Below are 144,179 nucleotides of genomic sequence, written 5' to 3' on the forward strand. Positions count from 1 at the left end.
CAAAGTTAAATGCTCCTTAAATGATTTTTAAAGTCATGGAGGTGTTGGTTCAGAAAAGATTCCTTGAATAGTGCTTATTGATCATACCATCAATGGTCAATCTTGCACCAAAAGCCAAAATAGTGACAAACCTCCATACTCTCCTTTTATATTTCTAAAGAATATAAATAAACTCCTATTTAAAAACTCAAAACAAATTTAGTAATTATCCAATATGGGATAAATTGAAAACTGATTTTTATAATAGAAAAACTATTTTCCAAAATATGTATTCAATTGTGTTTTTCATATAATTAATGAGGTTAAAATCCAACAATTATGTTCGACTCAACCGCACATTTCAATTAACAGCCAAAGGCCGGTTAACGTTAATATGTTTTCGCCCAAACAACGTGATCGTCTCTCATTGGCGTGACCCATAGATTCACATAACGTGAACTCCATGAAATCGTAACTAGCAGTGGCCATATGAATAAACTTTCCTGACTCACTACCCCCCGCCATGAAAGATTATAGCTCGATACTTGTTGCAGTGTTTCCTTTCAGTTAATACCCATAATACAACTTTCTCAAAAAAAAAAAAATCCATAAAACATATTTATGGTTGAAGTAAGTATAATAAGTATAATAATGCAATAAAGTTAATGGGTATTTATGGTTGAAGTAAAATGTCGAAAGCAATTGTTGGGTAGTTGTAAAGCATCCATTGTCTTTCTATATACGGTAGTAGCAAGAAGATCTATTAAGAAAAGACATTGCAACAACACAATGACTAGCACAAGTCTTGCTACTCCAGCTTTCTCTGCTTGATTTTGGATAAAGGGGCGTTCTTTTTTGAATTTTGAGAAGGGGAAAGTTGGTCAATGGGATTTTGGTTTCCATTGACCAAGAATATCATGTTCTTTTTTTCAGATTAATGTAGTGATCGTGGAAAGTTTATTTTCCTGAGTATCACTTAAGTGGGTAAATAACTTTTCCAATGAGGGGAAAATTTCAACACTTAAATGGGACAAAAATACCCCATTTAATAATAAACTAGCGGAGGGGGCCCTGCATTGCAGGGGCTCGCTCATAAACTATTAGGCTCGAGCTCGATTCAAATTAGAGACTTGAGCTTGAGCTCGAGCTTGGTTCGAGTCAAAGGCTCGGAAGTTCGAGCTTGGATACCTTTGATTGTAGGTTCCTCAAGCAGCCGAGGTCTCCCTCAGCTGCTAAAGTGTCGAGCTGAGGTTTCCCTAGCAGGCGAGGTGTCAATCTAAGGTCTCCCTTAGTTGACAAGGTGCTAAGCTGAGGTCCACCTCAGTTGTCGAGGTGTTGAGCCAAGATCTCCCTTAATGACCGAGGTGCTAAGCCGATGTCTCTCTCAATGGTTGAGGCATGGTTTTTAAAACCGACCCGATGACCAAACCAATCAGGGGTCCAGTTACCAAGTTGAACGGTCCGACCGTTCAAACTAAACGTTCGGCCCATTTTAACAAAAAAATAAAAAACGGTCAAAACCGTTCCAATGATTAACCGCCCAGTTTAATGATTCGCTGACCAAAATCAATGGTTTTGGGGGGAAATCCTATTTTTGGGGAAAATGGAACCGAACACCTAATCGGTTCCCGGTTTTTCCGATCCGCTTTTGAAAACCATGGGTCGAGGTGTCATCTAGCTTGAGCTCAATTTGAATTAGAGATTCGAGCTTGAGCTCAGAAGTTCGAGCTCAGCTTGGCTCGAACTTGACTACCTTTGATTGCAGGTCCTCTAATAGCCGAGATGTCGAGCTGAGGTCTCCCTCAGTTGGAGAGAGAGAGTGGCATTCTTGTAATTTATAAGGGGAGAGAGAGATGTCATTCTTGTAATTTGTAAGAAGAGAGAGAGAGAGAGTTGATAGGAGAGAGAGTGACATTCTTGTAATTTGAAAGAAAAAAGCAAGAGAGAGAGAGAGTTGGTAGGAGAGTGGCATTCTTGTAAGTTAAAAGAAAAAAGCAAAAGAGAGAATGTTGGTAAAGAGTGAAATTCTTGTAGTAGATTCCATTTCCATCATCCTCATGCCTTCTTATGTACACATTTCAGCTTAATATATTTACTATAGGAGGGGCCCTGTGTTGCAGGGGCTCGCTCACAAACTATCAGTCTCAAGCTCGATTCGAATTAGAGACTTGAGCTCGAGCTCGAGTCAAAAGCTCAAAAGTTCGATCTCGGTTACCTTTGATTGCAAGTCTCTTAAGCAATTGAGGTCTCCCTCAATTGCCGAAGTACCAAATTGAGGTCTCTCTTAGTTGTTGAAGTGTCGAGTTGAGATTTCCCTAGCAGGCGAGGTGTCGAGCTAAGGTCTCCCTTAGTTGACAAGGTGCCGAGATGAGGACTCCCTCAGTTGTCGATGTGCTAAGCTGAGATCTCCCTCAGTGACCGAGGTGCTGAGCCGTGGTGTCCCTTAGTGGTCGAGGTGTCTTGTAGCTCAAGCTCGATTCAAATTAGAGACTTGAGCTTGAGCTTGAGCTTGAGCTTAGAAGTTCGAGCTCGGCTCGGCTCGAATTTGACTACCTTTGATTGCAAGTCTCCTATCAGTCGAGGTGCCGAGCTGAGGTCTCTCTCAATTGGAGAGAGAGTGACATTCTTGTAATTTATAAGGAGAGAGAGAGAGAGAGAGAGTGTGGTATTCTTGTAATTTGAAAAAAAAAAGCAAGAGAGAGAGAATTGGCGGAAGAGAATAATAGCATTCTTGTAATTTCTATAAAAACAAAAGCAAAACATAATGTTAGATTCTATTTCCCTCATCCTCATGCCTTCTTAGGTACACATTTCAACTTAATATATTTATATTAAGATATAGATTTTTATGATTAAAATAGTCATTATTTTTACTTGAAAAATAAAATAACATGGATAAATGTAGTATTTCCCAAAAAAATTTACCCAAATAACTAGATTTACCCGACAATTGAATGGGGCCTAAAAATAATCTTGGGCAAAACGTAACCTAGAATTTTGCATATCTTCTTTCTCTCTTCTTATCATAGAATTTAGCATTTTACAGGGTTTGCATCGTAACTCGGAAAAACAGTCTATATAGTTTCAGAAGCAACCATTAGATAATTAAAGCTCAATTGGTTTATTTTGGTAGCAAATCAGACTTATTGTCTCTGGAATTTTTTAACCTTCAAAGACTCAACAAAGTACATCCACAACCACAAGTTGCTGTATCGAATTTTCACGCAATGCATACAAAGGTACATGCACCTCGAAGCTGTCATCTGCTGTTACGGGGCGTTTTTACGGCCTTAATTTTAGGCAAGTGCAGTTAACTTGTCCCTACTACTAATATTACTTCTACCTCCACTCAGGCAATCACCTACCTATTTTCCAATTTTTTACTAACCAAAATAAAAATAAAATACTGGCCCATTCATGGGGAAACACTTCACAAACCAGATCAAGTATCGTCTGTGGTCGTGGGGGCCACTGGGCCCTTTCCTGGTGGATGGCTCAGATCGATCACAACCACATTATTCTTTCGGCTTTCACATGGCAAGAAGTGTAGAGAAGATACCTAATTGAGTCAATTGACTCGATTCTCAATCAACTTGGTTTGCTCAGATTGATCATGTCGTCATTAATGTTGCAAGAAGCTATTTTAGTCCCAAACCAATTTGCCACGTGGAAGGTTCTTTGTTCAATGTTCATTCAGCCTCTTTCACTTAAAACTCACAATCACAAATTCGTAATTGATGTATTTAAATTAATTGTACATTCGAAACTCCCTTGATATATGTGATAAATGGAATTACTGATGGATTGACCCAACCTACCTTGTTTGTATAAATCAGTCCTACCAATTCCATCCATGTTAATATTTAACGGAGGGCCCTGCTTTGCAGGGGTTGGAATGGAACCGTCTAACCGTTGACTTCGTTTCTAGCAAAAAATCGTTGAATCGGTCAATGATGCATTGACCCAGCGTGGTCAAACCATTGACCTGTTCAATGGCTTTTGGTCATTTTTTTTTTTTTTTTTTAATTTTTGTTGTTAGAATGGGCCATCATTTTGAACCAAATAATCGAACTGTCACCCCGAAAACCGGTGGGCAGAATAGTTCCGTTTTCAGGTCATATGAACCACACGCTCGAATGGCATAACACGCATGGTACTGCTTAATGGACCTCACACACTCAATTTTTTGCCTGTAATTTTTTTTGTTAGAATGGGTCATCCGTTTTTTTTTTTTTTTTTAATTGGGAATCGTTAACCTGTTGACCCGTTCAATGGTTTTTTCTGTTTTTTATTTTTTATTTTAATTTTTGTTGCCAAAACGGGCTGTCCGTTCGAATTGGACAGTCGAACCGTCAACCAAAAAACCGGTGGCCAGAACGGTTCCATTTTCGGGTCGTATGAGTCACACACTCGAATGATATAACACGTATGATACTGCTTAATGGACCTCACACACTCAATTTTTTGTCTGTATCTTTTGTTGTTAGAATGGGTCATCCGTTAGAACGGGCCGTCCGTTCGAACTAGACGGTCAAATCGTTGACCCAAAAACCAGTGGCCAGAACGGTTTCTTTTTCGGATCGTATGAGTCACACACTCGAATGACATAACACGTATGATACTACTTAATGGACCTCACAAACTCATTTTTTTTGCCTATAAATTTTGTTGTCAAAACGGACCATCCGTTCAAGCCGGATGATCGAACTGTCGACCCAAAGTTCGGTGGCTAGAACGGTTCCATAATTTTTTGCTTATAATTTTTGTTGTCAGAACGGGCCATCCATTCGAACCGGATAGTTGAACCGTTGGTTGTCAGAACGTTATTAACAACATTTATCAATAATAGTAAGTAATTATACTATTCAATTAAATAATCATTAATGATAGTTTTAATAATATAATTTAGTTATTTTTAATATAACAGTAAATATTAAATTTATGAATAGGATTTATTAACAATATTCATTAAATTAATAATTACCAAAATTAAATTAAATTAACAGTATTTTTCAGTAATAGTCATAGTTAGTAATTTTAATATTTTATTAAATAATCAATAACAATACATTTAATAACATTTTAATTATTTTTAATATAACAATAATTACTAAATTTATCAACAGTATTTAATAATAATAATAATATTTATAATTTTAATTTAAAGTAAAATTAAAATAAGTATATATTTATTAACAATATTTATAATAAGAGTAATTATTAATTATAATCACTAATTATATATTTATTAAACTACTGTAATAATGAATAATTATTAAAATAAATAGATATATTTATTAAATTACTATAATAATCAGTAATTACTGTTATTTATATGACAGCAATTATTGGATTGCTATCACGTAAGAATCTATTGGCACGAATAGATTCCATTTCCTAGACGGAGAAAGCACCTATATATATATATATACCTTGTGGTTACCACATTGATGTACTTTATCTTTATATCTTTCGGCAATTTGAATGGACAAATGAAAATGGGCTATTTAATTTGCACCACCTCACCTCGTATCAAAATTCAAAAGTGAACTCTTTTGCATGTGTAAGGAGATCTTATTAGGTGGGCCCACCAAATTCATTTCTTTGCTACGATATTGGAAACGTAGGAAGCTGCTGGCTGTTTGTTTCAGTGGAGATATAATAAATATGGATTAGTAACGTAGCAAGTTTTCCCTCCTAGTGAGCTATTAGTCACCTATATATTATCAAACTTTTCCAACTTTGTTGAAATTTCCGATTTCCATTTTATAAAGTAAGGGGAAAGGTGTTGAGCTAGTAGTCTACTACAGGTTGTGAACAAACCACGAAACACTTTCAGATGTAAACAGCGCAAGAAAATTAGAAAGAAGAAACACCTACTACCAGAATATCTTCCCAATAAACATCATGGTACGTAGCAGATGAACAGATACGATACGAACTCGGGACTTTCCCTTGCTTAATTAAGTTGTTCTTAAGAAATTTCAATTCCTGAATGATAAATCTATAATGGGTAGCAGCAGTCGATCGACACATATAGATAAATGAGTTGAGATGCTGCCCCATTGCGTTGGATGGATGATGTACATCATAATCCCTTGGGAGTTGGGACTCGGGGGAGCCAATTAGGAGACAAGTCTCACTTTAGCAAGAGAATTTGTTTAATTGAAATAGCTAGGTTAGTTTAATTACCAACACTCCGTCTTGATGTTTTGGCATCCAAGTATATCCTCTAAGCATATATAGTTTTCTCAAATTCTTCAATTGGCCTATAAATTCTTGGGATGGTACTAACTTACATTTGCAACACACAGAGAAGCGAGAGCCCAGGTTGATTAATGCTAGCTGTTTGATTAGCAGAGACAAAGACTTCCACGTTTACATGATCTGGTCTGACGACCAAAGTGACCATGAAAACGAAGCGGACGCAAACGTAACACCTCATCATCAATCTGGATTCTGGATTCTGGATTCAGTCAGTCTCTGTTCCCTGAGCCAAAAAAACACAAGGATGTTCCTGGACAGACCGACAAAACATGCGTCTGCTCGGCTAACAGGATGAGATTATTGGTTCTAGAAATCTGGGATGATCAACACCCAGCTTTCATTAATCCCATGGATCCTGGTCTCTGCTTTGGAGACACACCCATGTGCCAACAAACCAGACTTCATCACTTGGCTTCAGTAGGACGCTGTTGTTGATCTCTGCAATATCTCCATGCTCAACCCCCCTGAACTCACCATCTCCCAAGTCCTAACAAATCGTATCTACAGACTACAGACTACAGACTACAAAGTAAGCAGTACTCGTGCAAGGCAAAGCCTTCCTTCAGGTCAGGCGTGGCTGATGGCTCGAGGTAAAAATTCTGCCCACGTGTAACTCCGCTCACAAAACTCGAAATCCCCGTCGCCTCGTCCTTTTCCACAAAATTGGGCCCCACGGGAGCTTCCTTGCATCCGGACCGTCCCCCATACTTTTTTATTCTTTCGACGACTTTTCAACAACGAGGACCCCCAACGGTGATTACGCAATACGCACTAATAAAAAGAAAAAGCTGACGAACTCTCGTCGAAGCACATGCATCGACTACTGTGTGCACGTCTCTAGCGTTTCTTGATTTCTGTATATAAAGAGAGAGAGGGATATGTGTGCAAACAACAGAGAGAGAGAGAGAGAGAGAGTGAGAGAAAGGATGAAGAGCCGATTGTAGGGAAAAGAAGTAAAACGATCTGAGCTCAGAGAAGCAAGATAGTCGGGAGGAAGGAGATCATCAAAAGAAATAAGATATGGGTTTGTCCGAAGCTCAGGCACGGTGCAAGAAGCACCCCAAGCACAGGCAGTCACCTGGTGTATGTTCGTCTTGTCTAAGAGAGAGACTCTCTCAGCTCTCCTCTGCTACTTCGCGCAGAACAACTGCAGCTTCGTCTTGCTCTTCTTCTTTATCTTCTTCGCCTTACTCTTCTGATTCTTCTTCCTGTTCTTCTCCACTTAGCCAACCAAATGCTTCGCAAGTGAAAGGTCCGGTATGTTTCCTGAAAAGTGGTAATGATGGGCTCATGAGGAGCAGATCGATTGCGTTTGTTACTCGAAACCGAATTGCAGCAGAGATTACGGACGAGAAGAAGAAAGGTGGGTTCTGGTCCAAGCTGCTTCGTTCGACTTCGACCAGTAAGAGAACGAAGGGCGCGATGATGCACTCCAGGACGGTGAGGGAGAGAGCCAATAACGTTGTTTATTAAAACGAAGATCGTGTTGTATTAATATTTTGCTCTCTTTCTCTCTTTCTGTCTCTTCATAAAAATAATATCATCTAAGTTCGTCTGGTTTTACATTCTTTCTACAAGAAGAAAGAGAAACAGAACAAACCCAAAAAGGAAAAACTTGTCATTTTGGTGTATAGGTTTCTTTATTAAGACTGATCGAATTCATTAGCAACATACAGAGATATCAAATGAACAAACACTTTCGCCTTCTTCTTCTTCTTCTTCTTCTTCTTCTTCTTACGTCTGAACTTAAACTGATCAAAGACAGTAATCTAATATAAATCAAGCAAGCGCAATGTCTAGAACATGGTGGGCAATGACATCACTCAACCCAAGCCCAAAATCCCAGCAGCTGAGAAACCAAAGGCAGGCCGGCCGATTGGTAGACTTCTTCAACAGATATCCTTTCGAGGCAGGTCCTTCCATGAACGTGTGTACATTGACCAAATCCCAACCATATTAATTAAGAAAGGAAAAGGCACCTCCTGTTTCGGTCTCGGAGTCTTAAGCCGTCGAATATTGACCTAGGAAGCAATTTTATTGCGTCAACGGATGGTGACTGGCGAGGAACTCTTGGGCAAAGACCAGACTCCAGAGGTTTTGATGAAAATTGATTAAAACACCGACTCAGAAAATTACAAAATTGCTTCTATTTATTTGATTTACCAAACAAAAAATGTCAAGCAAGTTAAGGGAGAAAACTTAAAAGGCCGTTTGGTAACGGTTGAATGGCCTAACTGGTCAGGCCTTTTGCCTTGATAGCTTAATCTTACAATTCATACTCGTAAGCAATTCAGTCGTTATCAAACGGCCCCTTAGCCAAACAGAGTTTGTTCCGTAGATCCAATATCCATTAGAGTTTCAGTTGATCTTGCCTATGACGACCAATGTTGTTTTACAAATTCTTTGCTTCTAATTTCTTATGGGGCTGCAAACGATATTTCCAACCCTAAATTTCTTTGACAACATTTATCTTCTTAGCGTAAACAAGTACAGAACTTGACATTATATGAAGATTGGTTCACCTTCTCAGTCACAAAAAGGAATCTTCCCTCTTAAAAAACTTGTCCATAAAATAAAATCGAGGGATAAATGAGCCTTCAACAGTAATACTTTCCAATATGCAACTTTTTTTTTTTAATACAAAAGTAAAATTAGCATCAGCGGAGAATCGCTCTGCCCGCTGCATCAAGAAAAACTAGAAATTTCAAATCCCAGGGGAAATTCGTAGTCAAGATGATGATATCTTCGTGCTCCTCTCCTCTGTTAGCCAGCCAATCTGCAACTGCATTTCATTCTCTTTGTGGGTATGCCTGTATGTAATTCTTGCTGTGGTTTTCTGAGCCAGCCGCTTGAACTCCTCAACTAAAGAGAGACATTTCCATGGGATCTTCGAGTCACCTTGGAGGGTGCTGATGACTAGGAGGGAATCAAATTCAATGATGATGGATTGGTTGTGAACCTGCAAAGCTAGTTTATGGGCCTTGAGGGAGGGCCGCAATTGAGATTGTTGTGTTGCCAATTTAATTTGTTGCTAACTTAGCTTTTAGTTTATTGCCTTTAAAGAAGTCTATCATGATGTACAAAGGCACACCTGCCATCAATCAAAATTTATTTATATACTCTGCAGGTGGAGGGATCCATCTTATACAATTCAGTTACATCGGTGGGTTCAAACTCTGATTGATTAGAGGCTTGTCTGCTTAGAATGACCGATCAGTTCAAGGGTCAAAATTTGTAGGTTAAAAGTACTGTCGGTGCTAGTTCGGAATTGATGGCAATTCACAGGCGGGCGTTGATGAATAAAGTGTGGGTTGTGGTTCTTTTGAATGCTTATAACTCTATAGTGTAAATAAAAAATCTGCATTGGACAAATCCGTATTTCTCCATATTTTGCATAGGTCCAGAAGGATCTGAGGTTTTTTTTTTTTTCAGAGTGAAAATGACTTTTTCCCAATCTTAACTGAAACCAAAACTACTACTTTTGGTCTTTTGCTGGTGGTATGCATTTTGGACATTCAGTCATTCAGACATGGCGTCCCTTTAATCGAAGAATTGCAATTGTGAATTTGCCCAGACGCTTACGGTTCAAGAGCCCGCCAGTCTACAAGATTACAAGTCCGGGGCTTGTAATAAGTTTCAGGATTAAAATTCTGCCACTAAGGCTGTGTTTGGTTGCATTATAAATTTTATTTGCATCGGTGTAAATGCATAGGAGCACAGGACTGCAAATTTTGATTCATTCTTTATTCAGATTTGACTTTATAATTTACTGTGAAAAGTAAAACAACTAAACAAGGTAATCTCCGCTTTAAATGAAAGAGAATGTATGTTAGAGGATTAACAGTAAGGCAACATGCAAGATGATATAATCCAAACTTTGTATGAAAAAATTGAGGTAGAAGGAAGGTGGTGCAAGATTTGCTGTAAAATTTGCATTGTTAATACGTGCAAAAGAAAAAAAAAAGTGCAACTTTTGTAGGGTTTCAATTATAATTCCAGGACATAACACCAGAAAAAACTTACAACCAACTAACCAGTATCATAAAAGAGGTAACCAATCAGGTGGTATTCATCAAAATTCATGGACTGCTACAAGGTTCAAGGTATCGGAAACGCTATGCGTATTGGAAAGGCAAATTTAAGAGACATATCGGGATACACTTTGGATACGCATGAATACGGATGAAAAATTAAGATACACATGGAAACACATGAAAATGCTATAAATACTCTAATAAATCATAAATAAACATTAATGCATAAAAATAACATGTTTTAGTGGGTTTTATGAAAAAAACATGTTATAATCAATAAACAGGAAGTTTGGAATAGAAACATACTATCTAATTGTGGACATTATAGATAAAGTAATTATCTTGCATGTTTTATTCTAATTTTTTAAAAACTAAATAGTTATTTATTTTTATTCAAATAATTATTTTACATGTTTTATTCTAAAAATTAAATTAAAATTAAGAAAAGTAAATACGTAACAAAAAATTGAATGGATTTATGGACATAATAGATGAAATAATTATTTTACACATTTTATTTTAAAAATTAAAAAAATAAATAAATATCAATGTTTTAAAACATAGAGGCATTCCACTACCTAGAGGCGTGAAGAAGCATAGTTCAGAATGCAAGAAGCATAAGCCTCTCGAACACAAGGAGGTGAAAGCTTCCTTAAGAAGAGGAAGGAGGAAGGGGGATTTCATTTTTTTTCTTTATCTTTAATAAAAATCTTTTACAATAAGAACAATAAAAATGCATAACAGTTGTTAACAGGGGGTTCTTGTCGAAGGGGAGCAAGACCCCCCTAACTCAAAAATATAAATTGAGCTGCATCGAAAAGGGGGACGGGGGTCTAGGGGGCAAAGCCCCCCAGTCAAAGGGGCAGGGGGCAAACCATTTTCTTTCCCCTAATCTTTTCTAGCATTGACTGAAAATGTAAAAGAAATTTGAAAATACATATTTATTTTCGCTCATTTTTTCACAACCTTGAAAAACCTATTGAATCTTGCAAATTTATAGATGTTTTGACAAATTTGTACGAAAATTGAGTCTTTAGAAAGGTTAAAAAGCTTTTTAAAGGGTTTAGGAAAGAAAGAAGACTTCTAAAATAGGTTTAGAAGTCCTCTTTCGAAGGGAGTTTTATTTGCGATTCTGCCACAATAAAATTGTATTGTATCGATCAATACGACTAATACAGTGCCAAAACGCACCGATACTCAACAATACGACATCGATACAACGAATAGATACAGCACATTCAATTTGGTACCATATACTGTGCCGAAAACTTGTCGGAACAATATGTATCGACCAATAGATGACGAAATTTTGAACCTTGGGCTGCTGGTCAAAGCTCTTCGAGTACCATTCCTTTCTGGTATCATAGATTTTCCTTTGTAATACAAATCATAATTACAAACAAATGAAATTAAAAATTGAACTAGTACAAATTTTGCACCCAGTCAAGATTTGCACTCCAACCAAATGCAGGCTAACGAATTCAATCTCCTTTGCGTGTGATTAGGGAGCAACAAAAGGCTGTAGAATATGCTTTGAAAAAACAAATCTGGAGAAAAATCTTACATTCACTCATTAACAGTATTTTAACAACGGCAAGAGACGCGAATACCAATCTTTTGTCCATCGATACAGTTAAACATCACAAAAATCCCATAAAAATATAAAACTATTGCCTCCCACCGTAAATTGTATTCCTATTTGCCTGCCATGTGTACATCTGCTCGTTATGAGTATTTGATTTGGTATAGCAGAACCTCCTCCATTGCTGCAGGAAATTCAAATTAATGCTAAAGATTTGGTGTGTTCTGAGCATCAAGCCACCAATACTTCTCTGGAACCTGTACAATTGTGGGCGAATGAAACCAAAAATGGTACCCACGTATTCAATTCTTACATCCTCATCTAATCTTCATACCTCAGAATTATAGTAATTATCTGGTGGATCCTGAAGTTTTAATGTCCATGTCATTGTCCTCATCACTACAATCCTCGTGATCTGCTGCTGGACGTTTTAATCTCTGGAATATTTCGTCCAAGGACTCCGGTGATGGATCACGGGACTCAAGTTTTGTCTCCTGAAATTGGCGTAAAGGCATGAATGTCTTGGAAACCATATTAGCTTTAAAACTTTGAAATCCCGTCTTCATTGATACCCATGTTGAGGACAATGTGGAAGATGGTGCCCCTCTTGTATTACCATCACTATGGTGGTGAGAATTGTCTGATTCAAGCAAAGATACTGTAGCAGAAGTAATGTTCTTCTCTGTTGCCTTTGTACTGGATGTTTGTCTACTTTGTTGCACTCTTATGGTAGCATACTTGCTTCCAATGGCTTCTCTGTTCATGCCATATTTCCGGATCTCTTCTTTTATGGGTTTTGATCGACTTTCCTTTTCACTGTCCATGGCCAAAGTAGTTGCTGGTTTCATTTCAATGGTAGTCTTGTCCTGAAAACCATCTCAAGTTTTAGCAGTAAAACATTGCCTTGGTTAAAGTCGAAAATGATTTAAGTGAAAGGAAAATGAAGATATCAACAACAAAAGAGAGGACTTTGATGGCCAAAAAATAAGGGCAATTGTAGATCCTGCCAACCAGTATCGTAAATTTGTGTTTATTGGTAAATTTAAAATAACATTGCATCATTGAAGGCATCTCCATGCTGCATAACAGTGTATTTATAATGCCAAAATTAGCCTTTTGAAAGTAGCTCTTGCTAAACTCATAATTCTTTCATTCCATTAGTGCATGTGCGGCCCTTAAGCACATGCACATGTATAGCTGACCCAAAATAGTTGGGGTTAAGGCTGAGTTGAGTATTACCACAAATGCCTTTTTCTTAGTAAACAAAAAAGACCAACAGTTTAGGAGTTTTACGTACTGAGCTATTGCTGCCAGACTCAACATCCACGCCATTGAAATTCCTTGCCAATGGGATTACATGCTCACCGACCTTAAGTCCTTGTTCAAGCCAAGATCTCTCTGGGGAAAAAGATTTTCATATTTTTCAGGCATAAAATATGACATTATTAGCACAGAAAAATAGAGATGCCTCAACCTTACCCAATCCAAATGATCTAGAATGTAGAACTGCATATGTACTGTATGCATGCTAACACAGAAGAAAAAGAGGTCAGGAACTATTCACCTTTTTGCAGGATGATTATTCCTGAAGCATCAAGCCCATCCAAATCATCAGCCTCAGTTTGAAACCTGAACTTTTTCCAGCTTCCAAAAAAATCAATTACCCGATCAAAAAAATTGCTCGCAACTAATAAGGTATATATAACCATAATAAGTGGATATATTTTATTAAATCCTTGCCCAAAGAAAGGGACAGCACCATCAATTTTCCCCATTCTCTGCAGATCAAGCCAGAAATTTATCAATCTCACATGTAAAAGAATCAATTTTGGAGAAAGATAAACAAATAATAGAAAAATGATGCTATTTTGAAAAATATTAATTTTAATATGCCCTAAATTAAGATATAAACATGCATTCGGTGGCTTCAGACTGGAACCAATCTTTCCCCACCCACCACCCCCAGATCTATAAAGATAACCAAAGAGAGAAATTAAAAGAAACAAAAAAAGGTCAGCTGCTGGATATATAAATTTCATGTTCTAAAGAAGAGGCTACAATGACAGCTTCTCCACAGGGTTGGGAAGAACCAAGTTTTCTTACCAGTGCCAGATGGGTTGGCAACGGATATAGGTCCTGTTTGTCAAATATCATCCCTAAATCACTCGTGGTGAACACGTACAAAAAACAGGCTGCCCTTTCCTGGGTTTCTTTAATTTGAAAAATGAAATATCAAATATTTAAAGGTGAAATCAATGCATGGAACGTGCTCACTAACATAAGACCACTATACATGGTCAATCTAAAGTCACCATAAGGTGCCAGTTGGTTGGCAAAGCCTGTGAAATACCACAAACATGGGGTCCACCAACAAACCAGGGAATTGCCGAGTCTGGCTTGCATCAGCCTGGTCCAGTTTGGAATGGTGACTGTGACAGCAAAATCCAAAAAAGGTTCAAATTTGTGGAACATAAAAAAGCTGTGAATTACACATATCTTATGTATTCACTTTCATCTAAAAGCAGTTAAAGTAACTGCTTTAACTGCAGCAGTTCCTAAAAGTAAACAAGAGTAAAGGCAAATATACATAAGATGGTGGGAGGATATGAAATTACATCAGTAGAACAGTATGGCACAAGAGTACATGAAACTTAAACTTACAGAAAGCATTTTCTATGCATTACCATGTCATTTACTTATTTAATTTTGTCTTCAGTTTATGCAGAGTAAAGAGGATAGCAAAAGTATGTGACATAAGGGGTAGCTTACCTTTTCAAAGATAGTTTTGGCATCCCCACCAAGATGAATGAGATTGAGAAAGTTGTAAGAAATTGGAGGTGCATATCTTGCAACCATCCTAGCAAATGTTTGAAAGAAATTTAATTATGAACCACCACTACTTGAATATAAGATCTCAACATGAACATAATCTTGTATTTATGATTTGAGAAAAACTTACGAGCAAATCATAAGCAAACTGACTGAGCTTGTCTGTCTTGGTGTCAATGAGTAAAACATCAGCATTCCAATTTTGAACAAGGAATAATATGTGCATATACACATGTACATCAGAGGAATGAAAGCAGATATCTGTAAAGAAACCAAGGAATTAATTATCAATCTAAAGCAGAAAAATCCAGACAAAGAAGTCAGATGGTGAGAAGCTCAGAAGAACCGTCCAAATTAGAACAGCAAATCAAAAAGAAAAGGTTGGCATATTTGCAAAAGATCTATGTACTAAAAGCTATTTATTTAAAAGTATTCCTAAACTAACAATATATATTTTTTTGATATCTTCTGAAGGGCTACATAATGGGGGGTAGCCCATCCCCGACCCATAATCCCCTCCCCCCCCCCAAACTAGGTGCAGGCGGGATTTGATCCCAAGTCTCCGCTATGACCAGCAGGAGACCTTACCAACCAGCTGATTGGCACCTTGCCATTCCTAAACTAACAATATTATTAAAAAAAAAAAAAACAGTCCTGTAACCCAAGTATGGAAACATGTATCAGTGCTAGACCTGGAATGTGAAGTGCCAAAAAAGTAGGAAAACAAATCACTTTTCACCCAACAAAGCAAAATAAATAAAAACAATACTGAATGTTCATACAATTCATTTCATGTGGTATGCGATATCTTCTAACATAAATCAGTTCCGTGTCAGAAAGAATGTATTCAAAAAGTTTATATAATATTTTTTGCTAGGAAAAAAGTTTATATAATATGTGTCTGCTTAAAAGGCAGCTAAAAAGGCATTACAAGGAGAAAATGTAATACACCTAAGGTAAAACTTGAAATAACAGAAAGATTTCAAGCTCAAAGAATTTCAAAATTTACCTGCACAAGCACCTCTTGCTCTCTGACAGCATTTATGAGAATGGAGAAAAGAGACAAATCAACTGCACTTGGCAGTATAGTAGCTTCTGCTAAAAGAATTGCAGCTGACATGCAACCAAGTACGATAGCCAACAGTTTTTCAAGTTGTTTCCTAAGTATACATCGCCAGACTAACTCTGCAAGATCAGCCAATTACATCAGAATCCACCATATGTCAATGCACCCAATACCAAAAATTGAGTATCAGTGCATATTGATGAGACCGAAACTCTTTTTTTTTTACTTTTTTTATTTTGATTTATCAGCCTGAGAGGGATGCCTTCTATTATCCCAAACTTTCAAAACCCTAGACCTGTGTGTATCGGTGTATACATGAGTGTCCATGGCCTTGGATATGGATACAATACACCCGATATGGGGCATATCATATCAGCATATTGATCCTAGGCAGAAATGCTCATCAAAATTGAGCCTCCATACTTTCAATAAGAATTGAATCCACCATGCACAAATAAGGAAACTGACACACAAACAGATATAGGAAACAGCAAAAGAATATTCTATTCCAAAAATCTCAGACATTTATACAGGCATGGCATCTTAAATACCAATGTTTACATGAAGCTTCTTCATCTAGTTTTTGAAGCTAATGTCATCTCTCAATACTTCTGTCTTGTCAAATTTAATTAAATTTCTAAAATACAAACATTTTTTTTTAGTGCGGTTTGTTAAAGCATATTATTTTGCATATTTTAGAGGTACTAATGCCATACAGTATATCTAGAAATGTCCATGCAGTATGTTCAACACATTATTTTGAAGCTTCTAGTGTATTGGGCAAATATAATATCTATCACCAGTACACTAAGCATATAAAGGCACCTAGGTATCACAGTGGAATGATAGAGAATTATGTTCAACCACCTTAAATTATTTATCACTTCAAACAAACATCTAAACAGGTAACCGTTAGCTTAGGTGTCACAATGTTCCAATCATGTTTTACAATAACAGTATCTAAACTAATCAAATAATTTACAGATTGAATAGTTACCTATCATATCAAAAGGGGAACCTAGTTTGCCTGTTCGACTAGGTCTGAAGCTTGACACATATTTCCTGCAGAGATTTTCAAGAATTTACAGTCAATGAAATATGAATGCAAGGGACAAAGAAGCATCATAATTTTCTCCTAAGAAGTGCACTTTAAGTTCAATACTAATGAGATTATTCTAGATCCATTAGGATTGTAAAGTTGCCCATGATTTTTTGTAGGAAAAAAGAAAAGACAATCTTCTAATGGAGAAATTTGTTTCCAATCAATTAACATACCTCTGATTATGATAATATACCCTTATTTTTCCCTTTCCCTGATTTCACAGAAGGCTTAGTGACCACAAACAAGAAGACCAAGAAAAACCAAAAATAGAAGGGAAAGGAGGAGGTTAATTCAAGCTTCTATATAAATCTTTCTTATGGAGAAAACATAGAAGCTAAAACAAATATAGAGTGGTGTCCCATGTCCGAACATTCTTATTTAAATATAGTTTTAATAATCCATGGATTGACGGATAACATGAAAAAGTAGGTAATCTGGAATCAAGATAATATGGAGGTAGTGGAGGATTATGACAGGATATTGTGGGGTGGGAGTCGAGTGGTATAATTGTGAACAAAATAACCAGGACTAATTTTAGGGACAGACTCTAGATGTTAGGAACCTGCCTAACTCAGGGCTCTTCGAGGGAGCCAACCTCCTGAACTCATTGGAAGGGAAGGGAAGAAGGAGAGTGAGAGAGAGAGATTAATGCCGAAAGATTCATGTCTTATTTCTCTTTGTGCTTCACTACTTAATACTGTTTACATTCTTTGATTCCTTTCTGTTACAGCTGTTGAAAGTGGACGATTAGTTGTGCTGACGTGGCCTCCTCTTGTAAAACTGATTAACTGCTTTCTGTTGGTCTGTTCCAGCAGTCTTTACAATCCCTCCCTCCTTTAAAGCGACCTTGCCCTCAAGGTCTAATGTGGGAAAGTTTGATTGCAGATCCAAGTAGGATTCCCAGGTTGCATCCTCTTCTGGGAGTTTAGACCAAACAATTAATGCTTCTGGTATGACTCTTCCGCCACGGCGCACCCATCTGAAATCAATGATGCGGGCTGGCTCAGTCTGCACTTGCCCTTCATCTGAAAATGTGGGAAGGGTCACCACTTGTAATGACTCCTGGCTTCGGCACTTTCTTCAGTAAGGAGATATGGAATACAGGGTGCAATTTTAATGTTGCCGGAAGGTCCAGCTTGTATGCCACTGGCCCTATCCTCTCAAGGATTTTAATGGTCCAAAATAGCGCGGGCTGAGTTTGTTCCACTGTCGGCTTGCAACTGAAATCTGTTTGAAAGGTTGCAATTTGAGAAACACCCAATCACCGACTTCATATTGGACATTCTTGTGATGTTTATCATAGGTGCACTTCATCCGTTGCTGTGCTGTAAGAGATGATTTCTCAGTTCCTTTAACACCTCATCTTATTGTTTCAGCTGTTCTTCTAAGACCGCTACTGTGGTGGTCCCTTTTTCATAAGGAAGTAGAGGGGGAGGATCCCGACCATATAGAGCTCTGAAGGGTGTCATCCCAGCAGCGCTATGGAAGGTGGTGTTGTACCACCATTCAGCCCAGTGGATCCACTTCACCAATTGTCTTAGTCGATCTCCCGCGAAGCATCTCCGATATGTTTCGAGACTCTTGTTAACCACCTCCATCTGTCCATCAGATTGGGGGTGGTAGCTAGTTGACATTAAGAGTTTAACCCCGTGCAGATGAAAAAGTTCAGCCCAGAAATGGCTCATAAAAATAGGGTCCCTGTCTGACACAATTGAGCTGGGGAGCCCATGCAGGCGCACAATTTCCCGGAGGAACAATTCAGCAACTGTGACTGCAGTAAATGGGTGTGATAGGGGTAGGAAATGACTATATTTCGTCAATCTATCCACTACCACAAGGATAACTGTTTTGCCGGCAGAAACCGGCAATCCCGTGACGAAATCCTTTGGTATATCATCCCAGACTTAGGTTGGTATTGGGAGTTATTGCAAGAGGCCTGCTGGTGTTGTAGTGGCTGACTTGTATTGTTGGCATACTGCACAACCGGCTATGAAGTTCTGAATGGATGTGCGCATGCCTTTCCAATGGAATTGTGCGGTGATGCGTTTTTGTGTTCGTAGGATGCCGGAGTGGTGATGGAGGCCCATCACAAGGCCCATCTCATCCCTAGGGGCGGCAGCTCCTAGGATAAGGATAAGTTAACTAAGATCCAAGAATTCAAGATAAGCAAGGGATCCAAGAATTCAAGATTAGCAAGACTCTTCCAAGATTAGCAGGATAATGCAAGGCTCTTCCAAGATTATCAAGAAAGACTCCAAGAAGCATCAAGATTAGCAAGATAATCCAAGATCCATGCATCTAGGGAGATCGGACGGTGGAGATCAACCAAGGAGAGTTCGATCCTATCAGATTAGATATTTAGATCTATCCTAGTTATTATTTCCTAGTTCTTTTACAATTTCCAAATGTATTACAAATACTGCTATTTTCCCAAAGTGGCTCATCAATTCATACTTCAGATTTTCAGATTTTCTTGAGTTCTCTTCTTTGAGTTTTCGCCACCTTTTCTCTCTCCTAGAGAAATCGGTGTTATTCGCTAGGTGCTAGCGAACGCCCGGTGCTTGCATAGCCAGCTCCGGTTCTCATTGCTTCCACGCTGCGTCAGGTGGTATCAGAGCAGGGAGTTCGCCCAGTCAGATGGCCAACCAAGACGGTAGCAGTCGCAACCCACCCCGTGACGGAGATCAGGGGTTCCCAGCTGTTTGGAGAGCAATCGAAGAGCAGCGTACAGCCACACGTAACATCGAACGGCAGTTGGCAGAGGTGACTGAACAACTGCAAACCTTGTTACGGGAGGTTGTCCCACGGAACCGGGAAAATCCACAGCAGATCGAAGGAGACGACCACGACAGACCACCCGTCGCTACTGCGTCTCGACGTCCAGTTCTTGACGACGACAATGATGATGATTTCGAATTTGGTGGTGCTCCAGTTCTTCTCGGCAACGACAGAAATAGTAGAAATTGGCACAATCAAGGTAATTTCAATCCTCGTAGGAATAATGATGAATTTAAACTCAAGGTAGATATTCCTACTTTTAGTGGAGATCTTGGTATAGAGGGACTTCTGGATTGGATCACAGAAGTCGATAGGTTCTTTGATTACATGGAAATACCAAAGGAACGAAGGGTAAAATTAGTAGCCTTCCGATTAAAGGGAGGCACATCTGTTTGGTGGGAACGGATGAGAGAGACCCGGATGAGAGAAGGAAGGGGTCCTGTTCGAACCTGGAGGTGCATGAAACAATTAATCAGAGGTAGATTTTTACCTCCTGACTATGAACAATATATGTTTGAATCTTATCAGAGGTGTGCGCAGGGTTCTCGTAGTGTTAACGAATATGCATCTGAATTTTTGAGATTAGCTGAAAGAAACCAATTATCTTAAAGTGATAACCAGCAGGCAGCCCGTTATCTAAGCGGTTTGAGACCGTCCATCAAAGACAAAATTGGTGTACAAATGGTTCTTAGTGTGCAAGAAGCAAGGAACCTAGCCTTGAAAGCAGAATTAATGTTCCAAGACAAGGCGCGCAGTGATAATTACCGCCGGTACAGCGGGAGCGGCAACAGACCGGCAACTGTCGACAGGAACAAATCAATCCCGGCAGTACAACCTTCTCACCCGGCAAGCACAAGTAACGCCGGTAAGGCTACTACAGGACATACTCGAGGTAATCCTTCCAACCCTCCTAAACCCAGTAACCCTTATGCAAGGCCTGCTCCTATTAAATATTTTAAATGCAATGAGGTGGGACATAGATCTAGTGACTATCCCAGGAGGAAGGCAGTTAATATGGTAGAAAGGGAGGAGGAAGAAGGTATTGAGGAGGAAGTATATTGTGGGCCTGATGGGGAGGATGAAGAGGGTCCATATGAACATGAGGAATATACTTGTGTGGTAAGAAAATTAATGTTGTCCCAGAAAAATAAGGATACTTCTCAAGGGCACAGATTATTTCGTACCAGATGTACTGTCAAGGGAAAATTATTTAATTTAATTATTGACAGTGGTAGTCAAGAAAATATTATTTGCAGGGATGTCATCCAACAATTACAGCTGATTCCTGAAAAACATCCCAACCCATACACAATTGGGTAGATCAAGGAAGGAGGCGGCGTACGAGTGGAAGAACGCTGCAAGGTACCTTTTTCAATTGGTAAGTACCATGATGAAGCATATTGTGATATTGTAGATATGGATGCTAGATATATTTTGTTAGGGAGGCCTTGGCAATTTGATACAGATGCAAGGCACATGGGTAGGAAGAATACCTACCAACTTGAAAAAGAAGGTACACGTTATACTTTGTCACCCATAGCAGAAAAAAGCATTACAAATACTCCAAAGACACATGAAAAGAATTTCCTTACCATCACCCATCATCATGCTGAATTTGTTAAAGAATGTAAGGATACTCATGAGATACATTTGTTAGTAGTAAGGGGAGAAGATGTTAATGATGAAAATACAATTCCAGCTGAAATACAGGGACTACTGGATGAAATTAATGATGTAATTCCAGAGGAGTTACTAAATGAACTCCCTCCCATGAGAGATATACAGCACCATATTGATTTTGTTCCAGGTGCTAGTCTACCTAACCTCCCACATTACAGGATGAGTCCTAAGGAGAATGAAATCTTACGGGAAAAGGTAGAAGAATTATTGAAAAAGGGACACATTCAAATCAGCATGAGTCCTTGTGCAGTACCTGCCTTATTAACACCTAAGAAGGATGGCAGTTGGAGAATGTGTGTCGACAGCAGGGCCATTAACAAGATCACCATTGGGTACAAATTTCCCATTCCTAGGCTGGACGACATGCTGGACCAACTAAGCGGAGCTGTAGTTTTCTCAAACATAGATCTCAGGAGTGGATATCATCAAATCAGGATCCGTCCCGGAGATGAATGGAAGACAGCCTTCAAGACTAGAGATGGCTTGTTCGAGTGGTTAGTCATGCCCTTTGGACTAACCAATGCACCCAGCACTTTCATGAGGTTGATGAACCAAGTATTGCGCCCCTTCATTGGTAAATTTGTGGTAGTCTATTTTGATGATATTTTGATATACAACAAATCTATCACTGAGCATGTGGGACATATTAGGGAGGTCCTAAAAACATTGAGGGAAAATAAATTATATGCTAATTTGAAGAAATGCATCTTTATGAATGATAATTTATTATTCCTGGGATTTATTATAAGCAAGGATGGTGTGAAAGTAGATGAGGAAAAGGTGAAAGCCATTAGGGAGTGGCCGACCCCATCCACTGTCACAGATGTCAGGCAATTTCATGGGTTGGCAACCTTCTATAGGCGCTTTATTAAGAATTTTAGTAGTATCATGGCTCCCATTACTGAATGCTTGAAAAAGGGGAAATTTCAATGGGGAGAAGAACAAGTGCAAAGTTTTGCTCTCATAAAAGAAAAGTTATGTACTGCTCCTGTTCTTGCCTTGTCAGATTTTAATAAATTATTTGAAGTTGAATGTGACGCCAGTGGAGTTGGCATAGGGGCTGTATTGTCCCAAGAGAAAAGACCCATTGCTTTCTTTAGTGAAAAATTATGTGAATCCAGGAGAAAGTGGTCTACTTACGACAAGGAGTTTTATGCTGTGGTTAGAGCCCTGAAAACATGGGAACACTATTTAATTGCAAAAGAATTTGTTCTCTACACTGACCATCAAGCCCTAAAATATCTTAGTGGGCAAAAGCAATTAAGAAGTGATTTACATGCCAGATGGTCTGCTTTCCTAGACAAGTTCCCATATAAAATTGTGTATAAGACAGGACAGCAAAATAAAATGGCTGATGCACTTAGCAGGCGTGTAGCTCTCATCAAGACCCTCAGCGTTGAGATTGTGGGTTTTGAGTGCCTAAAGGACTTATATGCCCAGGATGGAGACTTCCAACAGGTATGGGAGAAATGTGTGACTAACCAGCCAGCAGAGGACTTCTTTATTTATGATGGGTTCCTTATGAAAGGGGAACAGCTATGTATCCCTTGCACCTCCCTCCGCGAAAAGATCATTAGGGATTTGCATGGGGGTGGATTAGCAGGACACTTGGGAAGGGACAAAACAGTAGAAGCAGTTAAGGGGCGATATTACTGGCCGAAATTAAGAAGGGACGTGTCTACCATCGTACGCAGGTGCTATGTTTGTCAGACAGCTAAGGGACAAACCCAGAACACAGGTCTCTACATGCCCCTACCCGTTCCTACTGCTATATGGGAAGACTTGTCCATGGATTTTGTGCTAGGCTTGCCAAAGACCCAGAGGAACATGGACTCCGTCTTCGTGGTGGTTGATAGATTCTCAAAAATGGCTCACTTCCTCCCATGCAAGAAAACAACAGATGCATCCGCAACAGCCAAATTATTTTTCAGGGAGATTGTCTGCTTACATGGGGTACCCAAGACCATCACTTCAGATCGTGACACACGGTTCCTCAATCACTTTTGGATGACCCTGTGGAGGATGTTTGATTCATCACTTAATTTCAGCAGTACAGCCCATCCGCAGACATATGGACAAACAGAAGTGGTAAACCGGACCTTAGGGAATTTAATCCGCAGCATATGCCAGGAAAGGCCAAAACAGTGGGACTTCGCCATTGCCCAGGCTGAGTTTGCCTATAACAATGCAGTGCACAATTCTACAGGCAGATCCCCATTCTCCATTGTATACATGAAGGTCCCTAACCGTGCACTGGACTTGGTGAAGCTACCCAGAGTACCCAGCACAAATATCTCAGCAGAACAGATGGCAGAACAAGTCTAGTCCGTCCACGAAGCCGTGAAGCAGAAGCTAGAGCAATCCAACGCCAAGTACAAGATGGCTGTAGACAAGCACCGCCGACCTCAAGTGTTTGATGTAGGTGATGAGGTTATGGTCTTCTTAAGGAAGGAAAGGATTCCCGTAGGTACTTACAACAAGTTGAAGCCTCAGAAGTATGGCCCATATAAGGTCGTGAAGAAGATTAATGACAATGCCTATGTAGTAGATTTACCAGATCATATGGATATGTCCAGGACCTTCAACGTTGCTGACCTTCATCGGTACCTGCCGGAAATAACACTCGCCTACCCTAGTCACGACTCGGGGTCGAGTTCTCTCCAAGTGGGGGAGAATGATGGAGGCCCATCACAAGGCCCATCTCATCCCTAGGGGCGGCAGCTCCTAGGATAAGGATAAGTTAACTAGATCCAAGAATTCAAGATAAGCAAGGGATCCAAGAATCCAAGATTAGCAAGACTCTTCCAAGATTAGCAGGATAATGCAAGGCTCTTCCAAGATTATCAAGAAAGACTCCAAGAAGAATCAAGATTAGCAAGATAATCCAAGATCCATGCATCTAGGGAGATCGGACGGTGGAGATCAACCAAGGAGAGTTCGATCCTATCAGATTAGATATTTAGATCTATCCTAATTATTATTTCCTAGTTCTTTTACAATTTCCAAATGTATTATAAATACTGCTATTTTCCCAAAGTGGTTCATCAATTCATACTTCAGATTTTCAGATTTTCTTGAGTTCTCTTCTTTGAGTTTTCGCCACCTTTTCTCTCTCCTAGAGAAATCGGTGTTATTCGCTAGGTGCTAGCGAACGCCCGGTGCTTGCATAGCTAGCTCCGGTTCTCATTGCTTCCACGCTGCGTCAAGTGGCCACCTATAGGCGAGGCATGCAATAAATCCAGGAGCTTCCTGAGATGAGCAGAGTCTGCTGGGATTTCTAGGCATCCTTTGAAGAAGAGTAGATCATCCTTGATGGTATACCCGGGGTGCAATAAGGGCTTTGCCAATACTTGGGCCTTCAACTGCTGTAACTCCATATGGGATTGGGCTTCTTTTAGAAGCTGATCCAGGAGTGGAGATGTTGGGGAAGATACTAGTAACTGAAATGATTGTGGGTTCCGTGAGAGGACATCAGCCACTCGGTTAGCAGCCCCTGCTTTGTTCTCAATTGTGTAGTTGTACCCCAGTAGTTTGGATATCCATCGTTGTTGTTCTGGTGATAGGACTGATTGTTCTAATAAGAACTTCAAACTTTGATGGTCGGTCTGAATTATGAACCGCCTACCGAGCAAGTAGGATCGCCAACGTTGAACTGCTAAGACCACTGCTATGAATTCTCATTCATAAACTGATTTGGCCCACTTTTGTGATGTTAAGGCCTTGCTGAAAAAGGCTAGTGGTCGCCCCTATTGCATGAGGACAGCCCCAACACCTTGACCGGAGGCATCACATTCAATGATGAAGTCTTTTGTGAAATCAGGCAGTGCTAATGTTGGAGGGCTTGCAACCGCATGTCTCAACTGCTCAAAAGCTTGTTGGGCCTAGGTTGACCAGTGAAAAGCATCTCATTTCAGCAATTGGGTCAATGGGGAAGCTATTAGGCCGTAGTTTTTGATGAAGCGGCGATAGTACCCAGTCAGACCCAAGAAGGCCCTCAATTCTTTCACACTTTTGGGTTGCGGCCAACCCATTATGCTGGAGATTTTATCCGGGGCGGCTGCTAATAGTTCCGTTTTCTACCACATGTCCCAAGTAATGAACTTGGTTTTGTCCAAAGGAGCACTTGGACTCCTTAGCAAACAACTGGTGGGCCTTAAGTGTTGCAAGGGTGACCTGTAGATGATTCAGATGTTCCTCCCAATTGAGGCTATAGACCAATATGTCATCAAAGAAAACAAGGATGAACTTACGTAAATATGACCGGAATATGTCATTCATTAATGCTTGAAATGTTGCTGGAGTGTTGGTCAGCCCAAATGGCATGACCTGAGACTCATAGTGGCCATCATGTGTCCTAAAAGTCGTTTTGTGAACATCCTCCCCATGTATCCTTATTTGATGATACCTAGCTCATAAATCTAATTTTGAGGAGACCCTCTCTCTCCTTTCTTGTTCATACTAATTGCGGAGGTCCTGGGGAAATTGATTCACAGAGCAGACTCGAGGGGTCTCATTAGAGGTTGGAGAGCCGGGAGGACGGAAACCCCCCTCACTCACTTACAGTTTGCTGATGACACGATTCTATTCTATGAAGGTGGCAATGTGAGCTTTATCAGGAACTTGAAGTTGGTGATACAACTATTTGAGCAAATGTCTAACTTGAAGGTGAACTTTGGGAAAAGTTGTGTAGCAGGGGTGAATATGGAGGGAGAGATCAGGGAGAGTGCAGAAGTGTTGGGGTGTGAAGTGTCAAGGTGGCCATTGAATTACTTATGGTTACCATTAGGTGACAACCCTATGAGGAAGAGTTTTTGGAACCCGGTGGTGGCAAGGTTTGAAAAAAGATTGGTCTCTTGGAAAAAGAATTGCCTCTCTCTTGGTGGAAGAGTTACACTGATTAAGGCCACGCTTGCTAATTTACCCATCTACTTCTTGTCTGTGTTCAAAATCCCAGTGAAGGTATCTAACAGGTTGGAGAAGTTGATGAGAAACTTCCTGTGGGAGTCGGGAGAGGAGAAGAGGGATCATAGAGTCAGCTGGGAGGTAGTGTCCAGGAGTAAAACTTGTGGTGGTTTGGGGCTCAGGAATGTTAGAAGGAATATGGCTCTTTTAGGGAAGTGGTTGTGGAGGTTCCCCTTGGAGAAGGAGAAGCTATGGGCTAGAATAGTCGCAAGTATACATGGGCTGGAGCACAATGGTTGGGATGCTGGAATCAAAGCTAGGATCACAAGCTTTTCTCCTTGGAAAGCCATTCACAATCTGCTTCCAGTATTCTCCCCCAATATCAGGTATGATCTGAATTCAGGTAACTCCATAAAATTCTGGGAACAAACTTGGGTGGGGAATGGCCCTCTAAAGGATCAGTTTCCTTCTTTGTATGCTCTATCTGATCTTAAAAATGAGCCAGTTTCATCCTTCATTACCCCATCCTCTTCCAATTCTGGGCTTGGGTGGAATTTGGGTCTCAGAAGGGCCTTGAGGGATTCAGACTTTGCTAATATTTTGACCCTTTTTGAACTTATTGATAATGTTGTCTTAGACCCCACAAGGGTGGACTCTAGAGTTTTGAGCCTTCTTGAAAAGGATCAGTTTCCTTTTCTTTTCTTGATGAGGTTTGGTGCAGAGCAATCCCTCCTAGGGTTGGTAGTTTTTGTTGGGAAGCCTATATGGAAAGATTCAACATTGGTGATCTACTCCAAAAGAAGCAACCCAATACTTGCTTGTCACCCCATTGGTGTGTTCTATGTAAAGCGGATGGGGAGACTGGTTTTCACCTACTGGTGTCTTGCCATTTTACGGGGTCCATTTGGGAATGGGCTTTTTCCCTCTTTGGGTGTAGATGGAACCCTCCATCAGATCTGCAAGGCCTTTTTTCCCCTTCCGTCTTCAGGTGGCGTAGAAAAAGGGGAAGGACTATGTGGAGAGATTTGAGGGCTGCAGTATATTGGACAATATGGGAAGAAAGAAACTTCAAGATATTCTCAGCAGCTGAGAGAGGGGTGGAAGAACTAAAGGCTATCATTCATTTTAGGGCTGTACAGTGGCTGAAATCTTTGGAACTATTCACAGGTTACACAATGGATGACATGTTGAGGATGTGGGGTGAAATAGCAAAGTGCACACAGACCAAGTCAGTAATGAGTGTGTCTGGGACACCTCCACCTGTTGGGTTCATGAAATTAAATTTTGATGGGAGTAGTAGGGGGAACCCTGGACAATCAGGGATTGGGGGTGTCTTTAGGGATGAGAATGGGGTCATTTTTGCCTTGCTCTCAGGCCCAATTGGAGTGGGTGACTCCGTTAGAGGTGAGATCTTTGCAGTTATGGAAGGAGTCCAGAAAGACAATGAGATGAACATCAAAAAACTCTTAATTGAAGGGGATTTGGAGGTGGTGATAGGGTGGCTGAATGCAGACAACAATGGTTTATGGAGGTATAGTAATCAGAGGAGGAAATTTAAGTGGCTGGTGCGGGAGATGGAAGTTAAAATGTGCTAGGTCAAAAGATCAACCAATTCTCTAGCTGATGGTTTAGCTAAACAAGGGGCAGAAAGGGATTCAATGTTTTGGGCTAAGTTGTAATTTTTTGTCTCTACTTATTCTTTTGTTTTCTTGATTGTACTTGGAAGATAAGTGTGCAACCTCTTTGGTGAATTAATGAAATTGTTATTGATCAAAAAAAAAAAAAAATGCTGGCTTGACTGAGTTCATCAAGCAGCTCATCAATGACCGGTATTGGAAATTGGTCCTTAATGGTGATATTGTTAAGGGCTCTGTAATCAATACAAAATCGCCACATCCCATCCATCTTTTTGACTAATAATACCGGTGAAGAGAATGGGTTGTATTATTCCTTGCTTAAGCATATCTTGAATTTGCTTCTCGATTTCAAATTTTTTAAAGGGTATCGGTAAGGTCTTACATTGGTTGGGGAGGCTCCTGGTATGAGAGGGATGCGGTGGTCATGCTCCCAACGTGGGGGAAGTTCTTGGGGTTCTTCGAACACGCTGCCATATTGCTGAAGGAGTTGTTGTAGGCGGCTTTGGAAGTCTCAAGGCCCATTTGGGCTGCTGTTAGCTAAAGATGGGCTGGTCCAATTTGAGTCCATGTATATGGGCTGATCCGGATCTCCCATTTGCTTTGTTAATGTTGCAAGACTGGTGGGCCTTGGACCCTTGCATGTTTGCCTGTGTAGATGGACTATAGAGTTCCCTGATGTGAAGTCCATGGTGAGACGGGCCCAGTCACATATCACGGGGCCTAGCTGTCTTAACCATTGAATGCCTAGCACCACGTCCGCTCCACTGAGATGAAGAGGATATAGGTCCACCAAAAACTGGTGACCCTAAACCTTTAGTAGTAATCCCATGCATATGCTATTGCAAGATAGGCTATTATCGTTGGCCACATGAACCATAAAAGCCATTGTTGGTTGAACCGGGAGTCCCATTTATCCACCAAGACTTGAGTTATGAAGTTAAGGAAACTGCCATTGTCTATGAGGATTGACACTTGGCGTCCCTGGATTAGCCCGGCAACTCTCATTGTTTGAGGGGACGCAAGTCCCATAAGGGCTTGTAGAGATATTTCAAGTGTCCCATTGGATTGTAATTCTCACCCTAGGTCAGATTCCCCGCAGCCAGTGAGGTCTTCCTCTTCGACATCCATTTAAAGGAGAAATGCCTGTTGTTTCTTGCACCGATGGCCCGGCCCGAATTTCTCTTTGCAGTTGTAGCAGAGTCATTTGTCTCTGCGGGCTTGCATCTCTGCCTAGGTCAGCCGTTTGAAGAAAACCAATGGGCTTGGGCCCAGTATTCCTTCCTCCTTGTCTGGTGCTGTTGTCTTGGTTACTGGACCCCATGGTCGCTGCACCTTTCTTGCTCGAGCGAACTTGTCTTCATATAGTCTTGCTAGCACTGCCGCATTTATGACTGAAGTGGGCGGCATCACCTTCACTTCCAGTCGCAGTTCTTCTTTCAGGCCACTGACGAGGCTTCCAACCAGCGCCTTTTCCGTCCACCCTTGGACTTTCATGGCCAGTTTCTCGAACTCCACCTAGCAATCTTTAACCGATCCCACCTGCCACAGCTTTGCCAGACTCTCATCGTGATCTTCGAACCCAGACGATCCAAAACGGATAGTCATGGCGTCGGTTAAGTCTACCCAAGTTTGACAAGGGTACCACCATCGATACCATTGAAACCAGAGGATAGCTTCCCTCTCAAGATGCGCAGAAGCCAGAGCCACCCTGTCTTGCCCAGGTGTCTCATGGTAATTAAAGTACCGCTCGGCTCTGAGAATCCAGGGAGTTGGGTCGCTGCCTGAGAAGATGGGGAAGTCGATTTTGGCTACTCTCGTTGCCGCCAGCCCTGTTCTACAGTTGGTTTCATTGCTGCACTCTTCTTGGCTTCCTCTGTCATTGTTCATTGCCACCTGCTCCAATCAATTGAGGAGAGCGGTGAAACTTTCCTTCATTTCTTTGAGATCTGATGACATTCGATGGATCTCTACCTCCATCTGATCCACTCGGGTGTCTACTGACATGGTTCTTGTGTTGGTCATGCTTGCTCTAATACCAACTTGTTAGGAACCTGCCCAACTCAGGACTCTTCGAGGGAGCCAACCTCCTGAACTTGTTGGAAGGGAAGAGAGAGAGAGAGAGATTAATGCCGAAAGATTCATGTCTTATTTCTCTTTGTGCTTCACTACTTATACTGTTTACATTCTTTGATTCCTTTCTGTTACAGCTGTTGCAAGTGGACGATTAGTTGTGCTGACGTGGCCTCCTCTTGTAAAATTGATTAACTGCTATTTGTTAGTCTGTTCCAGCAGTCTTTACACTAGATCACAATTTTTTCGGGATTTCCTACTTGAATGGTGTGGTAAAAGTTCTTTTCAAGTTTATTAGGTATAGTTGCTCTATTTTTATTACTTTTTTTGGCTTTTTATATTAGGTATAACTGCACTTCTGGAAGAAGAGTTTGATTATGGGTATTCTATCCTTTGCCCTAAATACCCCAGCCTCTACTCAATCCCCTACCAAGAGCCACAGTTCAAAATTTTCATCACATATCGGCTGATATGTATCGTATCAGTAGACCACCAATACACAAGGTTCAAAGTATCAATACCCCTTGCACCATATCTAGGTGTATCAATATTTTGAACCTTGCCTGGAGCTTAAACATATATTCTTACTTTTTGACTATATCATAGGTTCACATTGGGCATTACGAGGAATTTTGGGTATTGTAAGAGTTTGAGATCACAAAGTGTTTTAATGTAACTCTTGTTGTTTTGCCAACCAAGGTTGTCTAGCCTGAGCCTATTCCCCAAAAAATTAAGGTATTTTGTAGGGAGATGGTAAACAAGAAAATTAGAATTTTAGAGGTGCTGATAGAACCCCAATTCAGCCATCTCAGGTTTTGAGGGTTCAACCAGGCAGTCTACCAAAGATATCTCGTGTGGCACCCCTATCAAATTTGTCTACTCCAGGAAGACACGTTAGCATAACTAATCCCCTCCCCCCCCCCCCCCCCCCATGTGTGGGTAAATCAGGTTGTTATGCATGAGAAGCAGTAGTATAAATATCTAGGTGAAAGTCTGAGGAAGAGCAGAAAATACCAAAATCCCTTCCTTTTATCTTCTTTCTTGGGAGGAAGAGCTCCCTCGAAGTAGCTCAGTTTTTATGTGTAGCTTATCAACTAGTATCAGAGCACGATCTGGGATGCCCACTACCAGGTCCAACGTCGTTCACGGTCGAGTCAATCGCCTGGAAGAGCATCTTCACCGGATCGACGGCGATGTGAAGGAGATGAAGAAAATCATAACCACCTTCATCTCACAATTCGAGAGGACCACTTCCAGGGCTAACAGGGAAAGCGAGCAAGAAGGGTCTAGTGGAGACAGCCATTGTCTGCATGGAAGTCCTTCAGGAAGAGTGATCAAGATCAACTTCCCTGTTTTCTCAAGTGATGGTCCTATACCTTGGATTAATAGAGCTGAGCACTACTTTGCATTCCATGAAATACCTACCTCCCAGAAGCTGCAAATCGTAACTATCCACCTTGATGGCGAGGCAAATCTCTGGTATCATTGGTACTAGAGGTCTCACCTGGCTTGACTTCACCGAAGCCCTTAATGTCCGATTTTGACCTTCTGGGTACGAAGACTTTGATGAATCTCTGGTCCAAGATCCGACAGTCTGGAATGATTAGAGAATATCAAAATCATTTTGAGAAGTTGTCATCCAAAGTTCAGAACTGGACTGAGAAGGCCTTAGTTGGAAGTTTTATAGGGGGCCTCAAGGACGAAATCAAGCATGAAGTTAAGGCCATGCGACCTCCAACTGTTATAGCAGCAGTAGGTTTAGCCAGACTCTTTAAAGAGAAGATCAAGAGAAGTAAGAATTCTTTGAGGACTCTCGGCCCAATCCTTAAGAGCCCCCCAGACCACCCTTGAGACAGGAATCCGGTTCAGCTATTAAGACTTCCCCAGTTTGGGCTGAATCTGGCTCAACCAAATTAATGAGCCAAAACCCCTACCCAAAAAGAAAGCTATCGTGGGCCGAGATGCATGCCCTACGAGAAAAAGGCTTGTGTTACAACTGTGAAGAAAAGTTTGGACCGAGCACTGGTGCAAAGCCCCACAACATTTCCTATTGTAGCCGGAGGAAGATGAGGAGGAATCTAAGGGTGAGGAGGAGGTCCCCCTATCACCCACTGTGGAAACCAACTTAGAAACCCATGAGATATCCGTACATGCTCCTATAGGGTCTGCAGATCCTCAGACTATGAGGATAATGGGCTCTATTTCGGGCCAGAGGTAGTGGTTCTGATTGGTAGTGGGAGCTCACTAAACTTTATTACCACCGAATTAACAAAGCAACTAGGCTTGGTGGTAGAGCCCACTGGGCCTTTTGCAGTACAAGTAGCTAATGGTCATAAGATCGTGTGTGATGGGCTTCGTATACAGGGCTGTTTGTTCTACACAAACCTGTACCCTCTGGGGTTTTCTGGGATAGATGTTATTTTGAGTATCCACTGGCTCCAACAAGTGGGGCCCATGTTTTGTGATTGGAACCGACTAATCGTGGAGTTCACCATTGAAGGAGTGCATTATCAGCTCCAAGGGTTGGAACCAAAGGCCACCTCTGTAGACTCCCCTAAGACTATACTGAAATGTTGTCAGAATTATGGTGTTCCCACTTTCATACACTTGGGCCAAATGGGCCCAGAACCTATGTTGACCAACCAAGATAATGAGGAAGATTCAGTTGCTAGACAAGTTCAGCTACAACAACTACTCCAGGAGTTTTCAGATGTTTTTCAAGAGCCCAAGTTCCTACCACCAGAACGGGCCCATGATCACAAAATCGTACTTCACCGGGAGCTGCCCCCACAAATGTAAGACCATTCCGCTACCCCTATTATCAGAGGCTAGAAATAGAGGAGATGGTGAAGGATTTGCTCGAAAAGAAATTCATTCAGCCCAGTAACAATCCATTTTCATCACTAGTCCTTTCAGTCAAGAAGAAGGATGGGTCTTGGTGACTATGGTGCTGGTTACAGGGCTTTAAATCACATCACCGTGAAAGGCAGGTTTCCCATTCTTGTTATCAAAGAGTTATTTGATGAACTGGAACAGGCCATATTCTTTTCTAAGCTGGACTTAAGATTGGGTTATCACCAGATACGAGTATACCCTCATGACATTCACAAAACAGCTTAACCAATGCTCCCTCAACTTTTCAAAGACTTATGATGTTTTTAAACCTTATTTGCGCCATTTCATTTTGGTCTTTTTTTATGATATATTGGTTTACAGCCCGTCATGGACAGCTCACATGGATCATCTTCGCAGCACCCTAAGCATTTTGAGGGAACACCAGCTTTATGCTAAGACAACTAAGTTCTCCTTTGGGCAGACCAAGGTACACAAACTAGGTCATATCATTGCGGGAGGGAAGGTGTATACATACCCAGAGAAAGTTAGTTGCATGCTGGAATGGGCTTGTCTCACTTCCCAGAAGGCCTTACGAAGCTTCTTGGGATTAACCGGGTACTACCGCCTGTTTATTAAGGGGTATGGAGTTGTGGCCGCCCCCTTAATTCACCTGCTGAAGAAAAATCTTTCGAGTGGGATGATAAGGCTGAACAGGCATTCCTGGCCCTCAAACAGGTAGTAACAGCCCTCAAACAGATGCTTCAAGCAACGGTATTGGGGCTGTGCTGATGCAACAAGACCAGCCCATAGCCTACTTCAGCAAGGCTCTGTCACCTCAAGCTCAGTCTAAGTCCACTTATGAGAAGGAGCTCATGGCCATCACACTAACCATTTAGAAATGGTGGGCCTATTTATTGAGAAGGAGGTTCACTGTTCAAACCGATCACAAGAGCATCCGTCACTTATTGGACCAGAGAGTTCTTAGCCCAGAACAGCAACGTTGGGCCTACAAGTTATTGGGGTATGACTTCCACATTGAGTACAAGCCCGGTTCCTCCAACACTGTTGCAGACACTCTCTCCAGAGCTGAAGAACTGCATCTGCTGGGGGTTTCTCAACCTCATTACAAGCTTCTGGAACAGTTGAAATTAGAGGCTCAACATGATTCAGCCCTCACATAAATCAGGTCCAAGTGGCAGCAAGATCCAGCATCAGTCCCTGGTATTCAGTGGTTGATTCCATCTTGTTATAAACAAGGGGAGACTAGTGGTGGAAAATCCATCAGCGTATTATGGAGAATTGCTCCGTATGTTTCATGATTCATCTGTGGGAGGTCATTCTGGGGTTCTGCACACATACAAGCGGGTATCCAGACATACTGGAAGGGGATGAGATCCATGATCAAGGAGTATGTTGCTAAATGTTCCACATGTCAACAGCAGAAGTATAGTACCCAAATTCCAGCAGGTTTGCTTCAGCCCTTACCGATACCAGAAAAGGTATGGGATGACATAATCATGGATTTCATCACCGGGTTACCTAAGTCTCATGGTAAGTCAGTAATACTGGTAGTGGTTGACCGGTTGAGCAAATACGCCCATTTCATAGCTCTACCACACCCATATACAGCAGTCACAGTGGCTAGAGCTTATGTCCAAGAAATAGCGAAGTTACATGGCACCCCAAACACCATACTAACAGACAGAGATCCTCTATTTATGAGCCACTTTTGGGAGGTCTTAGAGTTGGTCGAGTAAGGGTAGATGAGTCATTTCATTATGTTTTTTAAGTTATATGCTGATGTGGCAATTCTGGTATTAATTCTGTAGTTCTCTTGTCCCATACTTAAGTAGGGGCAGTTTTGTCCTTGTACACTAATTACAGTATAATACACATTAAGGTCGACTAGTAGGGTTGAGACTCTAGTTCGATAGCTTCTTCTTCTTCTTCCTCTTCTTCTCTCTCTTCTCCCTTCTCTACTGGTTCAAACTGCTGAAACATGGCATCAGAGCGCTAAACAAAGAAGGCTGCAGCTTCAAGTTTTCTGGCCTGCGATCTCTCCTTCTCTGGGCTGCGAAATCTAAGGTACACAACTTGGTGGCTGCGGCACTATTTTATTTTTTTTAGGACTGCCACAATCCCTATTACAAGTGTTAGGAAGGTGTGGCAGCCCTAGGATATCAGTCTAATACTGCTGTCACCATGAGTGACAGCCCTAGTCGTGTGGTGGTGTTTGTAGTGTTTACCCTCTATTGAGCAGTTTCAAGAGGGTGTGTGGTTGTTTGAGTTGTTTGAGTTGCTGTCATGGTGATTAATTGTCAGTAGTGGTGTGAAAAGAAAAAAAAATTGCTGAAAGGAGTGGCCGAATATGTATGAATGGTAGTTTTTTTTTTTTATAAATGAGTAAAATTTTATTAAACCAGCAAATAAGAGTTACACGCAACCCATGGAAAGGCACAAGATGGTAGTTTACATCACTGTTTTTTATCTGAATGGTAGCTAAATCTGTCTAAATGATAGTTTACATCAAGTTCTTGACATGAATGATAGTTTACATCAAGTTCTTGATCTGAATGATAGTTTACATCAAGTTTGTTGATTGTGACTGGTTGCGAGACTGTTATAAGTGATATGGAAACCGCTGTAGTGTTGCCTTGACAGCAGTATTTGTTTGGTGGCTGAGAGTTCAGCATTAGAAACAGTATTGGGGGACACAATGGCAGCAACTGGAGATGGTGGTAGTGATCAGAAATCTGGTGTGATGATCCCCTCAAACTATCTAAGTGTGCAGATGACTTCAATTAAACTTAATGGTGAAAATTATGTGCCATGGGCCAAGTCAGTGGAAGTTTTTCTCAAGGCAAAGAGGAAAGTGAACATGTGAAGGAAGATAAACCATCAGTTGAAACTCCAGGGTTGGATGACTGGGAACAAGAAGATGCCCAAATCATGACATGGTTGTGGAACAATACGGAACCCAAGATAAGTGTCAACTTTATGTTCTTAAATACAGCTAAGGACATATGGGAACATGCCAAGAAGCTTTATTCTGAACAGGATAATACTATGAGAGTATATCAGCTCTATCAGGTGTATTTCAATCTACAGCAAGGGAATCAAACCCTAGAAGAGTATTATGCTATTATGAGAAACCTTTGAAATGAACTCAATGTCTATCATCCCCTAACTCCAGATGTTAAGGTTCAGCAACAACAGAGGGAGAAACTAGATGTAACTATGTTCTTAGTGGGGCTGAAATCAGAGTATGAACCAGTTAGAGCACAAGTATTGGGTGGTTCTGCTCTTCCTACACTTGAGGAAGAATTTGCAGGGCTTAGCAGGATTTCTTTGGAATCCTCAAAGAGTACCACACCATCTGATAGATCAGTATTTGTTGTAGCAAGAGGTGGGCATGGTAATAGAGGGGGAGGGCATGCATCTCGAGGAGGTCGTGGTGGTTCCATGTTTGGCTGTGGTGGTGGTCGTGACTCAGGGGGAGGTCGTGGTAAAGGAAGAGGCAACACTACTAGGAAGTGTACACACTGTGGTAGGGAAGGACATTCAATTAATTTCTGTTATGATCTACAAGGGCTAATCATGTAGTTGCTAGTGGGGTTGACGTGAGTGATAACCAACAGATGGATCAAACACCTTCCACATCTACATCTACTTCCGAGAAGGAGATGATGAGTATACTACAAGATGAGTATGAGAGGTTCCTTCAGGCTACTCACAACATACTACTGCCACTCTTGCACACTCAGGTATGGCCTATTTGGCATCCAAACCCTCTCCCTGGATTATTGATTCTGGAGCCTCTGATCACATGACCGGGACTCTAGGTGTGTTTTCTTCCCTCTCTAGAACTTCCACATCACAAACTATTCCCAGGCCAATGGTTCCTCTTCCCCCACTTGTGGTGTTGGTAATGTTAGACACTGCAATCCCTTTCTTTATCATCTGTTCTATATGTGCCTAAATTTCCATTCAATCTCATGTCAGTTAGTAAATTAACTAAGACCCTTAATTGCTCTATTACATTTTTCCCTTCATCTTGTGTTTTCAAGATCTCAAGACGGGGAAGAAGATTGGTGGAGGGCATGAGGCTGGTGGATTGTATTATCTTGACGGTGGCGGATCGTCAAACACTTCAGACTTCCTTAACTCCTCTATAATGGCATTGTCGGCTGGGACATCCATCTCTCAAGGCACTCAAGCTACCGGTTCCTTCTTTGAGTCATTTGTCTTCTTTATAGTGTGAGTCGTGTCAATATGGCAAACACCGTCGGGTTTCCTTCAGTCCTAGAGTTGACAGTCGTATGTTGAGTCCTTTTGCTTTAGTCCATTCAGATGTTTGGGGTCCGATTAAAATAGTCCTATAATGGTTACAAGTATTTTGTCAATTTTTTTATGATTGTTCAAGGATGACATGGATTTATTTACTAAAAGAAAGGAGTGATTTATTTTCTATTTTCCAATAAAAGTTCTTCGTTCAAATAATGGTCGTGAATACTTTCTTACTTCCTTTCAACAGTATTTGGAACAGCATGGCATCATTCATCAAACTTCATGTGCATCTACCCCTCAACAAAATGGGGTGGCTGAACGAAAGAACCGTCATCTCCTTGAAACTGCTTGGTCTACTCTTCATCATATGGATGTTCCTAAACGATTTTGGAGTGACGTTGTGCTTACTGCTTGTTTCCTTATTAATCGGTTGCCCTCTTTCGTCCTTCACGGTTAGTCTCCCTTTTCTATTTTGTTCCCCACCTTGTCTCCCTTTCCATTAACACTCCGAGTCTTTGGGTGTGTGTGTTTTGTTCACAATCTGAGTCCTGGTTTAGACAAGTCGGATGCACACTCTATTAAGTGTGCCTTTCTTGGCTATTCTTGGACCCAGAAAGGGTATAAGTGTTACAATCCCATCACTCGGAAGTCCTATGTTTGTCCTGATGTCACCTTTTTTGAGTTCGTACCGTTCTTTTCGGGGCCTGAATCTTCCTCTTCCAATTAGTGATCCCCTTCCGGTTGTTCCCGTTGTGACTGAACCTTCACCTCCTCCAATGCAGATTCCTATTGTAAAACCACCGATTCGGCACGTGTATACTCATCGACGGACACCGACACCTCCTCCGACTTCTACCTTGTTTGTGGATCCTGTTGTTGCTCCTGTTCCAGAACCTTCAGAACTTGATCTTCCCATTGCTTTACGGAAAGGTAAATGTAGTAGTACCCTACATCCCATTTCCAATTTTGTTTCTATTTCTCACTATTCCGCTTCACATCGCCAGTTTGTTTCTCTGTTGTCTTCTATATCTATACACAAGGATGTCCAGGAGACCCTTATTTCACCCGGGTGGCGTTAAGCAATGGAGGAGGAACTCTCTGCTCTTCAACATACTCACACGTGGGAGCTCACTACTCTTCCTCCAGGTAAGTATGTTGTAGGTTGTAAATGGGTGTATATTGTTAAATACTTGCTAGATGGTAGTGTGGAGCGATTGAAGACCCAACTGGTTGCTAAAGGTTATTCTCAGTTGTATGGGGTGGACTATATGGAGACCTCCCCTGTGGCAAAGATTGGTTCAGTTTGTGTCTTAATTTCCTTGGTAGTTATGTATGATTGGCCCCTGTTTCAGCTTGACATTAAAAATGCCTTCCACCATGGTCACCTTATGGAGGAGGTATATATGGAGCAACCACCTAGGTTTGTTGCTTAGGGGGAGGATGGTAAGGTGTGTAGACTGAAAAAGGCAATTTATGGGCTGAAACAATCTCCTCGTGCTTGGTTTGGGAAGTTTAGTGAAGTGGTGAAAAATTTTGGAATGAAACAATGTCAGGTTGACCACTCAGTGTTCAGCTATGATTCTAAAGCCGGAAAGATTTTATTAGTAGTCTATGTGGATGATATTGTCATAATTAGCAGTGACAGATTAGGGATTGACAGACTAAAGGCCTTTCTGCAAGACCATTTTCAAACAAAAGTCCTTGGGAAGTTGAAGTATTTATTGGGTATAGAAGTTGCCAGGTCAAAACAAGGTGTAAACCTATGCCAAAGAAAATATGTCCTTGATCTGCTGGATGAAACAGGGTTGTTAGGTGCGAAACCAGCTAAAACTCCCATGGAACCGAATGTTAATTTGAGCAGTGATGCAGGTGAAATATTTGATGATCATGGAAGATTTAGACGGTTAGTGGGGAAGCTAAACTACCTGACCATCACAAGACCAGGCATCTCCTTTGTTGTTAGCGTGGTGAGCCAATTTATGCAGAACCCTCGGTTACCTCACTGGGATGCAGTTCTTAGAATTGTAAGGTACCTAAAGGGAACTCCAGGCCGTAGGTTATTGTACAAACCAGGAGGAAGACTTGAGGTAGTTGGGTATACATATGAAGATTGGGCAGGCACAGTGTCGGATAGAAGATCTACTACAAGTTACTGCACATTTCTTGGAGGAAATCTGGTGACATGGAAAAGTAAGAAGCAGACCATTGTGGCAAGGAGTAGTGTTGTAGCCGAATATAGAGCCATGGCACACACTACATGTGAGTTAGTATGGCTGAAAAATCTCCTACAAGAGATTGGATTTTCAATGGACAGACCAATGAGATTGTACTGGGACAACCAAGCTGCAATCCACATCTCATCTAATCCAATTTTCCATGAGAGAACAAAGAACATAGAGATTGATTGCCATTTTGTGAGGGAGAAAGTCCTTACTGGAGAGATAAGCACAAAACACGTGAGCTCTGGTGATCAGTGGGCATATTTGTTTACAAAATGTCTAAATTCAGGGAGAGTGAAGTATATATGTAACAAGCTGGGATTATATGACATATATTCTCTAGCTTGAGGGGGAGTGTTAGAGTTGGTCGAGTAAGGGTAGATTAGTCATTTCATTATGTTTTAAGTTATATGCTGATGTGGCAATTCCGGTATTACTTCTATAGTTCTCTTGTCCCATACTTAAGTAGGGGCAGTTTTGTCCTTGTACACTAATTACAATATAATACAAATTAAGGTCGACTAGTAGGGTTGAGACACTCTAGTTCGATAGCTTCTTCTTCCTCCTCTTCTTCTCTCTCTTCTCCCATCTCTATTGTTTCAAACTACTGAAACAGGAGGCTTACTTCCAAACCCAAGGAGTTAAGATGTTGCACACAACCAGCTACCATCCTCAAATGGATGGACAATCTAAGGTTCTCAATCGCTATTTGGAGACTTACCTATGCTACTTCACTGGTGACCAAGGTTCTAAATATCGACACAGGTCGATACGCCGGTAGGGCGTATTGGCTTGCGTCAGTGCTTTTTTTATGTTTTATTTATTTTTTTCAAAATCGGTTCAGAGGGGTTGGTTTAAGTCTTGACTACCCTCTGAACCATGGTCTGACCCGATACAACCCCTGTAGGGGCGTATTGGGAAGCCATTGACACGATATGTATTGGCCGATACGTGCCGATACGTGTTGATACTTTGAACCTTGCTGGTGACAGACCTAAACAATGGTCCCTATAGCTGCCATGGGCCGAATTCTGGTACAACACCTCATACCAAGTGTCAACAGGAACCATCCTGACCCGATACAACCCTTGTAGGGGCGTATCAGGAAGCCATCGAAACGATACGTATCGGCCGATACGGGCCGATACGTGTCGATACTTTGAACCTTGCTGATGACAGACACCTCATACCAAGTGTCTGCCCTGGGCCGAATTCTAGTACAACACCTCATACCAAGTGTCAACAGGAACTATCCCCTCCAGGATCATGTATGGGCATGACCCACCAGCTGTATTGCCTTGTGAAAAAGGATCCACAACTGTCGCTGAAGTGGAAGAACAGTTAACTTCAAGAGACGAGATGCTAAAGGATCTTAAGCTCCGCCTGTAGAAGGCTCAGCAGAGAATGAAGTTATATAATGACCAGAAACGTAGGGAGTTGGAGTTCCAAGTAGGGGACTTGGTTTGCCTTAAACTCAAGCCATATAGACAGACATCTCTAGCTTAGTGCACTTGGCAGAAGCTGGCACCCCGGTATTTTGGGCCCTTCAAGGTGCTTGAGCGGATAGGACAGGTGACATATCAACTGGACCTACCTCCCAACTCCAGATTACACCCTATATTTCATGTCAGCTTGTTGAAACCTTGCTTATCTTCAACAGCAAAGGTCAGCTCCAGTCTACCCCAGTTATCTTGAAGATGGAATCATCATGATACAACCCCATTCCATCAGTGACTTCAGGTGGGTGAAGTCAGGTGCTAGACTGATCAAGCAAGCTCTGGTCAATTGGAAGAACCTCCCTCTAGAGGACGCCAGTTGGGAAGATGTGTCCCAACTTCAGCTCCCAAATTCCAACCTACTCAAGGTGGTTCCCAAGGGGGGTGGGACTGATACAACCCCAATTCAGCCATCTCGGGTTCAGCCAGGCAATCTACCAAAGATATCTCGTGTGGCACCCCCTATCAAATTTGTCTATTCCAGGAAGACACGTCAGCATAATTAATCCCCCCCCCGGGTGCGGGTAAATCAGGTTGTTATGTATGAGGAGCAGTAGTATAAAATATCTTTGTGAAAGTCTGAGGAAAAGCAGGAAACATTACCAGAATTCCTCTCCTTTTTATCTTCTTTCTTAGGAGGAAGTGCTCCCTCGAAGTAGCTCAGTTTTGCTGTGTTGTTTATCAATTGAGCTACTTCGAGGGAGCTCTTCCTCCTAAGAAAGAAGATAAAAAGAAGGAAAGGAATTCTGGTAATGTCTTCTGCTCTTCCTCTGACTTTCACAGAGATATTTATACTACTGCTCCTCATATGCATAACAACCTGATTTACCCGCACATGGGGGGGGCAGATTAGTTATGTTAGCGTGTCTTCCTGCCTGGAGTACACAAATTTGATAGGGGGTGCCACACGAAATATCTTTGGTAGACTGCTTGGCTGAACCCTCAGAACCTAAGATGGCCGAACCAGGGTGCTACTAGGTGCTCTATCCCAAATGTGTGGTAGGGGTAAATAAATCGGAAGAAGAGGTAGGAGTCCTTGCTAGAGTGTTGGGATGCGAAGCTGGTGTTTGGCCGTTAGCATATCTAGGATTACCTTTAGGAGGGAACCCAAAGTCAGAAAGCTTCTGGTACCCAGTTTTGGAAAGATTCTCAAAGAGGTTAGCAGGATGGAAGAGAAATTACATCTCTCTGGGAGGAAGAACTACCCTGATAAAATCAACTTTGGCAAACCTACCAATTTACTTCCTTTCTACCTTCAAGATCCCCACTAGTGTGGCTTTTAAACTAGAGAAATTAATGAGGGATTTCTTATGGGAACAAGGGGATACAAAGAAAGACCACTTGGTGAAGTGGAAGGTGGTCTCTAGAAGTAGAGATAGTGGAGGGTTGGGTATAGGAAACATAAAGCTAAGGAATACAGCCTTGTAGGGCAAGTGGTTATGGAGACTACCTCTGGAACAGGACAACTTGTAGCACAAAGTGATAGTGAGTATACACGAGGTGGCATAAAGTGATAGTGACCCTAGGGCATCCTGGTCATCTCCTTGGAAAGCTATCCATGGTATTTTGCCCTCCTTTCTTCTGTTTATCATACTTGATGCTTGTGCAGGGAATAAAGTTCATTTCTAGGAAGATGTCTGGTTTGGGGATGTCTCCCTCAAAGACAGATTCCCATCCATCTACTCTCTTTCATTGAATAAAGAAAAAACCATTTCCTCTGTCTATCTGAATGGTAACTCTTGGGATTTGGGACTGAGGGGGTTGAGGGAGTCTGAAATGGGTATGGTTGATGATCTGATTGCCCATTTTAATATTCTGTTCCTTGATCAGTCTTGCTTGGATAGTAGAATTTGGTCAGCCTCTCCTTCTGGGTTTTTCACTAGTGCTTCTTTCTACAATGCTCCCCTCCATTCATCTAACATGGCAAGAACCTTTCCAACAAAGGAGGTTTGATGTAACCTTGTACCCCCAAAAATAAGGACCTTTTGCTGGGAGGTGGTACTCCAGAAAATCAACACCTTAGATATGCTGCAAAAAAGAAGGCCAAATTACTGCCTTTCACCCCACGTTTGTAGCCTCTGCTTGGCCTGTGGTGAGACCATTACACACTTATTTATATCCTGTCCTTTTGTATCCTTTGTTTGGAATTGGTTTTCCTCTCTTTGGAAGCAGGTGGGCCCCTCCTTCAGATGTAGTAAAACTCTTTGATCCAAACTTCTTTAGACCTCCAAAGAAGAAGGGGAGTGCAATGTGGAGAGCAACAAGAGCAGCTGTTTTGTGGTCAATCTAGGAAGAAAGAAACAATAGGATCTTCTAGGGTTCTGAAAGATCTAAGGAGCAAACCATTGATTGCATATCTACCAAGGTCATTGGCTTAAAGCATCTCCTTTATTTAAAGATTATTCAGCTGATGATTTGTTTAGAGGATGGTACACTGTGGCATTGAGGTCTGTGTTAAAGGAACAATGGATCCCTCCTGCACATCAATGGGTGAAGCTGAACTTCGATGGGAGCTCCTTAGGAAACCTGGGTCCCTCTGGGGTGGGAGGAGCCTTCAGAGACAGGGAGGGCAGATTGGTTGCACTGTATTCAGGTCCAATAGGTGATGGAGACTCTTTGAGAGCAGAGATTATGGCCTTGCTACAAGGTCCAAGGCTGGCTAAACAATGGGGCCTACACCAGATTGAGGTAGAAGGGGACTCTAAACTATTAATTGGGTGGTTGCAATCACATAACTTGGGGGCTTGGGTACATCAACATTTCATGAGGGAAATAAACTGCTTAGCAAGGGAGGTTGGGGCACTATTCAGGTGGACAAGGAGTCAAGGAGGTCAGCAAATGGACTACGACACCCTTGCAAAGCAAGGAACTTTCAGGGAGAACTTGTTTTGGGCTGTTCTGTAATCAGAAAGCATATTTCTCGGGGTAAACACCCTTATCTGGGTGGTGACAGTGTATTCTCTTAATCTGTCTAATGAAATTTACTGTTTCTGATAAAAAAAATATATTACCTGTAGCGATTGGAAATTGGGAGATGCAATAAGAATGAAACATTTGAAGTCACCATGGGGCATAAGGTTGTCTCCATATCCCCTTATGAACAGACAAATTAGGAAGGAGTCTTATCTAATGTGGGGACAAAAGGGATATGGATAAGGTAGGGTAGAGTAACTTTTTTGTTTTTTGAGAAAAGGTAAGGTAAATTGTATTAATTAGAATTAAAACATGTGTCTATACAAAGATTCTGTACATTACACAAGTACCCAATTTTCCTTTAAAGAATATTACATCCAAAAAGAGGAGGAAAGATCACTACACAAGTATTCAATAACCATTTGCCTCAGAGCCTCCACTATGCCATTGATCACCTTCTCCACCAGCTTACTCCTGTTCAAAAATCCTTGAGTTCCTTTCCAACCATAGCAGCCACAAGACTACTAATGGAATAGCAGACCATAAACATCTACCTTTCCTACCCATTCCAGCAACCTACCAAGCATTTGACAAATCCCGAACAGTGGCTGGCAGACACCCTTGGACAGTTACAGCCTTGAAGAAATATATCCAAATCTTGTAGGTGAAGTTGCAATGAAGAAAGATATTATTCGAAGACTTTTCTTCCTCCAAGCACAAGGGACACAAGATATCAGGCAGATTTGCTCCTGTTCTCATAAGCAATTGCTTGGTTGAACATTTCTCACAAGCTTACCCCCAGGTAAAAAACTTCACTTTCGAAGGGGCAGCAGACAACCAAATAGCTTTACTAGGAAAAGAAAAAGAGGAGGTTGTATCCGAAACCAGCCCTTGAGATGAAAGATTAATTGTTTGAGACTGAAGCAAACCCAGCACCAGCAGATCAGAAACCTGGAAAAGTTCCCAGTCATTTTAGTTCATTCTAAATTGCGGGATCCAGGTAATTGATTCACTTTTGGTTACATAAGACTTTACCATCAAATAATTCCTGCTGTTGGGTAGCAAGTACAACTCTGGAAGCAGCTCATATAAAGGCATCTCGTAACACCAAGGATCCATCCAAATTTTCAACCTGCTTCCATTTCCAAGCTTTTATTTCATCCCTTTCAGAAAACAGGGCATATCTTTGTATATTCCTCTCCATACACTACAAACATTGTGCTGAGAGGGAGAAACACTATCCTATCCATTTTCCTGCAAGCCATACTTAGTTGCAATTAGTCTTCTCCACAGGCCATTGCGTTCTGAATTGAAGTGCCAGAGCCATATACCAAGCAGAGTTAAACTAAACCTCCTGACCTTCCTAATACACAAACCACCATTCCTTAAAGGCAGACAAATCTGATCCCAGTTTATAAGATGATATTTAGATGAGTCCCTCCATCCTACCCACAAAAAACCCCCCATAGATTTCTCAATTTTTTCAGCTACTTCAGCTGCTATTGGAAAGAGTGGCATGAAATAAGCTGGGATTTTTTTTCCAAAACTCTTTTAATTAGGGTCAACTTACCTCCTTTTGACAGGTACCTTGCTTTCCTAGTTGCAAGTTTTTTATCCACTTTTTCCTGTACCAGGTTCCTAATATTTTTTAGAATTGCACCTTCCACCCAATGGCAACCATAGGTATTTTGTGGGCAATGATCCAACCTTGCACCAAGAACTTCTGATAAGTCAAACAAGTTGTCTACCTCACTTTTGGCAAGAGAGCTTTAAACCTGAAACCACCTCAAACCATTTGCTCCTCTGTTGCATCACCAACGACAAAAAAGTGTCATCAGCAAGTTGGAGCAAGGTAATGTTGGGCCTACTGTTCCCCACTTCAAAACCTTCAATGCATTTCCCTTCTGTAACTCTATAAGTCATCCTGCTTAAGCCTTCCGTAACTATAGGGTAGAGTAACTTATGAGACTCCAAAGAAAATAATCATTAAAACCCCACTGAGAAGCTAAATAGGAGGGAGGGCAGGCTTGGTAAATACAGAATATATGATGTACAATAAATACAAGAATATGTTTCTCCTTGTTCATTCTTGGACTTTTGTCTGTGTGTACACAGATCATTGTCAATCCCTTTGTTTGCTAACAGCCCCAATGACACATCTATCTTATTTTGTTTATTAGATAGATCCAATTTCTTTGAACAAACTCAACTGGGATGACCAATTATAAAGGTCAAACTGTTTTAGCTGTGGGCCTGTGGCTTTTTGGCAATTTCTAAGGTTGGTTTGTGTGAAGACCAGTACAGATAGTCAGTTCCTGACTTATGAGTAGAAATAAGAACAATTTTTTTTGAAGAATAACAATGTTTTGAACAAAGTCGCAAAAAAAAAGATAAAAAAAAATAAAGCTTTGGAAATTACAATGTCGAATCATGAAGGCAAGTGGAAACAAGCAAACTAAATTTACAGGAGAATACAGTTCATAAGAACTGTACTACAATGGTCATCTGGCACTATTTACCCCATTCATCAATCAGGAGATGATGCTAATACAAATTCAGATACATCCAGAAATTTGTATCTCAAGAAGATTATTACAAGGAATAGACTACCAATTTGTTGATAATGGTAGTGTTATAAGGCAAAGTAGTACACCAAGGGAAAAAATGACAAAAGGCATAACAAGACTAAGTGAAAGCAGTATAAAAGATATAGATTAGGAACAAACCATCCAGTTGCACTGCGACAATTGTAATTTTTTATTGTGTCCTCTAGCTCAAGGGCTTCCACAACGAAGTTCATATACTCGCTGCAAAAAAGTTAACCTTAATCAGATTCTTTAGTAGCAAGGCAGGAGGGCATTTGCATAGGGTAAGGAGACAATCTCATATAATTAGTAATTCTTTATAAAGAATGGAAGTGCAAAGGTTCAAAGAAAGACGACCCTCAGTTGATTTGCCCTGTTAGAAGGTCACCCTTCCTCCTTTTTTTTTTTTGATCAGCAACTTAAAGAGATTTATCAGAACTTAAAAAGAGAAGTACAACAAGAAGTTGTTAGAGATAACACCCAATACAGCAAAGAGCCCCACTACCCAGCTAACATTGAGCCCAAAACAGATGATGTCTATTCACCCTTTGTTTAGCTAAGCCATCCACCAAACCATTAGTAGACCTTCTAACCCATCTTAACTGGATTTGCATGTCTCGACAGCAGTTTGAACCGCCTGAGATCATTTCTGAATTGCCATAATACTCGTTCTCTTTTTTTCAGCCATCCAATGACTATTTTAGAATCCCCTTCTACTATTAAGAAGGTCACCCTTCCTATCATCATCATCATCATCATTATTGAAATGTATTAACAGTTTAAGATAGCAAAGTTATTAAAACCTAAACCCATTACATTAATGCAAATATTTGAAAGTTCAAACCCGGAATAATACATTGTGAGAATAACAAATTTTGACTTACACTTCATGCAACAAAGATAATCTGGAGATTAGGAGATAAAGAACACATGGCTAAATTTGGAGTACAAAGAAATCTTTAAATATCTTTAATATTTTTCACTTCTAAATCTTAAAAGAAGAATATGGCAATTCTGTATCACGCCAGAATATCCAACAGAAAAAGAACTGTTTGTGCTTATGCTACAACACTACCATAAATGACCTAAGCTACAAGTAGACATGATCTAACTACAATGACCAGGAAAAGGATAACCTTTGCCTGAAAAGATTATACTATAAATACCTAGGAAAACCTCTGCAAAAAGCTGTGTTAGTCAGTAGTGCTAATAAAGTGGAAAAATGCAAATGATATCATTACCATCAGTATTTGACCAATAACATGAATGGGTTGTATTAAGAAAAAGGGCTGCAAGTACAAGCACTAGAATTATCAAAAACAAAGAGGTTAGCCCATAACAGTTGCACACATACTTGTATATGTTTTAGATGAAAATGTTGTAGTGATAAAAACACTAGCACAACTCATGAAACAAAGTATCCAAAGGATTCAAGGATGAATTCTCTATCAATAAACTCCCTCCACTAGAAAACTAGTTCATTAAAGTAGTTGCTGCAATACCTTTTGCAACGGTAGTACTCTTCTCGGGCTCTCCTAAGTTGACGCCTTAGTGTGGCCATTGTTTTCTCATCAGTATCATAATCCATGTCATTTTCACCCAATCTACCCCCTTGTGGTTTGAAGGAAGGATCTTCTCTAAGCTGCAAAAAGGAAATTGAATCACATAAAAGCATACAAAGAAAAGCAGTTTATAAATCTTTGGTGTCAGATTGTCATGTATGAGCTTGCATGCAAAAAATATTACCATCTGACGCAGCATGTGATCAATCACATCCATATAGCGTCTCAAAGGATCACGCTTGGACATCTGATTTGATGTGGCTTGTGCAACCTAATGAAACAAACCAAGATTAAATATGAAAAGATCTTGCTGAGCTCAAAAATAGTATGAACTAAGCAATTTTAACAAGAGCAGAAGAATATATAATATAGATGCAAATGTATCTCAGCACAAAAAAGCATAATATGGTTACATTAATACTACAGACATGAAAGGAGGATCTTTTATTTTTTTTTCTTTTTTGTTGATTAATATAAAGATAACCCTGTACTTCGACGGAAGCGCCATTGGAAACCCAGGTACAGCAGGAATTGGTGGAATTTTTAGAAGAGATGGTACTATTAGATGGGCTTACAGTGGATCAATTGGGATAGCCTCTTCAACTAAGGCTGAAATCCTGGCAGTCTTAACTGGAATCAGGATTGCAAGAGATCTGGGATACCTGAATATTCTCATAAAGGGTGATTCTGCAAATACAATCAGATGGTTAGCAGATCCTGGCAGTGGCCCCTGGGCTTTAGCTAGTCTCTTGGCTGAAGCTAGAGACATCCTCTCTAACATGAATGCTCAGTTGGATTGGGTCCCTAGGGAGCTAAATTCTGATGCTGATAGTCTTGCAAAGGCTGGCACTGACAGGGATTGCTTGTTTAATGATTGCTTTGTTCCTGTTTAACTTTTGAGTTGTATTTCCTATGTACATCTTCTCATGTACCTCTTGTTTTTTGAATAAAGTTACCATCTTTTTCAAAAAAAAAGTAAAGACATGAATGAGTTATAAATTGTAGTCGTATGAGACTACTAACAGCCCAAGCTGTGGTGTATAATCAACAGGAAATTAAGAGGATGAGAGGAGAAAGAGAAAAGAAGAGAAGAAGATTTCGAATGAAGGATTTCAGAAAAGAAGATGATGCTTAATCTGTCGCCCCCCTGTTTCTATTTATATTAATTGTGAAGTAAGGATAAGACTGCTTACATGGCAAAATTAAAATCCTAATAAAAGACAACAATTAAAGTCCTAATATAAGACTAAAGTCCTAATAAAAGACTAACAACTAATTGTGGGCTGACACTTAAATAACTAGTAGTTGTATACAAGTACAATAGAAAGAGGTGGGGACCACATAGTAGTTGTATACGAGTACAATAGAAAGAGGTGGAGATCACATCAGTGGTTTCTACACTCCCTCTCAAGTTGGGAATAGATGTTTGTCATTCCCAACTTGCATACATCTGCTTCTAACTTCTTCTTTGAAATTGCCTTGGTGAGAAGATCAGCAAGCTGCATGTTGGAGCTGATATATGGAAGACAGACTTCTTGAGATGCAACCCTTTCCCTAATAAAATGTTGATCGACTTCAATGTGCTTGGTTTGGTCATGTTGTACTGGGTTATGAGCTATATTAATAGCAGCCTGATTATCATAGTACAACATTAGAGGTTTCTCATAGGTAATACTCAATTCATCAAACAGTGATTTCAACCATAGTATTTCAGCCACACCATTTGCCATGGACCGATATTCAGCTTCAGCACTGGAACGAGAAACAACATTTTGTTTCTTACTCCTCCAAGAAACAAGGTTACCTCCTACAAAGGCACAATATCCAGAGGTAGACCTTCTATCATCAACACAACCGGCCCAATCTACATTTGTATAAACTTCTATCTTCATGTGATTATTATCCTTAAATAGTACACCTCTGCCTAGACACCTCTTTAAATATGCCAATATCCTCTCAACAGCAAGTAGGTGGGTAGTTCTGGTAGAGTGCATATACTAACTAACAACACTAACTGCATAGCTGATGTCCGGTCGTGTAAGACAAAGATATAGTAGTTTATCAACTAATCTTTGGAACATAGCTTTATCTTCAAGAGGCTCTCCACCTTCTGCACTAATCTTGTGATTATGTTCAATAGGTGTATCGGTTGGCTTAACACCCAACTTTCTTGTTTCTTCTAACAAATCAAGGACATACTTCCTTTGAGAAACAAAGATTCCATGCTTGGACCGAGCTACCTCAATACCCAAGAAATATCGTAGCTCTCCCAGGTCCTTTACCTCAAATTCTTGATGGAGAAGTTTCTTAAGAGACTCAATTTCGCTATTACCACTCCCTGTTACTACAATGTCATCGACATATACAGCAAGTAGAGTCAAGGAAGTATCCACTTTCTTAATAAACAAAGTGTGATTTGATTGAGCCTGCACATAGCCAAACTTTTCAAGGGCTTGGGGGACTATTTTAGACCATACAAAACTTTATTCAACCAACAAACCTTCTTACCTGTCTCTGTACTATAAAAACCAAGAGGTAACTACATGTACACTTCTTCTTGCAAGTCTCCATTGAAAAAGGCATTTTTAACATCCATTTGGAACAAGGGCCAAGAGTAACTGGCTACAAGAGATAATAACATTCTATTAGTGGTCATTTTTGCTATTGGTGCAAAAGTCTCCAAGTAATCTATACCATAAGTCTGAGTAAATCCCTTTGCAACTAACCGGGCCTTATACCTTTCAATGGAACCATCAGCATTATGTTTCACAATAAACACCCATCTACATCCAACTAGTTTCTTCCCTTTGGGTTGATCAACTAGCTCCCAAGTATTGTTTCTCAAAAGGGCATCCATTTCTACCTTCATTGCATCTTTCCACTCAGGAATGGTCAAGGCTTCTTGTACTATTCTGGGAATGGGAATATCAACAATGGATGTAAGAAAGGACTTGTAAGAGGGAGACAGGTGATCATAGGACAAGAATTGGGAGATACAGTGGGCTGTGAGTGAGGTGCAACGGCGTTTGCCTTTACAAATTGCAATGGGAAGGTCAAGGTCATTCAATGGAAGTGAGGGCTCAGAAGATGGAGAAGGCTCAACAGCAGAAGGCTCATCTGTAATGGGAGCTGGAAGAGATGTAGTACCTGGATCTGGATCTTCAGAAGGAATTGGGGCTGGCCTGGACTGCTGATGACCGAAATCAACCTGCCTCCATCATCTGTGATAAACTCTCAAATCCCAACATTTTTGACAACCCTCCCCATTACACCTATCTTCACTCAACGGAACAGGTAAAGGGACTTCTGATGTGTTAACCCCAACCGTACTACTCTCCCCCTGAGAAGAAACCCTAGAGTAATAAGGTACATCCTCAAAGAAAGTAACATCCATGGATACAAATCTCTTTCCTGAAGCAGGTTCATAGCAACAGTATCTCTTCTGAGTTTGTGCATAACCAAGGAAATACATTTTGAGGCTTTAGGGTCAAATTTGGAACAGTGAGGGCCAAGAGTTTGCACGAAGCAGGTACAACCAAAGGTTTTAAGAGGGACAGAAAACAACTCGTTATTAGGATATAAAAGAGTGAATGGGGGTTGCATGTCAAGAACCCGTGAAGGAATTCGGTTGATGAGATACACAACTGTGAGAATGGCATCTCCCCATAAATGTATAGGCACATTGGAGTTGAATATGATACTTCTAGCTACTTCTAATCTGTGCCTATTCTTTCTCTCAGCCACCCCATTCCGCTGATTGAGTACTCTGATGGATAATCCTGTGATCCTGTGATCTTGAGAGTTGAATATGAGGGAAAGTACTCTGATGGATAATCCTGTGATCTTGAGAGTTGTACTTGAAGTAGAGGAGAGGAGAAGAACACCACTGATATGCTGTGAATGTCGAACTAAACTGCTCAGTCGACAATACTATTATTTATATTATGATGTAGTACAATGATACAGGAAGTTACTGGAATGCCCCTGATTAGTGATGGGACACCCAGACAACTTAAAACATTAAACAGGATTAGGCCCATTAACATAGGCCCAGTACAGAACAACTTAAACTTAAGTATAGGCTAATAAGAACTCTTATCAGCCGAATACTCATACATACAAAGACTTCAAAGTGCCGATCAATCTCAATATGTTTTGTCCTGTCATGCTGCACGGGATTGTTGGCAATGTTGATGCCAGCTTTATTGTCACAATACAGCCTAAGAGGACCTTCAGTCATAATGCCAAGTTCATTAAGAAGAGTTCTAAGCCATAAGAGTTCAGCAATCCCGTGGGCCATAGCTCGATATTCTACTTCTGTACTTGATCTAGCCACTACATTCTGCTTCTTACTGCGCCATGTGACCAGGTTTCCTCCCACAAATGTACAGTAACCCGAGGTTGACTTCCTGTCTCCAACAGACCCAACCCAATCTGCATCAGTGTAGGCTTCAATTTCAATTCTATTGTTTTTCCTAAAGAGAATTCCCTTCCCAAGGCAAGTCTTCAAGTACCTGAGAATCCTTTCAATTGCTTTCATATGAAGGATCTTTGGAGAGTGCATAAATTGACTCATGCACAACATAAGCAATATCTGGCCAAGTGAGGGATAAGTATATCAGCTTCCCTACCAATTTTTGGTATCTCTCTCTATCACAGTAGTCCTCCCCTACTGATTCCTGTAGGCCATGATTCTATTCTATTGGAGTATCTGCTGGCCTGCACCCCATCATGCATGTTTCCTCTAGGAGGTCAAGAATATACTTCCGCTGACATATGTAGATTCCCTCTCTTGACCTGGCAACTTCAATCCCAAGAAAATATCTCAAATGACCCAAGTCTTTGATCTCAAATTCCGAAGCTAGAAACTCCTTCAGTCTTTTTATCTCTTCCAAGTCATTCTCGGTAATTACCATATCATCCACATAAACAATGAGTGCAGTAAGTTTGCTATCCTGTCTCCTTAAGAACAAGGTATGGTCTGCACCACTCTGAGTGTACCCCACTTTCTTCATGGCCCCACAAAGCCTCACAAACCATGCACGGGGAGATTGCTTCAACCCATATAATGCTTTCCTCAATTTGCACACATTTCTACCAAAATCATAGCCTGGTGGAGGTTCCATAAATACCTCTTCATGAAGGTCACCATTTAAGAAGGCATTCTTCACATCCAGCTGATGAAGTTCCCATGAAAAATTTGCTGCTAGTGACAAAAGAACCCGAATTGTGTTGAGCTTTGCTACTGGGGCAAAAGTTTCTTTGTAGTCAATCCCTTCTTTTTGAGTAAACCCCTTTGCCACAAGTCTGGCCTTGTACCTTTCAATAGACCCGTCCTCCCTGTGCTTTATAGTAAACATCCACTTGCACCCAACAGTGCTCTTCCCCTCTGGCAGATCCACTAATTCCCAAGTTCTTGCTTTCATTAGGGCTTTCATTTCTTCATTCCTAGCTTCTTTCCACCTTGGATCAGACACAGCCTCTGAGTACCTAGAAGGAACACACACAGAGGAAAGAGCAGACACAAAGGAGTGATAGGCAGGAGATAAATGTGAGTAACAAACAAAATCAGTAATGGGGTGTCGGGTGGTGCAAGAGCGAATAGGCTTACGGAGAGCAATAGGAAGATCCAAATCAGAAGTATGTGAGTTGGAATTACCTTGGATTGTAGAGACAGATTGATCCGAGTCCAACTGGTTGCTGTCATGAGATTGAGGGCCCCTTTTTTCTTTTGTTGTATGTAAGTATCTCTTTCTGTTGCCTACTGGAGCCTTCAGGAACATCTGCAGCATCAGGAGAGGTAACCGGCACAGTGGGAGCCTCACTGGGTTGACCTGGAATGCCACAACAAGGAGTAGGAGGAGAGGATGGAAGACCCGAGATAGATAGGGGAACAAAAAAGGAAGGAGAATGAGAATCCTCTTCCATCCCACTAGTCTCCCCCTGAAGAGGATTCTGAGAAGACTGAAAATAGGGTTAAGACTCAAAGAAGACTACATCTTTAGTGACATACTTTCTCTTGGAGACAGGGTCATAACACTTGTAACCCTTTTGTGTAGGAGAATACCCCAGGAATATTCCCTTTATAGCCTTAGGATCCAGCTTGGTCTTCTTTGGATCCTTCACATGTATGAAACATATACAGCCAAAGACCCGAGGAGGAAGGGAAAAATCTGGAAGAGTGGAACACAAAACAGAGAAAGGGGTTTTCATACCCAACACCTTAGATGGCATCCGATTTATCAGATATGATGCAGTAAGAACCGCTTGAGACCAGTATTGCTTGGGAACTTTGTGCTGTAATAGTAAGGCTCGAGCTGTCTCCAATAGATGTCTATTCTTGCGCTCAGCAACCCCATTCTGCTAAGGGGTATAAGCACAGGATGACTGATGTAGTATGCCAGCATCTTCCATGAATAAGTTCAAGGATTTTTCAAAGTATTCAGCAGCATTGTCTGACCTGAATTGCTTAATCTTCTTATTAAACTGAGTTTCAATCATCTTGCAAAATGCCATAGTTATCCGTGGTACTTCATCCCGTCCTTTAACAAGTAAATCCATGTGCATCGAGAGTAGTGGCCAATAAAACTGATAAAGTACCGGAAGCCATCAAAAGAAACAATGGGTGAAGGGCCCCAGACATCAGAATGAACCAAATCAAAAGGAGCACAAATTTCATTACCAGAACTTGGATACACAGTTCTACATTGTTTTGACACTTGACATACTTCACAGGTTAAACTCTGACTTGAAATGCCCTTAAACAGTTCGGGAAACAACATTTCTAATGAAGAGAAAGACACATGACCTAGCCTAGCATGCCAAAGATGCAACTTAGCTTTTGACTCCACACTCTCCGGACTACTACCAGCAGATGCGTGTAAGGCTGAACCGATGTCTGCATCAAGATAGTAGAGTCCTCCATACTCATGACCGCACCCAATCGTTCTCCTTGTCAATCTGTCCTGGAAGACACAATGAGTAGGAAAAAAGGTTATACTACAGTTCAAATTTTTGGTAAGTTTTGAAATAGACAAAAGATTTGAGGTGAGACTGGGAACATGTAAAACTGATTTAAGAGAAAGGTCCTTGCTTAGGTCAACCATTCCCTTTCCAGAGATAGTGGAGAAAGACCCGTCAGCAACTCTCATCTTATCCTGACCAGACAACAAATGATATGAAGAGAATAAGGAAGACATATGTGTCATGTGGTCAGTTGCACCGGAATCAATAACTCAAGAAGTAGAGTCAATAGATCCAGTGGCACTGAAGGCAGAGGCTGTACCTGATCTGGCAAGAGATGTAGAAGCAAAAGAATTATGCTTAGACGGGCTAATGCCCTGCTAAGGCCCTCTACCTCACTAGCAGTGAAGCCCAAAGCACCAGTTCCAGAGGAATCAGCAACCTGTCCCATAGGAGAAGAAGACCCTGTTGGAGTATTCTGTGAGTTGTCACCATTGTTGCTGGTGACAAGGTTCCCACTTGCCGCAGGCCTGTTATCCCTAGAAGAAACTTCTCTGGATATTGGAGACATCTTGACTGCAGCCGCTGTGAAGGTGACACTGATTAAGACTAGCCGAAGCAGTTCTGAAGGTTCTGAACCAGTTATGGAGCAGGTTCTGATTAGCCGAAATAATCACAGCAGGTTCTGAAGCAGTTCTGAAGTAGGTTCTGATTTGCCGAAGTGATTACAGCAGGTTCTGACAGCACTCGACACAGTTTCAGACTTGCCGAGACTGTCACAGTTCTGAAGCAGTTCAGTTACAGCTGCAAGCAAGGAGTTCTGGGCTGGTAACCGACCTGAAACTAAGGGTTCTCAACTATTGTGCTATGCAGACTCCACTTGAACTTCGAATACTGCAACTGTAAGGAGAGTATCCCTCCTTCCGGCCAATACTAGGACTGCTGACATCAGTCCTCAACTAGGGTTCACAGTGCTGGACAATCTGGAGCTGGCAGCTCCCTAGGTAATCTTCACTTGAGCTGAAGCAGTTCGGGTACAGCAGTGGTGAGAGGTTCCGGACTGATAACCAACCTGAACATGGAGCTGTTTACCACTGTGCTATGCTGGTTTTGCTGGGGCTTCGAAGCTACAGTTGTGGAGAAGCTCTCACCCTTTCAGCTAGGGCTAGGACTGCTGACATCAGTCCTCAACTAGGTCTGTCCTATACAGACCTCTCTTAGTAGCCAAATAGCTACTATTTGCTGAAAGAAGAACCTAGTAGGACATCCCCTTCTGGGCCTTACCTCCCTTGAGCTCTACAACCAAGGGAAACCCTAGTTTCGAATCTGCTTTGTTCTCTTACAGCCCTAGTTTTTTTAGCAACCCAGAAAAGAAGAAAGAAGATGGAGAGGACAGCAAGAGAAGAGAGAGTAGTGCGTCGGCTGAAACAAAGGGAAGCTAGTGCTCTGATACCATGTGATCTTGAGAGCTGTACTTGAAGTAGAGGAGAGGAGAAGAACACCACTGATATGCTGTGAATGTCGAACTAAACTGCTCAGTCGACAGTACTATTATTTATATTATGATGTAGTACAATGATACAGGAAGTTACTGGAATGCCCCTGATTAGTGATGGGACACCCAGACAACTTAAAACATTAAACAGGATTAGGCCCATTAACATAGGCCCAGTACAGGACAACTTAAACTTAAGTATAGGCTAATAAGAACTCTTATCAGCCGAATACTCATACATACAAAGACTTCAACCCAACAAATCCCATGGTTAAGAAAATAAGAGGCTAGTGATGTTTTAAAATATTCTCTCGCATTATCGAATCTGAAAATTTTGATTTTTACCCTAAACTGGGTTAAAATCATCTGATGAAAGGTCTGGGTTAGGGTAGGGACCTCATCTCGAGAACGCATCAAGTAGACCCAAGAAAACCATGTGTAATCATCAACAAACAGCAATAAGTATCTGTACCCCCCCCCCCAATAGCAGTGATGTGATATGGTCCCCAAACATCGGTATGCACAATGTCAAAAGGAACACTACTTCTCTTATTACTTAATGAATAGGTTGTTCTACAATGCTTTGCAAGCTCACAACTTTCACACTTTAAACTGGACATCTGGATATATTCAAATAAACTAGGAAACAAGTTTTTCAAAGACCTAAAGGATAAATGACCCAATCGGTTATGCCAAACATAACTTGACCAATAGACTGAGAAACAAAAGACCCTCTAACTTCACTATAGTCCCACTGTGAACTTCCTCCAGGCAGATAGATTCCATTTGTTTCACGGCCAGTTCCAATCACCTTCCTTGTCTCCAAGTCTTGAAAAACACATCGATCAAGAAAAAAGATTACTGAGCAATTCTGGTTTTTAGTAATGCTGCTAACTAAAAGTAAATTGATGCTAAGTTTAGGAACATGCAAAACAGATGACAGGGAAATGGCACTACACAACTTAATGTCTCCTTTGCCAGAAATGGGAACAAGTGATCCATCAGCAATAGACACCTTGTCTTTACCAGAGGATAAGTGATAGGTAGTAAATAGTGAAGGCAAACCAGTCATATGATCAGATGCACCTGAGTCTACTACCCAACAATGTTCAGTGTTACCTGGAGCTGAAGCATGATAAGCTGAGGCCCGTGTACCTGAATGAGCAAATGCTAAGGTGGGAGGAGTTGATGTTGTAACTGGCTGAGATGATGATGTTGAATTACCAACCTCCTTTTCCAACTGAGTCAAGGCAGCTCGGACAGCAGCTAGAGTATCTAGTGGTGCTGCTCTTGTGCCTGATGAGGTTGCACAATCAGTAGTAACAGCTGTATTAGCATTCCCCTTTTTGTTCCTGAATTTTGCGGGAACTAGATGAGGATGTAGCTTCCAACAGGTTTCTTTGGTATACTTAGGTTTCTTGCAATGTTCACATATTAGGTCCTTCTTGTCTTCCTTCTTCATATCTCTCTCCTTATCCCCCCAAACTTAGGTTTAGTTGCTACCAAGGCTGATTCAAGTAGCGAATGCTGTAACATAACTTTCCTTCCTACTTTCTTCACTATGCACTAGAGAGTAAGCTTGTGATAGAGTCACACCGTCTCTTGTTAGAAGCTATTGTCTCAGAATGTCATACTCAAAATTCAGACCAGCAAGAAACTCAAATACCTTATTGGTTTCAACCTACTTTCTGTAGGTCTGTGCATCCTTCTGGCTTTCCCACTCAATTGTTTCTAAGTGATCAATCTCATGCCACAAGGATTTCAAGGTGGAATAATAAACCGAGACCGGCTCCTCTCGCTTAAGGTTATTCACCTTACATTTTAATTCATAGGCCCTAGCAACATTGAGGGGTTGGGAGTACCTACCCCTTTCATGATATCCCAAATTTCTTTAGCTGTTTTTGCCCATAAATAATTTCGGCTGATATGTGGTTGCATGGAGTTACACAGCCATGTCATAACCAAATAGTTCTCCTGAACCCATTTGGTATATATTTGGTCCTCCTTGGCTGGTTCCTTGACATCTCCCAGTAAATAACTTAGCTTTCCTCTACCCCCAATAGCCATCATGGCTGATTGGGCCCACTCTAGGTAGTTTGACCCATCAAATTTTATAGTGGTAATCTGAAAACTGTTCTCAAGTACGCTACCAGCACCACCAGCCCCTAAATAGTTTTCCCCTTGGCTCTTAAACTCCATTCTTTGTCAAGAAAAGATTAACAAATGCCTTTTGTATCACTGAGACTGGGTAATTACACCCAGAATTTGCTATCAGCCGAACCTACTTTATCCTTCTAGGTCGGCAATCCACCCAAAGATAACCTTCCAAGTACAACTTCGAGTGCAGGGCTGAGAGTGCAAGGCTGAAACTAACTGCAGCCCTAGAATTGGCGACAGTCAAGAAACTAGAATCTTGAACCTAGAACCAATCAAAGGTCAAGAAACAAGCCAAGAACACAACCAGTTCAGCCGCACCTCTTAAAGTAACCAAAAAACTATTCTTTTAATGTATCAAGAACAGTTCAGGAGAAAAAAACTTTCAGTCGAACCTTTGAAATAACTAGAAAAGGTAATCCTTTTAATAGAAAAGATTGACTTACTTCAGAAAAACTCTGGCCGCAACCTTCAAAGATAAGTCTGAACCCTAATCTTGAGGGTTCTTCCTTCTGACTTTCTGGCCGCAACCTTCAAAAACAAGTCTGAACCCTAATCTTGAGGGTTCTTCCTTCTAACTCTTCCTGATTGCTGGTCATCCTCTAATGCTTCACCAACAATCTCCAAGACTCAACTGATGATCCTTTTTGCTGGAAATTTTCCAACCCTAGGAAATTCTTATGCAGCCGGCCATGTCAGACTATCATACGATTTCCTAGGTTGGCTCTGATACCATGTAGTCGTATGAGACTACTAACAGCCCAAGCTGTGGTGTATAATCAACAGGAAATTAAGAGAATGAGAGGAGAAAAAGAAAAGAAGAGAAGAAGATTTCGAAGGAAGGATTTCAGAAAAGAAGAGGATGCTTAATTTGTCGCCCCCCTCTTTCTATTTATATTAATTCTGAAGTAAGGATAAGACTGCTTACATGGCAAAATTAAAATCCTAATAAAAGACTAAAAGTCCTAATAAAAGACTAACAACTAATTGTGAACTGACACTTAAATAACTAGTAGTTGTATATGAGTACAATAGAAAGAGGTGGGGACCACATCAGTAGTTTCGACATAAATAAATGGAGGCAAGTAGTTTCTAGCTAATAAAATACCAAATATATTACAAAATACAATATCACTTTCCCATAACTCTATTGCAACTCCATAGAATTTTATCTTCAACTTTCAAAATGAATAGATGGCCACACTTGCATCAGGTAATAAATATTCCCAGGATCCCCTAATCAATGCAGAAATTAAGAGGAAAAAAGTGAAAATTGTCTGAATAGTGAATACTTTGCAAGAATAGCAACTTGCATAATCCTCTGTAACTTCACATGATGTACACTTTCTTGCCAATTTGATGTTTCTGTCATTGAACTGGCATTAAGTTAGAAACCTCTAAGAGCCACCACCCATAAGAACGTTTCTACCCTTTTTGAAAAGGTAAAGTAAACTTGGTGATATCGGCTGAGCATATCCAAAAAAATGGAATGTACAATGAGCATACAAGGGGGGTGATGTAGGACTAACAGCTCATATACTAAATAATGCAGGACAACTATGATCCAAGGGTGACTCTAAATAGGGCTGCATTGGTATGGACAGTTTGGGAGGAAAGAAATACTAGGATCTTTAACAATAAAGAAAGAGATGAAGCTACTTTTTGGGAGTGTATTTTGAATAATGCTCTCATTTGGGCTAAAGCTTTGGATCTTTTCTCACAATTCTCCTTTGATGATCTTTGGAGAAATTGGGAATTGGCTGCAAAATCTTCCTTGATCAAGAACAAGCCTGTAGCAGAATGGAAGCCCCCTGAAGAAGATTTATCAACCTAAACTTTGATGGTAGCAGCCTCAGTAATCATGGGCCTTTAGGTATTGGAGAAGTCTTTAGGAATGCAGAGGGTCAGATTGTTGCCTTGTTCTCTAGCAGGAGCATATCTTGAAAAAATCATGGATATTCTATCAAAATCATGTATGAAAGATCTTCTAGTCTTCTAGATACTGAGGTGCATACAAGTTGGACAAGGAACAAAGAACATGAATTCTTTTAATCTGGGACTGCTGGAAATGGCCTAAATTCCTGAACCTTCAGTTCCACTCAATGAATGTGCAATTTGTAAAGTTTATGCCCATGAGACAGTTTAAGTTTCAAAAAATTAAAAGAGAGCAATCTTTCAGAACGTTACTTGCAATTTATCTCTTAAGAGACAACCATTCCTAAGGTTCACACTTAATAGCTTGATAAATTTCAGCACAGGCATGAAACATCCAAAAACACGTAAAGAAAATGTACAATAGAAATTGCTTTCATATAGTCATTCCAATGAACCTGATGACAAATGCTTTTTAATGGCATCAAGTTAAAAATACTTACTACAATAGCATTTGAAAATTCTTGATGAGCATCATCAAGTTTAACAGCCATTTTAGCAACCCTATGAGATAGAACTTTTTGGCGTATGGCCCAATCTGCATTTCTCCAAATGCTCTTCGGAATTTCACTCAAACCAAAGCCAAGAAGAAATGCACCCGTGACAAGTCCAAAAGTATTTGAGCAAGCCATGGCTAAACCGACAATACCTCTACTCCTGCCATTTGAGAATTAAACTTCAACATTGAGAAGCTGTATAAAAATAACTATGCACTCATCAGTCATCACCGCTTCAGAGGCAAATTAACAACTAAAAACAAACAAGATCATGTGAGTGGTAAAAGATGGACAAGCAAAAAACCAACAACTGGGATTTCAGAAAAAGAGATCTCCTGATTTGGGCCCATGGTTCACAATATCAACAATACTGGCAAAATATCCCCATTTTGCTAGGAGGCAATGCAAACTTTTTGGGAATCTTTTTTTAAAATATTTCTGATATTTTGCCAATATGTCAGCGTTATTTTAGATTTCACTGATAGACTATATATTTAAGGTTTAAAATTTTAGAATACTACTAAAAACTTTTGGATATTTTGTTAAAATCATTATAATTTCTTAAAATATCTTCCTAAAAATAACTATGGGGAATTGGTGATTGGATAATTGGCTTACCATTTGGATATTATTCACTTACTAAGTCGCTATAATTCAAAAGGAAGAAAGCAAAATGCATATAACTACAAAAGAATATTAAAATAATCAAAACATATAAACAGTCAAAACAGCAAGTAATTGACATATTTAATGGAGAGAATATGACTAAAATACTAAAAGAAGACAAAGAGAAAGATATTTATTAAAGTCTCTCAATTTTCTCCTAATTGATTTATACAGTTTTTGCTATGGATTTTTGAACCTGAAATGTGCAATTATATTTGTTCTAATAATTCCTTCAGGTTTTATTAACTAGTTCCATGTTTTTAGAAAAAATTCCTGATATTTTAGATTTTCCAAATATCCTACGAAATTAGGAAAATATCTCCAAAGTTTCTCCATCTTTACATGGCAAAATATCTATCAATATCAAAATTGGGAACCATGTATGGGCCTAATCTCAGCTCCTTGCTGAGATGTTCGTCCATATCCAACAATTTCATTTTTAGAATGAGTAAATTATACATGAGAGGATGTAGAAGTTAGGCAAAAATATCAAAGAATACACACCACAACCAAAATATTACATGTGCATAGTGTTGCAACCATACAAAAAGGGCCTTCCACATGGACCAGACCTGATTTAGCTAATCTATCAGCCACAGTATTTAGGTCCCTTGGAATTCATCTAATATGGCCCTTTAACTGAGATAGGATTTCTCTAATTTTACTACAAAATTTAGATAATCTCTAAGGACCACTGTCAGCACACTGAGACCAATAAAAAGCAGTTCTTTGAGTCTAGTATCCTTCAATATCAATGGAAGTGGTTTGGATAAAATTGGCTGTTATAAGACCAACTAATAGCACTCTGACCTCTGCTTCTATAAAATCAGCATATCTTAAAAACCCATATCAAGCAATTGTTACTCCTGTCACTTTACTTCCATCATCTTTCACGCCTTTCTCTTTTTCCTTTTAACCGTTCATTGATAACAAGAAGCATATTAAGATCACAGAGTAAATGGGATATATACAAGATCTCATAAAAGTTCACAAGAAAGAATAGAAAAGAAAATGGGAGAAAATGAAGGGAGAAAGAGAGACAACTTATCAATAAAAAAAAGCAAGACAAAACAATCTTGACCATACAGAACATACAAAGCATTTCCATCCCCCTCCCAGAGCACGCACCAGTCAGTAGCATGCAATACTACATTCATGAATTTTAAGCCTATATGGGCATTTTTATGCTCTTTTCAAATGTTGAAAAGTCAGACCCAAATGTGCTGGTGGAGATATTTCCTTGTGGCCAAGCTTGGCAGGTGGAGGAGGTTAAGGAAAATAGAGGGCATATATGCATATTTCTAGTGATATACAAACCATTTGATGGGGTGCCACATAGTTCTTTTTATTTTATTTATTTATTTTTTCATGTACAAATTCTTTTGTAAATCCCAATACTGATTAAAGCTGTTGTAAATTCCCACTGTAGAGCTTCTTGATGTACATGGGCTAATGTAAAATTCAAAAGAAATAATTAATATAATACCTTATGCTTTTTTATCAGAAACAGTAACTTTCATTAGAAAATATTTAAAATAATACACTGTCACCACCCAAAATAAGGGTATTGACCCTTAGAAATATAATACCTTACGCTTTCATAAAAAGGCAAGGATAATATGGAGTATCATGATGTATGGTGAGAAAGGAACAGACACAATTTTGAAGATAAATAATGTTCTAGAAGAAAATTAGTTGCTGAAATTTACTCTTTCATCATGGACTTGTCTTTAGCTCATCTGGAATTTAAAGATTTGAATATATAGGCATTTGGGGCTATTTTCTGGTTAACATTGGATTTAGTTAATTGGAATTTTTGAGTTGCATGTAGGGATTGTCTTTGTATTTCAATTTGGATGTTCTTCTTTGCATGATGAAGTCTCTTCAACAATGGACTGTAATCTTTTTCTTTTTTTTTTTTTGAGCAGCACTGTAATATTTTTCTTTTAATGAAATTTAGTTGCTTGTTATCAAAAAAACAAAAAGGAAAGCATGACCTTTATCTATCCAATTAAATCTCCATGGAAAAGAAAATAAATGTAATGCAAGGCTATCTAGAAACAACTCTATGCTTGAATCCCCCCCCCAACCAAAATAAATAAATAAATAAATATAAACTCTAACAGAACCATTACCTCTATTTTTTATGTCCTTCTAGGCCCTGCATTTCAATACGACTCTTTGCTGGTGATAAGTTGGATGAATACCAATAGTGATGGGTCATGGACTCAGACAGGTAATAAGGGAAATAAGGAGGATAGAAGGTGAGGTTGAGGCTAATTTAAAATGGATAAACAGGTCAGCAAATGCAATGGAAGATACACTAGCAAAGCAAGGGGTGCATAGGGATCATTTGCTATCAGCTAATTTAACTTAATGTGGGTTGGTTCAGCTTGGGAGCCTTGTACTTATTCTAATTTTACTTAATCAATTCAACTTTCTGGTGATCTATCAAAAAATAAGACTCCATGATAGCTCTTTTATTTTTTATCTTTTTGCTTCTTTGATCATTAAGCAGATGGTTCAGATAAAATGATTCTATTAATTCTGAGAAAAACATAAACAAGGGAATACAATTATCTAGTTCAACCCAATGAAGGCAGGGCCATAGCTGAAAGCTTCTACATAACATATACAATACATCAAGAAGAGCCAGGGTGTCTAAAACATATATGGCATTGAACAGAACAGAGTGGTGAGTGAAACAGGATTCATGCAGCCAACCCCATACAGTTGGGACAAGACTTAGTCATAGTTTTCAAGGCGCCAAGGCGAGGCTAGGTGACAGGGGGGCGCCTAGTTGCCTAGTCGCCAGGCGACACCTAGGCGATGAATTTTTTTTAAGTAAAATCATATATCCTAGGGTAGTTCCCTAGGTTCCATAACCATCTTACCTTAATAATTATTCATAATTTTCATAAGAGAAGTATAAATTTCATGTTTAAGTCTAGAAAATCAACATTTTATGAGAAGAAAAAGAACAAAGTAAAGAAAACTCAAAAAATATAGGGGCTGAACCCCTACTTTTGTTATAGCAAAGAAGAAAAGAAAAGGTGGAAGAAGAAGAAGAAGAAGAAGAAGACATGGAAGAAGAAAATGTGTTGATTAGACAAAATTTTAAGTTCTTCCTTTGCTTATAGGTTCAGGTTTTGAAATTTTTGAGGGTTCAATCAAGGATCAAAATTTTGATACGATACGCCCCATACCAGGTGTATTGTATTGTATCTTTGGGGTCCCGATACCTGTTTACAGTTGCTTTCGGGGGACCCATTTTTTAAATAATATATATATATTTAAAAATGAAATTGAAAACCAAAGAAATAAAAAATAGGGGAAGTATCATTATAAGTACCGATACACCTCTGCCAATACACAGAGGTGTACCGATACTGTGAACCATAGGTTCAATACAGCAGTTAGCAATGTTGCATTGATTAAACCCTAACAAAATAAGAAAATAATAAAAAAAAAAGTATATAAACACATAAAATGAATATTCTAGTTTAATAATGTCTATTTTATAATTATAATGTCAAAAAATTAAAAATATAAAAGTATTTTATAACCCAGTGCACGAAACTGCTAGGCAACTGGGCGAGACGAGCCTCCAAGGGCACCTTGTCGCCTAGGCATCACCTAGGCGTCGCCTTGACAACTATGGACTTAGTCAAGAAACCATTCTTAACTGTTCAAAATGCTCCAAGGGTATATAACAAAGTATCTTAGTTATATAAGAAGGGCAATACATCAACAAAAATAAGTACAGATGGGTTGTGAAACAAACTGAATTTTGTCCATAATAATGAGGAGAATAAGTCCAAAAAGACCAATAAATCCCACGCTCAGATAAAAGACCAAGTTTTGCTGTATGCTTGTCTTCAATCTTTCTTTCATAGTGAAGTCCCCAGCATCTTCATAACCCTGAATAAGTGGCACTACAACCCTGCACAGAAAAATAACATATAATAAAACAAAGACGATATGTGTCAACTAAAGTATATATCCACTTAGAATGTATCTTAAACCACCATAGATCAAATGCACATACCAATTTATGCAGGTAAAATATGACTAGATGGGAAAACATAAAATCATGTTTTAATAGAATATCCAGAAAGAGTAATTACAATTATATGTATTTATGCTTCAAAACCATGAATAAATTACATAAGGAAAATCAGAATACACAAACTGGCCACATTATTTTTATCAATAACAGAAACTTTTATTAAGAATAGGAGTAAAAAAGAAAGACAACCAGAGGGAGGGGTACAACATCTTAACCCTCCCTAAAAGTAGAATTTAGATTACAACATTGCCCAAAAAAGATTAGCCAAAGAGTTGGCACTGAAACTGAATTGGTATGGGGCGGCTGTTTAATTTAAAAACATCCCTACTTCGCTTCTTACTCCTAAACCACAGGGGATGGCATAGGGGGTGATGTCGAGTGAAAAGGAAGAATTGAACGCTGCTATTGAGGTCGTTCACCAATAATCCTCTGAAAATATCAGAATTGGTAGCCCAAACAAAGATTACAATGATTGGTGACTTGAGAGACTAGATCCTAATGAGTTTTTGACTTGTTGTTGAAGAGGCGATTGTTCAGTTGTTCCTTTCTTCCCACACACCCCACATCACTGCATGTATGATTGTTTGCCAATAGGTTTTACCTCTTTTTCTTAACCCTCTGCCTCGCCATTGTTGAACGAAATCCTGAATATTCTCCAGTGCAACCCAGCCATAGCCTGCCAGCTCAAAAAAGTGTTTCCAGATCTTCTTGGATTCCTTGCAGTGAAGAAGTAAATGATTAGCTGATTCTCCTTCATTCAAGCACAAGATACAAAACATGGGGGGGAGATGAGTCTTCCCAAGCTTTTCTTTTGGAGCAGGTCACACATGTTGATCCTCTGCAAACAGGCTTCCCATACAAAGAAGCAAACTCTTGAGGGTATGTGACTGCATCAAATCTTCTTGAAGGGGGGAATTCTGTTCACCTGCAGTCAAAGCCTTGTAAAAAGATTTGGAAGAGAAATCGCCATTATGGTGAGGGGACCAAATTCTTGAGTCTTGGGAGTTAGGTGAGATGTAGACTTCTTTAGAGCTTGGAGGAGACCTGCTACTTCTGATATCTCTGGGTCTCTAAGTGGTCTTATAAGGCTTAGGTTTAAGGTATTCTCAAAATGAGAGGCAGGAAAACAAGAGGACACAGATGCATCTTGATCTAGAGTTAGGCTAAACAATCTGGGGAAAGAGGTAGCTAGGGTGGAGTTGCCCCACTACAGGTCTTTCCAGAACTTAATTCTGCAGCCATTTCCTACTTTGTATCTAATGAAAGGGAAAAAAAATAGTGCTAACAGAGGTGATACCTTTCCAAGGATTTGTAGATTTAACCCGGTTCAAGTGGAGAGTGCTGTCCCAACCATTAGAGCTTGTCCTGTACTTGCTGGAGATGATGGCTGCCCACAGAGAAGTAGACTCTTTAGGATATCTCTAAAACCACTGACCCAAAAGGGAGGTATTCTTCTCCTTGAGATGGCCAATGCCCAACCAACCTTCCTCCTTAGGCTTACAAATTTGCTCCCAACTTACCAAGTGATTTCTTTTTCCCCTCCGCCTTCCCAAAGGAAATTTCTTTGGAGTTTCTCAAGCTGATTTCTAACTTTCCCAAGGATTTGGAAGACTGACAAGTATTATATCAGCAAGTTTGCAAGGGATGCGTTTAAAAGAGTGAGTCTGCCCCCTTTTGACAAATAGCAGCTCTTCCAAGTTGTTAGTTTTTTCTCGCATTTTTCTATCACTGGCCCCCAAAAACTGAGACAACCTTCCTCCTTAGGCTTACAAATTTGCTCCCAACTTACCAAGTGATTTCTTTTTCCCCTCCGCCTTCCCAAAGGAAATTTCTTTGGAGTTTCTCAAGCTGATTTCTAACTTTCCCAAGGATTTGGAAGACTGACAAGTATTATATCAGCAAGTTTGCAAGGGATGCGTTTAAAAGAGTGAGTCTGCCCCCTTTTGACAAATAGCAGCTCTTCCAAGTTGTTAGTTTTTTCTCGCATTTTTCTATCACTGGCCCCCAAAAACTGAGACAACCTTCCTCCTTAGGCTTACAAATTTGCTCCCAACTTACCAAGTGATTTCTTTTTCCCCTCCGCCTTCCCAAAGGAAATTTCTTTGGAGTTTCTCAAGCTGATTTCTAACTTTCCCAAGGATTTGGAAGACTGACAAGTATTATATCAGCAAGTTTGCAAGGGATGCGTTTAAAAGAGTGAGTCTGCCCCCTTTTGACAAATAGCAGCTCTTCCAAATTGTTAGTTTTTTCTCGCATTTTTCTATCACTGGCCCCCAAAAACTGAGACTCTTTTGATTTCCCCCCAGCGGCATCCCCAAGTAGAAAATTGGAAAATGCTCCTCTCTGCACCCCAATATGTTTTTAAAGGATTCCAACAGTCCTTCAACAGAATTTACTATCACAATGCTGCTTTTGGAAAAGTTGACCCTCAAACCAGTAACCATCTCAAAGTAATTGATCACCCCTTTAGCATTTGTAATGTTATCCAGAGACGCTTCCAAAATAAAATGATGTCGCATACGAACTGTAGATTAGAAATATGGAGAGCATCTCTACCTACTTCGAAACCTTTCACCAAGTTTAGATTTTTGGCTTTCTCAAACAGATGGCTGAATAAATCCATCACCAAAGTGAATAGAAAGGGGGAAAGGGGACAACCTTGACTCACCTTGAAATAGCCTTTTGGTTCTCCACTACCATTACTGAAAACCAAGTAGATTCGATGCACCCTTTAATCCACCTACTACCGAAGCCTCTGACCTTTAAGATATGATGAATACACCTCCAATCCACTTTGTCATAAGCTTTTTCCAGATCCAGTTTAACTAGGACCCCTGGCTTCCATTTTGTTTTCTTTCTTCAACACATTCATTTGCTATAAGGATGCTATCCACTATTTCCTTCCTTTCACAAATGCAAATTGGCTTGGGGAGATTAGGTCTCTTAAAACTTCCTATAGTCTTCTTGCTAACATCTTAGCCAAAATTTTGTAGAAGCTCCCTACTAGACTTCGGTCTGAAATCTTTCACCTCTAAGACTCCTCCTTTCTTATAAAGTTGGAATTGAGTCCTTTGTTCACTATGGCCAAAGAGTGGAAATCCCTGAAAGTCTCCAGCATATCTTCTTTTATTGTGTCTCATCACATCTGAAAAAATAACATAGCGAATCCGTCTGGGCCCGGAGCCCTATCACCGTCCATTAGGAATACAGCCTCTTTAATTTCTTGCTCATCAAAGTCTCTTTCAAGCCACATTCGCTTCCCTTCGGATAATTCTGCCCCTTCCCACCTGTCCACAATGTACTGGTGGTTTTTTCTCTAGTGTAGAGGTTCTTGAAGTAAGTTATAAAGGCCTCTGTGATTTCATCTACATCATCCACTTCCCTCTGTTCCACTTTGAGTTTAGAGATGAAATGTTTCCTTCATCTTCCTGATGCATAAGAGTGAAAAAACCTGGAATTATTGTCCCCTTCTTTCAACTATCTCACTCATGATCTTTGCCTCCACCTCCAGTAAGTTTCTTGCCTCCTAATCAACTTCTCCCACATTGTTCTCAATTCAGCTCTTCTCCTCCTACTTGTTTCATCCAATTTTCTGTTTTGCTCTCTTAGGTCCAGCTCTTCTAATTTCGTAAGGATTTTGTCAAGGGCTTTGAATTCGTCTCTTCCCCAAGCCTTTAACTTGCTTTTTAAGGACTTCAATTTCTGCAGAAAACAGAATCCAGCCCACCCTTCTACCTTGCATTCTTCCCACCGAGTGGCCACCTTCTTGCTGAAATCCTTATGCATGGTCCACATCTTTTCCAACCTAAATGGGGGCTTGCATTTAAAAGTCGAGTCTGTTCTTAGGACAATTGGCCAGTGATCTGATGTGGAGCGTGGACAAATTTCTTGAGTCGAGTTAGGGAACATCTCCAGCCACTCTAGAAAGACCAGAAACCTGTCAAGACTACAGCTTATTGCATTCTCTTGTATATTTGGCTAGGTGAAACGCCCATTGTTGAGAGGGAGGTCACGCAAGCTGTGTCTGTTTATGAAGCTTGAGAAATTCCTCATACTTCTTGTTGGAGTTTTGCCAATGGAGTGTTCAGTGCTGAACCTTATGACGTTAAAGTCACCACCTACACACCACGGAATGTCATTGAACTCATGCACTGAGTCCAGTTCTTCCCAGAACCTTGTTCTATCTGAGGGGAAATTTGGCCCATACACACCAATCAATATCCAACTGAAACCATCCTTTTTGTTAGTGAACAGCACAGATAAAGAAAATTCCCCCTTGTCAACTTCTATACCCGAAATCTCTTCTTCATTCCAGGAAAGAATGATGCTCCCCAACGATCCTGTTGCAGGGATAGCTGCCCATTTTTCCCTATAATTCCCCAGATTGCTTTAATCAGTTTTTTGTCTACAATCTCTTTTTTTGTTTCTTGCAAAACAACTATGTCCGGACTTTCTCTTGTTAGAGCCTCTTTCACTAGACACCTTTTCAGCTGTCCTCCCAATCCCCTGATGTTCCAGCTTAGAAATTTCATTGGGTCTATCTTGAGTAATTTCCCTTAAAACACCCTATGCCCTTCCGGTCTATTATCTGTTAGTCCCCACAGAAATCTTTTCAATTCCCTTTTATAACTCTTTCTTTCACATCTTCCCTGATCTTTCCCTCTCATGTTGTTCTCTTTCTCAGTCAAAGCCCGAGTTTTGATTGTTCCTCTCTTCTGTTAAGACCCAGTAACTTGGCCATCTCGCCAGTGCTTTCTTTCAAACCGTCTGTCTCTATATTACTCAACCAAACCTGTTCTGCCAAGTTTTCTGGGGGAGTGCTGGCGCTCTGATTTGGTTGGGATAGCTCTCCATTTGAACCTCAAAAGAGAGAGGAAAGGTGGTTGCTGTGAGAGGATGGTGAGGAAACAAAAACTGAATTAACAAGCAAAGAGGGGAAAGAGGAGACTCTAGGATACTGTTGGCAGCTGGGTTGGGCTTAGGGAGGTTTGAAGACAAATCTCTTCCTTGTCTTTTAACACGGCCTTCTAGGTCTGTGTCCCCATAGTCCAGATTGACCAAAGGCATATGTTCAAGCATCTCTACACATCCCCAATTTTCCTTCCGTGAGAACAGATTTCTTGCCCTTTCTAAAGCAACCACCTGAGGTTCTGACTCGACCTCCGCCGCATAAGAGCTCAAATCTTCGTCGGAGTTTTCGGCTTCATATGAATCAAAGGAACCTGACTTCAACAAGGAGGTGGGAGATCTAATAAACTTCCTTCTCACGGCCTCCTAAGCTGGGAGGGGTGTTGGGCACCGCTTGGCCCTTAAAGGAGGGGGTTTCAGGTGGGCTTGAATAAGTGTCGTCCGTCTTCTCTAGAGAAATTTGGGCCTTTGTCTTGAGAGGCCCAGTTGACCAAGTCACTTCTTTCCAGTTCTTGATGATATCTCCTACTGAATAACCTTCAAAAAGCTTCAGTCTTAACCCAATGAACCACCCTAATAGAAACTGATTCAATGATGGCTTCCTTGTTTCTTTCTTTTTCAAATGGAAGGTTCTTTGATTTCTTTCCTCCCACACTGTCCAAAATGCTGCTCTTACACATCTCCTCAAGATTTTACCTCTCCTTTTTAGCCCCCTCACTGAAGTAGAGTTAAACAAGCTCTGCACATTTGGAGGGGAGGACCACCAAAAACCAAGAGAGAGAAAAACCAACACCAAATTTCTGATACAAAAGGGCAGGATACCAGTAAGTGATAGCAGCTCTCACCATTCTCCTTACATAGGATGCACTAGTGCAGGGATATACACCAAATGGGCCTTTTCCTTTAAAGTAAGTCACAAGTGTTACACTTTTCTAGGAAAGCTTCCCAGCAGAAAGCGCCTACTTTGAGAGGAATTGGTCTACCCCAAACTTCCAAGACTGGGAAAGGGTGTCCAAAAGCTGAAGAGGAATGGGTTAACTCTTTGAAAAAGGAAGAACATGAGAAGACACCCGAGGGAGAAGGAACCCAAATCCTACTATCCCTTCTAGAGGGATCAATAACCACCTCATCCAGGATCTTAAACAAATCAGAAATGAAGTTCAATTCAGAATCTCTAAGAGCCCTTCTAAAACCTAAGTTCCAATCAAAAGCAGAATTAGAAGGGGTTAGGAAGGTGGATACTGGCCACATTCAACATGATAATTTGTTAATGTTAGAAAATTACTTTTACATATATTATTTCATCATTACACTTGAGGGACCATGAAGAAACTGAAAAGGGGCAAGATTCATCAAAAAAAAAAACAACTGAAAAGGGGCAAATAAAGCAGAAGTAGAAAACAGGACCTTAGATCAGAGAAGAGATGTGGCCTTTGAGTAATAGAGGATTTTAATGAGAAGTCGTATATGATATATCAGGCCCCTAATTTTCCAGACTAGGTTTCTCTTTTTTTCTATTATACATGCTCTAATAGGGAACCCCTTTGTTGGGCTAGGGTTGCCATTGGTATAATTTTTGGTACCCCAGTGGCTTGTAACCATTTTATTAATCAAAATAAACTTTTCTTTTGCTAATCAAAAAAGGGAAAAAGGACCTTTTCTCTACAAGGAAGACCATAATACTACATATCAGAGGTGAACAAACAAAAATGATAGACAAGTATATACAAAGCTGAACGTAATAGAAAGTACATAAGCATATGCACTATAACCCACATTTGAGGACAGGGCTACATAAGGATTTGCAGTAGTTGAATGCAATAAGGCACACAAAAGTTGTATATCTAAGTTCTTATACAGCATACCAAGTAAGTGCAAATGTACTCCAATATGACCAGCTCCAAAAGAAAGCAATTCCTCCATTCTCATGTCTAATAATTGTCTGTTATAACAGAAAAGAAAGGATTAAGTTAGGTTGTTAGAAATAGTAAATAAGTTTGTATTGTCCACTAAGAAATGCTCCAAACCCAAATAAGTGGTCCAATAACTTCTACACATGTAAGATTTCTCCAAAATTGGTTTTAAACAAACAAATAACAAAAAAGCTTTAATCTGAACAGTCAAAACAGTGTATCTACATTTAACTCAAGGAAGACAGGCATACACAAAGGACGGTCAAACACCCCAGTCATTTAAAAACAAGAAAAAGAAAGGTTGAAAAGAACGAAAATAAACCCACTAACACGATTTTTATCTTTTGATGGTAAGTAAAGAAACTATTCAAAAAAAAAAAAAGAAGAGTATAATGAAGAAGATCTAATGGCATTATAGAAATCAAAACAGCTTATATATAAGAAGATAACATTTTTTGGTAAATGGTTAAGAATATAAATATATTAATCAAAAGGCATTACAATCTTAGATACCTTCTACAACCAAATCTAATAAAGACCAGAAATTTGATCCAAGCAACAACCAATCCACATATTCAAAATCTCAGTGAACCATAAGCAAATCCATAATGAGTGAACATCAGCATCCAGTTTTCTTGCCACCAGAAAACCAATACTACAATAAAAATATTTCATTTAGATGCTCAGCTCTGTACAAAGGTAGGCAGAACAAAGCAAAGTAGTACACCCAAACAAACTATGTGATCCTACAGAGAATGAACAAATATTGCTTTGCCCATTACATATAACTTGCCATCCAAAAGCCTCTGAACTTCGAGCAGTCAATTGTCAAAATGCTAACCAAAGGTAGCAGCCATTCAAAAGAGAATGAAGAGATTGACAACAGCTCAAAGAGTTTTTAGTGAGAGAGAGAGAGAGAGAGAGAACAGGGAACAAAAGGTAGAATATCAAACAGAGCTGGACAAAGAAAAGCTAGATCACCACAATAACAATATAACATACCCCATAGAGATTTGCTAATCTCACTGGATTATCTCCCAAGGCAAACCTCAAATACAAACCAATCCTAACTGGTCTTCCTCTAGCTAGTGAATCCACTAAAGTATTGCATACCAACTAGGTGAGGTGTTTATGTCAATGTTTTAAGACGCACAGGCATAGACAGAAGGCATTCATTCTACTATCCCAAAGCATAAGGCATATATTGAAGGAAGGTTAGGATTCATCATATGGATTGCCAAACCATGCTAGATGGCTGGGCGAAATTTCAAAAAAATTCTTTTAACCTTCCGGGAATCGTATTTTGGGTTTTAGAAAAACTACAATTTTCTAGGATCAATCTTGCACTGAAACCGGACCAGATTTGAAACCGAACAAAAAGGGAGGTGTATACCTGATACGGATTCCACAAATGTAGCTCCCAAGGTACCGTTCACGCCCAAATCAAATCCCAAAACCAGCTTCCACTGAAGAGGGAAGAGATTGAAGTTGAAGCCGGTTCAACAACGCAGTTTTTAGCAAAACTGCAATCCAACACCTTGGATCGAACTGGGGAGGTGAGCACGTTTTTTCTCTATATTTTTCTTGCAAAAATCAAAGAATGAACTGATCAAGATCAGTCTTGGAGATCGAACTAGGGTTTCAGGGTGGCAAGAGAAGAGAGAGAGAGAGAGAGCTAAAAGCAGAGTTATCTGGAGTAGTTTGATCTCCTCTTCTTTTATCCTTAAAGAGCACCTCTCCTAATTGAATTAAGAGGTTTAATTCAAATCTTTATTTGGATCTGGACTCTATCATAAGATAGGTCTTATCCTCTTAAGAGAATGGGTGCTCCAAACCCATATTCGCCGATGTCACATGACAGTTTAAGCAGTCATGTGACATCTTGATTAATCATATTAATCATGGGCTTTAGGCCAATAGTGTTGCTGGCTTATTTAGGTTTAATTTGTATGGCGTCAACAATGACCTCACATAAGCCCATGTGGGTTCAGCCCAGCCTCTATGAAAAAGCTTAGCCGAATTCACTACCAAATGCAATGAACCACTGAGCTCATCACTATGGGCCCAACATTTACAATTAAATGATCCTTAAGACCATCCATCTTATGAAACCCCAAGGATAATGGACTTAAGTAAGATATAGCCCATCAGGTAATCAGCCCTTAATGGTCTCTTACACTTAACCTCTCAGCCCACAATGATCCAACACTGCCCGACAGGGAAGGACCTCTCCCCTGATTGCAAGGTGCAATGTTACACTCTCTGCTCGAATGGATCCCGGGAATTAAAATCTTTTTGCAAACATTTTTCTTGAAACATAACATATACACATATCATATAAATATATTTTGCAAAACAAATCTCAAACACGGTTGAAATCCACTACCGACAGTTTAGGTTTCCATCAGAGAGAGTGCAGTCCCAATCATTCACTTTATCCAATAAAGGGGTTGATCCTATCACTATGATCACCCACTTAAGTGCAAGGTTCAAAATATCGATACGCCCGATACGCCGGTATGGGCATATCGGGCAAATCGATACTCCTTTTGGTGGTTTTTTTTTTTTTTTTGCCAACTGGTTTAGGGGAGCCGATTTAGGTCTTTGCCACACCCTGAACCGATCAGACCACCGATACACCAACTATAGGGGCATATCGGTGGGGTGTCGGAACGATACGTATCGGCCGATACGGGCCGATACATGTCGATACTGTAAACCTTGCTTAAGTGAATTCTCAAACTGCCCCAACATACCCAAATTTTGACCCCCAAAGGATCTCACTGATTGGTATATCAAAGACAACCCGATCCGACACCCAGTGTAGTACCATAATCAAGTCTAGGGGTTATGTGTAACTTTTCAGTTTTGTCCATCAGTCTCCAAAGTCCAGGGCATGATTGGAAAATGGTCCGAATTCAATGCTTCAATCAAACAAACACTACATGTGATTCGGGTTTAACCCTAGTAGCTGAAACAAGCTGCCCCAACTTCTTTGGCAGCACATCAATGTCAACGTTGGCAGGATAAACTCCCCAAGTCTATCCAATGGCTAAGAACATTCTTAACTAACACAAGTCTCATAAGTGTCCAGTTTAAGGGGTAAAATTCACAGAAACATACCAAAGTCAACATGAAACAATAATGTACTTTTATTCATTTACAATAAATGTATTTGTACATCAATCTAATTAGAACTAAGGGCGTGCACTATCTAACATATACCTCCCAAGCATGGTTTTCAAAACCGGACTGGACAAGGAATCGTTCTGGGGAGCCATCAATATATCACTTGGAAACTTGAAAATCAAAATTTCAGAATTAACGATTTACATAAATTTAAATGAATGTTATGGTATGCATTAAAAGAAACAAAAGCTATGGTGTTGTTGTTTCTATTTGTAACATTTTACTATAATATTGCATAAACATATTTGGAGGGCTTTCATTGTCAATATTGTGTTAATATATGATGGGGAGCACAATAAAATGGTTTCCCCACTTTTTATTTATAACATTTCATTACAAAAATATTAAAAAAAAAAAACTAGCTTCAAAGTTAAGAGCACTGTGTATGCCTCCTGTATAGAGCACAACAAAGGCATATGCCTCATAGACTTCTATACTGGATGGATATGCCTCAAGTGCCTTTGTGCCTCCATTGTGTGCCTCTAGGCATTTTCTTACTTCTTAGTGCCTCACCTGAAGGTGCACCACCATGACTATGCCTCCAATAACTTCTAAAACACTTAATGATGGATGCCAAAGATTTGGCTTCCCTAATAGAAAGGGCTTGATCCATATCCACTAACTAACTATTGAAGAGTCTCCTTCAACTACCAACCTATCATATATCAAAGAAACAGCCAATGGCAACCTGTGGCCCTTGCAATAGGGATAACACTTAACAGCTCAGACTGATTGGAATTCCTATTGCCTATGGAACCTGATAGTATTACCAAAATCCTCACTGTAATTGTCACAAGAAAGCCCCCCACCCTACATAAATTTCTGGGTTGGCAGCTGGTAAGAATTTTACAAATAGTAAGTGAAAGAATGAAGAGAAAGGTATGCAAAGCAATGTACCAAGCACCCAAAAGATTGGCTAGCCTATGCTAGTCGCCCCCCCCCCCCCCCCCACACACACACACCTTTATATCGTTTAGACATCCCCCTAGTTAATAGCAGCCCAAAGTTACTCACTTGCCTGAATTTCTTGGATTCCCAAAGCTGCACCCATCAAAGTAGAAAACTCAAGATTGACACTTTTATTCATATTTAAATATCCCACAAGAGTTCTGGATAAGAGCACCTTATTCCTTCCCAGTCACTCTCCAATCACAGTGATAAAAGTATCCCCCTCCAACACCTCTAACCTAATCACCACATGCCCCCATATCCCCCTTCTTATCACGTAACTATGGAGGTGTTTGACAACATGGTTAGTTTTGTTTTTGAAAACAAAAACAATTGCACATCAGCAAAATTATATTGTTTTTTCGGATGTGGCAGTTGTTTTTGTTTTCAAAATGGAAACCAACCATATTGTTGAACCCCCTACATTTATACAAAAAGGCCACTTCCCAATGTTGGTTTCAGCTATCTGGGGTCTTGGGAGGGGTAAACTGGATAAATTCCTAATCTTTGGCCTTTTTTGCACAAGTTGGCTGCTCTCAAAGTCAAACTTGCATTGTCACGCACCCACGCTTGCCAGCTCAAGGTTTTACCATTATACCAAGCAATGGCCCCTAAACTATCCTCCTATATGAAACTTAAAATTCAAACTCTCCAAATTTGACCTCAAAGGGCCTAAAAATGTAGATTGGAGATCCTCCTTGTCAGTAACTATGCTCCACAAACTCGAAGCCACATCATCAACATTAGGATAGACCTAATATCAACACATCTATATCCAAAGCACCAAATTTTACACCCTTCGTGAGGATTTGTGTAGTCAACATAGCCCCCTTGAGTGGAATATCTATCCAGAATGAAACCATAAATCAGAACAACTAACATGGACCTGCTCTGCCCAACGAAGCAAACTCATCTCCTTCAGCAGTGATAAGAAATGGGAAGACAAGTATCAACACGTCCAAGTGAAAGGTCTGAAGGATCTACCTTAAGCACTACTCACGCATGAAAAGGGAAATCAAATCAAGCTTCCGCCAAACCTAAAGTCATTATATGAAGACCAAGAATTGAGGCATTACATCACAAGTTTTGAGTAACCCCAAACAACCAAGAGTAAATCGACCTCATTAAATAATATTCCACACAACTGAAGTGTATTGATTGAACCAAATTCTGACAGTCATGAACACAGTGACCCCAAATTTCAAGCAATGATCTGAATAGAGTCTTCAAATCTTCCAATATTTATCTTACAACCAACACAAGCTCTAAGCTCATTCAAATGGAGATACTTATAGCACCTAAAAAGGAAGAGCTCTCCTCTTTCCTTATCCACTTAGAAAATTCCAAATGAAACAATTTTCAGAATTCTAAATCTACCCTGTTCTTTTATTTTAGTCATCATAATCTACCTTATCCATACACAAGGTCAGCAGCTCAAATCCTGTTTCTCCATTACTCTATATAAATCCATATGCTCTACAAACAATGAGTTGGAAAATCTTCCCTAGATAACTGAACTTGAGTTCTTTTTGGCCTTCTCCTTGCCCTTTGTAAAACCTTTCCACTTGCACCAAATCCATCCTTCTCACTGGTGCATTTATCTTTCATGTTTCATGTGGCCAAAATATTGCAATTTACTACCTCTGATCTTGTTTGTAATTGGCGCTGACACCTTAGGTCCTTCTAGTAAATATATTTCTAATTTCAAACATCCTATTTCTACAACTCATGTATGTCAGCATTTTCTTAGATTTTTGTTTCTTGACTGCCCAACACTTTGCTCCCTAAAATATGGCTAATTTTTATGCATATGGTTAAACTCCCATTTAAATTTTAGTAGAGTCAACTGATCCCACAATTTTCCTACTTTAATGACCAAGGAAAATTTCAAAGCACACTACCTCCACTAATAGAATTGCATACCATCATCCCTTTTTCTCAGTTAATAACAGAAACTTAATTAATAATATGAAGATGAAGAGTAGTAAGTAGTGAGTACAATTACCAAATCAACCTAGAAGGGTAAGACAAGATCAAAGATGACCTCTCATAAGATGAGGTAACCCATAGACATTTCATTAAGGAACAAAAGAAAAAAATATAAACTATATACAGAGGGAATACTATACAACTCAGCTTCTCAATCCCTGCTCTAGCCAAGCTATCCACCATGGAGTTGGCTGACCTTCAGATCCATTGAAACAAGATCCACCATAAATATGAGAGCACTTACCATTCAAACAATGCCAGAAAACCCAAGGTCTCCCCACTGCCATCTCCAAACCACCCAATAATAACCTATGTCATTAATCTAAGCCAGTTAATGGCATCAATTGAGACCCTGAAGCAAGTTCTTTCATATTAGGACAAGCCATCACTCGATCCAATAGAACCTAACAAATCCAAAAGGATCTCTCTTGCTGCAACCATAAAAGGTTTCTTAAATTTTTCAGGTTTCCCAAAGACCACCCATCAAAATTAAGCTTCACTGCTACTTGGACAGAGGAAACTAACTCTGTGAAAGAACCTGCCTTCTAGTCAAGGATCTCTCACCACATGAGATTAGCTTCAAACCATGTCATCAAAAGAGAAAACACAGTGACAAAGTAAATCTACAGTTGTTCCTCAGCAATTTCTAATTGAAGAATCTGGTGTTTCTCTCCTCCCATATGGACCAAAGAATATAGTAAACCTCTATATAACCGCCCCCCCCCCCCCAAGAAAAAAAAAAAAAAAAAAAAAAACAAGAAGAAGAAGAAAATTTAGTAAAAAAAAGTAAAGGGTATCTACAAGTGACAGCTAGAGCATGCCACCTTTTCTTATCAAGTGTGTTGAACATGACTAGAATGCATCAAAGAACTACAACTCTTTTTTAAAGCTGAAGTTAGAGCCCACCTTGTGGGGTTAAGAACCGCTAGATTTATCCATGTAATAATGCCTTTGCTTGTTGAAGGTGATTCAAGAAATGTGATTGGTTGGGCTTCTAGCCATGAGGTGGGACCATGAAGATTTGCTCACTGTTTGAATGAAATCAGGAATTGGCAGCTGTTTCCTCTGTTTCTTATAGATGGATACTGAGGGAGTTTAATTCATGCAAATAAAATTAGAATGGAATTTCTTTTTTCTACCTTAAAAGCTTAACACGGACATTTTGCAACCTAAGTAGAAAAAATGGGGGAAAGAGAAAAATAGAAGAGAAATGATGAAATAAAAGTGTGTGTGTGTGTGTGTATGTTCCTCCTAAATGAAATTTATTTCCCACTGTTGTTTGCCTGGTTAATCCAAAATTAAAATTCACAAATAGTAACTGAGACTAGTCTCAGAGTCTTCTTTCTGGAACATAATTGTCCCAACCCTAAGGATAAATGGTTGAACTCAATGTCTAGGATGTCAATGTAGCAGATAAAATCTGAAGACTTTACAGAGAACCCGGCATTCCCTTCCATGATTGAGGGGTGGGTTAGGATATCCATGAGAGTTCAGTCACCATAAGCTAGATTTCTGGTGTGCATCTTGAACACCGCATTGAAGTGGGTCAGGAGATCAGCAAATTATTGACTGACTCTATTGCAAGGGTGGGAGTGGAACAGGCTAAGTTGTATAGGAAGCCCACATAAGAAAGGTAGGTTAAAGGATAAGGGATGTTGTAAAAACTAAAAAGGAGACAGGAGAGCTGCAGAGTTATATAATGGGTTGTGATCCTATTAGGGAGTACCACCATGCATCATAATGATTCATTTTATTTTGTGATTAATAAAATTGATCGTGGATCAATCAATGATCAAGAAAAACAAACTACTGAATCATGTGATGAATTTCTTTGAATGGCATGATCATGCCAAGGCAATAAATTTCAAATTCAATATGAAAGTTGAAACCTCCAGTTCAAGTTAAATTAGTTTGTCTCCCTTTTTTCCGATTTTGAGGTTAAAATAAAAAGAAGAGAACATAATAATGAATCACTTCTGGTTTTAGAGTAGGGAGAAAATCATTTCTCTCTCGAAGTGATGATAACCTAAGCTGCCTCCCCCAACAATCACGATATGGACTTTTTTCCAGTGCTATATGATGGCTTAAAGGAATGTCAGAATACACTTTCCCCTGTCTTTTTTTCCTAATTCATTGCCCAGTTTATTTGGTCGATTCAATTTGTTCTGGTATTCAAAGCAAGCACCAAAAACAAACAACTTTGCACCAAATTCGGTCAAATAATCCCATTTAGTCACTAAAATCGATTATAGCAGCTAGTTTATCACAGATCTCCAAGAACAGCATCTGCCAATCCAATCTTCCCAATCGCAGAACCCTTTTTCAGCTATAACCAAATCAATCCAGTGAAAGGGCAACAAATTACTATTCAATCCGAAGAGTTCAGAATCAAAATTTTCCCAACTACCCTTCCATGTCGTTCATGCTTCGAATTATCATGATACAGTAACGTACATATGTATCATAGACCCAATCAACCATGTCAAAATTAAGGGGAGAGGAGGAAATAGAATCATATCTAGGTGAAGATTTGGAAAACCAAACGAATTATAAGATAACTAATATGAAATAAGAAAAAGAACGGGGGAAGAGAAGGATCATGTACCGTCCAAATGTCGGCAGGGACGAGGATAATGATAGAGAGAGAACAGAACCATGCATAGGCAACGGTGAAGAAGACGTATCGGGGAACATACGGGCCTGCGAAATATTTCAATGTGAATATAACCATGCCCGTGGTGAGAGGAAGCGAGATCAGGTAGAAAACCCACATCTCTGCCTCTCTCTCCCTCTTTCTCTCTCTCCCTGACTCCCCGAAATGCAGAGAAACGAAGTAAAGGGAATGGAGGTGGGGGTTCCAGAAGCTTTAACGTGAAGAAAATATAGTAGAGAACCGGTCAAGCGGATCCAGAGAGGAGAGAAGCAGAAGCAGCCAACCGGCCTAACACAACAGCTTATTCCATTGTCTCTGCTATCACTTGCATCACACGGTATTGGCCGTACGCGGCTTGTATCGTGGCGCTGGCGCGCATATGAAAGTTGGAAGGTGGGATTTGTTGGTACCCGTCAGTCAATACGAGTACTATTGAGGTTCCTTACCCATCCTGTGGGGTGGATTTGTATCGAGCCGAGTCGAATAGTACGAGGTTCGAAGCAAAAATATTTTATAAAAATAAAAAAAATTATATATAAAAATACTTTTTTTATTTAAAAAATTAAAATTTATAAACTTTATATTATATATATTATTTTCTATAATTTTATTTTATATATATATTTGAACTTAGTCTCGAACTCGTTTCATTTATTAATTCAATCTATAAATTAAGTTCAAACTCGACTCAAAACTCGATTAAAAAAAAAAAAATCGAATCAAGCTTTTCACGATCAACTCATGAATAACTCGGCTCGTGGCCACCCTCGTCTGGAAATCCAGTTGACAAGTGAAGATGCCATGGATTATACTCTTTTGGTGCTGCTAATAAAAAACAAAAAATTCTTTTGGTGCATAACGTCAGATTGGAATCTTTTGTAACGAGGATTACAGCACAAACTATAACATTACATTGATCCGTTATCTACGGCCACCCAAGGCCCAAGGAAAGGAGGTCTTATCCTATGAATTCCTATCCAACGTTTCTCTCCGGCCCCAAGGAGAAAAACCCCAATTTACTGGAACTTGAGAGCTGGTCAGCTTGCTAGTTCTCCCTCCCCCAATTGAATATATTGATCTGCTGGACTCTTGGAAGGATATCACTACGGAAGCCTAAGGTGATGTTTGGAATCAACGATGATTCTTCACATTGATATTTCCAAATCCGGTGATTACTAAAACCAGTGATTTTCTAAAAATCATTCTTTTTTTTGTTATTCGGTATTATTTTTTCTATTAGCCTATTTTTTAAAAATCACTTTTGAGATTATTTAGTATTAACTAGCAGGGCACTGTGTGATGCATGGGATGGGCACTCCTCCTTGTCTCTCGTCCCCATAGTCAAGATACTATCCCATCCCTGTCCCGTCCCCAATGGTGAGACGGGTTCAAGGCAAGGCATCCATTCCTTGTCGGAATAGGGAATCCCCAAATTTTCCTCATCCCGAGGCAAGCAACCTAAAAATAATCTAATTTATGGATATTTTACAAACAGGATTATGGGAATTTTGGGGTATTTTAGGAATTGAATTATGATAATTTGGGGGTATTTTATAAATGGAATTGTGAGATCCTGGGATTATAATAACATGAGGAAAACTTAGAAATATTTTAAAAATCAATATTAAATATACGGATATTTTACTAATTTACCATCGGGTTTGGGGAAATATATGCAAACCCCATCCCTTCCTCGTCCCTAATTTGGAGAAAAAATATTACCTTTGTCCCCACCCTATTTCTTCCCCATCCTTATTTAAAATTCAAGAAAACATGCCACATTCAGGGTGGGGTAGGGTACGGCCTAATTTTACAAGGAAATTTGTCATCCATACAGTTCTAATAATTTTCTATGACTAAGTAACTAATAGTAAATTAAATAATAATAAATTACAATATTTTATGATAATTTCCAAAAATTATTGAAATTTTTGTTGATTAGCAAAAATGTATAGTAAATTAGTAATTTTCAATAACAATAAATTAATGTGAATTAAGATAAATTATTTACTTTTTAAGCCTAAATTATTTACTATTAATCAATGTGATGTAATTATAGTAAATTAATGTAATTATGGTAAATTACATTAATTTTAATTAAAAGTAAATCATTTGTTGTTAATTAATGTAAAACCAAGCATGGTTCAAGTCAACCAAGTGGTCTAGATTGGTGTGGATAAATTTAATATTTTTCCTAAATTATTTCATAATTTTTTATTAAAATAATAATAATGGATTGTTATTTAAATAAATATGAAATAATTTCTGGTAGATTAATTTCCTAATTTAATTTTCCTAAAATTTTTAATAATTATTTTGTTGAATAATAATAATGGACTATTATTTAAATAGTTTTGGAGAATATGTTTTCATAGAATAATGTCCTAATTTTTAATTATTATATATTTAAAAAATTATGGATTATTAGTTAAGAGTTTCCCTAAATTATTTGATAATTGTTAACTATAATTATTGATTTTATATAAATTAGTAAATTATGCCAATTAGTAATGTCTTTTATGAATAAATAATTATTAAAAAAAATTAAAAAATATTTATTAAATTACAATGATAAATGTAAATTACACTAAACATCAAAAAATTGAACATTTATTCAAGGTTCTAAACATCGATACAAGCCGATACGTCCTACTGGCGTATCGGACTGTATCGATGCTTTTTTATGTTTTATTTATTTTTTTAAAACCGAATCAAAGGGGTCGGTTTAAGTCTTGGCTATCCTCTAAACCATGGCCTAACTTGATACACCCCCTGTTGGGGTGTATTGGGAAGTTCCCAATATGATACATATTGGCCGATGGTATGAGAAAGTTGTTGATTGCCTACAAATTTTCTGCAATAGTAATTACGCTTCAAGCAAGATTTAACTCCTTTCATCTAACTCTAGGATCAGTTCTAGGGTGGATGCTTGGTTCTCTAACTTGTGGTGAAGTGGAGAGTGTATTGGGGTCGTGGGAAACAAATTCATGGCACATAAGACACGTAGGAGACTAGGAGGGGTTATGAAGATATTAGATCTGCAAAAAATTATGACAATGTTGTGCATGGCTTAGGAGAAGGATTTTGACATAATGTACATAATCTCTCAAGCTAGGGGATGAAGAAGAGTGAGGAGGGGTTGTTTTGGCCATGGACGAGTGAAGGTCAATGATGCTTGGAGTGTGATGGGGCATTCTCTAGGCTAATGGGGTAGAGTTCTCACCCTAAGCTAGCTTGTGTGCCCTTGTGTTGTGTGAGAAGAAGGGGGTATTTATAGATTTTTAATAAGAGAATGAGGGGTGAGATAGGAAGTCAAGGGAAATCAATGGCTAAGGTTTAAAGGGCTTTTGGAGGGAGAATGATTAAGGGAAGGGGCTGTCAAGACAGTTTTGAGAGAAATCCTCTCAATCAATCAAGAAAATAAGTGGATAATTTTACCAATTTACGTAAATTGGACATTCCAAGTTTAGGTGATAGGCTTGATTAATTGGGGCCACCTTAACTGGTCAAATTTTAAATTTTAAAATGATTCTAGAAGGTAGGAGAAAGATTTGGTCGTCAGATGCCCTAGGTTTGAAGTTATTGTGAAGGGGATTTCAAACGGAGGGTCCAGATCGAATCTAGCTTTGGGTCTCAAGATGGAGGGCTAACGGTTTTGGAATTGGACAATCTTGGTACCATTGGACTTGGGATTTCAAGCCCCATCCATCTACAAGGTTGGATTTCAGATTTCATGTGGCATAGGATTCCTGATAAAAAATGATCTCGATTAGATGATTGGAATCAGTTTCGACTTTAGGTCTTGAGATTAAGGGAAAAATGGTGTCGGATTTGGGTGATCTCGATGTTGTCGGATTTGGATTTTTAGGATCTATATACCTATGGTTTTGGATTTCTTATTTTATCTGAGATGAGGTTCAAGATCAAAATGACCTCGATTGGATGGTCAGAATCGGTTCCGGTTTTGGGTCTTAAGATGAAGGGGTAAACAATGTTGGATTTGGGTGATATTAGTATGTTTGGATTTGGATTATCGGTTTCTACGTACCTATAGTCTTGGATTTTTAATTTGATATGAAATGAGGTTCATAATCAAAATGACTCTGATCGGATAATTAGAATCAGTTCTAGCTTCGGATGTTAACATGAAGGGGTAAAACGGTGCTGGATTTGGGTGATCTTGGTGTCATTGGATTTAGGTTTTGGGCTCTACCTACCTATAGTATTAGATTTCTGATTTGATATGAAATGAGGTTCAGGATCAAAATGATCCCAACCAGATGACTGAAATTGGTTTTGGCTTTGGGTGTTAAGATGAAGGGGTAAATGGTGTTGGATTTGGGTGATCATGGTGCGGTTGGATTTGGATTTTGGGCTCTATGTATCTATGGTTTTGTATTTCTGATTTGATGTGAAATGAGGTTCATGATCAAAATGATCCTAATTGGACAGTTGGAATTAGTTCCAGATTTGGGTCTTAAGATGAAGGGATAAACGGTGTCAGACTTGGGTGATCTTGGTATTGTTGGATTTGGATTTTTGGGTTCTATGTACATATGGTTTTGGATTTATGAGGCCCCAACTTTTGTAAAATTCTAAAAACACCCCCAAGTCGGCTAAGAGGTTAACTGAAGCATGCTTGAAGCTTGAAGTGTTGTAGAAAGTCTAAAGGTCACAAAAGATGGGGTGTCTACACCCCCAAATTGTCATAATACAATTCCTAAAATATCCCAAATTCCCATAATCGTATTTGTAAAATATCACCAAATTAGATTATTTTTATGTGATTGCCTCAAGTGGGGAAAATTTGGGGATTCCCCATCCCTGACAGGGAATGGGTGCCTCGCCTCCAATCCGCCCTACCATCGAGAACGGGGCAGGGATGGGGTAAAGTGTCTTGACTATAGCGGCGAGGGACAAGGAGGGGCACCACATCCTGTGCATTGCATGGGGCCTTGCTAGGTATAATTGCTTATGTGCTTTTGATAATTTTTTTAAAGTTATAACATAATTTTGTTATTTAATCTATCTTTTGTTTTCAAAATAATATATAAGATATGATTCAGTTATTAATATTTTGATATCTAAAGTATTTAAAAATTAGTTATTTACAATATTATTTAATTATTTAACTAATACCGTCATTTAAAATTTTAAAATATTAATTATTTACTAAATTTAGTAATCCATGAAATTATAATTTATAATATTACTACATAATTTCGTTAATTTAACTATTTAAAAACTAGTTATGTTAAATATTTCATTATTTAAATATGTAAATAATATGTAAAATATTTAATTTTTTTGTTATTTAAATTTTATTTCTTTAAAGTTATTATGTAATTTTAAATATTTTGTTACATAATTATTTAATTATTTTTAATATTTTGTTATTTAAAAGATTTTTTTATTTCTGTTTTTAAAATATTGTTTAGTTATTAAATTGAATAATACATAGAATTATAATTTATATTGTTATTACATAATTTCATTATTAATTTTGTAAAATATAAAATTATTATTTCTAATATTAATATTTTTTAAATAATACCATTGTTTAAAATATAATTTATAATTTATACTATTATTACATAAATTCATTATTAATTTTGTAAAATATAAAATTATTATTAATTCAAAAGTTATGAAATCTTTTATGATTATTATTCTACTCTTAAGAATTTTTTTTTAAATTTATTACATAATTTCGTTAGTTTAACTATTTAAATTTTAGTTATGTTAAATATTCCATTATTTAAATATTTTTTATTTAAATTTTGTTTCTTTAAGGTTATTATGTACTTTTAAATATTCTGTTACATAATTATTTTTCTATTTTTAATATTTTGTTATTTAAATCATTTTTATTTATGTTTTAAAATATTATTTAGTTATTAAATTAATTGAATAATCCATAAAAATATAATTTATATTGTTATTACATAATTTCATTACGAATTTCATAAAAATATAAAATTATTAATAATATGATTATTATTAAACCTATTATAATTATTTTTGTGTGTTTAGTAAATATTTTAAAGTTATTAAAATAATTTCATTATATTATTTAAGTAATTGTTAAATGTTTTAATTGAAACTTTCTTTATATAGATATACATGAAAAGTGGGGAGAGGATAAATAGGAATTAGAGATAATTTAGGAGAAAGTGGGGGATAGTTACTTTTCTAATAAAAAGGAGAGGAAAAAAATAGATAAGCCATGTTAGGTGGCAATTCCTAGTGCTTCTAGAGGGAATCTTGCACCCCCTCTAGAATTGCTTAGTTTGGGTGATGGGAATTCAGCTTCGGTCAGGGCAAAGCCCGTTCGAGCAGCCTTTATAAGTTATAACCTTACATTGAGAATATCTCCATACTTATGAATTTTATTTAATGGGGAGATATTCCCGATGCAAGAATGCAAAAAGGCGATTGGAACGGTGTGGGCACGGGCTTGCCTTGATGGAAGCTGATCTCGAGTAACGGAGCAAGGTGAGGACTACTTACATGGCAAGCTCTAATTTAGTATATATAGATGAATATTATTAAACCTATTATATTTTTTTTGTGTTTTTAATAAATATTTTAAAGTTATTAACATAATTTCATTATAATATTTAAGTAATTGTTAAATGTTTTAATCAAAAATTTCTTTATATAGATATAGATGAAAGGTGGGGGAGAGGATAAATAGGAATTAGAGATAATTTAAGAGATAAATAGGAATCAGGGAGAGATAGAGATAATTTAGGAGAAAGTGGGGGATAGCTAGTTTTATAATAAAATGGAGAGGAAAAAGAAAGATAAGCCATGTTTGGTGGCAACTCCTGGTGCTTCTAGAGGGAATCTTGCCCCCTCTAGAATTGCTCAATTTGGGTAACGGAGCAAGGAGAGGACTGCTGGCATGGCAAGCTCTACTTTAGTATATATATATTTCCAAGAGTGATTATTTTTCATTGAAGAACTGGAACACCTTCACGCCCCCTGCCACATAGGATGCTTACCTCACCCAACAAAAATTGAAATCACCTAAAAATTGAGGAATCATGGAATGTGGTAATCCTTTGCCTAAGCTGATTTCATGGATCAATTTTTTTTTATGATTTCCCAAAAATCGGCATAATCAGCCAGCTAAACAAGGAAAAATATCAATGATTCTTCAAAATTCTGATGTGGATTTGACGTGTCACCGATTTCTAGGAAATCAGCATTGATGCCAAACATCACCTAAAAATTTCCAGAAAAACAATTTTTCTTTGTTTTTTGGTAATTATAGGAGACATCTACTACCAATATTAAAAGAGAATACAAAGGAAGAGGGCTCAACTCTTGCACAAAACACTTGGCTAAACATCAAGGAATTACAAACTCTAGGAACATGAGATAAACGAAAATTTCAAACAAATATACCCCTACTATTTAGTTATTTGACTAACTCTACCCTTATTGTTTCTAACAATTGCTATTGTCATTAAATCAAGATGAAAAAGGATGAAATGCCCTTTTTACCCTTAAGAGATATTTCTTTGTTGACCTCTTCTCTTCTCTTCTCTCTCTCTCTCTCACCCTTGTAGAAGTATCCTCTTCTTCTCTCTTGTACATGCCATTATTGACTGATAGCCTATGCGGCACTATCATAGAGACATAGACACAAGATAGAATTGCCTATTCCATCAACAGTGTTTCGCTCCTCTAGGACCATCATAGACACATGCACTGTCATCACTCGCTTGCCACTATTGGCCTATGCAAATCTTCGATCAGCTTTCTGGCAAGCAATGTCAAATTATCCTTCGGTTCCACCACTTTTCCTGTTCAATACATTCTATAACGTAAGCAAATTTGACATAGTGGAGATACCTAAGATCATGCTGCATTTTGAAAGATGCACCACCGATTTCATTCCAACCACCGCCGCTGAAAACTCAAACTAGCGACAAAAATTGCTCTCTTGTTCCCTCCGTCTCTCTCTCTCTCTCTCTCTCTCTCTCCTCATATTGTTCTTCTCCACTCTCCTTCCTATTGCCTATTTCAACAAATAGAGAGATAAAGCTCCACCACCACAAAACAAAGCAGGGTCCGAGCATAGGGAGTGTGATGCCCATTTTTAGGCTGCGATGTGTAGATCGGAAAGGGGGGGATGGTCACAATGATCTGTGTGAGATAAAGAGATAAGAAAATAGCTTCAATCCAATGCTGATCCCTAGTTATGGGTTATGATGTGTAGACCGGAAAGGGGGTCTAGACTGAGATCTATCTCTCAATCACCAATTCTGGTGAGCTTCAAATGATGCTGAAGGAGAGGCATGAGTATGAAATCTAGATTGTATCTTATCACAAAATCAATTCCGGTGAGGGATACTCAAATCTGAGATTCGGTGAGGAAGACGACATGGAGTCTCAGATCTGATATCCGATGAGGGAGACAACATGGAGTCTCATATTTGAGATATGGTCAGGGAGATGGCATGGAGTTTGAGAGAGACGACATGAAGTCTTAGACCTGAGATCTGGTGAGGGAGACAACATGGAGTCTTAGATTTGAGAGATACTCAAATTTGGTTGGATTTGACCATTGGAGGAGCATGGAGCCCAAGTCTTTCAGCATGGAGTTTGTGTATTGGATCTGAGATTTCCCGGTTAATCTCCATTAGAGCAGTCTACTATGCAAGGAAAGAGGTGAGGAGAGAGAGAGATTTGAAAGGGTATTTTCGAAATTAAAAAAAATATCAGTCATGTGTAACAAAGTGTGACGGAAAGTTAATGGTACGGGAGGTTTTAGTCAATTGTCAGAAAACTTAGGGGTACTCTAAGACAATAGTTAAATAGTAAGGATAGAGTCAGTCAATTAGCTAAACCATAGGGGTAGTTTAAGAAATTTGCCCATAATAAAATTGGAAGGTCCATGTTAGCATGTCTTTCCTTTGAGAGAAGTTATTTATCTTTTTTTTGCATTTTTTTTTCTATTTTCTTTTGTTTTAAAAATATAAAAAGTAACCATTGCCTTTTTTATTAGATTAATAAAATTGTACACTACTGGAGAGAGAGACCTTTGGGTTTGCCAAGACCTCTTATTTTAATGCATGTTACTATTACATTTAAAAAAGACATTTAAGAGAGGGAGGGAGTAATACTACAACATAATAAAGTAAAATATTAATAAGTCAAATAATATAAATAGGTTGAGGTTAAACAATCAAACATAAAACAACAAAAAAAATATTAATTTAAAAATCCACTAAACTTCAACTTAATACTAATAAATGTTAACCCATTTTTGAAAACAGTTTTGGTTCATTTAAAAACCCATAACGTGTGGTACCTGACATACAACAACAATAACAACAACAATAATAATAATGATAATAATAATAATAATAATAATAATAATAATAATAATAATAATAATAATAATAATAATAATAATAACCTAATAAATATAATTAATAAAATTACTAAAGTTAATACAAATATTAAAATTTAGTAAGTTTAACAACTATTAAAGGTTAAAAAATTAATATTAATGTGTACTTAGGTATGACCTTTTATAAAAATAGTATAATTAATATTAATAGGATAATTAATACTGATAATAAAAAGTAAAAAAATATAAAAAATAATAAAATAACCATTGATTAATAGTACAAAATATTTGTATTTATAAAAATCAACATAGGTATTTATCTATTTTCTCATTTTTTATTCTTCTTATTCTCTTTTGTTTCAAAAATATAAAATAATAATTATCATCATTAACAAAACTGTATATCATTAATATTTAAAATTGCACACAATTACCAAGATATTATATTATTAAGAGAGGCAGAGCATTTATAGTTATTAAAGAGAGAGAGAGGGGTGATATAAGGATGTTTGGATATTTTAGGCCCCCCTTAAGGACTAAAGAACTCATGGTACCACAACCCCAAAATCCTAATATTAAAAAAATAATAAAATATTATTAAATTAATAATAAGATAATAACAAAATTATAGTACTATAATAAAATTGGGAGAGTGAATAATGAAGAAAAAGAAGAAGTAGAGAAATACCCACTAATGCCATTTATATTCCATGTCATGAAAACACAATAAATGGATAAATGCAGTAAACAATGTTACTCCTCTTTCTAGAAATTATATATTCCGGATAGGAAAAATTAGTACTCGATTAGGTGACTGGTTCCATTTTATCCCAGAACCGTTATTTCCCTCCAAAATCGTTGATTTGGTCAGTAAACCACTGACCCGAGTGGTCGAATCATTCAACGGTTTGGCCTGCTTTTATTTATTTATTTTTGTTTTTTGTCAGAACGGGTCGTCTGTTCGGTTTGAACAGTTGGATTGTTCAACCCGAGAATTGGACCCCTGACTGGTTCGTTGTCCAGGTCGATTTTAAAAAGCTTGCTTTCTTCAGGTTTTATTTGCAAAGGTTTGGAGCATATGTATGCATTTATTTATTTCTTATTTCTTCAACACATCTTATTTGCAAAGATGTGTTGAGTGTTTAGTTTTAGCTACAAGTATGCTTGTTTGTCTTTGGGATGTATAATAGTAGAATAGTCCAAACTTGCAAACCATTCTTTGGTGCTTGATCATGGTCATAAGATTCAACAAGATTTAAGGCACGTAGGTCCCCCAAATTTACAACCCATGATCCTTCAGTGAATTAATAGGGATTCATCCATTTGTATAGGGTCTCCTTCAATCATTTTGCCTTTCTTCAAGTTTGATTCACAAAGGTTTGGAGCGTATGTATGTATTTATTTCTTTCTTATTTCTTCTTCTTATATATATATATATATATATATATATATATAAGATGTGTTGAGTGTTTAGTTTTAGCTACAAGTATGCTTGTTTGGCTTTGGGATGTATAATAGTAGAATAGTCCAAACTTGCAAACCATTCTTTGGTGCTTGATCATGGTCATAAGATTCAACAAGATTTAAGGCACGTAGGTCCCCCAAATTTACAACCCATGATCCTTTAGTGAATTAATAGGGATTCATCCATTTGTATAGGGTCTCCTTCAATCATTTTGCCTTTGTTTGGATGGATGGAAGCTTCTTAAATAGAGTCTATTTATATATATAGGAAATCTATTGCCATTTGGCAAAAGGGGAGACCACCCCTTTTCCTTTAATATATAGCAAACAAAGATATTAATTATTAAATATAATAATAATGCATAAATGAAATATTAAAACAATATATTTTGGGGTAGGAAAACATAATTTTAGTCATAATAATATTAATACTAACTAAGTAATAAATAAATAAATAAAAATAAAAATATTAATAATTAAATAATATTACGTATAAATAAAATATTAATATAAAATATAATATTTTATTATTTTAAAGACTAATAAAATAATAATAAAAAAGTACTAATAAAATAATAAAATTGTTAGTTGTTTCCAATTCCAACTCCAAATGAACCAAACAACAAAAATCAGAATCCAATAATTATGTATACATATATATTATGTATAACAATATAAAGTTTATAATTGATAAATTTAATATTTTATATTTATATACATATATACTTTAAAAATAATTGTTTTTTTTAACTTTTTTATTTTTTGTCATTTTAAACCCAATAAGATGGTTGTAGATTAGGCTAAGTTTGGAAGGAGTACAAATGCAAATATATAGAGTGCAAAACCTTATATTTTGTATGTATTTACACTGTACATATTTGCATTTGTACTGCTTCCAAATTGAGCCTTAAATGTGAAGATGATCCAAAACCCAACATAATAATTAGATGTGAATATGGATCTAGATTTCATAATTGAATGTGGATGTGGATGCAATTGGTTCTGATTTGAATCCAAACCATTTAGAATCTTATTATCTACATTGTATGGGGTTGGTGTAGATCTGAGTTATACCTAGCTCAGAAGAAAATAGTGGTTTGAGACAAAAAATTTGTTGGTTTAGTCATGTTTAGACTAAGTTATAAATGATCATCCCTAAGTAGGAATTTTAAGACATTTATAATTAGGTCATTATTAGTTTTAATATTTTAATTAAATTTTATAGTTTTTACATGGAATGCAAGTGGTTTATTTTATTATTTTTAATATATTTTACTTCTTCTTCTTCTTATTATTATTATTTTATGAACTACTAAGTTTTATTAACTTCTTAATTTTTAATAGTTGCTAGATAAAAATTTGCTATAATTTAATTATATTTATTAGGTTTCAAATTATAGTTTTATGACGATTAATAACCAATTAATAGGACTCGAATGTGAATAGGAATGGCAATGTTCCCCCAATGGGGTACTCAGCTTCCCTGATCCGATGGGGCTAAGGATGGATATTGCCTTGGCAGGGATGGGGATTAATAATGATACCCAACCAAGGATGGGGACAGAGATGGGGGAGATAGGGATGGCAATTTGTTTTACAGTCTTAAGACTCTAGATCTCCTATACATTTCTACCCACAACACACTATACCCCCGTGCATTGGGAATATCTCTCCATGTATAATATTATGTAGGAGATTGAGATGTTCTCCGTGTGTGGCTACAATGTTATGTGGGTATATGTGGGCAAGAGATTCGGACTCTAATCTTAAACTTTGAGCTTGGACTTAGATTAATTTAATTATAACATTTAATGATCTATAAAATAAAATAAATAAAATAAAACACTAACAAATAATATGAAAAAATAATTATTTGTTACTAAAATTATTAATATAATTATTAATTTCCATTGTTTCACCTTTCCTTGATAAAGCACAGATCCCTGCTAGTAAATTACTTAATGTCTTTCCTAAGTACACCCAATGGAAAGAAGGAAGCCGACAAAGTAGAAGAAAGGAAAGCATGAATTGTTGGAAAATAGGGTCACTGTAACTTTGGAGGAGAAGCTCTGAGGCGCGTCTGAAGACATTGTCTTTAGAACGTTATTTGCCCCCACTCAGTTTCACTGAGTTTGCTGTTGGGTTACAGGTAAATCCGTTCCCAGGATACAACAGAGCCTTGGGCGAGAATCTGCAACCAACAAAGTTGAAGAATCTCCGGAGAAACCTTCTATGAGACTGTAGTAGACAGGACTTGAGGGAGAGAGAGAAAGTGGATTTCAAAAATGTGTGTTTTTGAAGTTTGATTCATGCTTCTTAAATAGTTTATGAAGAGGTATGAAGAAAAGGTAGGTGCTGGTTTAGAGAAGGCACTTTGAACAGTCACAATTTCAAACATTGTGACTGTTTAAAAAGTAGTTAACAGTTAATGACTGTTAACTTTGAATTGTGCCTTTTGATCACACCCGATCGAATCGTGATCAACGGTTAGCATCACACCAAAACCAAAGCTGCCTTTCGCGAGCCACGCGGGTGCGTGCAAAGTGCGCCTCTAAAGCGCCTCATTGTGCCGCACACGCGCGTGCGTTGTGCGGTATCAAACCCCCATAGTCTCCTCTACTATTTCTAACGAGTGTAAATCAGCTCCTATTAAAATACTGAAAACAAAGCTTATAATTTTCCAATGTGGGACAAGTTCAAAACTGGGTTTTGTAAGAGAAAAGCTAATTTTTCAATCAAGTATGCAGGTGCAATTTCTCATGTAATTGACCAATCAAATCCATTGGATTTAATCTCTTATGAGATTAAAATCCAACAATCCCCCACATTGATTGATCGATTACATAGTTCTCTCTCAACCCAAACTACTATGACACAATTATACATACAAAAGGTGTTTATTAACTTAAACCTTTTGTTAGTATAGATATCTCAGAGCCTTGTCAAAGTTATTAGTGGTAAGACGTTAAACCAATTACACTCAAGACAAACCAGAGACACCTATACACACAAAAATGTCCAGTCTCTGCAAGAGTTTCATGTTTTGCTCAGCACTGTTATGGCCATGTGCTTCTTTCTTGGTTTCATGAACAATCCCGAGAGCAAACCCAAACTCTCATTAGAAGCGGCACCACTTCTATGTTCACATAGGTGAATTTCCACTATGTCTTCCGTTATTTGACACATTTCAGAACTTCATTAAGAGTTTAATTCAACCTCTCATCATAATGGACAACACTGTTTATGTTGTGATGGGAAATTTCTCAATATCAGTGGTAACAGTCACATTGCTATAACTTGTTGTTACCCATTAAACTCAATACTGATGGTTTTTTAATTTAGGTTGGGTTACCATTACATGTGACTAAGTAAAGGGTTTTAATCCCATATCTTTGGTTGTCATTTTTACCAAATTTTTGGCCAAGCCTTTGGTAAGAAGATCAGTCAAGTTTTTACTTGACCTCACATAGGTTATAGTGATGACTCTATCTTGAATCGGTTGCCTAATAAAGTCATGTCTCAGACTTATATGTCTGAACTTACCATTGTAGGTATCACTGTAGGCTCTTGTCAGAATTGCCTCACTATCACAGTAAATGGAAATTGGAGACATAGGACTAGGCCAAAGTTTTATATCCATGGTCGAGTGAGATATACAAGTTTGTCTCTTGGATGCCCAAGAGATCACACCCCCGTCAAGGACGAAAATCCATCCAGAGGTGGACTTGTTAACCCCATTACCGGTAATCCAACTTGCATCAGTGTACCCTTATAGTACAACTAGATAATCACAGTAAAACAAGCCAAGTTCCAAGGTTCTCTTGAGATACCCAAGAACTCTCTCAAGTGCCTTCCAGTGCTTTGCGCTGGGATTACTTGTAAACCGACTGAGTTTACTTAATGCAAATGCAATATCAGGTCTGGTACAAAGCATAGCATACATCAAGCTTCCTACTACACTAGCATACTCAAGTTGTGCAATTGCTCTACCAGTATTTTCTACTAGCTTTATACTATAATCATATGGCGTGCTATATTCTTTAAACCCTAAATGCTTAAATTTCTCAAGTACTTTCTCAATATAATATGATTGGCTTAATGCATAGCCCCTACTATGCTTTTTAACTTTTATTCCCAATATGGTATCTACTTCTCCTAAATCTTTTATCTTGAAGACAGAGGATAAGTAATTTTTAGTTTCATTTATGCCAACCATATTTATAGCCACAATAAGCATATCATCAACATAAATGCATACAATTACACCATAATTTTTAGTGAATTTTGAGTAGATGCATCTATTAACACTATTATGTTTAAAACCAAAAGCTAGAATGCAAGAATCAAATTTCTCATACCACTGTTTAGGTGCTTGTTTTAATCCATATAGTGATTTAACCAGTTTACAGACTTTCTTCTCATTTACAGGAAGAACAAATCCTTCTGGTTGTTCTATATAAATCTCTTCATTTAAATCACCATTTAAGAAAGCAGTTTTAACATCCATTTGGTGAACAGATAAGTGATAAATGGATGCTAATGCTATGAGTGTTCTAAAAGAAGTTGTTCTAGCCACTGATGCATAAGTGTCAAAGTAATCAATCCCTCCCTTTTGACTAAATCCTTTGACTACCAATCTAGCCTTAAAAGTTTGTACAATTCCACTAGTGTTGTATTTTCTTCTAATCACCCATTTACGTTTTATTGGTTTTGATCTTAGAGGCAGGTCTACTAGTACCCATGTGTTATTTGACATCATTGAATCAATTTCATCATTTATAGCTTCCTTCCAAAAGGCAGCATCTCTAGAGGTCATGGCCTCACTGTAGGTTTTTGGATCATTTTCAATGTTTAGGACAATAGGTATCATATTTAAAATCTTTTCTCTATCAGCCTCAACAAAAAATACAATTGACTGAGTAGAGATAAAATCTGAACTTAAGTGTTTCTCTGTTCTTTGTCTTTGACTTCTTCTAGGTCAAATTGTAGGTGTTACAATTGTGTCATTTCTTCTTTCAGTTTCATTATTATCAACATGTATTGAGATCTGAGTTTCTCTTTCAGGTTCTCTGTCATTTTCTGTAGATTTAGAACACAATTTATTTTCAAAGAATTCAACATCTATAGTTTCAATTATTATGTTGGACTCTATGTCTAGAAGCCTATAGGCCTTGCTATGTTTTGCATATCCAACAAACATACTTCTCTTAGCTCTGAGTCATAACTTTGTTCTTTCAGGATCTAGAACTCTATAATATTCTAAGCACCCCCACACTTTTAGATATGTTAAATTAGGCTTTCTTCCTGTCTATAATTCATCTGGGCATTTGTTATTAACTCTAGAAACAATTCTGTTATGTAAATGATATGCTATTAGGAGTGCTTCCCTCCACAGGTTTAAGGGTGTATTAGCTTTTAACAACATGCAGTTTATCATTTCTGTAAGTGTTCTATTTTTCCTTTCGCCAAGCTATTCTGTTGAGGGGTATAGGGAGCAGAGCACTGATGTATTATTCCAAATTCTTCACAAAAAGAATTAAACTCATTTTTAAAGTATTCAACACCCCTATCACTTCTAAGGATTTTAATTTTCTTTTCTAGTTGATTTTCAACTTCAGTCTTATACAGTTTAAACATGTCAAAGGCTTCATCCTTAGTTCTGATAAGGTAGACATTGGTGTACCTAGAAAAATCATTTATAAATGTTATGAAGTATCTCTTACCTCCTCTAGTTAATACACCATTGAGTTCACAGATGTCAGAATGAATTAGTTGTAGAAGTTGAGAATTTCTCTCAACATTAGGGAAATGTTTCTTAGCCATTTTAGATTTTACACATATCTCAAATTTTTCAATTGATTCATTACTGTAAGCAAATATACCAAGTTTGCTCATGTTCTTTATGGATTTAAAATTCAAGTGTGTTAATCTATCATGACATAAAGAGAAAGAATCAACAATATAAGCATAAACTTTTCCTTCATTAATACTTAGTTTGAACATACCATTACAACCATATTCCTTTCCAACAAACATCCCATTTTTGGATAGGATTAGTTTGTCGGATTCAAAAACAACTTTGAATCCCCTCTTACAGACAAGATTTACTGAGACTAAGTTCTTTCTAATGTTAGGGACATGGAGAACATTCAAAAGAGTCAGTGTCTTTCCAAAGGTGAAGTTCAATTCTACGCTGCCTCTTCCAACAACTTTGGCACATGTTTGGTTTCTCATCTGTACCTCCTGGCCATCAATCACTTCATATGTCTTGAACAAGGACTTGTCTTTGCAAACATGGACTGTGGCGCTTGAATCAAACCACCATCCAGAAGACGATTCTGCCATGTTGACTTCAGTAATTATGGCCACTAGATTGTCTTCTACCGTGTTTGCAGACTTGGCTCCACCTTTCCAATGTCGGCTGACTCGAGCATAATGCCCATTCTTTCCACATAGCAGGATCCTTTCTTATGTTGCTCTTCCTGAAGTTTCCATCATTCTTCTTTACTTGTAATGCAGGGTTAGTCTGCTTTGATCTATTTTCCACAAAATTGACCTTAGAGTTCAGCATACCGGCCAGGGTCTTATCCCTATTGTCTCTAATCTGAGACTCTTCTTCAATACGAAGGCGTTGCTGAATTTGCTCCAAGGTAAGTTCTTCAGCCTTTGCAGAAACTTATTCCTGTAATCATTCCAAGAGGGTAGAAGTTTGGCAATGATTGCTCCCACTTGGAAAGATTCATGAAGGATGATGTCAAGGGATTGAATTTTGTTGACTATCACCTGTAGTTCATGAACTTGCTCCAGTATGGGTTTATGGTCGTTCATAGTGAAGTCAAAGTATTCCGCAATAAGATACTTATTTGTACCTGCATCTTGCACCTTGTATTTGAATTCCAGAGCCTTCCAGATTTCTTTTGGAGATGTAAGTTCCTTGTAGAAGTTGTAGAGCCGGTTTGATAAGGCATTCAGTATGTGTCTTCGGTACAGAAGTGAGTTATCTTCTCGTTTTGCTCTTTCAATTTTTAGTTTTTCTGAGTTTTTGTCAGTGGGTTCAAGAAGTGATTGCAGATTTGGGTCCAGCAGATAGTATAGTTTTAGTGTGGTCAGAAAGAAGATCATCATGTCTTGCCATCGGCTGAAGTTTGCTCCATCGAACTGGTATAGTCGAACAAGATCTTGGTTCATCATCTTGATCGAAGTCATGCTTGCTTCCGCCTCCATTGCAGAATAACGTTCTAAAATTGTTGGAAGATGGGGTCACTGTAACTTTGGGGGAGAAGCTTTGAGGCGCGTCTGAAAACATTGTCTTTAGAACGTTATTTGCCCCCACTCAGTTTTACTGAGTTTGTTGTTGGGTTACAGGCAAATCCGTTCCCAGGATACAACAGAACCTTGGGTGAGAATTTGCAACCAGCAAAGTTGAAGAATCTCCGGAAAAACCTTCTATGAGATTGTAGTAGACCGGACTTGAGAGAAAGAGAGAAAGTGGATTTCAAAAATGTGTGTTTTTGAAGTCTGATTCATGCTCCTTAAATAGTTTATGAAGAGGTATGAAGAAAAGGTAGGTGCTGGTTTAGAGAAGGCACCTTGAACAGGTAATGACTGTTAACTTTGAATTGTGCCTCTTGATCACACCCGATCGAATTGGGATCAACGGTCAGCATCGCACCAAAACCAAAGCTGCCCTTCGTGAGCCACGCGGGTGCGTGCAAAGTGCGCCTCTAAAGCGCCTCATTGCGTCGCACACATGCGCGCGCGTTGTGCGGTATCAAACTCCCATAGTCTCCTCTACTATTTCTAATGAGTGTAAATCAGCTCCTATTAAAATACTGAAAATAAAGATTATAATTTTCCAATGTGGGATAAGTTCAAAACTGGGTTTTGTAAGAGAAAAGCTAATTTTTCAATAAAGTATGCAGGTGCAATTTCTCATGTAATTGACCAATCAAACCCATTGGATTTAATGTCTTATGAGATTAAAATCCAACATGAATATCAGAAATTCTTACTTTCAAAGTCTAATTCAAAGATCACCTTAGCTAGCTTGGCCAAAATAAGAGGCCTCCATGCAACCCAAATGCAAAGCCAACGCTTCCACCATTATCACCTAAGCACAAAGACATTTTGGAGATCCTACCAGCTAGAATATAACCAGCCGAGTCTGTAATGATGCAAGCAATTAGAGCATAGCCATAGTTGGAAGAAAAAACGACATCTACATTCACCTTCGACCAACCCAAAGGGCGGGAGGAGGGCTAACTCAGCTACTGCTTAGGGGGAGCTAGGGGGTATATGGGTAAATTGGGTGGGAGCAAGAGCCTCCACAAGCGCATACCTCCGAGAGGAAACTTAAGACTTTTGGTAACTACCTGATCTGATCTGGGGATGCCATTAAAAACGAAAGCATTATGAGCTTTCTGCCTTGCAAATAGAAAGCATGAAGCCAATCAGGGAAACTAGCCATTTCAGGGTTCTGGATCAAGATGTCGGAAAACCGGTCAGCAAGAGATAAATGAACTATCTCCCCATAATCAGATTGATAGCCAGCCAAATAGCTAGCTCTAGCAACACCGCATTTGAGTAAAACATGAATTACAGATCCTTCCTCCTCACCTCATCTAGGAGCTAATGAACAACAAGAGCATTTGAAATAGCTCGCTAGAGAAAATATTTAAGCTTTGGGGGAGTTGGAATATTCCAAAATTTTCTTCTATGTTGACACTGGCATCTAATGAGGACAATTGTTATGTCTCAATTAAAGATGACTCAACATGAGAATTCACTTGATTCATGGATTATTGGCAATGAAGTACTCACTCTTTACAGACTAATAAATCCCATCCTTAGAGTATTTTCGAATCATCTTTCCCTTCATATCATGCAGGCCAAGGGAAACTTTCCTTATTGCAGCAACTTATTCAAGGCAAGATTTCCATCTTTGAGGATTTAATTAGCAAGATCAAATCACTTTATTATAGGAATATGAAGTCGGATTTTTAGAAACCACCCTACCATCCAACCCAAGCATCATTCATTGGGTCCGGATGTAGCAGGCACATTAGGTAAGCACAATGAGTGAGCACGTAATAGCTGTGTGACACATGCCCTAATTAATGTGTCTTTCATCCAAACATTTTTGCTCAGTTAGACAGAAATTATCCATTATTTTATTATCTTTATCAAAATAATTAAAAATAAAAATAATAAAAAAAAAGAAAACCTAAACATGTTGAGAGTTGGGACAATAGGACTCATTTATGTTTTCCTTTTTCATTGTTTTTTATTTTTAATTATTTAGACAAAAATAATAAAATAATGAATAATTTTTGTCTAATGGAATAAAAACATTTGGATGAAAGACACATTAGCCGGGATAGTGCCATACAACTATTGTGTGCTCATTCAATGTGCTTACCTAACGTGCCTACTACATCCAGACCCTCATTCCAAATATCAATATTCTTACCATTACCAACCCACCAAATAAATCTTTTACTTAAAAGGATCGCCCACTAGTAAGCTCCACCAAGCCACCAAGAATGTCTAGATCCAAGAGAAGTAGTGAGGAAATTTGAATGAGGGAAGTAGATTTTCTTTAGGATCTTACACCATAAGGCATTTGAATATTGGAGAATTCTCCACGCGTTGGCTAATTAACAAGGCCATGTTAAAACAATTAGGCCTTGTTCGCTTTTTGGTAAGTTATTTACCCGGGTAAGTGCAGTTACCTAGGTAAGTTTTTCTTGTGAAACATTTACCTGGGTAAGTGCATTTACCCATGTTCTTTAATTTCTCATGTACATAAGGTAATGACCATTTTAGCCATAAAAATCCATTATTAAAATGGGCATTTTTGTCCCATTCAAGTGTTAACAACTTTTCCCTAGGTGGGAAAGTTATTTACCCTCTTAGGAGATGGGTACCACTCACTCAGGTAAGTAATACCCAGGAAAATAAACTTTTCCTGATCTCCAAATAAATTTGAAAAAAGAACATGAGATTCTTGGTCAATGGGAACCAAAATCCCATTGACCAACTTCCCCCCTCTCAAAATCCAAAAAAAGAACACCCCCTTAAAATCATGGCAGCCCAAACCTTTTTGTCTTTTACTATATTACACATTCGTTTCCAAACTACCCATTTGATCTTATTTTCTGCACTCTTTTGTCCCCAAGCAAAATTGGAGAGGAGCCCATCTAACTTACTGCTGACTACCTCCAGAATTTTAAAATGACTTATGTAAAATATGGAAGTCGGAGTAGCTACAATTTAATGTCTCTATATCTGCGTGCTTTAAGTGAGGGTACCACCTTTTCAGCTTTAATATCTCTATGTTTTGTTCACAGATATGGTGTATAGTGTTAATAGGGACAGGCAACTTTTCTACTAGTAACACTAAAAAAGTGAAAAGGTAAATTAAGAACATCCTCGCGCATATTATGGGTTTAACGATAATTACTCATGAATTTGCAACAAAGACCCCATGGATTTTCACTGTGACAAATACTTTCATAATTCCTAATTGACTCAAAAATATCTCCATTTTTGCATCTTCATAGCTTTTCACTAGAAAATGTTATAGTCGTCTTTTTGGTGAAGAATTCTCCTTAGGTTGTTGTTGGAGAAGGAAAAAAAATTCCCACAAAAATTGCTAGAGAATGGAAAAACTCCAATAACATGTTAAATTACATGAAAAAAAAAACACAAGATAACTGGTTTGTTGCTGATGATGGGTGATTTGGCCCGACCTAGCGAGATGGGGACATGTGGATGCTACCTGATTAAGGGATGATAGCTCAGCCTGGCAAGCCTAGTTCGCAACATTTGAGCTCGGGTATTCAGCCACCTCGGCCCAAAACTCACATCGGCGTCGAGGCACCTCGGCATCCAATCCAGTTCGAAACTAAAGAATCGAAGTATCAGCTCGGGGCTAACAACCCGAATCGCCATGTAACCGACTCCAGAGGTCTCTCCAACGGATCCCAAGTTACTCGAGATCACGATGAGCTAACAGATCCTAAATTTCTTGAGATCACAATGAGCTAACAGATCCCGACTTTTCCGAGATCACGATGAGGACTCAGCACAGCTCCGCCAGAGTCGGAAGTGAAACGATAAGCCTTATCTATGTACTGCTCCTTCAGAAGCGGAATGAAACCTATCTCAACACCCCGGAGATCTCGGAGCTCTTTCGTGAGACCCACGATTACTCTAGTATATAAAGACGAGAACCTCAAGGCAAAGGTATGCATGATTATTCTTCTCTCTAGCACTCAAGCTCTCAAGCACCTAGCTCGCATTTGCAGCATACTAACTTAAACATCGGAGCGACCTCGCCGGGTTAGCCACCGCGGGTTCTCTAATAGATTGTTTTGTAGACCGATCCAGCTCGCCGTCCACCTGGAGTCCAGATCGTCCTCCAGCTAGGAGTAGTCAGATCGCGCACCACCAATTGGCGTCGTGTGTGGTCCTCGAGGTTCTCCACCTCCCTCTTCAATGCCGCCTCACGCTTCTCAAGTTCCTTCTTCTCCGACATTAACAAAGTAAGCAGCTCCTTCTTAGCCCGCACATCGTTCTTCAGCTGGTTATTTTCATTGCGAGCTAAGTTCAGTTCAGCGTGGGCTTTCCGGGAAGACTCCTTGGCTCCGAGGGCCCGCTTCAAGTTTACCTCGGACTAGTAAGACATGGTGTGGATGGTGGAATTCACCTGCCAAGAGAAGATAACAAGCGCTAGTATACAAAAATCCAAGTACAAGATGGTTTGAAGAGACAAGTCCGAGAACTTACCACCATGCAGTGAGTAGCCGCTCGGGCCCCAAGCTGAGCAACTGGAAATTCAGCCCAACTAGTGACCTCCTCAGCAAATACCGCACCCTTGCTCTTGAGAAGGCCGAATTTCGGAGTCAAAATACTCCGAACTGCATCGTCGCTGCCCGAAGAAGCGACAGCTACTGGGATAGGCTCCGAAGATGTTGCCTCTTCAAGCACGCGGGGTGGGGAGGGCTTGCCCGAGTCCTCTTCGACCAGATCTATTACAGGAGGCTGATCGGAAGTTGACGGCTGCTCGGGCTCAGGAACGACAGCTGGTGGGTGCTTAGTGCGAGCCCTCTTGGTGGCTCTCTTCTTCTTCCCCTTCTTCATGCCCCAAAGAGTTCGTTGGCGGGGATGTCCATGATAGCTTTGACAAAAAATGAGCTGTTAGATACAATACCAAAGTAAAACTGACGGGGAAAGTACATCAAACAGCGACCTACCAGGACTCAGATCGACTTGCATGAGTTTTTCCTCGGTCACGAAGTCTTCGAACTTCAGGCCGAGCTCCGCCCGAGATCGGAGTGCCTCCCTTGTCTTCAGGTCCAACCTAACACTGGGGTCCTGGATGGCTGCCCTCCAGTGAGTCGGGAAAGGCCACCCCTCAGTGTCGCGGACCACAAAATAGCGCCTCTTTCAGGCCGGGACCTTGTTATGGAGCTCGTGCAAAAGTTTGAAACCAGGGTGAGGTGACAGATAGTAAGTTCGCCTGTGCTCGGGCTGAGCACAAGACAGATTTTTCTTTATGGAAAGAATAGAAGAAAAAACCTCGAGGTCAAGGGGAAGATTGTAATCGTGGAAAAGTGAAATGGTCACTACAATGTTGCGGATAGAGTTTGGATGTAACTGATCTATGGTGATGTTGAAAAATTTTACGATCTCGACTATGAGAGGGTGAAGTAGAAGGCGAAGACCAACTGAGCTATTCCTCGAAAATCACGATCTCGTCGTGACCATGGTCCCAAGGGAAGTTGCCTAAAGGGATGCTTACACAAAGCCGCTGGGAAGTTTGTACTGAGCTACTAGGGTTAGGAGCCTATCCGCTGTCATTGTCGACGGGTTGAAGTTGTCTGGCAGCCAACCTCGATGTGAGGTGGAAGCCAGGTTACCTGAGGCCTCTCGCTCCCGCCGAGGTGAGTTCACCTTGGAAGGATCGTGGACCGCATCCTGGCCCAAAGTAACCTCCTCGGTAGGATGAGGATCCACGGTCTGAGCTGAGGTACCCACCTTGGCTCCAGCGGATTCACCACTCCCGTCTAAGAGACTATCAAAACTAAAGCTAGACATACTAAAGACACATAATCGAAAAGAAAAAGCAAAGGAAGACTCACCCAAAGGAAGACTGAAGAAAGGAAAGCGACCCCGGAAAGACTTGAACGCGACCTCAAAGATTGCGGATTTGCGGACTTGTGGTGAGGAAAATGAGCCCCTTGGCCCCTATTTATAGCTAGTATATCCGGGGATCAACGGTCGAGATCAACACGATCCATCGGCTCTTTGGGAAACCGGTTGCATGACCCCTAAGGTTGAAATCGATTTAGCGCATGTTTTTGACGTCCGCAGAGTTTATAACGACGTGACGTCCGCGCGTAACTCAGATGCGACATGGGTTATTCTTGGGTTGAGCCGGGTGGTCGAATAGGTCCGACCAACGATTCGCCCCTCAAGCTGCCTAGACCTCGTTCTAAATCCACCTAGACTCGTCATGAACTCCCCACACCGGGTTGAGACCCCTGGCTCGGGGAGTGGGCGACAATTGATGAAGGGTGATTTGGCCCGACCTAGCGAGAAGGGGACACATGGGCGCGACCTGATTAAGGGATGACAGCTTAGCCTGGCAAGCCTAGTTCACAACATTTGATCTCGGGTATTCAGCCACCTCGACATCCAATCTAGTTCAGAACTAAAGAATCGAAGTATCAGCTTGGGGCTAGCAACCCGAATTGCCATATAACCGACTCCAGAGGTCTCTCCAATGGATCCCAAGTTACTCGAGTTCACGATGAGCTAACAGATCCTGAATTTCTTGAGATCACAATGAGCTAACAGATCCCAACTTTTTCGAGATCACGATGAGGACTCATCACAGCTCCGCCAGAATCGGAAGTGAAACGATAAGCCTTATCTACGTACTGCTCCTTCAGAAGCGGAACGAAACCTATCTCAACACCCCAGAGATCTTAGAGCTCCTTCGTGAGACCCACAATTATTGCAGTAATATAAACACAGGAACCTCAAGGCAAAGGTATGCGTGATTACTCTACTCTCTAGCACTCAAGTTCTCAAGCTCTCAAGCACTCAGCTCGCATTTGCAACATACTAATTTAAGTGTCGGAGTGACCTCGCCGGGTTAACCACCCCGGGTTCTCTGATAGATTGTTTTACAGACCGATCCAGCTCGCCGTCCACCTGTAGTCCGGATCGTCCTCTAGCTAGGAGTAGTTAGATCGCGCTAGTTGCTATTCGATTGTAGAATGTATGCAGGTCCATGGTTCATCAACAAAACCATGCCTAGGCTGGTCAACACAAAGGATAGTTTAGGGATTGTAGTTCTCAACCCTAATTTTAATCCAAACCAACCAAGCTGACTTCTCAAGTTGGGTTTAGATTAAACAAGCTGACTTTTCAAGTTCAGCCCTACTCTCATCCTCAATTCTCATCTCCCATGCTTAGGGGTGGCAATAGGTAGGCTGCCCACGAAAATAGCCCTTCCCATTCCCAAACCCGCACAAATTGACCTAACCTAAAGCTTTTGCATGAATTAGGCTTGAGTTTTCAAGTCTCCTAGTTCGGCTTGGGTTAGAAAAACATTTAGGCCCGACTCAAACTTTGGTTGAAGCCTCAAATAACCCAATCTGAGCTTAATCCAACTCAAGCCTGGTCTCTCTCTATCTATCTATATTTATTTATTTACTTATAAAATATGTATGTATGCATTTATTAATGGCATTTGTGCATATTTTTAACCTATTCCACTTCAAAATTAGATTATAAAGCCCAATAAAAGGTGGATTTGCAAAACAACTACTAAAAAATCTTTCAAATTCACCTAAACCCAACCAAGTCCTAACTGGTTTGAGCTGTGTACCCTTAAGTTTGTGTTGGTAAATTTGGGCCTGACCTTGAATTGAGCAAGGTCCAAACTCGAGATATAAAATCTATGGATTGGGCCGTTAACCCAGAGGCCATCCATCTCATCCAAGTTGCATACTTAATCTTCGCATGCAACTTGGGGTGAGCAAGAAAAACAGAAAAATTGAGCTGAATTGATGAGACCAAACTGAAAAGTATTTAAAAAATTAAAGGTATCAATTTGGTTTGGGTTAAATGAATCGACCGATATACATATGTTTCTATATATTATATATATTTTATTATTATCCATATATTATAATTAACAAATATGCATTATATATATTTATAATATATAATATATTATTTAAAATATAATATTTTATATGTATTTCTAGTTTATTATTATATATTTATATAATTTCTATAATATATATTATAAATATAAAAAACCAAAAAACGAAACTAACAATTAACCAAACCAATTAATCAGTTAACCAATCTGGTTTGGTTCAATTTCGATTACCAGCAGTATCGGTTTGATTTCAAAAATAAGCCCCTGATTCCTTTAAATTGAACGGTGAGCACCCTACATGCAACTTAAAGTAGTTGAACTCAAATCTACCTTATTAATTACATTAAAGTTCAGTTTGGAATATGTAAAATGTAAAATCTTATATTTTATATTATTTTGTATATATTTATATTTGTACTCTTTTCAAACTAAGTGATGTTGATTTAAAGTTCACGGTGTAAGGTATCAAGAGCATGAAGTGTAAGGCTTCAAGAGGATGAAGCCTGTAATCCAGGCTACCACCTAATTAACAAGACTAATCTTTTCTCGTGCTGGCCCAACACGCAAAGAAGCTACCGGTTCGCTCGCCGATTTGATATGGCTATGGCAGCGCTAATATATACAAAGAGTCCCTTGTGACCTTGTTCACAGAAAATACAACCAAAATCCGAATAGAAACAGACACTCGAATGGATAAGTTCGAGAAGCAGAGATCTCTTGCCTCGGGAGCACTACACCTACTGTTCAGAGTCCTGTTTATGGGTTTCCTCTGTCTCCTTCAGATCGAAGTGTCAGTACCTTTTAAGCTGCTGCTGAACCGATGCTTGAAGGCTTGGAGAAATCTAAAATTATTCATGCTGCATGCAGAGATGCAAGGCCTCGACCCAAATTATTGCCCATTGTGACGATCTATATGCAAGCTTTACTAATAGGATTACTCGTATGTGAAAGAAAGAGAGGATTAGAAGTATGAACTCTTTTAGTTTGATCAACATAATTCAGTGCAGTCTCTTATGCTATTAATGTGTTGTTTTTTTGTCTCTCTCTTTCTATATATAGTCGTTATGTCTCTCCTTGCTTCGTTACACCTACACTGCATTTTCTTTGACTCTCTCTTCTTCTTTTTTCATCACAATTCAGCACCATCTCACTCACTTTGCATTTCACTGATTCATGTATTAGGATATCGAGTCCCACCTATTCACGTATATGGAATCTCACCCACCTATTACATTTATGGTCCGTTTGGTCATGGTTTTTAAAAACGAACTGGAAACAGAACCGGTTAGAGGGCCGGTTTCTGGTTAAACGGTTCAACCATCCGGGTCGAATGGTTTGATCTATGATGTCATAAATAAATAAAAAATGGCATAAAATTAAATAAAAAACAAAAAAATACAGAAAATAAAACTATCTAAATAAAAAATAATACAGTACAAAATACATAAAAATAAAATACAAACAAATTCTAAAAAATACACAAAAAAAAATCGAAAAACAAAACAAAAAATTGCAAAAAATACAAAAAAAAACTCTAGAATGTTAAGTCCTAAAATGCAAAAAACCTTGACCTAAAATCAAGATTCACAGAGATAGATTCCCCTAGCACCAAAATAAAAGGGGAGAAATATGAGCATTCACTCTAGAATGTTAGATTGCTATGCAACCAAGATTGATCTGTAAACGACTTCAATACACATTAATTTTACCTAATTGATAAAAAAATTACACTAATTTTTACTTGGAAGTGCTGCAAACTCGCCTGCCGTAAAGCCTGGAAGTGCTGCAAATTGCAAAAAACACTAGTTGTTGTCAGTCGCCGTTAATTGCGGTCGGTCGGTGTGTGTCGCCGTTGAACGCTGGAGGTGCCCGCCGCCGCAAGTGGTTGGTTGGGTGTGAGTGATGGCCGCCGTTGCAAACTCGCCTGTCGCAAATCCTGGAAGTGATGCAAATCGCAAAAAACGTTGGCCACCATTGCAAACTCGCCGTCGCCAGTCGCCGTTATTCGTGGTTGGCCGGTGTGTGTCATCGTCGAACGCCGGAGGTGCTGGTCACCGTAGGTGGTCGGTTGGGTGTGAGGGATGGCCACCGCTGCAAACTCGCCTGCCGCAAAGCCTGGAAGTGCTGCAAATCACAAAAAACGTTGGCCGCCGCTACAAACTCGCCATCGCCGGTCGCCGTTAATCACCATGGGTCGGTGTGTATCGCCGTTGAACGCCAGAGGTGCTGGTCGCTGCAGCTCGGTCGGTTGTGATTTTTGTTAAATTTTGATATATTTCCCAAAATTCATTTCACTAAATTAATTTTGATTTATTTTGGTAAATTAACAATTAACCGGACATTATTATTTTTTTATAATTTATGAATGACCAAATTTGGTGCTTTTGGGATATTATTAAATTATTAATTTTGGTAATTTTTTTATTTTTATATTATTAATTTATAAATTAAAGTAATTTGGTAATTTTTGTACTTTAAATTTGGTAATTTTGGTGATTAATTTTGTTATATGGAAAAGTAAATTTATTATTCATTCTAACATATTAAATTTGGTAATTCTGTATATTAATTTTCCTAAAAAATTTAATTTTTTGTAATGTTGGTGATTTTTAGGAATTTAATTATTGTAATTTTGGTTATTTGGGAAATTAATGTTGGTAACTTAGGTAAGTTATTTCTGGATTTTTTTAATTTCGGTATATTCCAAAAAATAAATTTCACTAAATTAATTTAGGTTATTTTGGTAAATTAACAATTAGCATTTTCTAATTAATGAATGAATAAATTTTGTAGTTTTACTAAATTATTAATTTATTAAATTTGGTAATTTTGATAGTTTGGTGAATTGTTAATTTCCGAAAGTGACATAATTTTGGTCATTTTTGTACATTAATTTTGTTATATGAGAGATTAATTTGTGATTCATTTTGTTATATTAATTTTGTTAATTTTGTATATTCATTTTCCGTAAATTTTTAATTTTAGGTAAACAAATTTTGGTAATGTTGGTAATTTTTCATAATTTAACTATTGTAATTTTATTTTTTTAAGAAATTTTGGTAATCAATTTTCATAATTTTGGTAATTTAGGTGGGTTCTATAGTGTAGATGAGAAATTGGGTAGTGTGTTTTCATCCACACCATGGGTGTGGAGTGGATGAAAACAAACCACACTCCAACAAGATAGTTGTTTTACACCGTGTACAAAAAAATGTGTGGATTGATCCACACCACACCTCTATGGGCGTTTCACATGGTGTGGTATATTTCAATTTGCATATTGTATTTGATTCCATGTATCTCGTGTACAACATTGGGGAAAATCTATGTCAATAATCATTAAAAAAATAATATATATTACTTTTTGTAATATACACAATAGAAAAATATTAGTAAATTTATAAGAATTTTAATAGTTAATAAAAATAATATTAGTAATAATTAATAATATTAAATAGCAAATAATGATATTAATATTAATTAAAAAATAGTAATATTAATGATAATTGATAATATTAAAAAAAAGTTAATGATATTTAATAATAATTAATAATATCAATAACAATTAATATTAATAAAAGTAATATTTGAAACTTAATAATTAAGAAAATAATATTAATATTAATTAATAAACATGAGTAGCAATTGCAAGTGGTTCAAATAGAGAAGAGTAATAATCGGATTGGATTCGGATATGACCCCATCTGATCCGATTAAAATGTGAAACCAATTATTATAATATTTATTGATTTTAATATATAATTTTTATATAACTATATTTAAAATTATAAAAATATATTATATATGTTATATTATATATGAATTTAGTATGTTCTATTTATATTAGTTTATTATATATAAAATTTGAAAAATAAATAAATTTTATTTTCTGGTATTTTTGAAAATTTATAATGGAGTCAGATTAAATCCAAACCCGATCCGAGTCCGTTAGGATTCAAATTCGAATCCAAGCCAATCAAGTTCAGATGTAGATTCTTAATAATCAGATTGAATGTGGGTTTTGTCGCATCCAATTTGAGCCCAATCCGATTACAACCATAGTTCAAATAAAAAAGAGTAGCAATGACGAGTAGCGAAGAATAGCAACGATGAGCTCACAGAGAAGTATTGCTATAGTAAAAAGAAAAGAGGTCTTATATTAGGGTTAAACATCCATGCAAAGTATGGAATCATTATTCCATATGCAAAATGGTGTGGTATAGGTGCTTTCACGACATAAACCTCTGGATGAGAAAATGGACTGTGGTGTGGCCTGATCCACGAAATCCATCTTATAACTGACCAAACGCATGGCACAAAGGTGGTGTGGATTGAAACTGAATATGTCGTGCCCAATCCACACCATAAAATCTAATAGTATTGGTTGCTCCAATTACTGCTTATTTTTCGATTCAATCAGCTACACAATAAAATCATTGTTTTCAACATCAATATTACTGATAAGCAGAATTTGCATATGAAAATTTTCATTTGATTAAAACTTTTTTTTGAAAAGTTGATAAGAGACCTACGACACCATCCATTTTACATTTAAAACTATTAAAATCATCAAACTATTTAAATAAAGTATATTAATGAATTAAAGATATGATATGCCCACTTGGAATGTCATATGGTTTCCTTTACTTCAACTTTTTGAGACCAAATCAGCCCTCACAAGATTGCTCCCTACAACGTCCCACAACACATCCCCGCCGTGTATTAGGAACATCTCCAGATGATAATACCAAAAATGATGATGTCATCATCAGGAAATGTTCACAATACATGGCGGGGATGTGCTGTGGGACATTTGGCCTTGTGGGCGGCTGATTTGAACTTCAACTTTTTCTTGAGCAATTCCACTATATATATATTGCTCCATTTTAGGTATTGCTTTTGTCATCTGATGTTGCGGTTGTCAACCAACAACCTTTTAATTTTTTTCTTAGTCTTTAAAACTATCTTAAGGACATAAACCTGTGATCGCAATGGGACCAGGTTTATCCGGTTTAAGGTGTCTAGGCTAGCGGGGCCGGAGTATATTCCGAGCTCTCATCTTTGGGATGCTCAGTTTCTAGTCTTGGGAGCTTTTGGGGCCCTTCGAGGGCTAGCTGTTGCTCGGCTAGCTCTAACTGACTATTAGTCAGTGGGTGAGTAGAGTTTAATGACCGTCCTCAGGCCTTGATGGGCAGGGGCGTTCTTTTCCACCTAAGGCTCAGGCCATGGATAGTCGAGCCAAGTTGGAAGGTGATACACTACCGAGCTATGTGTCATGGGCTTAGGCCGTTCAAAGATTAGCTGAGTCGATGAGGTGCACCGAGATACGGTGTAGCGCGGCTGTGTAGTGCGGCAGTGTAGGCCGTGGTGGCGGACCTCCTTGCTGTGTCTTGCTTCTCTCGCTCGGACCGCGCTCCCCTCCTTTCTAGCCTGCGCATTTTGGGGTCCTTGGGATGAGGATCGTCCTTCGTACGCGTCGGGGCGTGAGGGTGGACGGCCTAGTTGGGTGGTGCCGCGGATCCTAGTGTCTGCATCATCTCGAAGATCTTAACGACTTTCTCTTGCATTGCTCGGAACTATACAGGATCAACCGCGGCTGGAAGCTGTGGAATTTTTGATGCGGAGGGTTGCGATGCCGAGATTCCCGAGATGGGGATCGGCCTATTGATTATTCGGACTAGTTCTTGGGCATCTTGGTCACTTTCTTAATTTCGCAGTGAGGAATAAAAGATTTTCGGGAAAGGCTTTTTGTGCGTTTCCCACAGACGATGCTAATTTAGTGCTGCTTAATCCGAGGTGGTGCACGAACTGAGGAGAGCAACCAGATAGTACTTGCCAACAAGGCAGTGTCGAGCTACAAGGGCGAGGCCGTGTTGCAAGACCTATGATCAAGAAAGGAAAAGTCAAAGGCCCAAGGAGTTATCCCCGGGTTGGAACTTCGACGCTCAAGTCAGAAGGAGGTGGTAGATGGTCGGGCTGAGAACTGAGGAGAGCAACCAGATAGTACTTGCCAACAAGGCTGTGTCGAGCTACAAGGGCGAGGCCGTGTTGCAAGACCTATGATCAAGAAAGGAAAAGTCAAAGGCCCAAGGAGTTATCCCCGGGTTGGCACTTCGACGCTCAAGTCAGTAGGAGGTGGTAGGTGGTCGGGCTGAGCTATAAGGGTGCTGGTCTGAGCTAAGTAGCAGTACGAGTGTCAGAAGTTGGGGTCCCTTACCTTGAGCATGGAATACCTTCTTATAGCCGTGGACCAGTGTCTTGGTCGGATTGGACTCCCAGGGTTGTTGGGATGAGGTAAGCTACCGAGGTATTCGGGATAGAGTCCTAATCCTTGGCGGAGTTCTCTTCCTTACTCTTCTTTATTCGTAGTTTCGTTTATCTGCACCACGAGTAGCTAACGTAGTTGAGGGGATAAGATGGGGGGCCACAGTAATAGTGTAGCCCAGCCTAGGCCACGGAATGAGTGTGTGCTACGGAGCTGGCCGAGCTATGCCGACGTGGCTGGGTTGACCGGGCGATGACTGGGTGGCCATGTGTCTCTTTGGACCAGCTCAACCATGACCCGAACAAGAAGATAAATAGTAAACTAAATACTTCATCATATGTACACCCAAATACATATTTTTTTGAGAAACGGCTTGTTCAACCAAATCCTCCTGTTGCGATTCATGGTTCTAAAGCTGGAAAGCTAGAAGTAGAACATTGGCTATGTAGACGTGAATGATTTTAGAGTGGAGCTTTGCAAGATATCAAATACCATACATGTTACTGGTTATTGCATCATTCACATTTAATTTCTTCTCAGGGAGTACCTCTCATTTTATCTTTAGTTGTTACTAGTTATGTTATTAGAAAGGATTAGTATCTTTCTATAGTTTTGATTTTAAGTTTCTAGTTACTTTTATTGCTTAAGTTGGTGCAAAATTTTAGACTTTCTTTGATTTAGTTGTATCTGTCTAGTTACTTCTGAACTTGTTAGTTTTCTTTTTCTTGTTTCTAGTTTGGTTTCTCGAACTAAATATTTCAAGTCTTATCTTGTGCTTGTTTTCGATCTTGTCTAACTGTCTTTTCGCTTTCCAGAGTATTAATGAGATTATCCCCTTTCGTTTAGTTTTTTTTGCCACCTATTGATTTTCGGATTTTCTTTTGAGTAGGTGTCTTTATTTCAAGATTTACTAAATCCTTCTCCAAATAACTGTATCTTTCTTTTTCTTCCTCTACACTTAAACTTCTTTCTACTCTCGAAGTTGGTCTTTCTTTCTCCTTCTTTCCTTATTGCCTTTTTCGTCTTCTCCATCATGGATGATGTTGAAACCCTGAATGAAGCCTTTCAAAACATGTTGCATGCTAGTAATATCCAAGGTATTGACCTTGTTGATCTTCAACCTCTCCTTCCTGAAAATCTTCGAGAGGGTTGGGTTTTTTCGTTTGTTTGTCATTTATTTCCTTGTTTCATGGATCAATTTTCTGAGCTTGAACGAGGTCTTTATACCCTTTGGAATCTAGATTCAAACTATCTCCTTTTGACGCCCTTTCAACGGGGACATTTTAGGCTTTGCTTTCACTATAAAGAAGATTTTACCTGAATTAGAGATAATGGGCCTTGGATGCTCAATGGTCAATGGATTATCCTTAAACCCTGGGTTCCTGGTCGACTCCAATATCAATGACAACTTAATCAGATTGAACTTTGGGTCCATCTACATGATCTCCCTTATGAAATCCTATTACAAGACATATGCAGACCCATCTTTGAATGTATAGGTCCAATTCGTCATATTGAGGTTATCCAAAATTACTTTCGTGCTAAAGTTTTCATTACCATTCACCAACCTTTAAAAACTAGTTGTTTTTTCAATGTTATGAATTGGGTTACGTTTAGATATGAAGATCTTCCCTTAACTTGTTTATTGTGTGGTTGAGTTGGTCACCTTTACCAGTGTTGTTCACAACCTCTTCCTTATGTTTCCGGTCAATCTTATGAGCAATATTTCAATCATAGATCCATAAATCTTTGGGTCCCTGGCTTAGAGCAGAAATACCCTTGCGTCATAACTAGAATCGACCTTCCTTTCATGACTTTGTCCATATTCCCACTCCACCTTCTCAATGACAACCTTCCCCGGTAGAAACTCAGCCTCATCAATCACCTATACAATCTCAACATGGAATCTCTGATCGTGATTCTACTTTGGCAAGAATTACCTCATTTGGTTCTACTTCTAACCCGTCCACTTCTCAACATGCCACTATGAGAGTCTCTTTTGAAACCTATTGGTTAGCTCAACACACTCAAACTACTCCCTCCAACCTCCTATTTTCTGATACTACTTGCTTTTTTTCTTCCAGAGGCAAACACCCCAGGTTTGATCTTCTTGAAAATTTGGAGATAGAAAATACTCCTAACTTGTCCACCTATGACAGACCTGAATCTTTAGATCGAAGTAATCGGACTAACAAAATCCTTTCTATTGTACAATCTGATATGGAAAATGATAATGATCTGCATCTCCATAATAGAGAAACTTCTGAGCAAGAGGAGACTCCTACAAGTGCGTCAAAACTAGTTAGCTCTATTTTTAAAAACCTACTATACTTTTTCCTTCTTAGGGCGGTGGTGGCTGGCCCCTAACAGCCACAACACCACCAATGTTGATTATTAGTTGGAACTATCGGGGGGGGGGGGGGGTAACACGCCCTAAGGCAGTTCAAGGTTTAGGAGTTTTGGTCAAGAAACATAACCCAGATTTTATCCAATCGTTTTCCTTATGCTAATTCTTATTTAATTCCTCTCGAAGAATGTGCAGGAGGCTTAGCTATTTTTGGAAATCTGGTATCCCAGTTTCACCCATTTTGGTTCACTTTAGGTATGTTTTCCTTAAAATTTCTTATCCTCCTGTGTTTGAAGATTGGTTGGTAGGTTTCATTTATGGTCCATCAATTAAAGCCCACAGAATTAAATTTTGGTCCAACCTTAATCAACAACTACAATCTTTAAGCTTACCTTTTTTACTCCTAGGTGATTTTAATGAAACAGATGTAGTCATGATTTAAGATCCTACATCCTCTAATAGTACCTCTAAACTTACATCTAACTAGTATCATAATTTGGTTTTGGATTATAATCTTATTGAAATTAATATTCAAGGGGGAAAACTTAGCTGGTCTAACAAAAGATCTTTTGCACTTGTTAATCAAACTCTAAATAGAGCCTTAGCTACCCCAAATTGACTATCAACCTTTCCTCATGCAACCCTTACCTTATGTACAAGATGGGATTCTGACTATCATCCTCTAATTTTAAACATCAATCCCCATAAGAACCAATATCCAAAACCTTTTAGGTTTTATGAAATGTGGTTGTCAGATGGATCTTGTAGTCAAGTTATTCAAAATGGGTGGGATTTCCATATAGATGGTTATGTTGCCTATAGACTTTCTCAAATGATGGATCGAATTAAAGTTGATCTTATTCAATGGAAGAAATTAAAATTTATGGACCCTCAACAGAAATTAAGTGAATTAGAACATTAGACTATTCATGTTGAATTATTAACTCCTTGGGATCAAACTAAAATCAGAGGAAAAATGAAATTCAAGGAATTAGAGATTGTCAAGGCTCTTGGGTGACAGATCACAAAGATATAGCAGAAGTCTTTATTTCTTAATTTTGAGACTTATTTACACATCAATCTTATGATGATTTGTCCTTTATCCCAGATATCTTTAACCCTATCATTTATGAGGAGGATAATGTCTTTTTAACTGCCATCCCTTCTAAAGAAGAGGTTAACTCGTCTCTCTTTAGTATAGGTAGCCTTAAATCTTCGGGTCTAGATGGGATGCCAACCTTAGTCTATAAAGTGTATTGGGATTTAATGGGCATTGAAATTGTAGCTTTTGCAAAGGAATTTTTCCAGAATAAGAAATTACTTAAATGCCTAAATCATACATTTATTTGCTTTGTACAAAAAAAGTAAATCGTATAAAAGTCTAAGATTATCGTCCAATCAGTCTCTGTAATGTGTTATATAAAATCATTTAAAAAATTTTAGCTACCAGACTTTGTACTGTTTTCAATAAATGCATCTCCCCCAACCAATCAGCCTTTATTCGAGGGCGGCAAATGACAGATAACACCATTTTTGCCCATGAAATGTTCCATTTTTTAAAATATCATAAAAGAGGTACAGGCTATGTGGCCATTAAGTTAGACATGGCAAAAGCTTATGATCGACTTAAGTGGTCTTTTCTTTCGTCAGTCCTAAAAACATTAGGGTTTTCACAAGAATTTTGTTACATCATTCTAGAATGTATTTCTTCTGTCACTTATTCTATTCTTATCAATGGTACTTCTGAGGGAAAAATCTTACCCACTAGGGGTCTTAGACAAGGTGATCCGTTATCCCCATACTTGTTTATTCTAGCAATGGAATGTCTGACTCAGATGATTATTAAATCTGAAAATAATAGTCAACTTAAAGGCATTCAAATAACTACTAGAGCCCCCTCAATTTCTCATGTATTCTTTGCAAATGATACCCTCTTATTTCTTTGAGGTTATTAGGATGAACTAGCTACTCTAAAAAATTTTCTTCCTCAGTTTCAGAATTTTTCGGGACAGTTAATTAATTTAGATAAATTAGGGATTTATTTTAGTAAGAATATTCACCCTAGGCACCACAGAATGATACAAAGACAACTTCAGATATAATCCCTTCTTGAAAATACCAAATATCTAGGCCTTTTTCTAATTAGGGGTCGGAATAAGCATTCCCAACTATCTTTTATTTTGGATAATCTCCATGCTAAACTTAATAAATGGAAAGCTTTTGCTCCAACTCAAGTTGGAAAAATAATTCTTATTTAATTTGTACTCTAAGATATTCTGACTCATACAATGTCTGTAGCACCAACTACCCCAAAAAACAATTTCTGCCATTGATCAAATCATTAAAGATTTTTGGTGGGCTCGATCAGAAACAAACCCCCACCCATATTGTTGGAGTTCTTGGAATTCTCTTTCTTTTTCTAAATCATCAGGAGGCTTAGGATTTAGAAATATCAAATTGGTGAATCTAGTCTGCTTAAAAAACTTGCCTAGAGATATCTCAATGAGCAACATAAGTTGTGGGCCCAAATTTGGAAATCCAAATATCTTTCAATTCATTCTTTCTTTCCTTATTCCATCCTTCCAATAGTTTTTTTTTCTACAAATCTGTTGCCCCAAAATTCAAAGTCTAGTTTAGGAAGTAGGTTATTTAGTCCTGGAATCTTCTTCAAAGAAAATTGATAATCCCTTGGATCCAACATAATGAGAATTTTTACATGGTACCTTATCCTATATCTCTTATTATTTCTCATCTTACTTTCAATGATCTCCTCATTAATGGTAATTAGAATACCTTTAGTCTTTATATTCATTTTGATACTGACCAAATTGAACATATTTTGCGAACACCTATTTTTCCAGTTAATACATTTGTTTCCTGGATCTGGACCAAACATTCATTAGGTAAATTTTTTACTTCAGCTGCTTATATTGATCTACTTTACAATTCTCTCCCAGGACTTTTTGACCAATTAAAATCTTGTCTTAAGTGGATTTGGAAACTTTCCTATCCCCCTCATTATCAATTTATTCCTTTGGAGACTTATTCAAGATTTTATCCTTGACAAAGCAAATATTCTTAACACTAATCAAGATCAAAATTGTGTCTTTTGTCATAATCAAGTAAAAACTTTGCAACATCTTTTTCTAGAATGCTCCTTCACTAAGTCCATTTTATTTGCTTCACCCTGGAATATTAACTTAAATACTACTTCTCACTCCGACTAGGTGGATTGTATTCTTACACTTGGTACTCTTTTTTCTGAGAAATCTACTTTTCTAAAAGTTCTAAGTTGGTATGCTATTTCTCTATACTATATCTGGTTTGCACACAATGAAAAATCTTTTAAAGATATTACTATTTCAAAACTATGGATTCTTCGCAGGACTAATACTATTTCAATGGTGTTCGAATACCAAGCACGCCATGGGAATTACCCTTAGAACTACCTTCACATTTAAACATCTCTAATGCAGTTAGACACGGATGGTATTATATTTACAAATGTAGGGAAAATAACCTCTATTTTGTTCTGTTATGGCACTATCCTTTTGAAGACTCAGCTACAATGTATACAAATCTCAGGAGGGCGGAAATACTTAAAATCAATTGACGCAGCATAACTTTTTGCTATTTATCAAGGAATCCTGCAAGCTCTTCAACTAGGAAAAAGGAATATCGTGATCTGTTTCAGATTCTCAGCTAGCTATTCAAGTGCTTCAAGGAAAAGTTTCCCTTCATTGGTCATTTTTGGATTTGCTTCAATGAACAAAAAACTTATTTCAATCTTTTCAATCTGTTACTTTATTTATTAGTAAGAAATATAACATCCATACTCATCAGATAGCATATGGGAGTAAACATACTCTATAGGATTATTTTTTTTTGTTGAATACTTATCCTCCTGCCATATTTGATGTAAAAAACTCTGTAGTTTGTTCTCTTAGTTAATATATTGTTTTTTATCTTTCGAAAAAACAAAGGTATCTATGCGAGTGTATGATTTTGTTTTCGGAAAAAAAAATAACAACCATCATATAAATTAGTTGTTTTTGCTTTTAAAAACAAAACCATTTACACCAAAGAATACCCTATTAAATTTCAACTATGGACGTGAGAGTAGATGAATGGGTCATTAAACCCCCTCTCTCTTTATATTTTTATACTTTTTATCTTAGTTTGAAAAAGAAAATGAATGAATTAAATAAAAAACAATATCTTTGAGTCCAATTACAATACCCAAAATAGATGATACCAAAAAATTGATAATCAATTAACTGGATGAAACTCGTATCTACAACAATCGCCATCTCTGCAGCTTACTGTCATGGGGTTAATCGTTGGGGCCCCGTGCGGCACTCGAAAGGGGCGAGTAAGCCTACGCAACAAAGCAAACACACACAAAAAGGCAACAAGATGGCACATGAATTAGCAAAAGGCTATTTGTATTGCAATAATCAGTGGTAAGCACAAGCACACAGTACAGTGTCAAGGGGATCTCGTGCTTAACCTTTACACGCTTATGAGCTCACTCGACTACCTACCTCCCCTCAAAGAGTACGTTAAGCTTTTGGGGGAGTGACAATAAGAAACATAAAAAAGGTGAAAAATCATACTACAGTATTACAATAATGTCATTGGCAATCCCCCATACAAAAGTACATGCATAGCCCACCCATGACACACTTGGACACTGAAGTGGCGGTTGTAGGCACGATGGTTGGCACTTTATGGCGCAGCGAAGAGAACACTTGTTACAGTCTCCCCCACTCAATTCAGTCTTCATCCTCGAAGACTAGCTTTCTGCTTGAGGCTTGAACTTGTTGGTGAAGGAAGGTTCTTCGACTGCTCCACAAACATGGTTTCTTCCAAGGCCAAGATAGGAGGTTGGGTAGATGGCCAGTGGATGTTCTAGATGGTGGGAAAACCTATGGCTAGTCCCTATGTTAAGTCCTTGCCTGGCTGCTTCAAGGTAGGATTTTGGATGGTTCCCGATGGTGGTAGGAAAATTGGTAGCCAAGGCTGGGTCAAAATGGTATTTTGGATTATTAGGGTGTTGGTTCCCATGCATTTTTCCCCAAGGGTGACTCACTGGGCTACTACAAGATTTAGCTTGAGGGATGATGTGAATGTTGTCCCTAAATGGTTTGGGTGGCACTCGCTCTCCCCAGTGGTTGTGGTAGTAGATGTGGGCAAAGTTTGACACGGCCTTGGGTCTTCTATTGGGCTCATTAGTTGTGGGTGTGCGCGGCTTCTGTTGCAAAGGTGGCTTCCGCTGCTGTTGTTATGGCGGCATTGGCACTGACACTGGCGCTGACTTCTTCCTGGAGTTGCTACGACCACTTCTGGTTGCACTGGTGGTGGTTGTAGATCTTTCTGCCATCAATGGTTGAGGGTTGTGTTGGAGTTGCAAGGAAGAGACTTGCTTCTTCTTGGTGCTGGTGGTGGCGATCATGTTGACCATGCAAGGTGACTGCTCGTCCAAGATGATCAGGGTGTCAAGGTGAGGCATCGGTGCCGCTTTTGCCTGTATCATGAAGTCCATTCCAAGGACAATATCAAAATCATCTATGTGGACGACGGAGAGGTCAATCTCTCCATCCCAGGTGCCGAGTTGTAGTCTTACTCGGCGAGCCATGCCTTCAGTAGGTTTGGCACCTGTGTTAACTGCTTTGAGCCAGCTAGGCTTTTTGGAAATAGCCAAATTAAGTCTCCTGGCCTCTGCAATGGATATGAAGTTGTGAGTGGCCCCTGTGTCAACTAGGGCCCTGGTTGGCCTCCCGCCAATGGTTACATCAACATACCTCAGTCCTCTCTTGACTGAGGAGGGTTGTTTGGAGGTAGCCCCTTTCTTCATCTCATCGAACTGGGCTTGAAAATTGTCAAGCCTGTCTTGGACCTGCGAGTTGGAGGAGCTTGCTTCTTGTTGGCGCGCAGTGCTGCAAATTTGCTTGAGCGTGCCGTTGATTATGTCCCGGACCTCATCCCCGACTCCACTCAAGCGACCTTCAAACTCGACTAGTGTTTTGTCCATGGCTTCCATGTTTTGATGCAGCTCGTCTATCGAGTCTCGCATCTCACCTATGGTGGCTTCGCAACGCAGCATCCGCAACTCAACGATTGCATGCTTATTGGAAGATTTCTCACGTTTTCTAGGCTTCGGTGCATTGTCCTTTCTGATGTCGTTGGCGGGCGCATCATCGCCCTCATGGGTTGTGGAGAGTCCATGCTCGATCTCCTCCACGATGTCCTTGCTGTGCTTCATGCTGTCACTCGCGTCGCGGGTCGAATGGCTTAAAAGGAGCTCCTGCTCTGATACCAACTGTCATGGGGGTAGTTCTACAGCGGAAGAAACCCGTGCGACATCCAGGCCAAGATAGGCCAGGACAAGCCTTTATGCGCTTAGAGGCTAGGAGTTGCCCGATGGGATGGCTCCAGCAAAGTCAATAGCACTGGATCATGACCTCAAGTCCAATGGCCGGGACACTCTCCTGGCTCAGACCGGTCCATGGGAGGCGCCGCTTACGTGCTAAAGGAAGACAACCATAATGCAAGGCGACCATGCGCCGATGAGGTGACTTGGCACTAGACCTGTTCATGGGCCGGGCTCGGGCCGGGCTTTTACTCTTCATTAACAAAAATATGTTAGGCCCGAGCCCAAGCCCGGCCCGACCAACGGGCCTACAACTTGGGCCCGAGCCCGGCCCTAATAAAAAGCCTGAAGCCTGAGCCCGAGCCCGAAGCCCAACCTAATAAAAAAAATTAGAAAATTTCCCTATTCAATAATCAATATAAATCAGAATTTATTTACATTAAAAATATATATAAATTCAAAATTTATTTATATTAAAAAAAGAATATAAAGAAGGGAAAGAGGATGTGGAGAAGAAGAATTCGATTGGAAAAAGAAGGGAAAGAGGTGAAAAAAAGAGGGATATTCAACTAAGGCTTTTAGGTTTAGTTATAGGTCGGGCCGGGCCGGGCTATTTTGACAAATCTCGAGTCCGGCTCGAATTTATTGTGGGCCGGGCTTTTTGGCCCGAGGTTAAGCCCGCGGACCTATATACCTGTTCAAGCCCGTCCGGGGGTCGGGCCGGGCCGGGCCGGCCCGTCGAGCCACGAGCAGGTCTACTTGGCACCGATGTGAAGGGTCTCCTGTATGCCGATCATGACAAGCACCTGTGTGTCATGATGATAGGCAACCGCTTGGGCCGAAACACACCCGTGCGCTAGAGGCAACGGGATAACTCACTCAGCTTGGGCAAGGGGCTGGCGTGGTAAAGGGTCATGCTTGAGCCAGGCTCGCATGCCAAGCCTCCCTTGAGTATCGGTAGCACAGTGTCGGTCCAACACTGTCCCCATGAGCAAGTGTGCGCCCATGAGGAACCTTGGTAGCCATGCTAGCCGTTAACCAGGGCCGCCTCACAAGGGGATGATGGTCTAGGAGTGCCAAGGTTAGGCACCCAAGGAGGTCGACCACCCCTCCTCAAAGAGTACGTTAAGCTTTTGGTGGTCTGCCTGAAGATAACATCGAATCTCCCAAAAATCTTACAGGCGAAAATGACGGTGATATCTCTAATGTAAGCCTGTCAAGCGTAGGCAAGGCTAAGCCTGTATCGAACCGTCACATTACGGCGACTGCCAATTAAAAGCAAATACGTCAGTGTTTATCTTTTCGCTTTTAATGGTATTGTTAATTGGCGGTAGACGTTAAAAACACAACTCTCCCATGACTCGAATCAACTCCACTCCACTCGTCTTCTCTTCCCCTTCTCTGAGATACAAACCTCACCCTTATTCTCCACTCCACCGATCACGCCAACACCGGTGACGGCTGTTTGAGAACCTATAGGGATAAGCATAAGAGATTTTTAATGGATTCTACATAAGAAAGGTCCACGGAGACTTAGAAGGGATAATCAAGTACTCGTTTTTAGAGCACCCCGTCTCTCATCCTATCATTCTCTACTTAAATCTGATCGAAGTATAAGTATGTTGAAAACAAGATCACCATCATCTTGTTCATACAATCCTCAAAATGTGTCTCAGAAATGCAACTGATCTGCAACATATGGTTGTCCCTGTCAAATCCCGTCATTGGATAATATCGAGTGTGATGCTTACAAAAGTGTCGACCATTAGAAAGCTGCAACGAAGCAAATTTATCAATGTATAATAGTTGTTTGAAGGAATTCTATGGAAGAAAGGAGTATAGGAAATTGTTCCGGTGGGTGTAATTGCAACAGACCGGTATAAAGAAGAAGATAAAGAAGACAAACGGGGGTGGGCCTATGCAATCCGCAATGACCACTGCAACGTACACCATTGTCGGCATTGGTGTAATTGGCATTGTGCTGAATGGGGGTGGAGGTTTGTAGCTCAGAAAAGGGGAAGAGAAGCGAGAGGGGGATAGGGTGATTTGGGATAGTGGAACTCAAAAACATGCTTTTTTACGTTTATACAAATTCTGCAAACACTGACATGTTCACCCGTAAATTGCGGACACATTGGTTACTGCATTTGCGAGTTCAGCTGGATGACAACCAATTAGCTGCCATTCATCAAAATTCATAAGGAGTTTGTTCCGATTGATCATAGTTTTCCGGTATTATAACCCTTCTGACATGATAGAAATTATATATATATATTCCAGTTTAAGATAAAATAAATATTAGAAATAGAGGAATGAAATGAAAGGTTTATTGGTTTAATGGCGCATCAATCCACTCAGTTGAAAGTGAAGGATACAGACCTTTTAATTGTAGTCCTCAATTTCCCTACAATGTAATGAGTCCAGCCAATCAGTCTACCGTGTCAGATTGAGCTACGTTAGGAAATTGAAAGTAGAATATTCATCTAAATAGCAGAAATTTGGTCAATTAATTTATATCATGGTTTTCGAACCGCAATTGATCCGGACAATTAAGTATTCAGGTAACTGGTTTCATTTTATCTTAAATTTGGTTTCTGACAAAAAAACTGTTAAATTAGTCAATGATTCATCGATTCGGACAGTCAAATCGTTGATCCGTTAATCCATTCAATAATTTTTGACCGTTTTTATTTTTTTTAATTATTTTTTATTTTTGTCAGAACAGATCATCATTTATACCAGACCATCGAACTATCAACCCAAAAATCAGTGACTAAAACGATTTTATTTTCAAACCGTTTTTTAAAACACGATTAATCGGTGCAAGCAATAGTATAATAGCTAGTTAGTATGCGCATACCTTTGTACATACGGCTTGCTGTCTTGAAAGCATGAAGCTAAATCAAATCAATAACAACTTAGGAATAGGGTTTACTCTTTTACTCAAATACAATAATATATAAGATAGGGCCTCCGAATAGGGTAAAATAAAAAAGAAAAATATTCTCGTCCATATTAGTCTAGTGGTCTTGTTTAATAGAAGTTAGATATAATATTACTCAAATAACATATGAGTGTGTGTATGGGGGTGGGGGGTTTCAAACGTCTGGGCCGGGACCTAGGCCCAAGCTTATGATTGGGCCTACGACCCAGCTTGGATCAAGTCTAAGGCCAGGTTCAAGCTGTTGAAAATTTACATTTGAGCCTAGTCCAAAAAAAAAAAAAAAAAAACTACAGCCGTATTGAAAATAGAAGCCCATCCATATAAAATTATGGGTTGGATTGACCCAGGCTCGGGTTGGGCCCTCTCAACTTGCACACCCATCCCATCAGATTGGGAGAAAAATTCTACCGCGAAAAATGAAACAGTCCAGTCCTCTATAATGCATTTGACATTCTTTATTTTAAGGAATTAATTATTTCCCTTTTGCAGTTAAAATACGAGTTTGCATTCCGTGAACCCGCCAATAAAAATGGAATACATTGGAATTTCGTGTCATTGATAATGTTAACTGATAGTCGGCTGTTAGCTGAAGAAATCCGATTGAACCACAACAAAAGAACAAAAAAAAACCAAAAGGGTTTTCTTTCAATGGATTCGAACTCCCTCCCATTTCGAGTCCTTCTCTCCTTTGAGACCTAACCCATATAATTATCCCACTGGCCACACGGATGCTGGTGTGTGGTGAGTGGATAGTTTAATCAGATTTGGGGTTTTTTGTCCTTTTGTGGATAGTTTAATTGGATTTGTTCAGCTAACGGCTGAACACCTGTTAATGTTATCAATTATTCAAAATTCCGACATGTTCCGTTTTTATTGGTGGATTCACGAGAAGTGTAAATCTGTGTTCACAGGATGAAAACTCTAAAAATAATCTTATGAAAACTGATTTTTTAAATATAAAAAGGAAATCTAAGGAATGATTTCAGGCCAAAGCCACTTATAGTCAGACATGTGGTCTATATACATTTAGATATCTGTCATTTCAAAATTTAAACAAAATAAATACGTGTTAAATTCTGATTAACGGTAGTTCAAGAATAAAGCCTATTAGACATGTGTCAAATTCTAATTAATGGTAGTTCAAGAAAAGAGCTCACTAACATGCAGAGTGGAGCCCACTACCATACAAAGTTGTGAGAAATGGGAAGTTCCCACTTTCAATCCTTTCTTAAAAAAAAGGAAACTATGCTATTAATTATTATTAACTATTAAATTAATTAATTTATTCCAACTATCTAATTAATTAATTATTATTAAGAGAGCTATGAGGATTACAAATACAAGAATTCAGAAAAGGAGTTTAAAAAAATAGCTGAACAGAAAATAAAACGAGCGACAGAAAAATTTTCAGTTGTATTTATATTAGTTTTCTTTCATTTTTTTAGTTTTTCATTTAATTCATCTCTACTTATTTTATATTTTTTGATTATATTTTGTTGAAATGGGTGGTAAAGCACCCATCTTTGAAATGGCGAAGTCTAATGTTTTTGTCGCTCTAATGACTTATTTTATATTTTTTTATTATATTTTGTTGAAATTGGTGGTAAAGCACCCATCTTTAAAATGGCGAAGTCTAATGTTTTCGTCGCTCCAATGAGCAAATGAAATGGGAAGCGGGTAAAGAAGATGACGTAATGGGTTATCCGGGTCGAATGTATTACCCATTTGGACAAATACCATGCAGACCCGGTTTATTAATTGCATATTAATACGGGGTAACGAGCCGGATTAATAATTAACAGTACTGTTAATAATTGACACATGGTTAATTAAGTATTAATAATAATTGCCGTACAACAGATGTTGTAAATATTATTTCAGGAATTAATTATTATATAAACACGTTATTATAATTACTGTTAACTAATATTATAATAATTATTAACACATGTTAATTATTAACATGAATAGTAATAATATATAGATGAAATCATTTAATTATCCAAACAGTAATAATTAATGTTATTATAATCAATTAACAGTAATTAATTATTAATAATAATGAAATGATTTAATTTCAAACCGGTTTCTAAATTAATATTAATTAATGCTTTTTAATTAACTATTCGGTTTAATTCATTTAAAATCATACTGGTTTTTTTAATTAGGGTTGTTATTAATTCGACATAATTAATTACTCAAAGGGTAATTGTTAAAAACCCACCATCACTTTTTCTGAATTCTCTTAAATCCATCACAACTTTTCAAAACGTCTAAAATTCACCGTGAGATTTTATTTTCTAAAACTCATCGTCCGTTACAACACCATTAAAATTGAATGACTCAAATTGTCCACATCAACCTAAATACATATTTCATGACTAAACTGCCCCTGAATGGTGAATCAGCCTATTAAACAATGCTTTTTTACCAAACTCTTGGGTTTTGGATAAGTTTGGAATAGCAGCACTAAAAGAACAAACCTTGCAACATCTGAATCTCAATATAAGATCTTTGACGGTAGTTCTTTGGCTTCTCATTCCTGGAAAAATAGAGGAAGTAGGGAAGAAAGAATTGGTGTCTTCTGAATCCAAGTTTGGAGGTTTTCCTACTGAAGTGAAAGATTTCAGTGTTCAGGGGATGAGGTTGCAGAAACAGAGTTCTCTTTCTAAGCAAAGCAAGAGGTTGCAGGAAAAGAAGAATAAGAACATCCCTAATAATACGACTGATGAGCCAGTTATTCCCACAAGAAAGGTCATGGAAAGCCTGGAATAACTGGTACCCAAGAAGACAAACCCACCATTGGCACACGGCTGATGACACTGTCGTTATCTTGATGCTCATTCATCAGGTTCGTTCTCGTTGGCGCACCTGTTTTTGTTTTATTTGGACATACTTAGCCTTGTTGAATGATTGAATTTACTACGCTCTGCCATTTTGGTTTCTTTGTTCACTGTGGGCAGTTCATAACGTTTGGGTTTGCATGTACGCCGCCGTATTTTGTATAGGAGAAGGTGATAGGGATGCACGATACCAAGAGTATATGCTTGAGGGCACTAGCTAGGTTGCCAGTTGTCATCCCCATTTGGTTCTTGGCCATTATTTTCCCTTTCTTCGGTCCTATCAACTCCACCGTCGGTGCTCTCCTGGTCAGCTTCATCATATACATCATACCTGCCATGGCTCATATGCTCACTTACAGAAAGGCCTCCACTCGCCAGGCAACCTACTCTCTCTTCCTTTGTAGACAGAGATGGCATTGCCATTAATTTGCTATGTCTTCTCTCCAGTGTTTTTGCTCTCAAGTTTTCAGTGCAGCTGCAATATCGTAGTTGTCTTTTATTGCCCATTAATTTCCTGCAACCTCTTGCAATATCGTAATTTTCTTCTATTGATAGTTCCAGGAAGGCAGATTTTGATGTTGGTTCATTGATGAAGATGGTAGACAACCGTGGCTTTGGTAGTTCTCTAAAGCACAATGTTACCAAATTGGGTTTGTCAAATGAAGGAAAAATCCTATGAAGGAACATTAATGGTGTATGTGTCTGTTGCATAAACATGAGCAGCAATATTCCGAATGTTTTTATTCTTATACGATGAGAGAGGCAATAGTCGACCATTCTTCTTCTCAGACGATGAGGAGAAGCAGCGGCCTGTACTCTGACTTTTCTTCTTCTCAGATGATGGGAACAGTCTTCACGAGCATCCAACTATTCTTCTTCTCAGACGTATCCTGTTCCTTCAACTTATCAAACGAAGGGGAAGCAGCGGTCGATGGGAAAAGAAAGTAGCGGCTAATGCTTGGGTTTTGGGTTGAAGATTGATGGGTAATTTTGGTATATTGCAAAATGGACCGAATGTAATAACGGGTAAAATGGTAAATTAATACTTCCAATTAGTCAATTCAAATTTTAATATTTTCAGAAATTAATGTAATTAATTCATTACCAATTAATAAAATCAGAATAGGTTGATTTTAAATATTGTTTTGAAATCTGAAATGATTGAAAATAAAAAATATTAATATCAAAATACAAACAATTAAAATAATTATTGTGAGAATTAGTTAGAATAGTTTTGATAATTGGTGAAATTATTAGTTTTAAGTAATATTAATTCAAATTATTATTAATATTAATATTAATTCATATTATTATTACAAGTAATTATAATTAATACTATTATTATAGTTAATTCTATTATTATTCTCCAATAAATACTTCATTTAGTGAAAGCTAAATTATAAAACTTTCTATTATTCAATATTGTTAAACTTAAGAATTATAAAAGCAAATATTATTTTATGAATTAACTAAATATTGTATTTATAACAAATTAATTACTTAATAAACATAAAAATAAAATAATAATAATAGTAGTAATAATAATACTTTAGTATTAATGATTTTAAAATCAATACACACGTAATAAGAATATATTATTAGTTAATAATAATAATATACTCATTATTATTACTGCTTTCGTAATTATTAACATATTATTAATCTATTAATAATACTGATTATTATTAAAAAACTGTTAATAGCAAAATTTAATTACTTAAAATTATTTGCTGAAATTACCCATTTTAATTTCTTAAAATTATTATTTACTGAATAATTTTAAATACTCTTTGATTAACGACCTTATTTTTGAACAATTGGTTTTTTATGTTCAATAATTTTTTTTTGTAAAAAATTAAATAATTTTTCATTTGCAATGCTAACCATTTTATTTTTCTCTTCTTCAGTTTTCCAAAAGATAAAAAAATAAATTAATGATATTTACCTTTTTTATCAAATTATGTATTTATCAAGTTGTTGTCATTGATGATGACGATGATGATGAGTCAACTTTTTAAAAGAGAGGGGTACTAATAATAATTAATGACTTCTAATTAATTAATTTCAACTATTAATTACTAGTAATAATAACTCACTGATATTAATTAATTACTAATAATAATTACTGCTAATACTTAATTGCTGATATTAACTAATTACTAATAATATTTCTCATTATTAATTCGAAATGATAATTAATAATGATTTTCATAATGGTAATTGATGATGGGTGTTTTGGCAGTTCCCGGCTGGCTAGTGACTCAGATGCCTAACTGAATAATCCCTACCTGGAATGTGGCTTGGACGCCTAGCTGAATGGTTCCTACCTAGAAGGTGGCTTGGATGCCTAGCTAAATGGTGACTAGCTGGAGAGGTGGCTCTAATGCCTAGCTGAATGGTGATGAGTTGGAGAGGTGGCTCTGATGCCTAATTGAATGGTGACGAGCTGGAGAGGTGACTCTAATGCCTAACTGAATGGTGACGAGTTGGAGAGGTGGCTTTGATGCCTAGCTGAATGGTGACAAGCCAGAGAGGTGGCTCTGATGCCTAACTGAATGGTGAGGAGCTAGAGAGGTGACTCTAACGCTTGGCTGTATGGTGATGAGTTGGAGAGGTGGTGGCTCTTATGCCTAGCTAAATAGTGACGAGCTAGAGAGGTGGCTTTGATGCCTGGCTGTATGGTGACGAGTTGGAGAGGTGGCTCTGATGCCTGACTGTATGGTGACGAGCTGGAGAGGTGGTTCTGATGCCTGGTTGTATGGTGACGAGTTGGAGAGATGGCTCTAATTCCTAGCTGAATGGAGATGAGCTGGAGAGGTGGCTTTGAGGCGACCTGCAAGGAAACAGTGTCAGAGTTCCCGGGTTGCTTTACCCGGGGTGGGCACTCCGATGCTTAAGCCAACGAATGTGGAGAATTTGTGAGAGAGCTGAAAGTAAGAGAGCTAGAGAGTTGCGAGAACTAAATTATGCATGTACTTTCTGAAATTGGAGGTAAGGCCTTTATATAGCCATTGTTTGGCGTGGGCATCATGCAACGCATCCGGGATTTCTAGGAAGACGTGCCTAATTGCTCTAAAGTCCTCGAAGATAGTCGTGCATGTAGGCCAATCTTTGTGCCTTACTCGGTTTCCTCCAAAACATTCGGTGTGAGAGCTGACTTCCGAGAGACCCAGGAGTGGTGGGATGCATGTAGAATTCGTCGACGAGCACGTCTCGTAGGTCGCCACCTAGACCTCAATCAGGTTGGCAAGCCCTCAAGGGAGGTCGCTCCTCACGTCGAGGCCGCTTTGGCCAGTATCGATGAGGTATCACATGTCAGCCCTGGACAAGGTGCTGCTAGCCGCCCTGAGTTATGGACGAGGCCGCTAGATAGGTTTCCACCTGGCCGATGTAGGAGGCAGATCACTAGATCAGCGGCGAAGGCAGGTCACCAGGTCGGCGGCAGAGGATGGTCGTCAGGTCAGCGGTAGAGGCAGGTCGCCAGATCGACGGTGGAGGCAGGTTGCTAGGCCAGCAACAGAGGCAGGTCGCCAGGTTGGCAACAGAGGTAGGTTGCCAAGTCAGTGGCGGAGGCAGGTCGCCAGGTTGCCATGTCACTAGGTCGGCGGCGGGGGCAGGTCGCCAGGTCGACGACAGAGGCAGGTCTCCAGTTGGGACTACATCATTTTGGCTAAGGCAAGTTATCACCTAGGTGGTTCTGGGGTGTCACCCTGTTGTTCTGAGATCCCATGTGTCATGATGTCAGTGGAGGGCCAAATCTGCCCTCTTCATTTGCCCCCCACTCCCGAGCTGAGATCAGCTTAGCGAAGGGGGTAGATTTGTGCTTCGTTGTAGGTCCTTTGTTCTGTTACCAACATATTTCAAGATCGGCTTAGGGGTCCTTGATGCTGAAAGAGGTTTGGCCTCCCCTTGTGATTTGTGCATCGATGTTGGAATTTAAATAGTGGGTCGGTGTCACGACTGCATTGTGTTAGTCCTCTAAGGTCTTGGTCGTCTACTCCTACAATAAACCACAAGGAGATCAACCTACAGGGGCAGCTTTACTAATTGCAGGTTGCCACCTTGCATGGGAACCTTGAAAGGATCAACCCGCAAGGGCGACTACAGTCCGTTAGCCGCCGATCCTGTGAGAGCCACGAAGGGCTCGACCTATAGGGGCGACCTCACGAACAGGGTTGACAAGCCTCATCTGGGCTGATTACGTGTGTTGCTAGGTTGGTGGAGGTCGGTTGCCAAGTCGGAGGTAGGTCTCCAGGTCACTAGGTAGCCAGGTGCTAGGTTGGCGGATGTAGGTCTCCAGGTCGGTGGAATTTTGACAGTAGAGTTTTGCTCTCAGCACCTTGGCCTACAGACACCTCGTCACCTTGGAAAGACTAACCTGTGAGGGCGACTCCACAACCTGTTGGCCATCAACTCCCATGTAAAGCATGGAGGGCTTGATCTACGGCGCGACCTCACAGTTTGTTGGCTATCAACTCCCACAAGAACCATGGAGGGCTCGACCTGTGGGGTGGCCTCACATTCTGTTGGCCGTCAACTCTCGTATAGAGCACATAGGACTTGACATATGGGGGTGGCCTCACAGTTAGGGAGATTTTGTCTAGGCAAGACTACGAGAACTCATTTGGGCTAATCATTTTGCTTCTGCCCCTAGGGGGTTCTTTCGATCAAGCGCACTTATTGTTGCTTGAAGATGTTATTACTTGAGGCTCAGAGAATCGGGTGAGAACATAGCCTTTTATAGTGTTTCCCACAGACGACGCCAATTGATGATGGGCATTTTGGCAGTTCTTGGCTGGCTAGTGACTCAAATTCCTAGCTGAATAATCCCTACTTGGAATGTGGCTTGGATGCCTAGCTGAATTGCTCCTACCTGGAAAGTGGCTTGGACGCCTAGATAAATGGTGATGAGCTGGAGAGGTGGTTCTGATGCCTAGCTGAATGGTGACAAGGTGGAGAGGTGGCTCTGATGCCTAACTGAATGGTGATGAGCTAGAGGGATGACTCTGATGCCTAACTGAATGGTGATGAGATGGAGAGGTGGCTCTGATGCCCAGTTGAATGGTGACGAGCTGGAGAGGTGACTCTGATGCCTAACTGAATGGTGAGGAGCTGGAGAGGTGACTCTAATACCCGGTTGTATGGTGATGAGTTGGAGAGGTGGCGGCTCGAATGCCTAGCTGAATGGTGATGAGCTGGAGAGGTGGCTCTGATGCCTGACTGTATGGTGACGAGCTGGAGAGGTGGATTTGATGCCTAGCTGAATGGTGACGAGCTGGAGAGGTGGCTATGATGCCTAACTGAATGGTGACAAGTTGGAGAGGTGATTCCAATGCCTGGCTGTATGGTGACAAGCTGGAGAGGTGGCGGCTCTGATGCTTATTTGAACGGTGACGAGCTGGAGAGGTGGCTTTGATGCCTAGCTATATGGCAACGAGCTGGAGAGGTGGCTCTAATGCCTAGCTGTATGGTGACGAGCTAGAGAGATGGCTCTGATGCCTAGCTGAATGGTGATGAGCTGGAGAGGTGGCTTAGATGCGACCTACAAGGAAATAGTGTGAGAGTGCCCGGGTTGCTTTACTTGGGGTGGGCACTCTGATGCTTAAGTCAGTGAATGAGGAGATTTTATGAGAGAGTTGAAAGTAAGAGAGCAAGAGAGCTACGAGAACTAAATTGCGCATGTACCTTTTGAGGTTGGAGGTAAGGCCTTTATATAGCCATTGTTTGGTGTGGGCATCACACAACACATCCGAGATCTCTAGGAAGTCGTGCCTAATTGCTCCGAAGTCCTCAGAGGTAGACGTGAACGTAGGCCAATCTTTGCGCCTTACTCGATTTCGTGCAAAACATTTGGTGTGAGAGCTGATTTCCTAGAAACCCAGGAGTGATGGTATGCATGTAGATCTCGCCGGTGAGCACGTCTCGCAGGTCGCCACCTGGACCTCAATCAGGTCGACAAGCCCTCGAGGGAGGTCGTTCCTCACGTCTAAGTCGCTTCGGCCGGTACTGACGAGGTACCAGAAGTCGGCCCTGGACGAGGTGCTGCTAACCGCCCTGAGTTGTGGACGAGGTCGCCAGCTAGGTTTCCACTAGGTCGGTGGAGGAGGCAGGTCGCTAGGTTGGTGGCGGAGGCAGGTCGCTAGGTCGGCGGCAGAGGCAGGTCGCCAAGTCGGCAGTAGAGGCAGGTCGTCAGGCCGACGGTGGAGGCAGGTCGCCAAGCCAGCGATGGAGGCAGGCTGCTAGGTCAGCAATTGAGGCAGGTAGCAAGGTTGCCCGGTCACCAAGTCGGTGACAGAGGCAAGTCGTCAGTTGGGACTCCATCATTTTGGCTAAGGCAAGTTGTCACCTAGGTGGTTCTAGGGTGTCACCCAATTGTTCCGAGATGCCATGTGTCATGATGTCAGTGGAGGGCCAAATCTGCCCTCATCAGTAATTAATAATTCAAAAATAATCATTTTATATTTATATTAACTCATATTAATTATTTTGAAAATAAATATTTAATGTTAATTATTTATATTGGAATTATTATAAGAAATTATAATTCATACATTTATATGAAATAATTAGTTATATTATTATTATTATCAGTAATTATAATTAATACTTATATTAATTAATATAATTATATAATTATATTATTATTCTTAGTAATTATAATTAATTATTACTAATACTAATGATTTTTGATAAAATTTAATTATTGATTATAATTACTTACTAATAATTAATTCCTTAATTATAACAATAATAATTCTTACTTCAGAATGTTAATTAATTAATGATAATTAATAAGTATTTTAATAATGTTAATTATAATTCGGGATAAAATCATTTTATATTTATATTAATTCATATTAATTAATTTGTAAATATATAATTAGTGTTACTTATTATTATTATTATTATTGATGATGCACGATCCGGTCAGTCCTAGCTGCCGGTAACCTTGCCTCTAACGGAGCAGGAGATGCCTGAAACAGGGACGAAACAAGAGATTCTGGGGGAGGAACCCGGTGGGAATGTTCCGATGCTCAAGTTAGTACTCTTGAGAAGGCAAGAAGAATGAGAGACTCTAAGACCAGAAGGCGCAAAAATATCACATATCTTTACTCTGGGGGAAGAGGGCCTTTTATAACTACCCTGGTGCACTCACTCCCATGCCTCTGCCAGATCAGGTATAACCACCTCTGTGGGGGGGCAGGCATAACCGCCACTGTCTTCTCTGTCAGGGCCATCTCTGCAACATCTGAGATGGCGGTAGTAGGTGGTCGTTGGAGTACAGTTGTCATTTTGTCAAATCCCTAATCAGTCAGGCGTGCCGCCTCAGAGTACAGGCTTCCTTGTCAGCGGTTATTCAGTCACGCGACCTAGAGCCGAGGTGCCGGGGTGTGGCTCGGACTGACCCGAGGTGGGTTAGTCCGGGCTTCGTCCTTTGCGGGGTTCCTTGCAAGGCTCGGGACTTCTAGGAAGAGCTCGGGTTCCACCTCTAGGGAAGTGCGGGTTCCTTTCGGGGAGCTCGGGGCCTCTCCTTGGGGAGCTCGGGCTTCTTTTTGGGATGGCTATCGCTGTGCCGAGCTGACGCTTCTGCTAGGTCATACCCGATTGCTTCCACGTGTCGCACAGCCAAGGGGTTGGGCCAAATCTACCTCCATCAATTTCCCCCCACTCCCTGTGCCCGGGGTCTTGACTCGGCGTGGGGAGTTCACGGACTGACGGGTGGATTTGCCCCGTGGCAAGCTTCGTCCAGTTCGGAGATCCTCCGGTCTGACCCGCCTATGTTCTTGGCTTGACCAGGGTCAGCGCGGCTCGACCAAAAGTCAGCCCGGGTCGCGTACAGCTTACGCACGGACGTCAAACAACTATTAGTTTTCGGACGTAAAAAATTCGCACTAAACTGATTACACCTTGGGGGTCGTGCAACCGGTTTTCCTGAGAGCCATTGGATGGCTTTGATCTCGACCATTGATGTGCAGGTATAGCGGCTATAAATAGTGGGGGCCCTGGTCACTTTTCCTTCGCCAATATTCAACGCTTGTTTCTTGAGCTCGCGTCCAAGGTCTTGAGCTCGCATCACCTTCCTTAGTTCGGTGGCTTTTCCTTGGTGAGTCCCCTTAGCTTTTTTCAATTTCCTTTCCTTTTCAATGTCTAGTTCGAGTAACTCGGGTAGTTTAGATAGCCTTTTAGGAGGGCTTGAGGCGGAGACCTCGAGTCGGGCTGCCTCTTTCGACAGCCTTCTGGATGAGCCCGAGGTAGGGCCTTCAGTCCGGGTCACCCCTGACAGCCTGGAATCCACTTCCCGTCGAGTTCGGATGCCAGACAAGTTCGGACCCTCCACTATGACGTCTGAGAGACTTCGGTCTCTTGTTCGTCAGTTCAACCTGCCCGGGGAGTATGCTTATAGCTTGCCTACGGCCGACTTCCCTTGGGAGCACGGTCCGGATGAGATCGTGATCTTCCAGGAGCAGCTCATTGTCGGGCTGCGTCTCCCTCTCCATCCCCTAATCGTCGAAGTCTTGAATCACTTCGGTGTCTCCATTGGTCAGCTTCACCTGAACTCCATCCGTAATGTTGTCGGGACCATCTCCCTCTGTTGTGAATATGTCCTTCCCTTAGACTTAGAAATTTTCTCTGCCCTCCTCATGCTTAAGAAGCAAACGAGCTTCTTTCCCAAGCATAGGCGGGCCTATTACCTGTCTCCCCGCCCGGGATTTAAACTTCTACATAAGCTTCCAAATAAGGTCCTGGCGTGGAAGCAAGACTACTTCGTGGTCCAAAGTGCTACGGGGTGGCCGTTTTCTACTCATTAGAGGGCAGCTGTTCCCGATCCCGGTGTCATGTTAGATAAAGACATGGTGGAGACCTTCCAATCTTGGGCCCAGGTCGGGCTCGAGTGCGGAGACTACCTTACAGAGGCTAAACTTATTCAGGCCGGTCTGAGTCCAGGTAGGTTTCTTTACTCAGCTTCTCTGTTTTTTTTTTACTGATGCCGAACTCTTTTCGCATGTATCATGGAGGTAGAGAAAACCCACGGGGTCAACTTGCTTGATGGGATGAAGAGAAGGAAGCGGGTTACTAAGCGAGCCTGCATTGAGTCTCCTCGGGCTATGGAGTCCGAAGCCCCAAGCCATCCTTCGGCCTTTAACCTGGATTCTCCCAGGGAACCTGAGGTGGCCGGGCCAATCCCAGAAGTGGCGGCGGAGACCGGGGTCACAGACGCTCAGGATGCCGAAACTACGGAGGCTTCCCACACTCAGACAGTATTCTCCAGTTCGGGGAGCCAAGAGGGGACTGGTAGCGTGCTGACTCCGAGTTGTGCTCTCCGCAAGAGCAAGAAGGCCGTCTGTCCTGTGGAGGTTTCAGCATGGGCTGACCTTCCTCCGGGTCACATTGGTGCACGCGCTGCGTCTCATGCTATGGTGGTAAGTCGAAGTGGTCTCACTTGTCTTTTTCTTTTATGTTGTATTATTCTCTTCTCTTCTCGCCGAGCTGACTTGTTTCTTACTTGGCAGGTGAACTCCTCTATCCACGCCCTAATTCTTCAATCAGAGAGGAGTCTGAAGCGGGCACAGGTTGCCGAAGAGGCTTCCCATGCAGCGCATGCCGAGCTGAGGGCAGCTCGGGAGCGGATCCATTGTCACGAGGGTGACACTTCGGCTCAGAAGAATGAGTTAAAGAGGCTCCGGAGAGAGAATGACGCCTTGTGGCTCGTCGTAAAGCACCTTGCGACCTCAAAAGGGGCCTTGGAGCACGAGGTGGAATACCTCAAGGCCGATATCAAGGAGAAGTCCGAGATCTTCTTCCAGGCCCTCGAGGACACTAAAGTGAAGGCCGTCGATGATTACATCACGTCGGAGTGCTTCGACGACCTGATGGTTGGCTCATATCGGAGGGGTTTCAAACTGAGCCGGTGGATGATAAGGCATGCGTACCCCGAACTCCACGCCCGTGCCATAACCAGTTCGCGTATCACTCCGGAGATGGCTCTCGCAGCTGACAATGACCTGAACTCTGAAGATGAAGCAGACGCCCCGAGTCCCGCCGAAGTTCCTACTGATGTTTTGGGCGAGGGAGGTGTGCTTCTGAAGTGATATGTGCCGAGCCTGCGAGCTCATTTTTTTTTTTGAATAGATTGTAAATGAAACATTGGTAGTGAAATACCTTTTTTGTTTTAAGTGTTGTGCAGTCATTCTTTACTTTTGCCGAAGTGACTATATTGTCGAACTATTAGAATTAGGTCCCCAAAGCGAGGGGGTTTCTCGATGCGAGTTAACATAGTAAGGCTATACGCCCAATCTGTTCTCCGCCCGGGTGGGTTTATTGGTTTGTCTTCAATAGGCCTGGCTTGGAGCGGGCTTTGCACCTCGGGTTTCATACCCGTGCTGCCTGCTCTTTCGGCGCTAACACTTGGTTCTTCGTTGAAGAGGTGCCGAGGTCATTATTAGCTCGACGCTTTAACACATTGGCTAGGATACTTTCCTAGGCTTTGCCCATGCCGAAGAGGCGACTGAGTCTTATGGTGCCAAGGTCCTTGTTAGCTCGGCATTCTGGCCCTTAGGCTCTGAGGGTGGCTCATAATCCACTTAGTTCGGTAATTTATAGGTAATATCGCCTTAAGTTGACGATGTTCCACGCCCGGGGTATTTGTCTACTCTCCAGGGTTTCGAGCTCGTACGCTCCTCCGAGTACTCTCTTTACTCGGTAGGGTCCTTCCCAGTTCGGTCCGAGTTTGCCAACGCCAGGCTCAGGTACCATGACCTTGCGGAGAACCAGGTCGCCGATGCGGAAGTTTCGCTTCTTGACTTTGGCATATAGTACCAAGCTACCCTTTGTTGGTATGCTGCGGTCCTGATGTAGGCGAGGTCCCTCACCTCGTCGAGTAGGTCGAGGTTGGTATGTAGCTCGTCATCATTGGTCTTGTCGTCGTACGCTTCCAGTCATAATGAGGGGATTTCGATTTCGGCTGGGATGACTGCCTCTATGCCGTAGGTGAGGTTGAAGGGAGTTTCTCCGGTGGCGGCCTTCTCTATAGTTCGGTAGCCCCATAGGACGCTGGGTAGCTCGTCCGCCCATAGTCCTTTAGCTCGGTCTAGCCTGGCCTTCAGTTCACGGAGGATAGCTCTGTTCGTGACTTCTGCCTAACCGTTTGCTTACGGGTGCGCGACCGACGTGAAGTTCTACCGAATTCCCATGTCTTAGCACCATTCCTAGAATTTGATATTCTCGAACTGGTTGCCATTGTCAGAAATCAGTACCCGAGATAAGCCGAAGCGGCATACTATGTTCTTCCAAAAGAAGTTCTGGACGTTTCCGGTTGTGATTGTCACGAGAGGTTCAGCTTTTACCCACTTCGTGAAGTTATCTACTGCCACTACTAGAAACTTCCTCCCACCTGTTCCTAGCGGGAATGGCCCGAGTAGGTCGATGCCCCACTGCGCAAAGGGTCATGGACTTGTGAGATACTTGAGGTCAGCGGCGGGCTGATGGTGGATATTGGCGTGGTTCTGGCACTTATCACATTTTTTTACTAACTCAATGGCGTCTGCTTTCATTGTTGGCCAATAGTACCCTTGTCGTAGTGCTTTTTGAGCGAGGGTCCTGCCCCCCAGGTGTCCGCCACACATGCGTTCATGAATGTTGTGGAGTACAAGCTCGACTTCGGGAGGTCGCAAGCAGCGCAGGTAGGGGAGCATGTAGGATCTTCGGTACAACCGCCCGTCTATTATGACGTATTTGGCTGCCTGATGCTCTACCCTTCTGGCGGCGTTGCAGTCTGCGGGGGCGAGTTCCATGTAGCAGGAAGATCGCGAGCGGATCGATCTAGCTCAGATCTGCTCGGGCGACAGGAGCGACCTCCTCCGCCCCCTCGAGAATGCAAGGCCGAGGTAACTCCTCTATGTACACGGTCCTCATGGTGTTGTCATTGGTGTTGGCTAACCGAGATATGGCATCAGCCTCAACATTCTCTGACCTTGAGATTTGCCTGATGAAGTGTGACTGGAAGTTAAGCAGAGCCTCCTTTACTTTGGCTAAGTAGGCGATCATAGTCGGTTCGCGGGCTTCGTATTCGCCTGTAACCTGATTGACCACGAGCTAGGAATCGCTGCAGATGACGATGTGTTTTGCTCTTACCTCTTGAGCCAGGGCTAGCCCGACTATCAATGCCTCGTACTCCGCCTCATTATTGGATGCCGCGAAATCGAAGCGTAGTGCATACTCTAGGTTTGTGCCACTCGGACCGCGAAGAACCATTCCGGCTCCACTGCCCTGCTGATTTGAGGAGCCATCTACGTGAAGGATCCATGGCTCTTCATCGCAATTCGCGCTTGGCCTAACCAGGAGAGATACCGAACTGGGTGCGAACTCACGGTGCTCAGACTCAACCGACCTGGGAGCACCGAGCTCACCCGAACTGGGGGCTTCGTGCTCAACCGGGCTAGGGACTTCGGAGCTGAACGTGCATTCCGCAACAAAATCCGCCAAGGCTTGGGCCTTGATAGCAGTTCGCGGCTTGAACTGGAGGTCGTACTCATTGAGCTCGATGGCCCACTTCGTCAATCGACCAGAGATCTCGGGTCTGAGTAACACTTGCCTCAGGGATTTTCCGGTGAGGACGATAATGGTATGGGCTTGGAAGTATGGGCGGAGCTTGCGGGCTGCAATGACCAATGCATAGGCTAGTTTTTTTATCTCCGGGCATCTCGTCTCTGCTCCCTGCAATATTTTACTAACATAGTAGATGGGTCGCTGGACCCGATCTACTACCTTTATTAGTACCGAGCTTACCACTTCGTCACTTGCTGAGAGATACAGCTCTAGGGCATTGCCCTCTTCGGGCCGGGTCAAAACTGGGATACCGGCGAGGTACCTTTTGAGCTCGTCAAACGTAAGCTGGCAACCTGGGTTCCATTCAAACCCTTTGCTTTTCATTGCCTTAAAGAAAGGCAGGCAGCGGTCTGCCGATTTGGACATAAAACGACTCAGAGCGGCTATCCTGTCATTCAACCTCTGAATCTCTTTTACTTTTCGAGGTGTTCTCATATCTAAGATGGCCTTTATTTTGTCCGGGTTGGCCTCAATACCGCGCCAGTTGACGATGTATCTTAGGAATTTACCCGAGGTGACACCAAAGATACACTTGTTTGGGTTTAGCTTCATGCTAAATTGGCGCAGAATTTGAAAGACAGAATGCAAATCTTGTATTAACTTATGTGAAAATTGGGTTTTGACGACCATGTCGTCTACATAACATTCTATTTTACTGCCATTTAAGGGTTGAAACAGCTTATTCACAAGCCTTTGAAAGGTTGCCCCAACGTTTTTCAGTCCGAAGGGCATAACCTTGTAGCAGTACAGGCCGAACTCGGTTATGAAGGCGGTTTTTTCCTCATCGGCCGGGTCCATCATGATTTGGTTGTAGCCCGAGTAGGCATTCAGGAAGCTTAGCAACTCATGCCCCGAGGTCACATCCACTAGGCGGTCGATCCTGGGGAGGGGAATGCAATCTTTTTGGCAAGCTCGGTTCAGGTCAGTGTAGTTGATGCACATGCGCCACTTAACATTGGCCTTTTTCACCAGAACGAGGTTGGCTACCCAGCTCGGGTGATGAATTTCCCTTATGAAGTCTGCTGCGAGGAGCTTCCTGACCTCCTCATTGATCGCCCTCCATCGTTATGGGGCTAGGTTGCGTTTCTTCTGTCTAATGGGCTTAACTACAGGGTCAGTATTGAGTTTGTGTGTTATATGAGGTTAGGGTCTATGCCGGGCATTTCTGCCGCGGACCAAGCGAAAACATCTAAGTTACTGAGTAAGAAGCATACCAGATCGGATCGCAAGGGCTCCTCCAAGGAAGCGCCGACCTGAAGTGTCCGGGCCGGGTCCTCTGCCGAGACAGGGATGGGAACGGTCTCCTCCATGAGCGCAGCTCTTTCCTCGTTCTGTTCCATGGGCCGCTCCAGCTCGAGGTCGTTGGCCACCTTAGCCTTTCCTTTGAGGGCGACGACGTAGCACTTGCGGGACTCAAGCTGGTTACCCCGCACTATCCCAATGCCGAAGTCTGTGGTAACTTCATGGCTAAATAGTAAGTGGACACCACAGCCCTTAAAGCATGGGTGATTGGTCGACCTACTATGGCATTGCATGGGGAGGGGGTCGCAACCACCAAGAAGTCGTGCTTGAGTCTTACCGTGCTAGGCCACGTGCCGACTTCCACAAGTACTGTAACCTTTCCTAGGGGCCTGACTTCTTCTCCGTTGAAGCGACCAGTGGGGTGTTCGCGGGCTTTAAGTCACTCTCTTGGAACTGGAGTTTGTCGAAAGCCGCTTTGAAAAGGATGTCTGCCGAACTGCCGGAGTCGACAAGTACGCGCAAGACTTCAAAATCATTGATTTTTACCTTTATGACGAGCGCGTCGTCGTGGGGGTAGTGAACCCCGCACGCGTCATCTTTGGTGAAGAATATGGGATCTTCTATCCTCGGCCGCTTTGGGGGATTCTATTCTTCTCTGGCGGCCTCACGGGTTGATGCCCGAGCTACTGCCGAGGTGCAACCTGCTACAATCGATCCTCCAACGATCACATGGATCGTTCTCCGAACTGGCCTTTCCTCCGGGGGCTGTTTCTGTAACTGCTCTGCTGGCTGGTTGCTAGACTCGGGTATATTCCTACTGCGCTCCGCCTTCTGACCTGCCTTATTATTATTATTATTACCACTATTTTGTACAAAGTTTCTTAGGTATTCGCGATGAATGAGTTCCTCTATTTTGTCACGGAGATTCTTACAGTGTTCGGTACTATGACCGTGGTTTCTGTGAAAGTTGAAATACAAGTTTCTATTCCTCTCATTCGGGTTTCCTTTCAGACAGGGTGGCCACTTTACATACGGGGCGTCCTTAATCGTCATCAGGATCTCAACCACTTTCGCGTTCAAGGGTGTGTAATCTGCCCGATCTGTCGTAGGAGCTCGGAACGGCTAACTTCGCTTCGCCCCCCGAGCTGGGTCTTCCTCCTGTCATCTTGGTGGGGAGACTTTCTTTCCCTCTTCCTTTTTTCAAACCCGCCCTCAGCTCTTTGGTTGATCTCTTCCTCCGTTCTTATGAACCTGTCCGCGAGCTTGAGGAATTCAGCTATGGTCGCGGGCTGGTTGACCACCATGTGCCATTTGAATTCCTTGTGCGTCACTCCCCTCTTGGCCGCTGCGAGCTGTACTGCGGGGTCTAGGTGTGGTGTCTATAAGCACGCGTCGTTGAATCGCTTGATATAGCCCCGGATGGACTCTCCTTTCTTCTGGACTATACCGAGGAGGCTCTCCTCAGTTCGGGGGCACTGCTTGCTGGTGACGAAGTGCGCGGTGAAGACTTGTACGAACTGGGTCCAGCTCCTTATCGACCTGGGGGCCATGTTCCTATACCAGGTGCGAGCCACTCCCCGGAAGGTGGTAGTGATGGCCACACACATGCAAGACTCGCTGGCCCTCGCTAGGTACATCTGGGACTGAAAAGCATCTACATGATCACTTGGGTCAAAGGATCCATCATACTTGTATAGCGGGGGGAGTTTGAAATCTTTGGGCATGGGGACAGCGAGGAGTTCTGATGACAGGGGGGAAGGGACTGAGAGAATAGGGGTAACCTTTTCCTCATCCGAGCTCGCTTCCTCTTTACCTCTGAACTCGGGTAGGATGCGGGTGGTTGTTCGGTGAGCTCGTCGACGTCTCTACGGCTGCTTGGAAGGCCCGGTGTTGGCGCTACTTGCTTTAGTGCTGCCGAGCTCAACGGGCCCAAACTGCTGGTGGTAGTCGACGGCTAAGGCGCCGAACTAGTTTTCCGCGAGCAGGAGCCCAAATTGAGAATGCCGAGCTGACGCTAGCTTGATAGGTCAGGAGGTTCCCGATCCGCCGGCATGCTGTGAGGCGGGGGTAGTTGGTCTTTCCCTTCTGCCAGGGGATGAGGCTTGGCTTCTAGAGGGGTTCTGAGCCTGGGAAGCTTCTCCCCGGTGAAGGCGTCTGCCCTGAGGAGAGGGCTTGACTTGCTTGACAGCAGGGTGCCGAGGTGGGAGCTGTGGCTGGCTCTGAGGCAATTGGGGGAACTGCTGTTGGTAGTGGTACTGAGAGACGTGATGTATTACCTGCTGCTGGTAGAGTTGGTGTTGCTGAAGCTGCTGCATTTGGGCTTGCATGGCCCGCATGCATTGCATCAA

At 39.9% G+C, this 144,179-nt stretch overlaps 2 protein-coding genes across 2 annotated transcripts; one reads left to right on the forward strand and one right to left on the reverse strand.

The window, feature by feature from the left end:
• Positions 1-7,123: 7,123 nt before the first annotated feature.
• LOC104608638 (uncharacterized) lies at positions 7,124-7,961 on the forward strand. Its single transcript, XM_010274679.3, has one exon. The coding sequence runs from the start codon at positions 7,267-7,269 to the stop codon at positions 7,717-7,719; it is 453 nt and encodes a 150-aa protein (XP_010272981.1). The 5' UTR covers positions 7,124-7,266; the 3' UTR covers positions 7,720-7,961.
• Positions 7,962-11,812: 3,851 nt separating this feature from the next.
• LOC104608639 (uncharacterized) lies at positions 11,813-81,470 on the reverse strand. Its single transcript, XM_010274680.3, has 14 exons — positions 81,152-81,470; positions 72,373-72,449; positions 65,315-65,473; positions 60,811-61,024; positions 48,008-48,094; positions 47,764-47,903; positions 46,403-46,483; positions 16,755-16,819; positions 15,701-15,876; positions 14,822-14,952; positions 14,632-14,719; positions 13,427-13,640; positions 13,160-13,260; positions 11,813-12,728 (listed from the first exon to the last, which is right to left on the reverse strand). Exons 1-14 carry the CDS (start codon positions 81,317-81,319, stop codon positions 12,213-12,215), a joined length of 2,217 nt encoding a protein of 738 aa, XP_010272982.1. The 5' UTR covers positions 81,320-81,470; the 3' UTR covers positions 11,813-12,212.
• Between the last annotated feature and the right edge of the window lie 62,709 nt (positions 81,471-144,179).

The sequence above is a fragment of the Nelumbo nucifera genome, chromosome 1, assembly GCF_055504915.1.
Source record: "Nelumbo nucifera cultivar China Antique chromosome 1, China Antique-T2T, whole genome shotgun sequence".
Classification (NCBI taxonomy): domain Eukaryota; kingdom Viridiplantae; phylum Streptophyta; class Magnoliopsida; order Proteales; family Nelumbonaceae; genus Nelumbo; species Nelumbo nucifera.

Bases quoted from the DNA above. Each gene is read 5' to 3' on its own strand.
- LOC104608638 (XM_010274679.3), top strand. From the start codon at position 7,267: ATGGGTTTGTCCGAAGCTCAGGCACGGTGCAAGAAGCACCCCAAGCAC.
- LOC104608639 (XM_010274680.3), bottom strand. From the start codon at position 81,319: ATGTGGGTTTTCTACCTGATCTCGCTTCCTCTCACCACGGGCATGGTT. The intron at 48,095-60,810 runs GTAAGTATTTTT...TTGTTTCATTAG, and splicing joins AATTTTCAAATGCTATTGTA to GTTGCACAAGCCACATCAAA. The intron at 14,720-14,821 runs GTAAGTTTTTCT...AACATTTGCTAG, and splicing joins AGTTTGCTTATGATTTGCTC to GATGGTTGCAAGATATGCAC.